We start from the raw sequence: 134853 nt of genomic DNA, 5'->3' as shown, positions 1-134853 counted from the left end.
CTGGCTCCATGCTGTTCAAAACACTTTAATCAATGTCAGTGTTACACACATGATCTTTGCTAAACAGGGCAACAAAAAATTACATATTCAATTTTAACAAAATTATTGGCAGGTTTACTACGTTTATTATGGATTCATTTGCTGTACTATGTTTGACCACATTGTTAATTTAGATCCAGTGACTCCAAGGTGCTGATGCAGAGTTTGAACAGATGTTGAAAAACATCTGTATATAATACAGGTACTGTGCAGTCTTCCTTTGATTTTGTCTTTATCTACCTTCAATAAGTTACATAAATACTGTACAATACGAAAGCAGGGCTTAGAATTGAAAATAATGTAAATTTCTTATAAAAAAAGGAAGGGGCTTTCTTCAGATTAGAAAAGGGGCTGTGACAACCATTCCCATAATGCAATTCTTCCTGGTCATTTTGTCCCAAACCGTCTCTCACTGAACCCTCCAGATCAGACAACATGCTGGTGTCATCTGCTGGGGTCTGCTGGCTCCGAGGATAAAGGTCTTCCTCCTATAGTTGTCCAGCTGCTACAGCCTGCTTCAGGTCAGCCATGATCCTGAATGTCTCCGCATGTCGTCTTCTGTTAAGCAAGTGGTGGTGCTGCAGTCTTCAAATGCCTTTTTACCTACTTTTTTTTTTTCATGACACTTAGATAGTTCCATTTGAAGAAGATCTCTGTGTTGGATTTTTACACAGAGTTTTCCTGATTATTATACATTTGAATGCAAACAAAATGTCTAAACTTTGATTATGGCTTTAAATCTAGTTCAAACCCTTAACCTGTCTTTTCATAGCATAATCAAACAATATTGATCAGTAATTAATTTGGTAATTATTGGTTAAGAAGAAACATAAATAAAAAGTAAAAGTCCTGTATTCAAAATGACGCGAGAATTGATCAGCAAAATATACTTTTAATATACTTAATATACTATACATAGAACAAGAGTCTTTTATACTCTGGAAATATAGAACTTAGTATCTTCAGGCCACTCCTCTGCCTCTTTATACCTCCTCTGTGATGATGATGTGTGGTGAAGGCCTATATAGTGAGAATGACATTAACTTGTGAAACAGACCTGTAGTATTTGCAGTTGTCATAGACTTGTGAAAAACAAAGCAGAGAGAGTTCTCTGAAAGCTCTCCTCCAAAATACCACGTAGACCTCCTTCTGCATGTTAATTTTCACCTTATTTGTTTTTTTCATTTTTTTTTACCACTAAGATCTATATTATGGGGAAATCCGATTTTTTTTTTTTGAATTTAGCTTCTTATGATTGTAAAACAGCAAGTACTTTCAGATTAGAAAAGTACAGACAACCCTCAAAAAATCTCATCATCTAAATTTCTCATTATAAACTTTGCTTGAAATTGATGTAAATACACCTAGCAAATATCCCAAATGTTGTAGCGAGAATTTCACAGTGTTATGTTAAGGGACTATACAGTACTTCCAATTTTTTTAACATCTTATCATTGGCCCCAATAGAACATAATCAGTTAGTATAGATCATTGTGTCATCATCCAGTAATTGTATGTATTTAAAGTATGCATCTACATCATCTGGTCTAATTTATCAAACTGACGAGTCTGTGTTGTCCACTGGTGTAAGGTTGTTCCATGTTACCAGCGGGGTCTTTTTGCTTTTTACCTCCACAGACAACTTGTCAATTTCTCTATGTCTATATATGTATAAGAATAATCACATGTAATGCAATGTTTTTTAGTAGTACAAAATGTTTTATTATTATTAGCAGGCTTAGTATACATCAACGAGTCACAGGATTCAGGTATAGTACAGTAGGCTAGTTGGAGTGATTTTTTCCTCGAGAGAAACATGTTTCTGACAAAATGTTAAGAAGATGGAAAGATTAAAAGGTTTACATGTAAAAAAAAGAAAAAGAAAAAACACACCCTATTAATGGCACAGATGAAATTTGACACATTCACACGCACACATGCTATCACATCAGAGAACTCCTCCTTGACTCCTCAAAGCTCAAGGACAGAGTAACAGTTCCACTGCCAAAGCTCACCCGTGGCTGATGCTTTGCTGAAGTCGGGTCATTGCCGTTGGTCTTCAGGCTGATGGACGAGGACGGAGTCGAGGCAGAAGATCCGCTGGACCTTTTTCTTGAAGCTGTGCTATGCTTTAGTGTCGCTTTGGCGGCCACTTTGAAAGCGTGGGCTGCCGTGCTGCATCTGACCTCCTCAATGGTGTTCCGGGATGGTTTGAAAAGGATTATGTAGACCTTGTTGAAGAAGATACAGGCCAGCATCCCAAAACTGGATGCCATTATAGCAATGACCTCCACAGCTGACACAAACTTACCATATGTACTAAAGTAAGCGGGGATAAAAGAGATCCAAACAATGAAGAATATAAGCATACTGAAAGTGATAAACTTAGCCTCTGTAAAGTTTTCTGGAAGTTTACGGGATTTAAATGCAAAGAAGAAACATATGGCTGCCAGGAGACATGTATAGCCAATGAGAAACCCAAGAGCCATCACAGAGCCCTCGTTGCAGGTGATAAAAATGATCTCATCAATGTCATAATTCCTGTAACTGGAAGGAGGGGCATTGTAAAGCCAGACCACACATATCATGACTTGGACAAATGTGCACAGAAACACCAGCAGAAACTGTAGGTTGAGCCCCCACCATTTACGGTGAAGACTTGTAGGGATTTTAGCTTCAAACACCAAAAGAACCCTGTTGGTTTTCACAAGGATGCAAGAGATACAGAGAACAAAACTGATCCCAAAGGCAGGCTGACGTAAGCGGCACATCCAATCCTGTGGCTCTCCAATGAAGATGAGCGAGCTGGAGAAGCAACAGAGAAGCGAGAACAGGAGCACGTAGGACAGTTCTCGATTTGTGGCCTTCACTATTGGGGTGTTGCGAAATCTGACAAACACTGCCATCACAAAGCCTGTCAAGGCCACTCCCAGTGCTGCACATATGGCCAAAGCTATTCCGAAAGGTTCTGTCCAGGAGAGAAACTCAATTTCCTTCAGGAAGCAGAAAGTGTGGTTCCCATTGGACCAGGAGTTATTTGGACACTTGGTACAAACGCTGGCATCTGTATGAATAAAAAAAAACAATGCTGCAATAATTGGTTGCAATAGGTGAAAAATTAGCAGAAATAGTTTGTGAATTTTTGAATGCTTAATACCTTTGTGATTACTGTACTCTCCATCTGAACACTCAGTGCATTCAAAGCAGCAAGTGGGCATACTATCGATGATGCCCTTTCTTGTGCCAGGTTCACAGTCCTCGCTGCAGTTAGAGAATGGCACCTATGGGATGTAAAACAGACAGAAAAGTTGCATGAGAAACTGTTTCTATCTACTATTTCTATCTCAGCTCAGTTCACAGTGTTTTACCATAATTCTTTTCCCTGTTTTTTTAATGCCTCATATACATGTATACTGATACATTCACTATCACTGCTCTTATCTATCTTATTTCCAGCTCTGATAAAACATATATATGCTACCTGCAGACAAAGCCGTAGCTAGCAAGTAGCTTCTGACCCTGTTGGAGCATTTAGCAGCTAAAGAGACCTAAACAAGACTTAAATGAGAGTGAATATTGGACTTTCATTCCCGAGGTGGACATAAAACATATGAATTGCCAATGTTCATCCACGTCTGCCATATTTGTAAAAGAAGTGATTCAACAGAACAGTTTTATAAGGTGGTATTATTCCAGTGCTGTGTTTGCAGCTTGTTTTATTGCCCCCAAGTTGCTGAAATTGTTGCTTTACGGAGAAAATTGAGCCTTTAAAAGTTGTTATATTGTATGTTTGCAAAAAATACTCGGCTGGTTACAATGTTTTGCTTCCTTGTTGTTATCACTGGCTGACAATTCTAAAGATATAATGCCTGCAGGGTTTTTTTTTTAAACACTGAATGACAGGAAACACAGGAATGCATGAAAACATCAGCCCCCAAAAAAGTTTGACTGACCTCTGAACTGTATCCATTCCATAGAATCTTTGTCTTGTCAATAAACCGTTTGGCTCCTCTCTTAGCGTGCATGTTGTAGTATCCAACCTCCTCAAATACCACGGAGCCATCTTCAGCAGACCTGTGCCAGTTTATTATAGTGTAATTTGCTGCCAGGTCGGCATTCTCTTCAAAGTGGATCTTTTCCCCCATACTGTTGGTGTAGTTCAAATGTCTGAGCTGCTTCAGGACCTGTGAAGCACAAACACACATTTGGATGATTCACACAGAAATAAGCTATTTAATTTCTGTGGTTGTGGGAAAATGCGATGTGTTACCTGCCATGCTTCCATTTTCTTTATATCTGCACAGGAATTGTTGGCAAAAAGTCCATGACCAGGTGTGCAGGTGAGTATGTCCTGCAGGGCCTGTGCAATGGAATACACTGCAACATACACATTATAGGAGATTCGGAGGTGTGTGTTGTCCAGGTACGGGGTTTCAACACTTGTGATGTCTTCCTCACCTGTACACAAAGGCCTGAAACTAGTGCTGTCACTTTCTTGCAGTCTTGGACTGTCTTTCAGATAACAGTTGAAGGTTTCCTCCCAAAACTCCCTGACAAATTCGTTGTGACTGTCTTTCTGTGGTTGAACTCGTTGTAAAAACTCCCTAAAGCCAGGTATAGGCCCTGCCTTTAGGGCAAAGCCAATAGTCCCTGCAACAACATCTAGATATTCTGGTTTAGCAATGAGGGAGGAGCTGGCCCATGCTTCGCTGGCCAACCAAATGCGATCTGTGATGTTTCTCCTGACCATCTCTTTGATTAAAGGCTCAATATCTGGGCCGCTGGCGAACACAACAATCACTTTGGCTGACGAGTTTTCAATCCTATCTGCCAGAGCTTGGATTTCATGGTCCTCAAAGTATTGAGAGATAAGTTCATTTAGGTGAATGCAGATGTCTCGCTCTTCCATTTCCTTCTCAAACTTTTCGATCCCTGGGCGTCCATAGTCATCGTCCGAGGCCACAGCGATGACCCAGTTCCACTGGAAGTACTCAATGATGTCTGCCATGGCTGTGGCCTGGTACTCGTCTGTAGGAATGGTTCTCATGAAGGACTTGTACTGATTCTTGTTGCTCAGCAAACGACTAGAGGAGGCATAGCTGATCTGAAACAGGAAAGATATCAGTTTAGTCTCTCAGGTTTTCATTTTGTCCTGCTCATTGCTGCTTTTACACCAATATGAAGGTGTTGTCTTTTTGCTGATAAAACACATTTCCCTTGATTAAAGTCAGTGACTCTGCTGGGGTATTGATGTTGTGGTGATGAAGCCACTGTTCAGTTACTCACCTGAGGAATGTAAAAAAGACCCAGTAAGTTTGCAACTGCTGTGGAGACTGCAGATCCAGCTGCTCCTACTACTGCAATAGTTGATGGGATGTGATTAGTGCAGTTACAAAATTCGTCTAAATTTAAGGAGTCAATCTTATTTTGGGCCACAAAACTAAGGGTAGCTTCCAGGGCTTTTGACACTGTGTTGCATGTGTCAAATATCCTGTAGCCCAGAGTGATGTTGGGCAGGAGAGTGCTGCTGTTGTTGATCTCATCGATTGCAAAAATCATGGCCTGGAGCCAACGGAAACCACGGAAATTGAACCTGCAAAAACAACATGGCATGGATTTAGAGGAGTTGAAAACAGTGCGTTGTCAAAAAAAATACTTTTTTGTCAACACATGACAAAATTTTACCTGACACATTGTGTGGATTCTGGTCGGGCTGCAAGGTCTTGGTCTTTGGATGAAACACCAAAGTGTATTGGGAAAAGACCTCCCAGTAAAATGTCACCGGTCATCTGTGCTCTTTGATGGGGCCCATAAGTTGAAGTGACATAACTGGACCCCAAGAGTATCAGATAATACAGAACTAGTCTCATTTTTATTTTCGTTTTCCCCAAATGGATTGGATTATGTTCCACAACTCCACAGAATGAAGATATTCTCAGCATAATCTTCTCCCACAAATTCGCCCGCTGCGCTCTTCTGTTATATTCATGTTTGCACAGAAGTGGATACCTGCCTGTAGGAAGAAGAGTAAATGAACATTTATGCCTTTGTTTAAGAGTAATCAAAAGGACCACAATCACATCAATATCTATTTTTCCCAATAAAACAAACATGTTAATGAGGAAAATGTATTTAGATTTTCATAATCTTGAACATTCTTGTTCTGCAGCATTAACATTAAAATAACTCCAATCACCAAGCTCTCCTTCCCTTATGAACAATGACAAAATGGCGAGAATAATGTTGTTAGGAATCAACAGGACCTGAGGCTACTGTTACCAAGCGGGGGTACTCAACTATATAAGAATTCTGAGAGTTGAGAGTTGACTTCTCTGCTAGTGTTTCTAAAGACAGACGACTTTGAATGGTTAACACCTCAGTAACTGCGTGGTCATGTTGCTTGAAATGTCCACCTGAACCAAAATAGACGCAGGATTTACATGAGCTGAGAATGAAGTCACACTCTAATGACCCTCCTTCCTGCAAACACTCGGTCTCACGCTGTGGCCAGTGAACCCAGTCACCATGGAGCAAAGCCACGGCAGCCTTATTGCATCTGGCTAATACTGCTGGAAAAATGCTGGGGCAGAGCTGTGATAATGAAGTGACTAATGCCTTCAGGAGCCACTGTTTTGCCCCCCCACGAACCACCATTAAGACAAGGTCTATGCAGAGCCATATTAAATCCTTTTTAATTTAGTATCACCATTATTTTGGGATGGAAAGCTGATTTTCTTAAGAAAAAACAAACAAACATGTTCAACAAAAGTATTATGGGACAGTGTTATGTATTTACATGTAAAATACAATAGCTAGTTCTCAATGGCCTTTTTTCTGTAAATAACACGCAAATTTAAACAACATAATATATGCTTTCTCCAACTGGATGGATATTAAATTAAAATACACAGATTTCTTACAAAGTACAATCAGCAAAATAATTGATCGAGTATTATGAGCAGTTTTAAAATACTAATAGGCTAAATTTAAAAAGGTACCGAACTATTTCTGAATTGTCTAAAACAGTTTTTTAGTGCTTTTTAACTACCAAAGTCAAACTATTTAAACAACAAACATGGAGAATAACACATGATCAAACTTACCGCCTGGCACCTGTCTGTATTAAATACACTTGAAGCAGTCAATCTGCAGCTATGCAGCGATTTTAAAGCCTTTCCCCAAAATATCCAGGGTGCTGAATGAATTTACTGGACAATGGCTTTAGCGTCTGCACCTCTTTCTGCGGATGAATCATTAACAGAGAGGGCTCGTCCATTTCCTTCAGTTAATGAAGTCTTCTCACAGTTCAGTCGAACCAAAGGCATCACTACCAGCCTATACTGGCAGAAAATGAGCTGGGAAGGTTACAGTACTATAATTTATAATGATCTACTATTAATACAAATATCAAGGAAATAAAATGATGTAGCTTCGTTCACTGACAACATCTAGAATAAGGGATAAAAGAGTCAGGTTCATCTTCGTTTGCCACCTTTTAAGTTGTGATGTTTGGGTCTTTCATAATACAAATAGAATAATAATTCACAATAAGTTTCATGACGGTATTTACTTAAAAATGTAATTAGGTGAATTCAAATACGACTGACTGATATTCAAGCTCATTTTGTTTCCTAGTTCAAAGATCCACAGTGCAACATTTGTTTCATTACTGTAATGAAAAAATAAGACCATGCACATGTCTATACTCGTGGGACACAGAAAATTCCCTGTGAAACTCAGTTGTTCTTTATGTGTCTGTCTGAATGAGTTCTGTCGGACCCAAGAGAGGAAATAATTATATTTACACTTCACATAATGCATTTGAAATCTATTTATCTGTTGTTGTTTTTAAACCTGTTAGGCTCCTTAACATCCAATCATCACTAAAGTGAATGTCATTAAAGAGCGCCATCAAAAAACCTATGAGATAGTTAAGCTTTCATATTGACTTAAATTGAATGATTCACAACGTTTAATCATGCCACTGACATGGAAACTATTCCACGCTGAGCATATAGCTGGTCCTTTGAGCGGCAAAGTCATTAAAAATTCTAATTAGCCAGTTGGAATGAAAAGGCAGAACATTCTTCTAGCCATCATTTACTCTTCTGGCAGAATCTTTATTTGAAGAAAGAAAAGGAGGAACATTGCTGCGGATGAAAGCTACATTTTTATAGTCTACAGTCAATACGGTGAGCCTCAACTCTGCCTGTACTGCATCTCTTCCTCGGAGTGGATGTTTCAAGTTAGTCAATGAAATAATTCAGAACACAAGCTACTTGTTTTCATTCTCCTATGTTCAATACCACGTTAATTACAACCTTCTCCATCCATGTGTAAAATGCGTACTGCTTAACTCGGTGACTCCTGCTTAATATTCTCAACAGGATGGAACAAGTCATGAAGGGACCCTTGGCTCAGTTATAGTTGACTATCTAAACTTACTCCTGTAGGAACAGGTAACTTTGCCTTCGAAACCTCTCCAGTCACTTCACTTCAAAGCACATGTGCACTTATGCAGGCACGTCTGGTTCTTAAACAAATAGCACCCCCTCGTTGACACCCGGTCATCAGTTCTGACCTTGCATTTGTCCAGCAGAGCTGCAGGATGATACCAGGAACCCCTGGAAGCAATGGATTGCACCATTATGTTCCTCAAACAGTGTGTTACCTTGTCCATCTCCCTATGCTCTGATGAGCCGGTCTTCGATTAGTTGCTGAGCAGATGTCGCCAGTGAAAACAATTTCAGTTACAACATGTTGACTCATCTGAGTCCCATCCTATACTGTGTTCACAAGACGCCTTTATCTCATTTGTTTAAATCAACTGGTAGGAAGAGATGTCAAATAATTTGCAATGCAACACATATACCTTCATATGTCGGAGCTGTATGATCAGCAACATGTGATTCAGAAATCCTGAAAGGTTTCCAGAACTTTTCCCGAACCAAGATTATATTTGTAAATCAATCATTACGTTCACATTTTATGACTCTGAAGGTGACACAAGGTGTCAGCAGCGTTTTATATATATCTCAATAGGTATCAGGATTTGATTTAAATGAATGGCAGTGCATGTTCCTTTTGTCTTTCAATACCACAACCAAGATTTAAAAGAATATGGAAAACTTAAGCATTTTATTTCAAATGCAGAAAATAACATTATGATCAATTTCCTGCACTTTACTATAAAATTACGAATTACAAATTATAGTGTGTACTTAGTTTTCTTCTAAAAATACACATAGGTGTATAAGTTTTGATACTGAATGAAAGCCAGATTTTGGTTTGTAGGCCTCATACCATAACTTCATGTATCCCTATCTTTGTGAAATGCACGACATTTTTTGACAAGCCAGTAGAGTCCTCTAACAAATCATTTGGATCCCGTCTTTTTCAGAAATGGCACGTACGTCTGAAATGTAACATAATGTGTCAAAAATGTTGAGCTGAGAAGAGTTTTCGCAGCGAATGGACTAATCCTCACATATAGTGTCGCCTGGGACAGATCAAAACACCGTCACATAGACTGCTGCATTCAGCTGAAAAGGTAAGATTGTCTTTTTATAAATTGAGTAAATAATCTACTGGTTTTGATCATAGTTAGTGTAAATATTCTTGTTTGTCTTGAAGTTTTTTTCTGTTCTCACTCATCATGTATCATTGAATAATCGTAACTGTAATATAACACATTTACGGTAATGAAGCTACCACCTTTTCGAATATCTTACTGTTTCATATACGCAGGCTTTAACAGTTAATCTCCCACTTGTCAACTGTGAAATGATTACGAGTGATAGTTAACATACGATAAGTAAAACAGGGACTTTTTTATTTTTATTCTGCAACAACATTTTCTATTTTAATTATGTAGGGATAAATTCTATGAACGCATATGCAGGATCTGCACTTTGTTTTGAGGATTAATCGAGGGTTAGTTTGTGTTAGTCTGATTGTGTGGTTCTTTAAAAAGTGATTGGGAGTCTAAAAAACTGGCTACACTGCATCCATTTTGCTGCACAAAAAGTGAAATCTTATGGGCATGGTGTGAAAAATTACCCTTTCCTGTGTGCATCACTTGGATTTTTTTTATAGTTTCAAACAATTCTTTATGGTGTATTCAAGATTCCTGCAGTTCTGATGAAATGGTCTATAAGAAAACAAGAGTTGCACATCTAGACAACATTTAACTTCTTATTTTCTATCTAATGTTTTAAATGGATGCATTTGATTTGGAAATATACATACAACTTTACTTACATTTTCACAAAAGAGGTTTTTCTCCTTCGAACAGACAATGTACCTGAGTTGGTTGCTGTGTCTATTTTGTTATTGGTGGAATGACACAACGTCTACTGAATATTTATTTAAAACCACAAGTTGTCTACCGCTTTCTAGGCAAGGCAAGTTTATTTGTATAGCACATTTCAACAACAAGGCACTTTCTGCTCTTTCTGATTACTGTACTTACATTCTCATCTATAACATTTATATGTGTTTTATCTTGAACAACTGTAACAATAAACGCAAAAGGTCTCGATCAACAGTATGTCGGGGGCACAGATTCTGCTGTTCCTGAAGAGTTTGTCACGAAGGAAACCACTGGAGCCTGAGGGGGAAGTGTCCAACTTTCGCCGGTGCCTGACCACCCTTGACCTGGTGGCTCTGGGGGTCGGCAGCACACTGGGGGCCGGTGTGTACGTACTGTCGGGAGAAGTGGCCAGGGCCGTGGCCGGGCCCAGTATCATCATCTCTTTCCTGATAGCAGCAGTGGCCTCAGTATTTGCCGGACTGTGTTACGCTGAATTTGGAGCTCGTGTTCCCAAGACTGGCTCTGCTTATCTCTACAGCTATGTGACTGTGGGGGAGATATGGGCTTTTATCACCGGCTGGAACCTGTTGCTGTCTTATGTCATAGGTAAAGATGAAGTCTCCCTGAATTGTTTTGCAGTATGTGTTGCATGTTTAATTTTCATCTTGGAAAAATGCTTTAGTCTCTCTTTTTAGACTTTGTCCTGATATAATAAGTCTCAAGTTGAAATATTTTAGTCCCATTTCATGTACTCTCCTTGTTTACTGTTTTCAAGGGACATCTAGTGTAGCCAGGGCATGGAGTGGAACCTTCGATGACCTCATTGGAAATGTCATCGCCAACTCTCTGGGTAAACAGGCTGCGATGGACTTACCTGGATTAGCTCCCTACCCAGACTTCTTTGCAGCTGGCCTCATAATGCTCTTGGCAGGCAAGTTTCGTAACATAGTCTATTATTCTTATTTATGTCTAAAATATTAAGAATGAAAAAAACTTTAGGGAATTACAGATTAAAATATATATTTGATGTATATTGAGTAGTTTTTCTATTTTTGAAAGTCATGATGAACTTTATATTTCGTTTGTGTTTTCTTTCCAGGGATTCTTGCGTTTGGTGTGAAAGAGTCAGCAATCGTAAATAAGATCTTTACTGCAGTCAACATCGTGGTGTTGCTGTTTGTTATCCTCTCTGGCTTCATTAAGGGGAACATCAACAACTGGTATATCGGCGAAGATTCTCTCTTGAATGCATATGAGTATGTATCATTGATTGGAAAAAAAAAAGCTTCCCTAGCAAACCACACAAACAAAAAATGTCTAATCTTGTGTTATTGTTTTTTTTCATGCTTTACTTTAGTTAAGTGTATTTTTTCAGGCTGTTACTGCTAATAAGAAATATTAAAACAACTAAATATGGGTTGAAAATAGTCATCAATTAGTTTGTCATATTATTATATATCATGTGTTCTTTGCAGAAACCTCACATCACTGAATGAAACATCTGGATATGGCAGTGGGGGATTTTTCCCCTTTGGCCTTGAGGGAACATTAGCAGGAGCAGCTACTTGCTTTTATGCTTTCGTCGGATTTGACTGCATTGCTACAACAGGTAAGTTAACGGAGGCCCAGCAAGATGATTTCTTGTTACATAATTGTTGATAAGCAAAACCACTCATAAAACAGAGGTAAAGTAAAAAAAAAAAAAAAGGATCAGAATGACTTGCCCCATTCAGGTAGGGAAATATGCAGTAGTTTAGACAAATGCCTTATACACATTGTTTTATAGTACAGCATTGGAATATACTGCATGTTCCAAAACGCAGAAAAATGTATATGAAATCAAATGTGCTTTTCTTTAGGTGAAGAGGTTCAAAACCCTCAGAAGTCGATCCCACTTGGCATCGTGGCGTCTCTCCTCATCTGCTTCTTGGCCTATTTTGGTGTGTCTGCCGCCATGACTCTCATGATGCCGTACTATTTGCTCAGTGTTAACAGCCCACTGCCTGTAGCCTTTACATACATCGGTTGGGGCCCTGCAAAATATGCAGTGGCTGTGGGATCCCTCTGTGCACTGTCCACCAGGTACGGAACACAGTACAAACCCCTCTCTCTTCCGTAAATCAAATAAAAAATGCTGTATTTTATCAAACTTTAATTAAATTTTCAATCCAGTTGGTTAATTGGTATTTTAAATTATGTAAAAACATATACTTACTGTAAAGGAAGATCATTGGAATCCCAGTTGTCGTTGATGCAGTTTTTCCCTCACAGCCTACTAGGATCGATGTTCCCGATGCCTCGTGTTGTCTTTGCTATGGCCAGGGATGGACTTCTCTTCACACCTCTCAGTAAAATTAGCGAAAGACAAAGTCCTGTCATAGCTACCCTGGTTTCAGGGGTTGTAGCAGGTAAAACGTGTTAGTCATATCACTTTAATCAATTGAAGTCCTCTCTGTATTTTTTAAATATAAATCCCCCATGTGTGTGTTTTTTTACACCTTCATGCTCTCTGCTAAAAAGGTTCATGTACACTACACTGGTCCTTAACATCCAAATGTATTCATTCAGTGGAGGGACAATATTTGGCAAAAGGTTAATGTTTTCCTTTTCAAGCTGTATAGAGCTGAGTAAATCTGCAGAATAAACAGTTACGTGTCAACTGTTGAGTTCAAACGCACGGTCCATCTGAAATTGTAAATACACTTTCTCTGTGGTCCCTGTCATAATAGCTTCACCGTGTTCAAAACCGCATTAGAAGCAAACATGTTCTCCAAAAGTTACAGTTAAGTTAACATTAGTGATCAGAAAGCTGATGAGTTGAGCGAGCAAAAAAAAGGTTTGGGTATTAAATCTCCAATATAGATGTTAGACCAGCCCTTGGATGAAGTTATAGTTGAAATATAGTTTATTGAAGTGAGTGTGAGAAGACATTATTAAAGGTTTATGTAAATTTTTCTCATTCTCATTGTTCATTTCTTTTCAGCTATCATGGCATTATTGTTTGACCTGAAGGCTCTGGTTGACATGATGTCAATTGGAACTCTCTTTGCCTACACACTTGTTGCCATATGTATCCTCGTACTAAGGTATGGCATTCCATAAATACTAACATTAATGAAACATGTGATATTATTACTGTGACCTTAATAATTGCCACATGAAACATTAATGAACCAATTACAGACGGGGATTCCCAAGAATTTGTGAATCAGGGAATAACAAAGAAACAAGAATAACAGAAACCAAAATTCCCTGTTATATCAATATACGTGTAATTACATATTATTTTAATCCTTTACCTGGGCACATTTATTGATATTTCCTCACTTTTGCAGATATCAAGCAGGCCTCAGTGAGGATTCATGTCTCAGCAAACCAGAGCCCTTTACCATTAGTGAACTATTCTGTCCTCCTTCACTAGCCACCACACGGACATCAAAAAATGTGTCTGTTCTCACTGTTTTTACGAGTAAGTGATTCTTCTTAGTGTCATCCTTTCCAAGTATTATTCCGAAAAATAGATACTTTTACCATTGTTAATAATCATTTGGACCACACATTGTTCTTTTCAGTCTTTTTAGCCATCATCCTAAGCCTCTTCATAACAGGGGCTGTCGACTCCCTGCAGGCCGTTGAGTGGTGGAGTTTACTTTGTGTCACTGTGATCGTGTTGATTCTGGTCCTTAATACCGTGATCATCTGGAGACAACCACAAAGTATCACAAAAGCTGCTTTCATGGTAATCTTTATCATCTGTCTTACTGAACGTGAAGCAACAATCTCTCTTTTAAATAAATGTCTGTTAAGTCACTGATATGCTGAATTAGGTAACACAAAGACTGTTTGTGGTGAGATTCCTCGAAAGAAAATACTGTTTTAAGTTTCTGCAATATTTCTGCTGCAGTTTCACATTAAATACACGTAACAATCTTGTTAACAAGTTCACACATTGCATTGCCAGTGTGAACTTGTTAACAAGATTGTTACGTGTACTGCTATCATTGATCAAAAATGCATTTGAATTATGAGACAACCGTCAGTTTCAACAGATCAGTTTGAAAAAATGTTGGAATTTTAATGTATTTCTTGCAACAGCAAAGTCTTGAGGGAAATTGAGTAGTTTTTCTTTAATTTGATTTTTGCCTCTTACAACATTTTCTATTTCACGTACAGGTTCCCTTTGTTCCATTGCTTCCTATTTTCAGCACCACTGTCAATGTCTACCTTATGGTTCAACTTGGATCAGACACGTGGATCCGCTACGCAGTGTGGATGGCAGTAGGTATGTCAACAATATCACCACAAAAACACATTTTCATCTAAACAAAATGTGCCATAACGTCAAACAATGACAACCTAATCACAGGTGATGTAACTTTTCTCTCAACAGGTTTAATCATCTACTTTTGCTATGGTGTGCGGCACAGTGTGCAGAAACAAAGACTTCAAAGTTCCCACCACCGAGTCAGTATTCACAGCATCACCACTACTATAGTGCAAAACGTTGAACCAGAACACGATAGCAATGGCTAAACAGTGATTGATGAACATTCACTGGGCAAAATAAAATGCTTTAATTAAAATATGGCCAGTTCAGAAGGTTAGGAAAGCATTTCAGTCTTGACCTCTGACCTATTTTTTAGTTTAGTCTATTTTTTTTGATTTAATAATTTGAAAAGGGCCAGTATATGTAACTGACACTAACAGTATCCCTTTCATATTGTGTTTTCATTCATCGGTTTCACTCCACATTCCTGTGGTGTGCAAGGAGTCACTTTCAGTGGCAAAGTGCCACATTTCAAGTACTTACTATATGATGAATTTGTATAAATACCAGAAGGAAAACGTTTTACAGTTTTGATTTTAAATACTGTGAATAAACATGGCTGTTGCAATGTGTAATGAATAGAAATTAATAAACCACATTAGGTCAAATTACATTTTAGTATCTAAGTTGCCTGTGTTTTGCCTTAGCCTTGTGTTACCCATTGCGCCTAACATTATATTTAGCTTAATGCTGTATTTGTATCATCTCTTGTTATTATGGATAATGCGCCATTTTTGTGATGTGCACATGAAATACACATGGCAAGCAAGTCCACCTTCTGCACCGTCTGTCTTTCTTTCTTTCTTGTATTGGGTATGTATGTGGGAACCTTGTTAACAAATTTATTTACGGAACGTGATAGGAACTCATGAAAGGAGTCGTGGTTTCGGGAGGCACCGTTTACACAGCCCACTATGTGAGCCCATGATAGCCAATCGGTTGGCAGACAGCAGGGAGCATTAGCCAATCGGCGACTCGCTTTGTAGGGGAGGCGCATTGTTCAAAAATCCAAACGCCGTCGTGTAGATCTCAGCTGAGGCGCACTCAGTGGTTAGTTAGTTAGTCACAGTCACCGTCACCGTCACCTTGAGTTGATTCAGTTTCAACTTAGTTTCGGTCACATACTTATTTTTTTGGCGATTTACTCGCTAACATTACGAACATTGAGTGACTGGACAACGGGCGCTCGTCGCACTTTGGACCTTCCAGGTAAGATTAAACAACATTCGCTTACATGTGGACCATACGTACACAACAATAATGCACTTAGTAACGTTAAGGCTGTGATTATAACATAATAACATGTATAACGTGTTTTTTTAATTTTATTCAGCCAGTGTTATTGTGGTGGAATATCGTTACAGCTTCTAGTGTCGTTAATGCATTTGAGCTGTGTCACAACGTGTTTGTACACTCTTCTTCTTCGTCGTTTTTAATGGCGGTTGGCTACCTTTGTGATAGGTGCATTATTAATGTTAATTCGATGTATTCACGCACTTAATCTCGCGTTGAAACGTGTGTATTCTCTTCACCATATGTTCCAAGTAGCTGAGATCACCTGCAGGCCTAAACGTTGTCATTGTTCAATGATATTCACCCAACTGGTTGCTTCAGTTAAAACGGGTTCTTTAATTAATATCTTCATTTTAAATTGTTGATTTCTAATGCACCAACGCTGAACCTGTCACAACAGGTCGTAGCCTGGGATATAATGTTCCTGTTTGACTGCCCGGACGTGCCTCGAGCTCTGTTAGGCTTAAAGAGGAGCAAAGGACACACTGTTCATTTTGTGTGTTTTCTCACCTTGTGGCAGGACACACCCTTATTTCTCTCTCCTGCAGTGAGGTGATGCATGGAGAGTATCGGAGTTAATGTTGTCACAGTATCAGTCAAAGTCTTTTTCAGAACCCGATGGTCACAGGCTGAGTGTTTACCTGCTGCAAAAAAACAAAAACAAACATATGACAGACGTGTGGAGGAAACCTGATGTTTTGAATTGGTTGTTCTTATGGAAGTTTCTCCAATCAGTTTTCATTTTATTTATTAACATAAGCACGTGTAAAAAAACAAAACAAAAAAAACAACGTGGGGGTGTGAATACTTACTGAATGTTCTGCATGCTGTGATCATGTCATTCTAATGAAGATTTGTTTTCTTGCAACTTGTTAGCATGGCGCTGTCTTTGTCGTCCCCGTGTGAATGCCCCTTCGATGAGGAGGAGGACATGGCTGTGTTTGAGTCGACAGCAGCGGAGCATGGAGGCCTGGCCAGACCACGTCTACCTGAGATCTCTGTCATTTCCCCCGGCCTCGACCCCCGGCCGTGCTTTGCCGAACCGGTGAGAGTTGTTGTCTGTCTATACCCAATGACGTTTTCACTGTTAAAGTTGCTTACCTGTCACATTTCTCACCAAAATGCATCGTATCCCAACGACCAGACAGAACATGTCAACATTTGTAATACCTTTAATCAAGTGTTGTGAGATCTATACATATTTACTTAAACTTACTGTTTGCTGACTGAAGGAGCACATCAGAATGGTAATTTTAAATCGTTCAATGTCAGCAATAAGCCATTAAAGATGTTTCAAATTTGTGTGTTTAGAAACTAGCAGTGAAACCTGGATTGGTCAGACAAGGAAGTGGTGGTGAAGGAAATGCTGAGAGGGTGAAAGTCTTCCTGCGCATCCGACCACTTACTGATCTGGAGAGAGAGAGGGGAGAAGCACAGGTAAGACTTTTTCTACAATTTCACAACTGCATTTATGCTGCATGTGTACACATTGAAAACTTTTTTTAGTATTAAAAAAAGTCAATTTATTGTTCATAGTACACAAGTTTCCTCTGCTTGATGTTCCCTCTTCTCTCAGGGTTGCGTGGCCGTCCAAGATGGAGAGACCCTGCTGCTCAAAGCTCCAAAGGAGTCTCAGAACATGAGGACTGCAGAGAGGGGCATCACCCAGAGCATGCACAAGTTCAGTTTCTCCCAGGTACACTTGTTTTTCCAGTTTTACATGATGTACGTAAAATCTTTTGTTGAACCAAAATAATATGGATATTCTGGTTAAAAGTAAAAAAAAAAAAAGAAAAAGTGATTCTATTAGGAGAGTGACCTGCACGGAAGTGAATGATATTCTATCATGCATTTATTTTTATTTTTATATAGTGTTGAACGTATTGATGGTAGCTGTAGGCTGAAGGGTTTGAATAGACACAAATATCAGTGATATTCATGTATCACATGCTAACCTTTATTTATATTATGCATTTATCATAGATCTTTGGACCCGACACCACGCAACAGCAGTTTTATGAGTTCACAATGAAAAAGATGGTGAAAGACGTGCTTCAAGGAGAAAATCGACTCCTCTACACTTACGGTGTCACTAATTCTGGAAAGACATACACCATCCAGGGTGTGATTCTATTCTTGTACTAATACTACTTAGTAAAGCTCAGGTTTGATTGCAATGTTAGTGTTTGCAGCTTTACAAAAAAGGGATTTGTTTGTTTTTGGACTTACAGGCAGTGGTCGAGAGGCCGGCCTCCTGCCCCGAGCGTTGGCGTCTCTGTTCAGGAAGCTGCAGGGTCGTCTTTATGGTGCCATGGACCTAAAGCCTGTCATGTATCAGGATGTGAGACAGCTTGAGCCCAGTGAGGTCAGGGTGGAGGAAATCCGCAGAAACTCTCTGCTCAAAGAGGTAAAGTGAAAAAAACTTGTTAGTAATGTACTATTTCTGTCCCATAATCCTTTCAGTGTCCTTTACAACAAAGAGTAATTTTAAACAACTGACCCTAAACTTTGCTGTAGGTACAAACTCCTTCCAACTTAATGTCAACTAATTTATAGTTAGCTCATCTGGAATGTTGCTTATTTCAGGCCTGAATAATAAAACGAGCTGGAATTGATTAAGGTGAACCAGATATGTGTTTGACAAGGGGGAGATTTAGATAATAAAAAGTTAATTAAAAATATGCATCACCTCAAGTTTGTCCCATGAGTGGAGCCTCATGGGTCACTCCAGTAAGTGGATGTGATTTACGTGATGGAGTTGAACCTAATTAGCTTGTTAATATACATTATATTCTGCAATTATTTTTATATTATAAATCTCAACAACAATGGAAGACTATTACAATATCAATGTCATTTCATGAGACCTTTTTTGAAAAAGTCTTTTAACATTGTGATCTGGGTAACCAAACTGCTCAGAGAGACAGGTACTGATGTCTTCCCTTCGTGTGTTTCAGGATGAGAATTTGACTTCTCGTCGAGGTGTTACCACGACAACTGTGGACAGCGGCATTGGAGGACTCTCCTCTTCAAGTTATATTGCCAGCCAGCTGGAAGGTGAGGAGGACAATCTTCAAATGTGTAGCAAAACCCTGTGTTAAATGAACCCCGGGGCAAATTAGAGACTGTAGTATCACTAATAATGTTTATTTATAGAGCTCTTTTCAAAATGTATATTACTAAGTGCTTCAAACAGTAGTCAAACATCCTCAGAATTATATAGTCAAAATAGTTTTAAAAGTTAAAAGACCGTTCAAGAAATTTTTAATTTAAGTAAAATCAGGAAACGCTCTCCGATATAGGTTTTGAGTCTTAATAATTTTTTTGTTGTCACTGTACAACTGATTTTTGACTTTACAGACTCTGACAGCGTTTGTCTGGAGCCCGACAGCCTTTCACACACCGGAGGAGAAGACCTGGAGGAAGGGGTGCAGTTCTCTATTTGGGTTTCCTTTTATGAGATCTACAATGAGTTCCTGTATGATCTGCTGGACGTGTCGCCCTCCCAGCAGCCCAGAAAAAGAGCCACACTGCGGCTCAGTGACGACAAGCAGGGCAACCCTTATGTGAAAGGTAAAACTGACCCATTTGCATGAATTATGTATAGTAATAATTGCTATAGTATATATCAGTTTGATCCTGCGGATGATCAAACCCATTATGTAGCTTAAGGGAAACAATAGATGAAAGTACTCCCATTTTCGTATGATGTTAGTATGTTTGCTTTGTTGTTCCTGCTGCTGCTTTTCATGTTGCCAGAATAATTTTTTTTCTCCCTCTTGTTATGTCAGACCTGACCTGGATCCAGGTCCGCAGTGCAGAGGAAGCGTGGAGGATTCTAAGGGCCGGACGTCGTAACCAGAGCTTCGCCAGCACTCACTTGAACCAAAACTCTAGCCGCAGGTAGGATCGCGTTAAACGCCCGCCTTTCAAAGCCTTGTTTTGAACCATTTTGTCAGACTTGTTTGACTTGCACTTACAGTCTCTCTAATCCTAAATGTATCGCCCTCGCAGCCACAGCATCTTCTCTATCCGTGTCCTGCACGTCCGCCCAGAGGAAGATCCGGGCCAGACTATGCAGATCAGCGAGTACGTTGTCTTATTTTTACCTACTCAAATTTAACTACATTTTACAGTATTTCTGCAGATCTTAGAGTTTTAAAAAAACTTACATTCACCTTACTGTTTTCACAAAAACAGTTATTATTGCATTCTATGTGGTATTATAATTTGAAACCTGCAGAAACCCTGATTTCAGTTTTGGTTTATGTTCATTTGAGTTTATAAAAGTGATTAAACGGTGCTGTCTCTGTTTTTTTAGACTGACCGTATGTGACCTGGCTGGGTCTGAACGCTGCAAAGAGCAGCGTAATGGTGAGAGGATGAAGGAGGCCAACAACATCAACACTTCCCTCTTAACACTCGGGCGCTGTATTGCTGCCCTGAGGCACAACCAGACCAACAAGTACGAGCTTGACTGTGACTTTTATAATTTTAACGGTGACAGTGGCGATGCAGTACCTAGGTATTTGAATGAGCTGGCCGTTTGAGAAATCAATATTTTGAAAACTTGCTACCACGGCTACAGATCACGACCCCCTCAAGTGGTGCCCTTCAGGGAGAGTAAACTGACCCGGGTGCTGCAGGGTTTCTTCTGTGGCCGAGGAATGTCCAGCATGGTGGTCAACCTCAATCCTTGTGCCTCCATCTATGACGAGACCCTTCAAGCTCTCAAATTCTCTGCTATCGCCACCCAAGTAGGAAACACTCTTGTACCTCTAACTTCAGTTTTTTGTTGTTGTTTTTTCAAAGATAAATAAAAGTATATTAACTCATATTTTCAGCTGGTTCACGGCCCATCCACAAAGACCAGAGTCGCCTACATCCTGTCTCTACTGCGCGAGCCAACAGGATACAGTAACGAAAGCACAGTGCTGGAAGAAGAAGAGGACGAGAGTGATGCTGAAGACGGAGATATCACCATGTTAAATACTGAGGTAACATCCTCTGACATTGCACAAGAGCTAAGCTAAATATTTATCATTCTTACCTCCACAACTCACCAATACATGTTCATATATAAAACAATCAAAATGTCGCTATTTTGGTTTTACTGCAGATTTGGAAAGACACTGACAAGGCCGTTAAGATCAACTAAAACGAGAAATGCTCGTAGAAGGCTCTAAACAACTTTTTTTTTAATGTTTTGTTTAGTCTTTACTGCAGGCCATCGATGTCCTGAAGCGAGAGGTGCAGCGGCAACGGGAAGAGAAAGAGGTTCTTGAAACAAATGTGAGGGAGCAGGTGGTCTCGGAGATGATGGAGGTCATCTCTGGAATGCAAGACGGCTTCAGGTTTGTTTGTGTGTGTGTGTGCTATTTCTGTCAAAATACTTGATGTCCTTTTAATACGAACCAAGTTTTATTGAGGACATGGAAGGATTTCTAGCAAAGTTTTAGATCTTTAAACTTCAGTTTTTCTTTTGATTAAATTTGCTATTGGTGCTTTAGTGAAGTGATTTGAGAAGAACACGGGTAGTCGTAACATGTTGGTCTTTTTAGAGATGAAAACAGCTACTAAGTTGTGATGACTTTACCTTGCAGTGAGACCTTGGAGGCGGAGAGGGCTCTAATTGAAGAGAGATATGAAGACAAGATTACTAACCTGCGTAAACATTTGAAGAAATTCTACAGTGAGGAGCTGAAGGTGAGAGTCCATGATAATCTTGAGTTTGTATTACTTTCAGTGTTTTGATACACACAGACAATCTATAAAATCTACACCACATAAATGAGATTTTCCCAAATGCTTTTGTATCTGTGCCGAAAGATCTTATGTGTTCTGAAATTTCAATTTCTTTTCATCGTTTCTCTCAGGAGCGTGATCAGGATATCGAGGCTCTGTCTGCTGCCCTTGAAAAGTACAAAGAAACCGAGTCAGTCCCCACACCTGCGCCACAGGAAGATGGGCCTCGACGCTCCGTGCGCCTCAGCACTCAGCAGACAGAAGTTTGCAGACTGCGAGCCGACCTCGACCAGTGCCGCGCTGAGCTGTTCACCAAGACACAAGGTACAGTCTGGCTGGAAGACTTCTCTGATTACGTCTTAGTGTAAGTTATGGTATTGGTAAATAACGGTCTTGTTCTGTTTGCCTGTACAGAGCTGACAAAGCTTAAGATGCAGCTTGAGGTGCCGGGTTCGACTGGCAACCTCACTGGTGCTGCTGACCGCAAGCTTGAGGAAGGTCAACGGGTGAGTCGATGCTGCACTATAACAGATGCAGTCTTTGGTTTTGCTGCACGCTGCAAGTTCTCCGTCCTCATAGAGACTAAACATCTGACTCTTTCCTGACAGAACCTGCGTCAGCTGCGTCTGGGTTTGCAGAAGCTGGGGGCGGACCTTCAGTCTGGTGAGAGAGCCTGCTGCCGCAACACGGGGGGAGAGCGGCTGCGCCAGGCGTTGAACACTGCAGATGAGACAATTGCCAAACAGGTAAAAACCACAGATGTGCAAATTACAATACTGCGCAATTTATGTTTTTATGTAAACTAAAGCTAATAATTGAACAGGGTTGCTCTTCCGAGTTAATCTTTTGGTCGGTGATAGTTTTTGTCAGTTTATATATTTTAATTACTCCGACCTTGAACTGAATTAATCCAATAAAAAGGTTTCAATTGTATACGACCAGTCTCAAAAGGAAATATTAAACTTTTTTCTCTCAACTGCCGCATTAAGTAACAGTACTGTACCCAATATAATGTTTTCCTCACTTGCTTTGATGTCAGACAAACTATTGTTTGCTGGATTTTTTTAAAGTTTAATTCTCAGTTTGAAGTACTTTGTTTTTCTCTCCCTCTACTCTCTTCATTAACAATCTTGATGCACAGCCAGCTTTTAAACTAAATCAAGGTTTCTAACAACTGCACCAGGTGATAACTGCAAAAGCACATTCAAGAGCTGCATTGGGCCTCACCTTCCATCACTTTACCTCCAACCTTCTCTCCTTCTCCTTCACTTCCCCCTCTGTGGTCTTGTCTAACCCTGTTCACTCACTCCTTCTCAGGGCCAGATCCTGGTGGAGCTCCAGAACGGCCTGATGCTAGTCAAAGCGGACTTGAGGCGGAAAGCAGATGCGCTGGCCCAGATGCACACCACCAATCCTCAGCTGCCCCCGTGTGGCTTCTCTGCCTCCACCACACCAGGTTCCTGTAAGAAGAGGGGCTGTGCAGCCACCGTGGCGATCGATGCCGAAAACCGACCTCCACAAAAACGTCCCTTTTTCCAGTCTCTGTTCCCACCACGCACCCCAACACGTAAATACAACTCGCGCGCAGTAGAAGACGAGAACATGACCCCCTACTCGCGAATCTTGCGGTCTCGTCAGCATTCCCCACCTCCCAGCCCCGTCCCCACCCCCCGTGGTCACAGGGGGAAGTACTGAGATGTTTAGAGCTTCAGAGAGAATGTCCTTTTTTATATTATGCAAAAACTAGTCATACATGGTGGTAACTTTATAGTATTTTTATATATATATTCACTGTTTGCAGTGCAGTTAACACTGTTCGGATGCCAAATAGTCATGTTCATGCCAGTAAAACAGTTGCTTTAAAAGCGGTTGCAGAATAGTACTAAGGATATTGAGGTTTCCATGAGCAATATGATGGTTGTGGACTGTATGGTTATAGCACGTGATAAATTTGCCTTCCCTGCCTCTGCGACTCCTCCACATGCCTAAGCTGAAAGTACCTGTGTTTTTCCACAATGACATTGCTTAGAGCTGTCAGGAAAAAAATGCTTTTTTACTAACGGTTTGAATTTTTTGCACTGTTAATATCTGCATTTAATTCACTGCAGTATTTCCATATCTGCAAAGAAATTCTTCCATAGTTTTGTGATTTATCTACACTATTTAGTATTTACATATTATCAGTATTGTTAAGGCATGACGTGTCAAGCATGATGTGATTGTGTGTGTCCGTGTTCTACATGTTGTGTGTATATGATCAAGGTGTCCCTTCTGTCTTTGCTCTGAAGTTTCCTTTTTGTGCTTTTACATTGTTACTGAGTCATTAAATTATATTCAAAAAGTCCAAAACCAGACTGTCACAGCTCATGAGAGCTTTGTTTGTTTATGTTTGCAGTTAAACAAAAATGATAAGGATTGCACATTTTACAAATAAATGCATGTTTAATGCAATAAACAACTCTGTATACAACCACAGGTAGATCCTATCAAACGCCCAAGACACTTCATGTCACAGAATATACATATATATATAAATTGTCCATTTTAAGGCCGGTGAACAGGAGGTTGGGTGTCAGGGTGTGAAGGAGATGAGGTTCAGCGGAGACACCCTCCTGACTGGAGTGTTGTTGTTTGAGAGTGGAGCGAACAGATCTGCTGACGGCGTCTCAATCTGATCTCTGACCTGTGAGATCTGCCTCAACAGAGCCTTTCCCTCTTCACGAGCCTACGGACAAGACGGACCACCAACAACAGTTACTGTGTTACTGCTACTTACGCTATTACAACAACAGGGTGTTCTGATGACGCTGGTGACACTTACGTCGTTGTAGTCGCAGCAGCGTGCGGCGCAGAGGGACGCCTCGTCGTAGAGCTTGTTCTTGAAATAATACTGACCCAGGTACCGTAGGGCTGTGCTCACCTCGGCGTGCTCCAGTTGTTCCTGTCATGACAAGGTTTTATTAGGACTAGATTTCTACTACAGTATGTGGTCATTACTCCCATTTGTGATTATTCATTATTTTTTATCCTGAAACTGTTTTAATCTCTTCTTGGACTTTTCACAAGATTTCTGGAACATTGCTACAGGGAATCACTCCATCCAGTTTGTCCCAAATGTGTAAGAGTTAAAGTCATAGCTATGTGCCAGTCAACTTCTACCAGACCTTTTTATAATGGACCTGGCTTTGTGCACAGATGAACTGTCGTGCTGAAACAAGAAAAGTATTTTCCCCAAACTTACACCATAAACCAGAAAAATCACTATTGTTTAAAACATCACAATATGCCTTTGTATTAACATTTCCTAAACTGTAAGGTGTCTAGCCCAAAACCAAAACGACACATTTGTAGGTGAAGAAAAAAAGTTTACCGTACTGTTCGTTTTCAGAGAATTTAAAATGCTCACCCCACAGGAGAAAATGTCTTGAATGTAAAGCATGTAACACTGAGCAGCATCATCAGACTCGTTCAGCTGTTCATGAAGCCTGATAGAGGAAGAAGCAGAATAAACATTCAGCACCTATTTCTAGCCAATACAAATAATGTTGACATGACAACTGGGGGGGAAAAGATGCAGATCAGATATTAATTTCGTAATCAAACAAAGAAAAAAAGACAATCTGTTTTATTGATGTTCTTCGATTGTTCAACTCGAGACACTTACTTTGCTAATTTGAGAAGAGCCATTTTTTCTACATCTCCCACAGAGTATGCCCTCCAGTAACACTAGACAAAAAATGTGTAATTTATCATGTCATGGTGTCAATCAAACAATCCAGAAATATTGGTGATATTCATGACAGACCCAGCATCATTAGCAGGTGTAACATACTGACCTTCTTGGCTTCCACTTGCTGTGAGAGTTTTTCGTAGCTTTCACCCAGTGCGACCAACATGCGCGAGTCATTGGGCCTACAACATTACATCATAGTGCGTCAAATAATGTTATGTACTGTTTGGTTTTTAATTTATGCATATTTTCAATAATGAAAGTCTTACTTCAAAATCCATACCTGAGCTGGTGAGCCTTTCGATAATAGTACAAACAGTAAAATGGCATCTTGAGGATCTCGTACGTCTGACCTAAGCCATACCAGGCCCGGTAATCCCGCTTGTTCACTTCAATAGCATGCCTGATAGAAAAGAAGAAGAAAAAATACATTATGAAAAACACAATGTTCAGGATACCAATACGTCTGGTCAGAGGTAGAAACTCCTCATTCACACACTGAACGAGACACTGAGATATCCACCATTTTCTACACGTTGAGCCTGACCTGTAGGCCTGGATGGCAGCTGACGTGTTCTTCATCTCCATGTATTCGTGGCCCATGAGGGTCCAGGCACCGAGGCAGCGAGGGTTCAGTTTGAGGGCCCGCTGGAAGTACAGAGCTGCTTTCTCATGCTGAGAGCGTAAACTGTAATAGTTACCTGTGCACGAGACACATGATTTATTAACACATGTACGGTAGTTGATATCTCAAGGCTCCGTCCCTTGTTAACCATGAAGAATAATAAGAACTATTTATAATTTGTGCAACCGTATTGTAGTCCATTTTATTTCATGTTAATCATTTGGGATTTAGATATAAAATATGGAATCATAGTAGCAGCACTCTTTAAGCTCTACATGTTTTATATATAGTGATAGATGAATGAGAAAATTCTGTTTCTTAATAAAGTGGATTCAACGATTTCATTCTTCACTAAGAATCGCTGTGTTGCTGTACTTTTTTTGAACAGAGGTTTTTGATCAACGCTTACCGATGACACAGCACGTTTCCACTCTGTACTTGTCGATCTCCACCAGGTTGTGCGCCAAGTAGCTCAACTCGGGCTTCATGCTCTGTGGAAACACGCATTGCTATCAGCAACAAAACCAAACTTTCTCTCAATAGTGACGGTTTTACTTCCATCATATACTGAAAACGTGTGAACATCTGACCTAATTCAAAGGTCAAATGAAAACATCAAGGCGAATAGAAAGTGATAGCCTTTGTCTTCAAGTATCTGTACAACACAAGTGTCCTTGTGCGATTCACATTGACCTTGAACGACTCTGTCAAACAGCAGAGGTAATGTGTCACAGCACACTTCCTCTCTGCTGATCAACAGGGCATCACATTACAAGCAAGTGAACTCACCTTAACATAGAGCAGGTTGGAGAATGTGTCCATGTTGTCAATGCGATATGGATCCTGGTCCCTCAACTCATTGAACAGAGCCAACGCTTGGTCAATATCTGAAATAAAATGAGACAATAGTGCTGTAACACCTGAACCTGCTCTCATTACATTCTTCTGAGAGGCAAAAAAAATCTCATCCAACAGGTAAAAGGTGAAACCTCTGATGTTGTGGTAGGCCACAGCAATCTGGGAGATAATGTAGGTGCTCTTAGAAAAGCCGGCCTCAATGAGGTTCTGGTATTTCTGCAACGCTTCTTTGATCATTTGCAGCTCTGTGTACATGTGGGCCATGAAGAAGTCTTTAATCCAGCAATCTGGTAGAGACAGTGACTTCAGCTGGGGAGAAAACCATTAGAGAGTTTAGATGGTATCATTCCACTCTCAATTCTCTAAATGGTTACTGAGAACATGTGCCCATAGAATCAATTATAAATTATTAAATCTTAAATTTCAAAAACTGTGTAAAAGCAAAAGGGTGTTACCATTTCAATATTGGTGACAAGGTTACTGAGCTCCAGCCAGGCTCCCCAGTGAAGAGGAAGTGAATGAATTGCCTCTACAAACACCTCAACAGCCTCCTTCAGCAGGTCCAGCTTTCGTAGCACCACCCCATACCTGTGTTGCCATACACACACGTGCATCCATTAACGCACACAATACAGTTCATCAGAGGTGTCCACCTCATTCCTCTGCAAAATGTAGGTAATGTGCACACAGTTCGGGGGAAACGTTCTTACAAGTAGAGGGTGAAGCCGTCCAACTCTCCTGCATTGTGCTTCTTACTGAGCTCAACCCTCAGTTCTCGCAATGCTTCATTGCGCACCTGACCCTTCTCCAGCGGGCCTAGAACCATAGAAACACAAATAAAGGTTCGGTATAAAAGGGTTAAGAAAAAAACAAACACTTTTAGTTCTCTTTTATTGGTCCGAATAGAAGAATCCTCACCCAGGCTGTCCACAGTCTCATCGTCCTTCTTCTTCTCGCCCGACTGAAGACAAAGACGGATACTTGGTCAAAAAGGTTTACATGGGATTCAGTCAAACTGAAATCAGACTTTTCACAAAATGAAAACAAAGATGGAAGGATATGGGCGTGCAACATATCTACAGAATCTTACCAGATAGCGAGAATACATGTAAAGGAAATAGGCCTTTTGACTGCAGCAGCCTTTCAGAAAGTAAGCAGCACGGTCGTACTCTTTCAGGTCGAAGTAGGATTTGGCCAGTGAAAGTGCATCCAGGTCTTGTGCATCGTCCTGTAAATTGGACAGACAATGAACAAGAAAGGTCAGCCTAAACTTCAGAACATATTGTACAATCCAAATATAATAATAATAATAATAATAATAATACATTTTATTTATAGAGCACTTTTCATTGCTAAAAGCAATCTCAGTGTAGAGTTGTAACAGTTAATCAATTTATAATCAATTACTAAATTAATCAACAACTATTTTGATAATCGGTTCAAGTAGTTTTGATGGGGGGAAAAGTCAATATTCTGTAATTTCAGTTTCCTACATGTGAAAATGATTTGGTTTCTTTGCTCCTCTAAAACAGTTAACTAAATATCCTTGGCGTGTGGACAAAACAAAACATCATCTTCGGTTTTGGGAAACACGATCAACATTTTTCACTATTTTTTTTACATTTTATGGACCAAACATCTAATCAATTAATTGAGAAAATAATCAACATATTATGAAAAGAATCATTACAAATACTCACTCGCTCTCACTCACTAACACACACACACTCAAAAATGATTTTAAAAAAGGACACACCTCAGTAAAGGGAGCCGATGGGGGTAATTCATCTTTGGGAAGAGGGTCCAAAGCAAATGCTAACTCAGAACCCCTGAAATGTGAACACAGTTTCAGCATATGACATAACTGTTATGCACATATATATACGTACATATAACATATACACATAGGCTCTACATCCATGTGATACAGTCACACAGATGTATAGAAGACTGGCAGCTGGGTTATATATATATATATAATGTTTCAGCTTTCAATGGGTTGCTCCCTGAACACAACAGACTTTCTATACCACCATTGTGAAAATAATTCTCCTTGCAGATTAATAACGGACGTAATAATTCCACGACGCTGTGTGTTATATGCGGATGTATGCAGTGAACAACTCGAGCTCAATTGTTTAAAATGAAACTTGTCAACAGCTCAGCTAACGTGGCTAGCACACAGGTAACCTGGCAACGCTCAGTGCTCGTCGCAGAGCAGTGAGACAGGCGGTTCACGACACACTGGTCACGGTCGGTCTCACCACTTCGCGCTGTGCAGCAGTCCTCTCTCTTTACACAGCGAAGTCACTGATATTAGATGTTTCTTGATTTGCACCAGGTCCCCGAACTCACTACAGAGAGCCGCCATTTTCATAGTTCCTGCGAGCGAATATGCTATTGGATGATTGGAGGTTACGAAGAGGTAGTCCCGCCCACCGAGAGCAGCGTCACTTCCTCTTTCTCTCCGCAGTAGAAGAAGAAACAGCATTTGGCAGATTAGAAAATAATTTGAAATATATGTCACCTCATAATAACATACAGATTATCTCTCGTTACTAGTTTCAGCAGTTGATGCATTTCACAATTAGTATGTATTTGTAAATTAAATTTGTTAAATGATATTAAATATAATTGTAAATATTTATAGACCAGTTTTACATTGTTGTTGTTTTTGGTTTCTTATATTTGGATGAAACATTCCCTCACAATTAGGGAGGGTTAGACCTCCTCAAAACTCTTTTTTTTTGTTATATAAATGTTAAAAATTAGATTGATAATTTTTTTTAAAATAAAAGTCTTTGGATACATGCACCATACGTAATGAAACATAGTTTCCACTACTTTCTACATTCTTTCAAAAAAACTTTCTCACAGGATAATTCTAGGGATTTCATATACTTAATTGATATCAACAAATTCCATGAAAAGACTAAAAACCAACAATGAATAAATCCAAAGTATTGTCAGTTTGTCCGAACAGGGACGGAAACTTGTCACCTTTCAGTGAGAATCACCGTTTTCAATCCAACATAAGTCATGTATGTGATTCGCGTGCATCCAATGACTTTTTGTTGACTCACAAGTGAACTACAGGAACATATTTGGATGTAACATTTCTAAAAAGGATTATCGACAGGGAGGGTTAGACCCTTCTAAAGCTCCTCCACTGTAGGGGAAACGGTTGGGATGATTTTTAAGTAAGTCAGAAAATCAGTAATGGTAGCTGCTGGGGAAGTCTCCACTTAACTTTCATTTATCTTAAACAGTCATCTCAACTCTCAGCAAAAACAATAAAACAAAATGATTTATATAAGAAAAAAATACTCCAGTGCTGTTGTTGTTTGCGGCAGGGAAAGTTAATGACCCCAAAACTTTATTTATCTTCAAAACATTCTTTAAAAAACTGAACTAAAAGCTTAAAATTGATTTTTGAAAAACTAATGACGAATAGTCTTTAAAGGGGTCTACTGGCGATATTCGATTCAAACTTTTTCCTCCGACATACAATACAATGTAGGATTCATTTAAACCACAAGAGGTCAGAAGTGCACAAGACTGATTTATTAACGTCAGTTTGTCAAAGACAACCGTTAAGTTTCTAGCTGTTGTAATGAATGTCATCTGGATACTGAGCCAAATAAGAAGTATATACAAATCATAGGCTCAACTATAAGCCTATAACAATGTTTTTATGAATCCGTACACTTCTGACCTCTTGTGCCTGAAACTTGCAGATCACACTTTCCATTTGCTGCTTTGTCCCTGACATTTTCTTCACTGCTTTATGTCAAGCATGTGATATGAACAGTATAATGAAAATATATATACCATACCTGTTTACTCTGCAGTCTGAACAAATGGAAGCAAGTATTTGGTTGAGTTTAGGGTTGGTTAGATTTTCTAAGATTTTCTAACCAACAACAGCCATTGTTTTTGATGGTAGCTTGAAGAAGACGAAGCAAAATGTACAAGGCCGTAGGAGATGATGAGAGAATGGTCAGGTTTTGGTTTACTTCTGGGATTTGTACCTCTGAAGCTGGGAATAGGCCATCCAAGACAGAAGATCAACGTCTTAATCAGAGGATAGAACTGTTCCCATTAGTTTGGGAGATTTTTTTTATTTTTTTTGCTTTGAATGCCTTTGCTTCTGTTTATCAAGATTTTCCTTAAACAGGCATTCATATGCGACACCAACTACTCTTCACATATTTTTTTGATTGAAAATTATTTTGTTGTAATATACAAACCATGGTGCAGGTATGATAAAAACTTGTTTTATGGGTTACATAAAAGTGTGTTGCAACATGCGTGCGTGCGTGTATGTGTGTGTGTGTGTAGTCTAATTACCTAATTACCTGTAATGGCAATGTATCCTCAGTCATTTTTTTCTAGTTTTGTGTCATTGAACAAAACGTTGGAATAATCATAAGTACAAAAGTAGAGAAAAATTATGCAATTGAAATGACATTAAATTTTGTATGCACATCTGCAACTGCATCTATTTAGACTAGCAACAGTGATGCTTTGTCTTCTTCACCAGCAATCATATACTGGATAAAGCCATGAAACATCAACAGGACTTTCTCTCTATATTTAGCCTGTGGATGAGACTTCCATCGGCCCAGGGCTTACCGCTGCATTAGCCCTGAGCTTACAGTCATTTCAGAGCCGAAGCTTCAAATGTGGGAAATCCCAAACATTATAACCCTGCTGTGGAGCGGGGTTATGACTTGCAGAGGTTATAATACCCAAAAGGAACAGGGTTAAACTGATGTGAACAGAGGTTAGAATAATGAAATAGGATGTCCATTGTGCGATCAAATTATTGTGTTGGGGCTATGGTGTAATCAAGTCACTTGTTTTGATACACGCTGAAGATGTTATTGTGAATACCCTTTGTTTGAATTCATGTTGGAACCATGTAGTACCAGCTTTCTTTTCATCCCCAGTATGTTCATCATCTCACCAAGGAAGGCATGCATGCAGCATTTGCACAGTAATAGCATGACATGCTTGCTGGTGATCCTGGAATGTACATGTTACTATTTACAGCAACAGAAATTCTAACTTGCAATGTATTCTTAGACCTTTAAAGTTAAAGGTGAAACACAATTTATTCTTCGCCACAGGTCGTAGAAAACCCGCCGTCATTGATGTAGAATTATTTAAATAACTAATGAATTGTTTTATTTTAAAAGTTGGTAATACAACATAATACACCATGGGGTTTCAAATATCCTACAAGTATCCAACCCTCCGACAAATATTAACAACCACAGCTTTGTGGATGATGTAAGCCTGAGATTAGACGAAGCACTTTATATTAACGGCTGAAAGACGGTCAGTCTGTATTTATGTCTCAGAAAGGCTCTTCTATATGCTCTGCTAAACCTGGGCCCCTGTTCTGTCAATATCATCTGCATAATCTCTGCATAAGAAAGAGCAGCAACCTACTTCATCAATATCTAACTCAGTCGTGAGTTGTGAAAGAGCAGGAACATTACGACTCTTTCTTGTACAATAATGTGTCTTATTTGATTGCCTGCCCGGCTCCTGCCACTGGCCTCGGTGCTTGGCCCTGCTTCACTGGCGCAGAGCTGACAAGGCTCATCATGTTCCTGTCCGTCAAAGTCCGCAGCATCACCGGCTGTGGGATTTCCACCACACTGCACATAAGCACAAGCACAGCTTCTTTATGTACACTATTCAAATTCTCACCTTTTTCCCCCCTTGGTATAATATAATGATTTATACCACTGCATAGCATCTCTTCCATACACACAGGGACCACAGATTGCACAAAGGGTTTTATGAGCACAGACCTAATTTTGGCTGATGTCCATAGTTGCCTTGTTCATCTATAGAGCAGAAAACAAAAGGGAGGCAAGTGGAGAACTCAGGATCAATAAACTGTCATGTATCACTGACACATGAGCTTGGTAATAGTTGACAAATAAACAGCATGTGCACTTTCTTACTGCAACATCAACTGCACATGCATGAAGAAGCCACTGTATGTCTGGGAGCCTGGTGGTAATACTAATACTAATACTACGGATACTGATAATGATACTACAACTACTACTACTACTAGTAATGATAATAATAATCATTTAAAAAAATCTGTTATCTGGTGTGCGATGGTGTTGTTATAAGATCTAGTTTTGAATGCTGTAGAAAATCAGTCAGATACAGAAGAGGCTTTTTCAGGCTTAAACATAGGAGTTTAGTCACAGTTTTATTCTTTCAAATAATGTAAATAAGACACATTTCTTCATTGAATGTAGAGCACAACCTTACTTCCTGTTACTGTGCAACTTTGTTGGGCAACTATTCAACATCTTAGTGAGCATATAAAGTAGTGGAACAACGAGCAGACATTTGGCACATGGGGCACAGTGCATCAAGTACATCATTTTGCCAAGGGGTGGCACTGTCTAGCTGGGTGGAAGCAAGAAAATACCAATCCAATGTTGTATAAATATGTAAAGTATCAGCAAAAACTTTTGAACATTGTGCTGGTCATATAATCAGAGGTTTCATTTTGATCGTGTGCTTTCCTTCAAAAGTACTGGAACACAATGATTTGCCGGTTGCATCATGAATCTAAAAAAACTCTGAGAATGGAGTTGGTTTTGCACATCCTTCTTGCCCTATCTTTGAAAGGTGCCTGAGGAGGACTGTGCTTGAAATGCATTTCTCCATTGCATGAATTGGATTCAAAGAACTCAACTGGGAAGTTGGTTGGAGAAATGAATCATCTCTGGTCCCCCATAGGGACATCTTAATGGGAGGTGAGGATGACACAGAGTACTTTTCAACTATAGGTTCTCATCAGAGGGGGAACAGGTCCTGAAAAGCATTGCTGCATTATACTGAGATTCTTGCTGTACACATAAGGTCCACCATGTAAAAATAACTTGATATGGTTGATGAGTCTCCATTAATTTCTCACATAACAGCAGAATATAATTTCCCATCATTTGGATGCAGCGTCTCCGCTCACCTCCCGCGATTCCCACAGTCGGTGTTGGACATCCTCTGTTGGACATGTCTCCCAATTTTCTCCACAGAGCAAAAGCCACTTAAGAAGACTGACAAAGTAATCAAGTAGCACTGCAGTTTACAAGGCCGAGCACATGGCTCAGTGAGCAGCTTGAAAGAGGTGCAGAGACGAGCCCTCCATAGTCCATCCCTTTCTTTCAGCCTTCCCTCTCTTACACATACACAGTCACGCACACACATCTCTGATGTCTTTTTTTATTCTTGCCTCTATAGTAATTCACTTTCACATTCGCACACAAGCACACACACACACACACACACTTCACTGCAGGTATGGGGCAGTGAAGTGCGTGGGGAACCTGCTGAGACAGAATTTTGGGACAGCAGTGTAATTGAAAGGGAAAATATGCCAACGATGTGCTTGACTGTTTTTTGTGCAACTTGTGAGGGAGAACTGCCCCCGCCCATCACACACAGGCTCTGACAGAGAGATCTCTCTCTTTCTCTCTCTCTATTCTAGACAAATGTCTTAATCAGAAATGGTGTTGGTGAGATATAATGTACAAGACAGCTTTACAGTGATATGAAATAGAAAATATATTTTCTGAATTCTCCAGTACTGAGATCCGAACTGAGAGTATCTGAGCTTGTCAATACGATGGTTGTGAATAATTTGATGTGATACTGGGTTTCAGTATCCATCCTTACATTGTTTTTTTCCCTCAATGGAACATATTGCGCAATAAAAAAGATATGTTTTTTTAAACAGGTTTCAAGGCAACAAAAACTACTGAAGCCCATTAAATGTGATACGTCGCTGACAGCAACATCATAGCACCAGCTGCTAACACTGGTTCTTTTTAATGACACTTATTGTGTGGTGGATGAGGAGGAGGCCACAGACGACACTGGAGAGGTCAGTGGTGAGCGGAGATAGGTTGACTGGAGTCGAGCTGGTCATCTCCATGATTACACACCGGAAGCTGTACAGAGCGTACACACACACAAACACACACATGGGCCATAGACTGCAAAAAGCACGGCCGCAGAACACAGTAAATGAGAAGGTGGAGCTGTGTTTGAATCACTGATGACTGATGGCAGGATAACTTCTTTGTGGTTCTGTTCCTCTACTATCATCATAGGCTATCAGATACTCCTATTTAACAAGACAGAAAGTTAACTTGCAAACTAATTGCTGCTCATTTTATTGCAGTGAGTGCAGGAGAGTCCAGTCCAGCTCTGCTATGAAGTTACTACGGGCAACATGAAGTTACGTTGCGGAGGAAAACACTTAAGTTAAAGGAAACACACACGCACGCATGCACGCACACACACACACACACACACACGCGCTCACACTGCTCACTCTGCTCACACTGCTCACACTGCTCACAGTCATAGGTAGGAAATCGTGGATGGGAAGAGCTGGATACTGATGATGTTTTAGATGAAGACAAACAGAAATAAGACCAGTATTATGACATCTGTTAGGCATTTAAAATAAATAATGTAACGGGTAGTTGTATCGGAGGAATATTTCAGAAACATCAGGGATCATGTGATGTGGTTGAAACAGTAAAAAAAAAAGCTAGTAGGAGAACCAAAGACAATTTTGTCCAAGAAGACTCCATTGGTATGATAGCAACAAAGAACTTGAAAATAACATAACATGAAAACATGAACATTCTGAACCAATGAATGTGGTTGTTTTTTTTCTTTCTCCTCAAAGCAAAACATGTCTGTACATCTGTTACATTTGTGTAAGTAAGCGTGAAAAAGTGGCTTTAGAGGCATGCCCAGTCCCTGTGGTTCTAATCAGGGCCCGGCGCAGGAACCTGTGATTGGCTGTTAATGAAGTTGTTTACTTGGACTGAGAGCAGCCATGTCTCATCAGGGCAGCCACCACCTGAGCACAGGACACTGCAGCCCGCTGCCTGCAGGGACAGTCATGCACAGGTGAGGGTTGCACGGCATCGTATATACGACCTTAGTGGGATTTTTTTTCATTTTTCTTTTTTGTATCATTGTGACAGTAAAGGAAAGCATGCTGGACATGATACTGAAGCAATTTCTCGTTCCTTTCCACCCCAACGTGTAGGTTATCTCCTGCAGGGTAATCTGGGCGACAACTGTTGAGTGTTCTTCACCATGAAGAAAGTGTTTTGATTGAGGTTATATGAGGAGAGAGGGGAGGAAGAAAAGGTGGGGGCTTTTGACAAAAAAGAGAAGAAGATGAAGAGAAGGCTCCACATTTAAGTTGTTCTCAGTCAGGCAGAGCTGTGCAGTAACCACATCCTCCATGTCAAGGTTGCACGTGATGTGTCCCAGAAACATATCAGGCCGTGGCTAATGGCTGAGACAGATGTGTCATGTCTGTGCACAGCGGGGGAGAGAGGGATATGTCTTTGGTATGGGATTAATTTGCCTTTTGGGACAGGTGCTGAAAGGAGCCGGAGAAGACACAATAAATCTAATGTTACATACAAGCCCCCATCCAACTGCACACAGGACACTGGGAACATGGAACTGACTAACTGGGAACATGGAACTGACTAATTCATACGGAAAATCTCTGTCAGCAATACGCTTTTACAACTCCGTAATGTGATAGCCTTCTTACTCCTGGTCTTCTGTGAGCAATATGTACTTTGCTGGTAGCACTCGTGTGGCCAGATGGTCAAAACAAATTAAAATAAGTCAGTCAGATTCCCCATGATTTAAACCAGACTCGACATCATATGTAAACTGAAACACCCCCCGAAAAAAATCCTTTCGTGTCACAGTGTCCCTGGTCAGCTGCAGGAGTTATGGCACAAGGAGGAATTTAGATATGTAATAAGCCAGTCAAATATAATTATTAACAGAAGTAATTCAGGTCAGAAAATGGCAGCACAGAATGTGGATGTGTGGGTGATAGGTTGCTGCACCCCAGGCAATGTAAATACATTATTCAACACATTATGATTCATGACATTATACATGAATTCTCATGTCCCTGGATCTGCCAAGAAATGTTACAAATTCACAACAGAACTATATGTTCTTTGTTCTCTCTAATTAATTCAATGGATCAACATTGTCACACCAGTTACACCTTTTCTAATAAAAGCCCAAAAAGATTAAATGACAATTTCTTTGTCAATGTATATGAAGTGCTTCTTATCTACTGGTGGAACAGATACTGACAATGATGGTATGCAAGATTAATGTGAATGTGATGTACGAACCAACCACTTTGTTATAACAGTTTACATTGAGCTCCGAAAAATTGGTGACAAAATGCATATTCTTAGTTTTCAGCCAGTCAAACTCTAAAATACTTAATTTCAAATTCAGGTGGTGATGTGAAATGAAATCATGAAAAAGACGCAAAGAGTTTTTCCATCTGCCGATTTGGGAAACCTGTCCAGCAGTTATGGAACAACATTATCATTCATTTAAATTTGTGTTTCTGGCCACAAGGTGCACATAAGTCCAGTACCCATTCTCTCTAAGCTCGGTTTTTGGTCTCTTCGAGCTCCTGAGGGAAACATCAGACTATTTAACTGCCCCACTACCCTTCACTGGCTGGTTGCTAACTTGTCTGTCAGCTGTTTGGCAGGTATGTGCAGTGGGATTTTAGAGCTTTCTTGCAAACAAATAACATGCAGCATGCCAAGTGCAGCTGAAAAAATTATGTGAGTGTGCACTGAGTTTACCATAACAGTTAAATTGCAGATTATGTAATTAGCTGGTACACGGCAAAGTTCTAGATAGACAGATACTAATACTAATAGACAGATACTGATACTATTACTATACAAATACTAATCTGTGCCCGTGGCGAAATTGGTTTGCCGCTACAATCACAGGGCATTTTCTGTATTATGAGTGACCCCTGTGATATTGTCACATTGTTTTTACGATGTCATTTGGTGTATTGCATGGTGCTATGAAAATATCAATTAAAGCCATTAAAGATAGGTTTAAAGAATATATCAACTGATCCTGGTTTAAAATGAACTCATGGAAGTTTTTTCAGACCAAAAACATTACTCTATACTAGAGCTTGAAACTACCCATCCAGACCACTCTATTTTTCATGCTGACAGGGGAAATCAGATACCCTTTGAATTTTAAGGTGAGGTTACTCACTGCTGATGCCACACCCCCACACAACGTTGCATTCAACCGTTTTGTTCACTTCAGCGGCGACTCACACACAGAGTCCACTCTTTTTCTGCGGTGAGTTCATTTCATTCCGATGTTTACATCCTGCTAGAAGCCACAGCCTTCTTTTGTGAACTGGATCACCTCATCTCCTCAATGGAGGGTTCCCACGCTTTGCACTGCCTTCGTGTCTGGTAACATCAACCACACCAGAGCTCCCAAACGACAAGCGACAAATGACATGCCCCTGTGGACAAAACACTCAAGAAGAGTTTCATGTCAGGCAGTGATTCTTACCGCCTGCTCCTGCAGGCTCTGTTTGACCATGTCATGCGGCTGCTCTCAGGGACTGTTTCAAGTGTACCAACTGGGTAATGTTCACAGTGGCTAGGGGTGCTTTTTGATGAACTCGCTGACATGAGGACATCACAGAGTAAATCGCTGTGTGAAGATATGTGCCCCATCTCAACCGCTGACAGAGAGCTGCTCTTTTTCGGAGATCAAGAAGAAGCAGCATGTTGGAGACCTCGTCGAGCCTTGAAGAGAGGCGAAAAACATCACTGAGTCCCCATTATGCCACTACCACCCGATCCAGGCTGCTTTTGGCATTTTTTTTTCGTGGCAGAAATCTCTGAGCTTTTTAAATAAAGGAGGAAGTTAGTTGGAAACAAAAAAAACACACATCCTTTTTCTCTCCTTCTCTCTGTGTCTCAGTCTTTGTTTCAAATACACACAGTGGCCTTGGAACAAAATGAATTAACAACTAAGCATGATAATTAAAAACTGATGTTGAACAAGGACAGAAGAATCATCACGGTGGTTAGAGAGCTGATTCTAAAAAAGACTCACCTCATTGTGCCATCTATGAATGCATTTGTGACAGTTTCGAGGGACATTTTGAATGATTTCAAGTGACATTTACTATATATTGGGTGAGGTGTTATTAACTGCAGCTTTTCTGCATAATTATGGAGTTCTACTTATTTTAAAGGTTATAAGCTAAGATACATATGCTTTACCTTCAGAGAGTGGAAATATCTATTCCCCTGTTTCTGTTGTTAGGATGTATTATTGTTAACGAAGCTCAATCACTAGCGTGTGACTGAGCTTCAATTTCGAATTTAATTATTTTACAAGAATGACTTACAGGATCTGGTGGTGTGCAGAGAGAGAGGAGTTGAACTTAATTAATACGTACATTATTAATATAGAACCTGTCTTTCAAACGAGTAACAAAATAGCATATATATATTTTCAGAAACCTTTTTTTAGATACACCGTAGCTTTGGGCTTCAGCACCTGTTGTAAATTATTCCATGAGGATGAAGCAGTGTATGTGACTTTCTGTCGGACGTACCATCACAATGTTGAGAAATTATTATCAATTCATTCTCTTAAGGATAATAATCTGAACATCTGGTGGAAGCCATACAGCAAATTGATGTAAAGGTTGCTCATTTGTGTCGAAAACGCCAAATCCATGAATCAGTCTTTCAGCCATATATTAATTGAGATGAAATTAATGTTGTGCCCTTTTTTTTTCATGTGAAAACACTAGGAAGTGTGTGCATCTTATATTTTGGTTTTACAAGCCAGCAAACGAAAAAACGAATATCATAACAAACACTCCATTACACACACACACACACATACACACACACACCACAAACACAACCACACACACACACACACACACACCACAACATAGTCATAATACGTGTAGCATGTCATTTTCTGATGCAACTGTGATGTGATTACAGTGTCTTCCCGATGTGTCGGAAGCAAAAGGAATATATATCCTCTAGCAATAAATACATTCATTCTCTTGAATTCTTTGAACCATACACACAGCTTCATAAAGCTTCTTTCGCGTGATGTAATTATGATTTAAAAAAATGTTTTTCAAGATTAAGGTTGTTTTGAAGACTTGGCCTTTAAGTGCACTAATATAATCCATCTGGTTCTTATTATAATTTCTTGTGCATAAAATGGGCAAAAGAAAAGAAAAATAGGAAATTTTCAGCAAACCTCAGTCTCTGATGACTTTCAGAAGAGCTGTTTGGTCTATTCATGACACAGTGATGCTGAAACCAGCTGAGAGATGCAGAGGCCTCTGATATGGTCAATTCATGTGGAACTGCTCTGAATGTCAGAAATGTAAAATCTAAAATGCGATGTCCCATTTTTTATTTCAGTCTTGTCTGCTGCCAGAGGTACGCTAAAGGACAATGTCAGCTCTTGATTAAATAGATCTATGGATCAATTTTTCAACCTCAAAACCTTATTTTAAATAACTCAAGGCAATTACTGTGGAGTTTGCCAAAGGTTCCCTATGTCTTCCATCTGTCTGTCTCTCCCGCTTTTTCTTTCCCTTTGCTTGCATCACTCACATCTGCCTTTATAAAGTGAATTAGGAAAAGACTGCACTAATAAAAGAGCAGCCAGCTGGAGCTGACTGATTGAATTAATAAGCAACATAATCATAGCTGATCCGTAAAGTTAACTACAAGCCAAAGTATGGGCATTGGGTGTAGCACACTGGAGAGTGTCTGGCTGCCTGTCACATTTTGCATCTGCTCTCTGCTGCTGTCAATCCCATCTTCACCTAATTGTTTGAGATCGAGGGTTGCAAACTGTCTTAAAGAGCTCCCCCTCTCCTTTTAATTTTGATCAAATACAAACTTAGAGATGCTTGGTTTGTTGCTGCGTTGTGAACCAAAATAAACCAAGAGACTTTAAGTGCACTCGATTGCTAAAAGCCACCTTGCACTTATGGTTTGAGAAGGATTTGTTTTCTTATCCCCACACCACGGACTACAGTATTTCACTATTGGAACATGTTACTAAGATATTATGGAAACACTGAGTCAAGATAAGGATTTATTCAGAATTCATAAACGTGCCATGGGGATAGTTCTGAGCTCTATACTAGATCACACACTATTCATGTGTTTGTAGTGTGGCGTCTAAAGTATTCAAGCCAAAAGAATAGTATGTTTCATCAGTGATTTCAATTAAAATTCATGGCTTCAAGGCTTTGGGTTGAAAGTGCATTAAAGGACAGAGCTGCAACCAGCTAGTCCGCATCGTAATGTCATTGGAATGTATCGCACTAAATCGCTGTCATTGTGTACAGAGTCGAGCAATGTATCATGGGAGATTTGTGGCAAAGTGTTGCTCAGCCTAAAAAGAAGTAAAAGAAAGACTTGTGACGCATGTCGCTGGTTCCAGCAACCGACACCTCAATTACTGGTATTGAGAAAGACCATATTCATGGTTCCCAGAGGATGTGTCTTAATGACCTGACATTCACCATGTTAGCATTTTCATTGGGAGCATGTCAGCATGGCAAGACTGTGCCAGAGGACCGACCAGACTCTATAAAACCATACAATCTATGGAGCTGCTGGTCTTGTATGTTGTTGTTGTCATTGTTACTGTAGAAGGTGTCAATAAAGGTTTCCTTTATTGACACCTCTTTTATGTCAAAATAACTTTATAATTAAAACAGTGTATTTCAGATTGGAGCTCATGCTGCATCACGTCGGACAAACAAACAGATTTTTGACAGTTTCGATGCCTCACACCCTCCCATCAAATAAAATTGGCTTTCTCTCACTACATGACACCCCACTGATTTTCATTTCAGAATAATCACTCTCAACATTTTGTCCCATCCCAACGCTCTCTATCGAAAGATAATACATAGAATTGTGATGACAGCATCCAATTTTCATGTTGGTGAGACAATTAAAAAAAAAATATTGCAATGTATAATGTTTGCATTTCCAGTCCATAGACAAAAAAAGACCTGTGACAAACAAGCACCTGGATCCACAGTTTGCACCTTTGGTGTGTAATACCATTACACACTAACATCATCCTCACACCAGTGGCCGCACAATCCACTTGGCAATAAACAATTTTGCACGTTCACACCCGTGACTGTACCTCAGGCTGCAGCCGTGTTATTAATTTCCATGTAGAGGTATCTATGTTTACTTATCCAGAAAATTCCTGTAAATAATTGGTGTTTGTGGTGGAGAGCTGCTGTGTGAAAGTGTCACCGATACCCAGTCTATTAACTTGTTGACACTTTGGGGCCGGCCTGACTCTGGGCTAATGTGGAGTGTGACCGAGCAGAACCATCTTCATTATCGTGGCATAATGTTTTCATCACTTCGGGCTTGTGCACTGATGGCCACCAACCCACTTCCCTGCGTGTACCTCTCTTCTTCTACTGCTCCGCATTTCTATCTTCTGTAAACGCGCGGCTGCCAACAGCACAGGCGCTCGCCATCCAACATTTTTTTTTTACTTTTCCCCCCACTGATTTCTGGTTTATTTCACCCTCCGTCTATCCATCTCCTTCTTCTTCTTCCATCTTTCTCTGTAGTGTCAGAGTTTTATTGCATCATCTTTCTTTGGTGTACTTGCCCTCATATTTCCTCCTCTCGTTTTGCTTTGCTTTGAGATGTTGCCATCGGTCTGCACTCACTGGCCTGGCTGCTCTTGTATTATTTGTACATCTTCTTCACAATTTTGTTGGGCCAGATCACAGCAGCTGTCTGTAATTTTCTCTCTCCCCCAACTTATTTTTTCTCTCTCTAGCACATTGCGGTCTTTCAGCTGAATTAAGGTAACGGACCAGGGACAGCAGGCGTCTCTCGATACCTGAAATAATTTCTGATTGGCTCTAGCGTGGGAATTTTAGATTTTCCATGTCAATAGAGTCAGTTATTAATTACTCCTATGTGAGAAAAGCAGCGTTATAAAATTCAGAATTGCATTCTATGCTATTAGTTATAATGAAATTCAGCACTGGTAACAGTGACGGGAAGTCAGGGGAACATAGAGGCTTTTGAAACATGTCCCCATTTGACTTTATTTGCATTCTTGATCCGTATTGTAAATCACTGCACATCTACATGAGCTGTGACAATTAAGGTTCAGGGAGTAAACAGTTTCAGAATCATTATGCATTAGGGGGAAAACAAGTAATAGGAAGCTGTCCAGATGAATCTCTCACTGTGTTTCCCCTCTTTCCCCAGACTGTCATCCTGTCACTTGCTCTGTCAGGAGCTCTTAAGTCACGCTAGACTGCGTGCATCAAAGCAAAAAAGAAAAAAGAAAAATCAAATTACCTTTTCTTTCGTAAGATTAACTGACACAAATGTGAGGAGGAGAAGGGAGAAACAAACAAACAAAAAAGATAGGAAATAACCAGGTGCAAACTATTGATTTAAATCCATAACATGATCTTAAAACATATTCTCCCCAGTTCTCCCACAAATGTCTTCAACCAAACCAGAAGTTAGCGTCACTCAACAAAAAGCCAATGGGTTTTTTCTTATGGGAAAATATGAAGCTGTAAATATGGACTTCTTCATAGAGACTGAAAAGGTGGACCAGTGAGTTCATCGTGATGACCTTTAATGTCCTCACCAACTTCAGTAATCTCATTTAGCCACTTGTTAGCAGATGCCTTTTTTAAAGAAGCATAAAGCTTAAACATGCTGGGTGGGGGATTTACTGATGTGTTTTATGTTGTTAAATTATAGTTGAGCCTGTGTTAACTACAGACCTCATTTAAGGCATCAAAAACATTGACTTTGAGATGAGGGAACCAGAAGAGTAAAAGTTATTTTTCAGAATAAAAAGATTAAATGTAGATAGTACTCGAGAAAGACAGAGGAACTTATTTTAACTTTAACTTGAAATTTGATTGTGACACTGCTGTATTCTATTTAACTCCACCCACTTTCCATATTGATAAGATAAGATAAGAAAATACATAAGTCAAAACAAGTCAAAGGAGATCTCTGTGAAACAACAAAAACTTGGCTCATAGTAAAAAGCTGACTTAACAAATGGGTTATCGGGGCCCCATGACCAAGGCATGTAGTCACCCGATGCCCTTGTATAATTGTTACAAACAGCTGGAGTGTGTGTGTCAATACACACTCCAGCTGGGCGGCACATTTTGTGAGTCGGTGAGTGTGACACGATAAAAGCCATGCTCCTGTTCTCTGCTGTGATTGGAGGAGGCTGCAGTCCAGTCTCCCTGGAGGTCAGTCATGTTGAACCTGCTAATGAAGGAGTTCAGCTGGATAACAAACAAAGGAGGCAAGGTCTATGTGACCTCTGTCTGTGGAATCACCATGTCCGTCCTTTAGTGTGTCATATATTTCTTATGCAAAGGTAAAAAGTCTGTTAAGTTACGAAGTCTAAAGTCTGCGGCAAGGGGAGGCCTTCTCCCGGATGGAACAGACTGCTTCTTACGAGCCTGAGACAATGCACTTTCCACAAAGCGTCAACATCACAGACTAACATGCCCATCTACGTACAGTTTTCGGTTAAGTGAGATTGCAAAATTATAATGTAACATATGAAACATAAGAGAATTCTGATATATTACCACTGTGAATCAGCCTGCTCCCCAGTTTTGTTTGCAGAGGTGATTCCCAAAATGGTCACAGCATAATTGTTTTTGCAAAACTCAATAAAAATCCATCAAAACATCTCAAGAAGAACTAAGAAGAACTCAAGAAGGACTCAAAAAGAGTTCTTTTGAAAAGTGAAAACACTCATCGGACTAGACTGAGCTCCTGTGTGTCAGTCTCTGCCACATTTCATGTGTAAAAGTTGGGAACATTCTCCTCTGTACCGTCAAAGCTTGTTTACAGATGGAAGTACTACACATGCTGGTTCTATGTTATCCTGACAATAATCCCTGCTTGGTTCTGCACCATGTTCCAATTCGACATCCTCAATTGACTTCACATGCTACGATTGGCTGAATTGTCACTAAGGTCCCACAAAGGTGGTACTTGACATGATCGCATTTCTGATGTGCTTGCGACACTTGTCACAGACATGTCAACAATGCGTGAGTAATGTCTTTGACATTGAGTTTGTGCGTCCATTTGACCTTAAAATTCTCTGCATCTGGTCAGAGAAGATGCAGATTGCACACTTTGATTTCCCCAAACCCTATTGAAACTCTGCAGCATGTGAACCTGATTTTCCCTTTTGGTTGAGGTCTACGACTGGTCTCTGTGCTGCGATTCCTTTGCATGGGCCCCGTAGCTAATCAAAGCCTCTCTTTTTGCTTAGCTGTCATGCACACAAATTCCCAACAGCACATCCTTATTAGCCCTGAGTTTAAAGCGCACCAAAGTCAACTGACAGGCCCTCCAGGCCCTCCAAGAGCAATTCTTAAGAAGAATTTCATTATGTCTGTCAGACATGTGGATCGCAGATGATGACTTTGCACCTTATGCCTGAGTGTTTCTCCTCCCACCTTGGCATCTGTACCCAGGGTGTAATGATTTCAAATGGAGGTGGGTGTCAGCCGTGTGTGCGTGGCAGCTGCCATCATTTTGTGAGGTCAAATGTGATGTGACTTGAAGATAGGGTCAAATGTTCCCAGAAACACTTTGGTAACATCACATCATCAGTAAGTGTCCTATGTTTTCCCAGGAACTAGAACCAGGTTTTAATGTTTTGGTGGCTAGTAATACGCCTCTAATCTGCATGGATTCATTTATGTTCGTACCTCAGGGTTTAGTGAACTGACATGTGTTTGTGTCAGTGGATGAAGATGTAACTTGTAAAGAATGAAATTGATATCTGGAAGGTTTAAACTCCAAACGTTGCCACCGCTGCATGTTGTTGCAATAGCAAATATCTGCAGAGGTGTGTGTGTGTGTGTGTGTGTGTGTGTGTTTGGGGGGTGGTGCAGAAGTTTGCTGGATTCTTTTTATTTCACAATTGTACATTTGTATATTTTAGTGTTGGGATTATGGATATTTTGACCTTTTTTTATTAGCTCTGCTAGGATAAAATATGTGTGCATTTCCTGTCCCCACACTGCTTCCTCTGTCATGTGCTGCTGACTTTATTGGTATTTTTGTTAAACTTTTCATTTAAGTGTGCAGAAAGTACAGTGAAACTTAGAATTTTCCATGTTTTGCAATATCCTGCCAAACCATACATATATCAATAATATGAAACTATAGATTTGTTGAGCTGTAGACTTTAGATCTGAGACTTGAGTCACAAAGGACTCACTTGACGGCTCTGAGTCGATTTACTTTATATACTGGAATTGAGGCTTGAAGGCTAAAACTCTCAAGTCTCAAGTCGAAATTCCGAAACCATGAGAGATGAATAAAACTGCACAGTAGTATAATGTATCTCACTCATATATATACACAAATATTCGTTTTATCCGCTGAAATGCAGCTTGCACTTGCAGGATTGACTTCCAGTTTGGACTTGCGACTTTGCTCTGACAGTCCTGAGTCTTGCTCCAGCCTCCTGTGGGCACATGAATATGTTCTTACACCCATATGAATCTTGTGTGTAATCAAAGGGAGTATGAAGCCGTCTGTAGGTTTCCTCCCGCTGCGAGCGCTTGCAGATGTGCTCGCACCGGCGCATATTCTCCTCCTCTGTGGCTGTGACAGAGGCAATGGATTATTCAATAGTGTAATGAATGAGGTGTCAGAAACATTCAGCTCTGCTGTTGGGCAGAATGATTTCTCTCTGTCTACCTCTGCCTGGCTATACGTTGCTCTTATTGATTATGATGGGGCTGCCTCCTCTCAATTTATTACAATATTGATCTCAGACAGATGCAGAAGAACAGGGTGTATAGAGGAGTGAAGTTTCTTAAGATGGGAAAATGAAAGCAAAGGCAGCAACAAGAATTAGTGGCTTGGGACCATTTACAATAGATTAAGTTGAATATTGCCATCTGAAGTATCCTCAGATGCTTTTCTGTTTTTTTTTATTTACATTTTTTTTGTTCTGAGGACCTTGTCATGTGAAGGCAGGGTATTTGAAAAAAATATAAAATAGAAATGAATAATAAACCTCCCTTTGATCTTGTGTTGAATTTGACTAGACTTAAGGTTTGTAGGACTTTGAGGTCGTCCTCAGTGTCCCCGGTTGTCTCCCTTCACTTTGTCTCTAAACACAAACTCCCCGGTTAGAAGCTCTGCGAGGGATCACATCCCCTCTCCTCATTCCTGTGTGTGTTTGCTCCCTCCTTGGAGCTTAGTAAATCAGAAAGCCAGTTGCTATCCAAATTCAGCCTCCCCTGATGTGCGACCTCAATTACAGAGGCGGAGAGATTATGGGTCAGAATTAATACCACTCTTAATCTATACACACTCCTCTCCAACTAACTGTGTGCACTGCCCTCAACTAACGTCTTGATTCTATGCCAGTTACGTTAGGTTGACCACTCCTCCTTCCATCACTTCTCCTCCTTTCTATAGCTTGTGTCTTTCTGTCACTCTCTCCGCCTCACCTCTGTACTGGAGGTCTGCTGGAAACCAAAATGGTTTCACTACGTGTCCTTCTGTCCGATAAACACTGTTAAACTTCTGTTCAGATATAAAATCATAATCCTGATACCAGTATCCTATCTTTTAAGAAGTTTATCTTTTTTGTGCGTGTCACAGAACAATTAATTGTTAATATTGTGAGATTAAAGTGAGATTAAACAAGAAAATTCACATCAATCTGTGGAGTGTAACAAGAGAAGCAAGTTCAGTTGCATAGAAAAGAATGTAAATGAAAGTTAAAGGAGATGAATATTGGTTTTCTTTTGGAATGACTGGCAAAGTTTGAATTAATATTCATTGCAGTTCAGTATTCATTGTTGATGTGGGAGATCAATAGTGAGGAAATTGAATGACGCAGAATCGTAGGTAATTCAAATGATCATTTCCTGTTATTAAGGCTGGGTTTCCTGTTCCACCATTCCCTTATTATCAACTTGAGAGCATATTTTCTTCTGTTTAACTTGGGCTACTCCATAAAAATGGTTTGATTTTATGGGAAGTGCGTGCAAACGTCTGTTGAGTGTGTTTGTGTTAGTGTTTCTGTTCATGTCTGAAAGATGAAGGTGTGTGTGTGGGGGGGGAGGGGGGTATAAAAGAGGAGAGTAAGAAGGAGAAGGAATACAAAAAATTCCACATCTCTTCAGGAAAGAAGGATTCGCAGCTTTAAAGCTGTCGGATATATCTTCACCTCTGAGATATTCCATCTCCCCTACTCCTTCCCCCCTACTACCATTCTTATATCCCTTCATCCCCCTGTAATTCTCCACATTCCGGGACATTTCGCTGTGTTCTCTCCATCCCATCCATCTCAGCAGATGAATCCATTAAGTTGCATAATTTACCCCCAAAGCAAATGTCTTAAAAACGGGGCCTCTGCCATTGTACAGGTTTCAAAAGAGAGGAAGTGCTTTTGTGTAAGCCTCACCCTTCCAGACTGTAGGCGTTAAAAGCCTGACCACCGGCCCTGGTGTATTCAAACATCTCAAAAGCCAGTTAGGAATCAGCTGACATCTGCCCTGAGATGACTTTATATGATATTAAATAATATATAATAAATATATAATAAAACACAAACTACTAAAAGTAGAATTCAGTTATCTGTCTTTCTTCCAATAATTACTTATGGGTATGTTGGTGAGTGACTTCATTGTTCCTGTTAACAGTGTGATATTGTGGATCTAATTGTGAAATGATTGTGTCTATATATTTGTCATAGCCATCTAACAGAGGTAACTGCAGTGACATCATCAGAGACACACACTGGGCTGGTATTTATAATGTCATAAAAGTTACCTCTTGTGTGTATGCAAAATAGCGTATGAATATAAGAACATCAAGGTGGTTTTCAAACCCCAAGGTGAAAAACAACATGGTGGCACTAGACTGTGTTAAAAGAGACAAAGTGTACAGCCATGCCAACAGCTCTATGAGGCAGTAATCAGACACTGTGGTGCTTTGAGCTACTGTAAAAGCCTACATACTCACAATAACAATCAGACGATTCATTGTAACAATTAATAAAGAACACAATTAATGTAGACACAAGATTTTTAGAAGTTATATAAAATGGCATCTCATTGCCTCAATGGGCAGCACTGTTGTTTAGTGTTCATTGTTTTATTTTATTGATTTATTGGAAAGCTCATCGTCACACATGAGCGATTTATTAAAATATGATTTCCTGTGATGGAACAGCAAAAGAACAAAGTGTACTAATTATTAATTTATTTTTTTTACGTAATAATTTTCATTAGAATTCGACTGAAATATTTGTAATGTGCTCCTACTAGGGTTGAATTTTGTATTCTCTTCTCAACAGGTGTTTATAAAGCAGAGATTTAAGAACAAGATATCTTCACTCTTCTGAAATGCAGACTTCATCAACCATGATAACTTATTCGAAGCAGGTTTTCAAGTATCTGATAAAAGTGCCCGTTGGCTACAAGGAGAACTTGTTTTGATAACTTGCAGGCTAAACTGGTGCAGAATAAAAATCACTTGTGTGTGAAATGATCTGTTAGTCTACAAAATTTTGGCTTATGCGCCTTATGGTTCAGCTTTTGATTTTCACTTTTTATGACATTGTGGCTTAAAGCAATATACAGACTGGCTGATGTCGATTGGACATTGGTAGCAAACAGGATATTCATTTGAAGATGGAGTAGATTCAAATGTCAGTGTAAATTGTAGATTATGGAACCTATAACAACTCAACACTACTATTAAATGTGAGGACATAAGCTTGATAATCATTCATTCTCTGTGGGCTTTCCCTGACCTGAACTGTAATCGCTACATGTACTTGCTTGAATATTGCTGCTCTCACAATTTTGTTTAAGAATCAAAATAAATGCAACAGACTCAGAGTCAGAATGTGTTTTTTATCCTTTGCAGTCCTCTGTTTTGGTGTTTACATGACAATGCACAATCCATAATGCAATTCGACAGCCAATAGTTCTGTCAGAGATTTGGATGTGTTACATATGCTGCTTTCAGACATTCACTGAAGTCCAAACATTTTCATTTTTGTACAACCGTAGGAAGTGGAGACTTGTCTTACATCTTTATATAGTTTATGGTGTGTTGTGCAAGTAGCAGCTGATGTAGCCACTAGCCTCGAGCAGATATGAGGAGCAGGCTACAGAGGTCAAATAAACTCAAATACTATCCAACATCCAAATTTTCAAACTTGTAGTCTTCAGACTCAACGTCACTGACTCAAGTGTTATTTCATGAGACAGTTCATCAAATGTAACTCTTCAAATACAAATTTTTTTCAGCCATTCACTAGTTCTCGTAAAAAGACTGATGTGTAAAATCAGTTAATTATCCTTTAAACTTGGATGTCCTCAGATGGTCGCATGTGTCCCCACGATGTGAAACTGTGAAGTTTTGTCTCCATAGTTAATACATGAATCCCCCACACATTAATTCAAATCAGACACTTTTGATGTGCTATTTCAACATCCACCTTGATGCAGTCCGCAACTACGTTGCACTTTAATCTATCACCGTGAATAATAACTTATTTCATGCATTTGGTAAAATAATGAATAAGAGATAAAACTCTGTGACATTTGTTGACTGAAATTCTAAACAAGACTTGGATTCTGGTCACATTCTCCAAACTGCAAACAATTAACTGAAATTGGGTTTATCATTCAGGAGCAACTCATATTTTTTTTAAACTTATTTACTCTTTTCTTACTTGTGGATAGAAGGAGTGGGTCTCTTCTTCACATGCCTCTTCTTGTGCATCTTGGAGCATGAAGGTTTAACAGAGCAAACCTCTCACTCATCACCTTTTATGCTTATGCTGACAGGCCTGCCCCGTCCACTGGCAGACTTATTCATTGGCAGTGTTTTATCATTAAGGCCACCCTTGCTCTTAAGGCATAGATCAAACATTTCATCTTCATCTACATTTTCCTCCTCCTCCTCCTCCTCCTCCTCCTCCTCCCTTTGTCCGTCTTATTCCCTTTCTTGACATTTTGCCGATACATTGTTGTGGAATGTGCAGTTTGGTGGATGGTGAGCGTACACTCTCTTGGAACGACAAATGCAATGATACAGTGTTAATGATCATTACTGTCCAGATAGGAAATAAAATGTCAATACATTTTCTCTGAGCTCAGTTTGAAGCAAATTAATGCTTTAAAAAAGATTCCGAGTTGTTTATCGGACGGGGGGCTTTAGCCTCATCTGCCTCCTCTCACTGCTGTCGGCCTCTGCGGGCCTCTTCTCTCCATCTGTTGCCTCGTGTCTTTCACTATGTGCTTTCTCACAGAAACATTTCCTCCACCTACACCCCCTCACCCAACAGTCGCCACTCTGTGTCCCCTCGATCCCTCTCCTTCCTGCTTGGTGCCAGCATGCTTTGCAATATTGTCGGCCTGTATATGTCAGAAAATGAACTAAGCCATTAGTTTCTCCTCGTCCTATGCGCACTAGCTTCTCACTCTTGAATCCTGTCAGTGATTGTGGGGAAAAAAACACAAGTGTAGTATGTCTGTTGCTGCTCTCATGCATTCTTCCATATGCCTGTTTTTTTTTTTTTTTTCAGTCTTTGTGTTTGATAGAGTTGGTGGGAATTACTCTGCTCTCTTGCTTCCTCTCAACATTCTGTTCTTCCTGTAGGTGGCTTTACTTATTCAGCCAGCAGCTGTGTTTTGGCTGAGTCTCATCTCCTCCTCTTCGCCTTCCTCTATCTGTGTGTGTCTTGTATCCAGGGACTTCCCTTACTCTCAGCAATCGATTTTGCAAACATTTCATTGTGACCAATGCAACATGCTGATATCCAAAGCTTAGATTACTTTAAAGAGTCTAATAATTCCTCCCTATAATGGCTCCAAAAATGTGTCATTGCCTCATTTAGTTTTTTCAGCGTTCATGATGCCCTTGGTCTTCTTAGTTTAGGATGGCTTCTTCAACATAGACTCAAAGTTGTTTATTCCCCTTGGGTAGGAACAGCTCCTCATTTTGCTAATAATGACATTTATTTATCATAAAACCTCTTTGTTAGAGCAGCTAAATGGTTCATATAATTAAGAGCATCTTGGGATTTTATGTTCACAAAAGTAACCACACAGGAGAACAAGGGGTCCATGAATTAACTGGCTATTCAAGGTTCTGTGTGTATGTGTGTCTCAGGGGTTGGGGACCACTTCTTAATTATAGTGGCCGGACAAGAGGAAAACAGAATATAATGACATATCATCTTTCATCAAAATCAGAGGAGCCGTGTCTTGATGTGATCGTTTTTGACAGATTGTCTTTAAAGGAATGCTCCTAATGTTTTTCAACTGTATCTCCATGTTTGAGTTGTGTCTGTCAAATGTCGTTATACTGCTGAAGTGACCAATGCAGAACATGGTTTTGCTCACAGCCTTATCATATTGGATATTCAGCAGTGGTAGTGAAATGTTCATATAAATAAAGGCCCCATTATGTTACCCACACTATTTATGTGAACTTTTTCAGTACTAATTCAAATACAAGCTTATCTGCTCAGTGTTAATATGGAGGAACATTTTTGAAATCAAGTAAATTGTTTTAACACCAACTTTTTATGTGTGGTAATTTGGTTCCTCGTAAAGAATATGAAAACACTCTGCACAGAGGAAAGTAATTGTAAACTCAGAATCAATTCATTTAATCAAATGTAAGTGTACTGCCTGCCAAACCATGTAGAAATCAAGTTTCTTACTTGGGGGGCCTAAACAGCGTGCCACTGTCATGCGTTTGGATGCCTTCACTTCAAAAGCCCCGCAAGAGTTCGAGGAGATTATAAAGTGCAGCCTTGATGCTAAACAGCAGATTCAGAAGTTAAAGCCTTCCTAGTGTGGCTTTGTACAGGCAGGGGGGATAAACCCATCCAAACTAATTGAAATTTTTAAATCTGTAAAGGCAACATGCAAAATGCAACCGACAGTGTCATAGTCTAAAGATTTGACAGTTAAAGCTGCACGAGTTTTTTTAGCGGGATCCAAATGAAACTGAAGAGACACAGCCAACAGGCACAGTCAGAGCTTAGAAATGATGGGAGGTTGTAGGGAAGGTGCAACATGGGCCACAGGACCATCAGGGAAAATAAAATAAACACAGATACTATGGGGGAGGCGGCGAGGCTTGTCAGCACAGGCTCTTAAGCAAAGCTGGGTCAGAGACTGAACTGTGAGGTCGTCAACTGGATGGAGCTGATACATCTGTGTGAAACCAAACCTTTTCGCAAGTCAGTCCTTTTGTGTTAGAATGGTTGTGTCTTCCAATGACAAGATATCAACACATTTAATTCAACTTATGTGTTCGTGATCAGCTTTAAGTCTGCTAAAACATCAATACCTAACAGTCACTCTGTTCTCTCCGACTGAGAGGTATCAACGCATCCGTTTGCCAAAACCTTCCACACACAGCAGCCAAATTCATGCTGACATCACTGAAAACTATCCAGTACACCACAGACTCAATGACCCGTGTCATTGCAGCTATAGCCTATATGGTCAATAAAATCAGATTGGCCCTTAGCTTATAACTGTACTATTATCATAAAGTCCAATTTATGGCAATGTCACATAATCTTTCCATGGTAGATGAACAAAATGTCCGCATGAATTTATGTCTGCAAAACAAAATCTGCATCTCAGAGTTCTCAAGAAAAACTCATTTCACAAAATGTTGACTTTAGTAGCAGCGTATTGCAGCCTGGCAGGCCTAGAGCTGCAGCATTGTCATATTTGCTACTTAGCAGCAGTTGTGTATGACTGTAAGGCAATGTTTTTATGCATTGTCACTGCAATAAGGGTTACGACTGTCCATATGGAGGAATGAGTGTAAACTGCCAGTTTTTCAAACATTAAGCCAATCAGCAGGACCATTCAAGGGGGGTGTGCTTGTGAGCATTTACATATGTTTGTGTTTGCAGAGTTTGCTAGAGTTCTTTCTTTTTTTTCAAGAGTGGCAAATGGAGAGGTAATGTTTGTCTATTAAAATCTGTGTAGAATCCCAGACTCTGAGATAAATGGCAGCAGAAGTTAGTCAACAGTTGCAGTTGGGATTCTAATCAAGCATTTACATAATATAAACTGCCTGGTACATTTTCAAATACACACTTGGATGAGATATTATGTTTTCCAAATGTCAATTTTTAGAAAACCTCAGCGGAAACCAAACCAAAGTCACACAATCCAGTTGAAAATCATAATCATTTTGAGTTTTAAGCTTAGAGGTCCAATCATCACTAAAATGTTAATAATGCAATAGAGTCGACTGCAGCCAAGACTGCTGCTTTATATTCCCAACATGATATTTGAGCATGTGCTCAGTTACAGTTGTCTAATGTATGTTATTTTGCCACCAAAGGAACACTGGTTACTTAACCTCCGAACCGTGCGTAAGCATGCATGCATGCACGCATCATAGGTGCACTACCGTAATTAAACAAATGACTCGCCACCCCTGCTTACACAGAACAATTACAACTCAAGCTTTGTATCAAAAAATGTATCAACACGTAAAATTAGCACCCAGTGAAATGTGCTGCTCTCTCTCTGAAAGAGCTTAAGATTTATGATATATATGGGATATTGGTAGAAAGTGAAATATCATGATTCAAGCCCAATGATATTTGAGCACTGAAAACACCACACACACACACACACACACACACACACACACACACACACACACACACACAGACACACACACACACACACACATTTCAGAGGACATCTCATCGACTTACATTCATTTCCTGGAGACTTACTATTTGCCTATTTGCCTCAAACAGACCCTTAGCCTAAGCTTAAACATGTCTTAATCCTATAAATGAATGATTTACACTATGATGATTTGCTTATAAAGTCCCATAATGTGAATGTGTAAACAGATTTAGGTCCCCACAGTGTCAAATATAGACACCACACACTCACACACATTTACTTATGATCTTGTGCATTGTATTGACTGAGGTCCATTGATTGCCGCCGACCCCAACCCTTAACCTAATCATCATGGACCCTAAAATACTGGTTTGAAATGTTCCACCGATGTAACGATTACCACACACAGAATGACTGATGTGTCCGTGCCAAATAATATTTAATCATGCTCATCATCATCAAACCAGAAAAGTCTAAGATGATTTGGTCATTACATGTCTGTCATAACAGCCCTGCTCCACCACAGCCTCTGAGCCTTCATTCACTGATATAATAAGATAAATTGCTCCGTAACAAGTAAGTCAGTGAGACTTGGGAGCTCTGGGGATAATGAATACATTTTCTTGGCAGAGATGATGGTGACCTAATTGAAATTATGGACCGCACCAAGCTGAAACATTAGATTTGTAGAACTGTAACCACATGCATCTTCTCGTTACACAAGAAGAAAAAGTATTTCTCAGCTCTGCATTTGCCTTTGCATGATGCTGTATGAGCCAACGTCCAAACACAAAATTGTAAGAATACAATGTTGTCCTGCTTTGTTTTCTCTATTATTTTCCAAATCGTTTTTTGAGCGTTGTTACTTGGAACCACTGGGACGCAGAGCCATGGCAGTACACATTCTCATCATACTGTATCTCTGAGCAGAAGAAAATAGAATTAAAAATTTAAGTTAGAGATGATTAAAATATATCTCGTATTTATGATTTCTCTGAGGCAGATTCCATAACAGACAGTCAAGGACACCAAAAATGTTATTGTTGAACCAGAGGTTTATTATTTATACACAACATATTCTTGAAATTAGTGAAAGTATTGTTTATTTATTAATTTTCTGCATATCTTTGCATTGAGCAAGAACTGCAATATTATATTTCATGTGTAACTTGTTTTCACTTTTTATGGTTTTCATGTGTAAATTTAAATATCTGTAATCAAGCATGAAACAGTAACATTATGTTAATATTGCGTTCCTTTATCATGTCAAGTCTGCTCAATATTTCCAGACCATAGAAAATCAAATAATACAGAATTAGAAATAGAGCTCAAAGCATTAAAGTGACTAGAGAAAGCTTTTATGGCACTTAACATTTTTTCATGTTAACACTTACAACCTGTCAACAAGTGATGGTTATTTCTCACCTTACAGATTAAGATGCCCCTTTCACTTACAGGTTAACATCGTGGACCCCTCCTCTTTCCAACATGCAATCACTATAAACTGTAAGGAGGACCACTTTCTTTACAAAATGTCAGAGCACATTACAATCAAGTTCTCCAACACATGGTTGAAGATAATTACACACCATCATCCTCATTTGTCAGAGAGAAATCTGCTCGATAGGTATAGTATGTACAGGTGTGCTGGTTGTTATTATCGCTGCATAAAGCTTTAAGAGCACAAAATGGGAATGCACTCTTTTTCTCTGAGGTTTGCCATTTTTGTAATGTAAGGATTGTGTATTTTTAAGGTTAACAAATAGCCACATCCCATATCATAATGTACTTGACTATCCTATCATGTTAATACGAATTTATGCCACCAAGTAAGAAGCAAAAAAACACAGAAATGTGTCCACAGAAATGTTGCTCTCTGCATTCGGTGGTCTGGAGTCAGCCGGTGAACCAACTCTGTCAACTGGTGAAAGGGAAAGTGCCAGGGGAGGTGTTCTAGTTCAGAAAATTACCAAAATAGTGACTCATTAAGCAGTTTCAGGGGGCAAATCATGATGGGATAATGGTACAAAAATAGACAGACTGTATTTTCCACTGCTCATTCAATGGCGTTTCCAATTCATGAAGTTTTGAAAGAGACAGGATTCAATTATTGTGTGAATCAGTGAAATCATGCACTTTTGTCTTTTATCATAAAAGCCTGCAGATACATGACCCTCCAGGGCACGTTGTTGTCCACCCCTGCTTTACTATCTTTGCATAAATAATTCTTCCTTCGTGTACATATACATTAAATGACAAAAACCTCTTTAATGGCAACATGCATAACCTGTGAATGTACAGATGAGATACCCTTTACTTGGCTGGCGCAGCCTAATGTATGGCCATTAAAACTAAGTGTACATTTTAAAAGAGAATCACCTATTGGATGTTGAATCTCAGAAGATCTCAAACCTTTTTCGGTTAATTAACCCATATATCATAAATATACTTCATGATAAAATTAAATCACATTAGCAGACTGAAAAGGCAGGGGTGTCGTAATAAAATAGTCTCTGTACCTGCATAGCCAGGGATTTCTACTGTAATTTTCAGAAAAGCAGCAAGAACAAAGCAAGAAAACCTACAAGTAGCAAAAATGTTAACTTTGTCCACTGGGGATGATGGCGACTAGTGAGCAGGCGGGTAGGCAGCCAATAAGTCAGGTGAGGTGCTGGGGCGGGAACTCACTGAAGAAGAATGTGGTCAAAAAGGAGCGTGATTCACTTTCGGAAGGAGATCATATCTTTTTCTGAAGAATGAGCTGGAAAAGTGTATCAGTGTGAATAATTTTGATGTGAAATATTCGCAGGCGAATATTTTTCGCTTTTTCACATTGTTTATTTGTCACACCCATGTCGTGTAAAAGCCTCGAGATGTGACAGAGAGACAGCATGCACAATATACATCTGCAACTGGGGCAGCTGACTGGAATTCAGTCATCATTCATTTTATGACAGTTTTTTCTTTTCCAATGGAGATGTTGGTAAAACATTGCACCTAGACTAAGCAGAGGAAATGGACAGTGACAAATTAATTAAAACCTTATGTCCCAGGCAATATCTCACTGCTGATTAACTGTCTGAGTTAATCAGACATGTAATAAAATGCATCATGCTATAAAAGTCCTCGTAACATTTTCGTCAGTTTATGCAACTTACGGTTTGTTTTGATGGGAAGCCAACACTTGCGCCACTCCAGGCAGGGCTTCCGTGCGATCGTGGCCCTCTCAAAAGATTTGTAGTGCTGCCTGGAACTTCAGTGTCTTTTCTGAGACTTTGTACAACATGTCCGTGATGATAAGTCCTACATTGAATGACTTTTGTGATCATTTTTATCCCATTTTTCAAGACGTAAGAGGCTACTGTTGTTGTTAGCGGACTTCTAGCCGTCCATTTTAAGATCCACTTGACCAATCAGAGGACGCTGTGTTGTTGACTGGACGAAAAAAACAAAGATTTTACATTGAAAACAGGACTTCTCACTCCTCTTGTTTACTCCTACCACTACCGCTGACACTTTTTGGGTTGAAAAATCAAAGGACATATTTGTAGAAAAATGGACATAACTTTTGATTTGCATTAGTAAGAATGTTTTGAATTGTTTTCTCTTATAGCCAAGGCTTCAAGGAACAGCTTTCAAGAGGGAAAAATTTCATCGTTGTTTGGTGTATCATTATAATGAATGTCTGTGAGATTCAATATCCATTTTGTTTTGTTTTTTGTCTTTATGGTCATATAACCATTTATAAATGAATGTGATATCACTGAAGCATACATATTCTGAAAGCCTAGGTTGTCCTTGTCTCATCATCACTGATAAACACGTTCTTAAGTTTCTTTTCTGTGTGGAGTTTGCATGCTCTCCCCGTGTATGTGTGGGTGTCTCCGCATACATGGGGTGTATATCTCCGGCGTCCTCCCACAGTCCAAAGAATGGGGTTAGGTTCATTTTTTTCTAAATTGACCGTAGGTGTGAGTGTGAGAGTGAATGTTGGTTGTCCATCTCTGTATGTGGCCAGGGTGTACCCCGCCTCTCCCAATGCCAGCCCCCCCACGATGAATGACCTTACCTAACCTTTATCCTCCAGTATGTGTCCACCCATAGTGAGACACTTTTCTATCAGAGTATCTATCATGCTCCCCAGCCTCCAAAGCCCCCATACTGAGTCCTACTTGATCAATTCTCCCCTGTCTCACTCAGTGATTTGATTGATACTGTTCCCCACACTTGTTCGTCCATGTGTCCCCTTGACATTGGGCCTCCCAAATTACTTAAAGAATCCATTAGCATTATTGGACCCTCTCTGCTTCCTATTATCAACCCGTTTCCCTCACCCAAGCTATGTTCCTGAATCCTTTGAAATGGCCTCATGTCTAAAGAAACTGCACCTAGATCTTAGCTTACCACTGAGCTATCGACCTATGCAGTTAGACCATGGTGAAATTGCCATTATTGTTCTTTCAGATTTGGGTGGGATGTCTGGCATAGTTTTCCTCTTATTTATCTAACCGGAAATGTTTTGTTTAAGCTCCACTTGATTTGTGAAGTGCCTCAGCTCATCAAATGTTTTTTCTTATTCCATATCAATCTCATATATTCAGAATATACATATACTCCTATTTGATCAAACTATTTTGTTCTGTTTTATAATCGCCACGCTGATGATACACACCTCTACCTATCCATTAGGCCCAGTGAGCTACTTTGCCCAAGTGTCCGGCCGAGATTTGTAACTGCTAATTTGTAACGGCTAATTAAATCACAGTTAAACTGAAGCTCTAGTTATCGTCCAAGATCAGACTTTTACTAACATCCAGTAACACTTCAGCTCATTAGCTTCGAATAGAAAATCTTTTACCTAAAACCTTTTTACTACCGGCTAAAATTTGATGAACACAGAAAATCACATAGTCCTGCTACTTTGACCCAAGGAATATGGTTATTTTTGCAGCAGTTTTAAATGGTTAAATGTTTTAAATGGTAACCCATGCTTTGGCGTCCTCCTGCTTAGACTACTGCAAAAGGCTTTGTTCCTAACTAGACAGTTGACTGACATCAGTTTACAGTTAGTCCAAGCCTGTGCAGTACTCACTAAGACTCCATAATGATCTCATATCATCCTGGTTCTCATGTCCCTATACCCTCCGCTGGGTTCCGATTCAATTTAGTACTCAATTCATGATTGTCCTCATCTAAAAGACTTGAATAATGTTACTCCAGAGTGTATCAGTAAACTACTAATGCCTTTTACCTATGTTCCCTCAGGTCCTCTTAGTGAGGCCTTGTAGTTGTACCGCACTTAAGACTGAAAACACAGGTTCTTTTTACTAAGCAATTTCTCCTGTTTTAATTTCCTTTTTAATATTTTTTTATTCTTTTAAACGTTTATTCTATTGTTAAAAGCTGCATGCATAGTGTTTTTTTCTCACATATATATATAACTTCAAATTTAAGTTAGTATGTAAGTATAATTTTGAGATACTTCTATTTTACCTGGGTACTTCCATTTCACCCCCTTTTTGTATTATTTCCACTCGACTACATTTATTTCGACAGCATCTTTTAGCATTTAGATTAAAATGATTTTGGTTCCCTTAATATTTGTGCTTTTGCTAACTTGTTTATGTTTACAGTAGACAGTGGCATCTTTCAGTGTGTCTGTGTGGAGACACATTCTTGGTAGAATGTGGAAAGCAGACATCATCATCAGAGACTGAAGAGAAACTAGGGTGATCTGATTAGACTATGGAGTTTTTTGCTGCACAAATTATCATATTAATAAGAAAACCTAATTTTCCTCGTGCTGTAATATTCTGGGTTCATGCCTGAGTTCACATTAATACATTCCATGAAAAACGTGAAGACAAGTGCTGTATGTTGATATAGGTTTATCTTTGAATGAATGCACCGGTTTACTTAATTAATAATGACATTAACATAACTGCTTATCTTTATATATATATACATGTTATGAGGACAGTGCTGGGATATTAGGCAGCTCAAGTGTCTCCTGGGGCAGCAAAGTGGCTCAGTTGTGATTACTGTCGCCTCACAGAAAGTACGTCCTTAGTTTGAACCCAAATAGAGCTCTACCGTTTGTGTAGCTATACCCTCAAGTTTGTTGATGTTACCTCAAACCCCAAATTAAAAATGGCAAGCGAGAAGAACTGATGCTGTTGCCCTCAAAGGACAGTGTCACATTTCTGCTGACAATTTGCAAATGCATGGCAATAGTTTTTAGATTTATTTTTTTATGTAATTACTCTGCAAGGCAGAAGCTTAAAGTTTGACATTCAATTGATTCACTTGTCTGCACAATGTTTGTTTTTGTAAACGGAGAATAGAGACATACTGGTGCAATAGTAAGATATCTAGAAACAAATCTATAGACTCTTTAGCCAGCAAAGATATAGAATACTTCCGTCACTAAATTGAATTATAAAGGGAAGCCACAGTTAAGAAAAGACTGTTTTGCAGCCACTGCCTAAGAGACAAACTGTGAGCATAGATAAACATTAGCAGAGTCTTGCTTGAATTCTGCCATGAATAACAGTGGACATAAAGTGTATAAATGTCATTCAGGGTATTGTGCATGCTGACTCACCATCACACTGTCATGACTTACTGGTGCACGCGAAAGATACATGTGCTTTCCCTGCCACATCATGTTGAAATGTCTGCTGTGGAAATTTTCAGTGTTACCATGGCATCACAAGTTTGTAAAATCTGCACTGCATGACCTCAAAATGATAATAACTTTAACAAAAATGCAACATATTTCTGGCGATATAAAAATTAATTATTATGTTTAGTATAGTATAGAAAATAGCACAGATTTAAAGGTTCTGCGTGCAGGATTTAGAGGTATCTTCTTGCAGGAATTGAATATGATATTTATAATTATGTTTTCAGTAGTGTGTGATCACCTGAAATAAAGAATTATTGTGTTTCTGACATTTACATTTACATCAGGAGAGAGTTCTCCTCCGCGGGGTTCGTCATTTTGCACCATGTTTCTACAGAAGCCCATAAACTATTGCTTCTCATATCATTATTTTTGCACTGAAATTGACATAAGTTTGTCAGCAGTACTTTCATTTCCAATCAGGATGTTTCTGTCTGCTCCTGTAACACCTGTAAAAAGTGTTAAGAAAAAAATGTTAAAATATCAGAAGTTCTTGGTCAGTTAAAGTAAAGCAGGTTTATCTGTCATATGGGGAAATTTCCAGTGTGGCTTTTATTCTTGTTTAACCAAATCTGCACACTTCCTGCTATGTCACAAAATTACACAGTTATTACACATTGTAGTCAGCACTATTTGGCATGTTGGATATATCTTCAAAACAAGGTGTGAAACATTACCGTACATTTTCTCTCAACTTTCAAGATACAATCAACAAAAATTGAAAAAAAGTTTAGGAATATTCACACGTTCTACAAGAATTGTATTTATGGGTGGTGAATAAGATTTTTTTTCTTTTCTTTTCATTAAGTCGTCAAAAAAAGTACAAGCCATGTTGATGTAAATGTATACTTTACATAGTTTACAAATATAAACAAATGTATTGAAATGTGAAAATACATGTAAACTCATATTAGGTCATTAAGGCCAGAGCGCACTGGATGTAATTATTGACACTTGCCACTGGATGCTGTTAAATTGATGCTTTCTCACTCACTGCAGCTGAGAGACTTGAATTAGCAGCATCACTGACGCTGCACCGTAACACTGTGATGATTAATGTTTTTGTAGCCTGTTTATTTATCAACCTGCCTCCTATGTGGTCCGGGTCTGGTTCATATATTTGGATACCAGTGTTTGTATTTTAAATATTCTCTCAACAAATAGCATAGTGATTCCTTTTTATACATACTAAGCTTGCAGTCACACTTCAGAGCTTTGTTAAGTGGCCTTTTCCTCATCCACTTCTTAACCTCCTGCAGCAAGAAAGTAGTCAAAAAGTCACATGGTGTCTTTCTGCCCTGAAGTGGGTAACAGTCACAGAGAGTCTGTTAAACTTCCAAAAGCATCCATTCTAGTCCGACTAATAAGCTTGAAGAGTAAGTGAAGTGGACATGCATTTGAAAAAAGCATATAGCTCATATGCTTCCAGTGCGTTTGTGCCTTTCAATTGTCCTCTTCAAAACTTCAGTGTTTGTGTCAACGAACCATCTTGTAAACAAGTCCAGCAGCAGGGGCAAAAAAATGTCAAACTGCCTCCTCAAGTGATATTCAGACATCTAATTGTGATTTACATGTGCTGCCACTCAAACTGTGTCTCTGATGCGGGATGGCATGATCATGTGCAGCTGTGCTCTTTTGGCTTGTGCAATAATCCAATGATTCTAATTCAGTGATATGCTTTTGGAGATGCTTGGATCTGTCTGAAGACAGTGAAGTGGTCTGCATCACCATCACTGCAAATATTACATTACATATAGTGATTGTTTTGAATAAAATTAAATCTATGTAATAAAGCTTTCATGAGTTCAGTTTCTTGCAAACTCATCCTCAAATTAGAAAAGTTTATCCATCTTCTTTTTTTTTTTAACTTCACCATACTTCTCTTCACCTACAATTTCACAAGAAAATGAGCCATAAGAGAAAAAATCATTAACATCAGCAAAAGATACTTCAGGCAGAGATAATGGCTCAATATGCTGCTCAATGATCAGAGCAGCCAGCAGGCTTTACAGCCTCCTGTGTCCATCCCTATCTCCACATCTCGCTCTCACAACATCTAAAGCACATGATGGGGAAGGAGCACTAAAAACACATCTCCTAAGGATAAAAAAGTGAGAGGGTATGACAGCAGTAAATTGGCTATCTCCTCCCCTGAGCCCTACTCCAGACTTCCCCCTGCATGCTGAGCAATTTGAATTGTGCAGTAATTGCTTACGTCGCTTTTCTCTGCTCATCATTTCTACAAAAAGAACTTGATCTCATGTATTTCCCCGTGGTTGAATTCTCAGCCATTTGCCCCTGTAGGAACTTTACTAAGTGACGTGTTAACAAAAGAAGCAGAGCGGAGGGACTGTTGCACTCTGCTTTTTGGTGCACAAAGATAGGACAACCAAATGGCTAAGAAGTCATAATGTCTCTCATATACATAATATGGGAATGCATCGGTTCAGGTCTTATCACTTTTATAAATGAAGTAAATGAAAAATAAAAATGTTCTTCCACAAAGCAGTTTCACTGAGGTGCAGTTTCTTATTAGCTTGTTTTAAAGTGGATTATTTTAGTCAACCACAGTGTGAAGGAGGGAAAGAGCTGAGGGGCAGCAGAGAAATGGATGGGACATGAGTCATGAAATAGAAATCAAAAGCCATGCTCAGGTCCGCTTGCACAGGAGTAGACTGGTTATGGGTTTTGGGAAGAGATAGAGTGGATGTGGCCTTGGGCGATGTGCTTCTTGTTAAAAGAGGGGATGCACTTTGAGTGTGAAGCCAGCTCTAGATAGAGTATTTTGCCCAGACAGCACTTCTCAATTCACCCATGCATTCATATATATGCTCACATTGATCCCTTCTTTTCTTAGGGGTTCGTGCAGCTACATAGCAGATACTGAAGGACGACTGGTATCTTTGAACACTTGAGAAGGCAGTGATAGGAGGAACAGAATCATAAGTATAATGTCAGTGTTTTTTCTAAGAAAATGAAAAAGAGAAAGTCTGAGAAAAGTTTAGAGATAGCATTTACATTTCTTCCTCACAAATGTCTTCTGCGGTTCCTTCTGAGTGCTGTGATGGATTTGAAAGTGGTAGCAAGTGTAAAATATGAGCGTAGAATGAGATGGAGGCTTCAGTAGCCCCAACACTTCCAGTCCAGGACGAGAGTGGGCAGGAGCAGTAATGGAAACACAGGTACTGCTCGGCTAGATGCTCCTCGCTGACTCCCCCTGGCCCTCGATTCAATGTTAGAGTCCTTCTCTGAATAAGGTGGGATGATATTGAATTCCTCGCTTTCTTCCTCCTCCTGCTCCACTCCCTCGCTCTCATCCATCTGCAAAAGAGTGATTCTTCCAATTAACAGAAGTGATGAAGCATGGGGGGGGGGGTTCAGGATGTCAGCAGATAAACACAGAATTAAAAGATACATATAAGAATATACTGAAGCCGAAAAACAACCAAGGCCAAAACCCTTCCAATAAATACAAACTTGGTGAAGCTATAATGTAAAGTCTCCTCTGTGTCTGCCATTTGGCATCATTTGAGTTTTTTTTGTCATTTTGAATTATTAATTTAGGAGTTCGGTAGTCTAACTGTCCAGACCAACAATTAATATTAAATGTCAGTGTGAAAAAAGTCTCAGCAGCATCTCTGCTACTGAGATGTAAAATAAACAAAACTCCTTCGGAGTAAGATCAGACTCAAAATATCACCATAAGAATCACAATCTCTTTTAGGCCCCCCGTGGCTACCAATAACCATGCACTGGCGAATATCCCAGATCAACACAAAAATATAGTCACAGTTACCTGGCTCAAAATCAATCTGTCCACCAAAACAAGGTGGCTGCTGACAGAAATACAAATACAAGCTGTGTGTGAGGAGACAAGGACACAGGAATGGCCTCTTCCACCTGATCCCCCACAACAGAGGGCCACTCCATATGGAGTTGAATTTGAAGCTGCAGAAGGAAAAGCTGTAGGGGGGAGACTGCACTGTATTTAAACAGGTCAATACACTCGCTACTGTAAGCTGCAAACAGCTGTCAGCATGGAGAATGATCCTCGCTTGTCCAGCTGTTGTGTTACATTATGTTTTGTATCCTTGCACATATATGATCCCGAAACAGTGCGGGCAAATAAATACATTTTAATTCCTTTTGTAATTTTCTTTTAATTGATGAATCCATACAATGTACACAGTAATCTAATCTGTAAAAAAAGGAAGTCAATTTTGATACAAGGAGATAATGTTGTCATTTTTAAAGAGAAACTTAACATTACCTGAAAATCAGCTGATGTCTTGATGGACCACTACAGTTATTTAACCTCACTGGTGTCAGTAGGCACATTTTTCAATAGCCTTGCTAATTTGCCTTGTGTACTGTACAAGAAATTAAACACTGAAAAGGAGTATAAAAAAACAGACAATGGAAATTATTATTTTGTGGAGATTTATTTTTTGAGTTATATGTTTGAGAATTTACATAATAAACATAAATGGTATCTAAATATGGTAAAAAAGTTTATATATTGTATTCTGCTCCCTAATTTAGATCTGGAACTGGGTGCAAAACAAAATTCACTTGGGAGTGAAGCATTGCTTTCTTAAACAGTTTTGTCTGAAGTTACTTGTGCGAATGGGGAAAAATAGCAAAGGTTTGGGTTAATAATCAAAACAATAATTTACTGACCTCAGATTTACATATTGCTTTCTCCCTTTTCTGGTGTGTGCACTTAGATGTAGGGATAATATCATAATTCAGAAAACTTTCATTCCACATATTCTTCCCACAAACTACTCTGGGAGCCTCCACTCAGACACAAGAGGAGAGGATGGAGTGAGGGTGCATCGGCTTGAAAGAGGCTCAGCCTTTATCTCAGACCTTGGCTTGAGCCTGAGTTTTCATTTTCTAAAGTCTTTTCAAATCGGCCCTGACATATCACTGGCACTTGTTCGTCCTCCTTTCCGTTACCGTTGCAGCATAGCAATCCATTTTAAGTAAACATTTCGAATATCTTAAGTTTTCAGGGGCAACTAAGTTTGAGATTTTTCTGAAATGGAATTTAAAGCTTAGAAACATCACATTTATTTTTTTCTCATTACAGAGGGCGTTAAATGCTGACATAATCTAAACCTATTTTAGCGTTATGTAATAGGAAACTGAAATGCACCATCTTAAAAAAAACTTTAAATGTGGATATCTATTATGCAGTCCAGTAGCAGCAGGGATTCAGTACTGGAAGGGATTGTGGGACGGGAGAGGAGTAAGAGGAAATGTGGAATGAGAGGGATTCAAATGGTGAGAAAATTGCGAATATGGAGCAGTTGGGTGTGAATACATGAATATTAACATTAAGGGTTGAGTCGAATGCCGGAAACACCTACGGCTAACCCTGAGCCACAGTGAGAGTTGGGGGAGTAGAAATAATCAGAGGTTAAACACGGCCCAAGTCACTGCTATAGTCCCTGTGATTCTTAGGTGTTACCAACTGATATAAAGTCAACCAATTCCGCTCGTGGCCAACACGAGCATATGGAGTGACAGTGAGGGAGCAGACAGCACTTACACTGGTGAACTCAGGCAGTGTGTTCACACTGACATGGACGATCTCCTGGTAGACGCGTGAGGAGGGCTGAGAAGCTGGCACAGGAGTGTTTTCCACTGCAGGAGGTGCAAAGATTCCCATGGAGCTGATGGCATTGCCTGAAACACAATCAGCAGGGGTCATCTTCAATAGGTTCATTATTCATCTTTTAAGCATCGCCAAAATATTATCAGTGACTTTCATAAGTATACTTACCACTACCAACTTCACTGCACGATTGGGCAACATATATTTGAATATTTTACTTTTAAGCCACATGTGGAGTGGTTCCACATATGGGAGTATTATCACAACAAGTGGAGGGATTGTATTTGGTAGATATATCCATGTGCCCCTCACGATAACTGTAATAACTTTGGTGATCCTTTCAATTGTTGTTGGTACCAAATACAGTACCTGCACAACTGAAAACATTTCCATCAGCCATAATGCCACTTCTTGTTTAGTGCTATGTGGAACATGTTAGAATGCTACCATTGTGAGCAGTAAACATTGTACCAACTAAACATGTCAACCATATCATTATACACCATGGATATTGTTAGGAGAATTGATATCACGTTCAAAGATGGCGCCTTATTCGTCCAAAGGAAAGCTAAAGTCTACGCAAGCTTCCTGATGTTTCCGTGTTTTGGAGCCCACTCCTCCTCCAGCACACATGAATGGGATAAAATAATTTAATCATATGACTCTTTTAGACTTTCTAAACATTATTGGACCATATGGGTCAAATAATGAAAGTAAATAGAATACAGCCACACAATTTCCAATGATTGTGTATGGGGAAAAGGACCAGTGTTTTCCATCAAACTGGTTCTTGAACTGGTTCCATTCAGGGTTATTTGAACTCTGGTGCCGTCTACATATGATAACCATCGTTGTCGTGGACGTGTCATCAAGGGAGGACACAATGGAAGTAAACAGTAATAGCGAGATGGCGGGGCTCTTCAATTTACAATCTGCATTATTTGGCTCCCACAATTTTTTTTACACTAAACAATGTTTTTGGATGATGAAAAATAATGTGGAATGGCAAAGGAAAATGGTTAATAGTTCAGAAAACAAGTCATATTGACTGATTGGTTCAAGCTTAATGTGGATTCGTCTCTCAGTTAAAACAGCCTGTCAGGCCTCTGCCCCTCACTGTTTTAAGGTTACACAATGAAGGCTGTCACATAACCGTTGTTGCTGCAAGCATGTTTATACTGAAACACCTTTTTGGCTGGTATTCTTTTGTTGCTCTTCCCACCCTGTTGGTTTGGCAACAACAATAAAACAACTTTATGTTTATCAGATTTGATGAAAGGATTCGTTGACTCCACAGAAATTGGAAATCACATTAACATTTGGCAGCCAGCCACAACACTGGGGAGGAGGTCCCTTGCCATCAATTTCTTTGTAAGAAAACATTATGGTTCAATGGTTCGCCCTCTCAATAATCAATTATTACATACCCCGTATGAATTCCGCATTAATGTACACAATACAAAATGCTCAGATAGAACACAGGATTTCAGGATCAATTTAGTTTGTACTCAGATAGGACAGTTAAAAGATAACATTTCCTCTGCCATTATCTTAACAAACGAAAACTTGTCAGCAACAGTCGGTGAGTTATTTAACATCAACTAAACTGTGTGTTAGTTTGGACTGACTGCCAGAATCATCTAATGTTCAATCCTCTACTCATCACTCATCAATACTTTTGAATTCTTTGTTGACATATTAATATTATCATCTGATCAGAGATATTCTGTATTCACAGTTATCCATTTAACCACCATCTTTGCTGTAACATCCAGAGACATTAAGGATTTTAGCTTGAAACACACCTGTGCATCTACATGGCCATTTACAGCTTCTATTCCAGAAGCTGCACATATTTGCAGCAGTAAAACTCTCAGAGATTTAACCTTTTTTTGTGCTGGAACTCTTAGATCTTATCATCGGGCGAGCAGCCCTGGAGGTGTATTGACTGTCTGTGGTAACCTCGTAACATTTCACTCACGCAGACATATGTTGTTGCTGAACATGTGCAGGATGCGCTGGCAGCCCTGCCATTCGTTCCCACTGCCGTCACACGTGCACCACTGGGACACTTCTGTGCTGCTGTTGCTCACGTAGTTGGGAGTCATGATGGTTCCTGGACAAAGACAGAAGACGAGTCCTTTCATAGGTGCAGCTTTAAAATATATATATATATATATATATATATATATATATATATATATATATATATATTTCCTCTCACGCAGAAGATTTTCATGTCAGCACACACCCCGGTGAAAGGTAAGAAGACATCTACCAACAATATTAGTTGCCCTGGGGATCTGCTGTCAACAATTTTCCAGCTTTCTATATTGATAAAGGCAAGTACACAAAATTACTTTTTAATACAGTACGGGCAACAAAAGAAAATCACATCACCTTGATCCTTTTGCAGGGCTGCTGGAAATGCAATTTTTAAATCAAGTTTTTAAAGTGATGCTGACTGGATTCCCTGAGCAGCAGCTTTTGGCAGTCGACCATTTAGGAAACCAACAAAATGAAAATGATATAGGCCAAATATCACTGTTGCACACCTACGGTTGTTTTCCAGTAATGAGTCCTTTGAGTAGCTCTCCTGCTGTTTTTTTTTCCTGAACTATTCCCACTTTCCCTCTCTTCCACCTCTTTGATTACGTTTCCTCCATCTCACCTATGAGTCCAGCGTAGGCCTTCAAGCACATGGCTCTGCTCTCTCGCGTACAGCCAGAGGCAGACAGAGGGGAGGGCTGGCAGTTGTGTTGGAAATCAGCAAACCGTGATCTGAAACACACACACACACACACACACACAGGAGAGAAAACTGTTTTTCATATGTCAGCACAGAGCAACGGTGCATTTTAGAGTGTTTTGACAATTTCATTTTGGGATTTGGGGTCGAGCTAAAACAAAACAACACAAACCGCCAGTGCAAGACTGCAAAAGACTGTGCACTCGCATTAAAACCATGTGGTATTTTAGTGAAATGTCAGCAACATTTTGGTTTATTTTCCACCCCAACAACAGTACCCAACTAATCAAAAACGTTCCTCTCCATGGGGTAAATCACTAAAAAGTCAAGTCTTATAATATTATTGCAGTGTACTGTTATTGTCATACCTGATTCCAGAAGAGTAAACGCTACATATTTTAAAAGTAGATGCCAGACAAGGACGTCACTGACCTAGTACAATTGCATCGTTCCACTTTTGCTAGTTTATTCATGAAAAAAAACTTTGTTTCACCAGTTGCATGGTTCAAAACGGTCGTACTTAGTCTCGTAAACTGTGCTATACTGCACATCATGAGCTTAAACTAAAGATACTATAGTGACTAAAGGAAGGTGATGAGTGTTTAGGTGCTGTTCCCACCCTGTAGAGTAGAACACATGTGGAAGAAAAGAAGCTCATGTCAACAGTAGTTAGTATTCCTCTCACTTCTCTTTTAAATCTGTTACTAATAAGGAAGGAGGACAGTTTTGCATGACATTCTTTGCCTCACATAGCACACGTTTTTCTCTCTCATCATCAATAACCTCTGTAACATTTACATATAGACGAGTCTGTTATAAATGTAAGAAACTCTGTTACATTTATCAAAAATAACAGAGAGAGAACTGACTAAAAATTACCCTCCCTAAGTCTGGCATAATAATACTGATGAGTAGCGGCATAGCCATGAATCAAATATTTTGAAAACTAGTTTATCATTTTTTTTCACAGCAAATATGCCAAATGTCCAACATTTGATAGTTCCAGCCTCTTAATCAGATTATGTTTGAATTTGGGACAGTTGATCACATAATAAATACATGAATATATCACTTGGACTTCTAGGAAAAGGGAATGGGCATATTTTACTTTTTTTGCATGTTGTATGGATTAATCGAGAAAATGATCAGCAGGTTCAATCAATGGTGAAAATGATCTTTAGTTGCGGCCTTACATGAGATACACACAAAAGAAGGACAATATTGCAGGTATTGTGTCTTTCATGTTATTGTTTTTTACGCTGTGTTGAATATGGAGTCATTCTTTGCGGTTAACTTTTGTGTATTTCTAACACATGATTTGATACTAAATGTGCATTTCTTCTGTCCTGTCTTGTTCTAAAACACTTGGAGTACCATGTACTTACCTACACAGCTCATCTCTGGAGCAGTAGTTCTGCAGGCTGAGGCAGTTGGGCTTGCCCGCTCTTTCCTCCCCTTTCACATTCTCCTCATAGGAGCATGATGGGACGATGGTTTTCCTCCGGCGCTCGCCGCACAGAGTGTCAGAGCACGGACAGAAGAGCAGAGCAAAGCTGTACTCTTCTGGTACGCGCTCCAAGAAGCGCCGCAGGGCTTTGTGGCATTTCTGGCGGTTGCAGTTGTTCTCGGAGACGGCTGCTCTCTTGGTGCAGGCTACGACATATTCGGACCGCAAGGAGCCACATTTTTCATAGAGGCCACAGTCCTGAGCTGCCTTCAGACACTGGTTTTGGCCATCGACAGAAAGAGTGGAAGCTGTGTGGGGATATGAGAAGGAAAACTGAAAAATGTGTATCAGGAAAAAGAAAATCATGATATATATTTTATTTGTGTGAAAACAAAACGAAGTAAGGGAAGTACTCTACCTGCCATGATGGAGGCCATGCGAGACATCTCAATGTTTCTCACCAGATTTAATTCCAGTTCTTCATATGGGGACACCTCATACTCATCATAAGCTTAGAAAACAAAACAAAAAGTGAAGACTTTTATCACATGCAGTACTTGAAAATAAATACCACACACACGCATGTCAGTGTTTAAACCCACCTGCAAATCTCACAGTCCAGTAGACCCTGAGGCAGTGTTCCTCCCTGCGAGAGCCACGCTGACACTTGCACACTTGAAGGGGCCGGTACTGCTGCAAGGCGTTCTGGGCCTCCAGGCACTCCAAGCGGGCATCTGGGCCAAGGGGCGACACCGCCTCCTCAGCTGCACAGTACTCCAGCAGTCGGTAGAGAACCATGCAGGAATGCTCTTGGATGCAGCCCTGCTCCGCCACCAGACAATCTAAGGATGCAGATACTGGAACACTACCTGAGGGAGAGGTTGATGTTGTCAGTGGACAAAGCTGTTGCTCGCCAACATTGCTAACAAGTGTGTTGTCTTATTATGCACATGAATCACTCAATATTAAACTAAATAGGGTGTAATTAGAATGCTCTCTTTAGACGCGCCAGTGCACTACAGGTTACAATAATATCAACAAGGTAGATACAATTGAAAACACACGAGTGTAATAAGAGTAACGGTCGCGGGCGAAACCTTGATGCCCCTTGTAGAAACACAGAAGAGACTCCAGATGATTTAACAACACTATAGGGTTGCATTATGGATTGTAATTAAATCATAATTATATAATCTTCTCACTGTGGCTCCTAGTTGACTTCTCTCTGACTATATTATGAAGACAGATGTACAGTATGCCTTTTTATGAATGCGCCATTTTTTCAGCACGCTGTCTCAAAGTCTGAGAGTGAAGTGTCCATCCGAGCTTTTGGACACGTAGCAGCTACCAGTCATTTTGCGATACTGTACAAAAAACACAAGATACAATAACATGTTCGCCCCATCCTTCATATCCCACACACCACCATGCTCGTGGAGCAGTCAGCTCAACACTTGCAATCCCAAATTCAGAGAAATCTTGAATGGCTCTTTGGTGCCTTCCTGAATAATCTCCTGTGCTGATCTCATCTGAAAAATGTCCCTGCTGCTCTGTTCAAGTGCTTCCTAGAAACGTGGGCATTCAAGATTTGAGAGTCAGCCACCTAACAGAAATGCATTCATAGATAGTTAGAGAGGAAATAAAGTCAGAGGGAGGAGTCAACAGGGAAGTTGTGAAAAGTGAATTTGGCAGATTCCTGTATGAACAAAAGACGTTGTTTAACAGCCAACTGTCAAGTCTTGGACATCTCCTGGATCCTCCTGCAAGTGCTTGAATCACCAACAAGGCAGAATGTCCCTTGCTAAAACATCAGGGCTATATGACGGTCACTGAGGGATTACCTTTCTCGAGCAAATGCTGTGTAAATGTGTATTCACCCGTCGAAAAACCTGTGACATGCCACAGAAAAACATGTAGAACCATTGGTGTAGTGAACATTTTTGTGGTAACACATTACGTTTCTACAGAGACGTGCTCATGGACGTCTTGCACAAAAGCATTGCTGTTATTATTTTAAAACGACACATGAACAGCTGCGGGCAAAACCTTTTGCAGCAGGGTCCTTTCCACTTGGAACAAGCTTTTTCACCAATGTCAGACACTATCTCTACATGGAACGATAAAGACTAGACCAATTTATTCGGCACAGTTTGTCTGTTCCCTGCGAAAACAACAGATATTTTTTGCTTCCAATTTTGCTTTCAGACAGTGACTGAACGGAAAAGTCCATTATGAGGGTGGTTTTTTTCCCCCTCACGTTGACTCGAACAAATAGTCTGAGGCAGAGATTTTTTATATGATGCATCAGCACGTTGTACCTAGAAAATATGCTGCTTGAAGATTTTGTGAAATAACATCAGCCATATATGTATTTTGAAAGGCTCCATCCCGTTACTTTGTATAAGGGTCATTGAGTGCAGATGAGTTGCATATCACCAGCCACATTTCCTCTAAAACAAATACATTATTCAGCATTAAAACTGTGGTGTTGGTCCATAGTCACTTGTCACTAGTGTTTTGATTGAGTGTTTTGTCTAGAATGAGTGGAAGTGAAAAAAACAAAATGGTGGAAGGCCAGAGGACATCGGAGGAAGAAAAAAACAAAAGCCCTCTCTCTGATGGAGAAGTTCAGGAAAATAATTTTCTCAAATATGGTTTCCAGAGTAGCTTGAGTAGATAATATGAACACATTTTTTTTCTGCTTTTTCTCATTAATTTGCTATATCCTGTCAGAAAAAAAAAACGTTTGAACTTAATGCATGACTGTTAACAAATACATGTGTCTATTCTATCTTCACATGGACTTATGCCTCATGGACATTAAGATATACCGTACATCACAGAAGTTTGTACACAAACACACACACACACACACAAAGCATTGTGTTTTATCGGTCACACACTTTGATTAAGCTCCTGCTGACGAGCGGCACAAAGCGCGGCTGCAATCCAATTCTGCTGCTGCATGTTTTGCAATCTCAGGCACCACATGAGGTCCATGTCTCACTTTGCATGAGACATATCAAAAACAGCGGCTACGCTTCATCACTGCTGCAGGAAACCTGCCGAGGCAACTGCAGCGACTCCATAAGCAAAGGTGGGGGAAATAAAAATCCACGGAGCAATGACTCATATTCCGAGTCACAGCTCCCTACGGTATGTAGAGGTGATGGTTAGCTGTCTGTCTATGCATCATGATACCTTGATAATCCTTCAAAAGTATTAAATACCATAATCTTTAGCTGCAATTTAAACAGACTTTATGTAATCTCTTGTTTGGGCGGGGAATAGCTTATTCATTATTCCCTCTCACTGTTTGCTCCCCAGGCTTAGCATTGACTAGACTATCAGCTGTGTTTTTGGCCTCTCTTTGCACATGAACGCACGCATGCATGCACATGCACACCCACAGATAACAAAAATCTATATACCGTACAGAGCAGCAGTGTAAGATCTTGTCCAGAAGACAGGTCACATTCATTTTTCATAACTTGAACATTATTTAAGACCTTGCTGATAAAGAAGCACCATGTTCACATTATGCTTTTTGAGATGCAACAAATTAAAGTCTGACAGAATGGGTGGTCTGAGGAGTGTGTGTTTTAAAGCAAAAAAAGAAAAGGAGAGAAGAGCGGATGGGAGATGAATTACTGTGATATGTGAGCCATAATGCACTCTCTATTGATTTCTCACTGGGGTGATTAATAGAATTTGCGAGGCAAAGCTGATGAAGGTTAACGCCATAAACGGCAAACCACACACCAAGATTCACAGGGAGCAAAGTGGTTTGGCAAATTTCTTTTCCATCTTCTCTTCCGTGTGGGATGTGGAGCAGAGCATCCACATTGTTCGGGATTAATTTGACTTGAGAGGAGACCAGAGTGCGACTTTGACGGCAAGCACGTTTGGGTTTCGTGACAAAAGGGACTTTTTTGGAGGAAGTCACAGTCTTTGAGGAAGAAATGGCAGCGAGATGGAGCGACAGAGTGAGACTGCCACTGTCACAGTTACTAGTTGCACTCATTCTCCTCACTTGCAGTCAATCCTGACTGGACTTTGTGTGTGTGTGTGTGTGTGTGTGTGTGTGTGTGTGTGTGTGTGTGTGTGTGTGTGTGTGTGTGTGTGTGTGTGTGTGTGTGTGTGTGTGTGTGTGTGTGTTTACATACATGTATGAAGATGTTCCACATAAAGGCCTGATATGGTCTTATAATCAGAACACAATGGAATTATTACTGTTTTTCATGTCAATTACACCTGAATTTATTATTGTTTTTAAATACTGATAATACATCTAAGGCTATTTTGACAAAAGATTAATTTCAAGCAACACGTTTTTATTTTAGGCAAATAAATTTGCATATTTGCTTTTGGCAAATTAAACCTTTTTGGAGACAGATCAGACTTTCATCAAAACAAAGTAAGTGTTTTGCAGGTGCTAAATTGACTTTGTGAAATTGGAATGCGCATTTTATATTATTCTCTTACATTTTATAGGCCAAGCAATTAATCAATTTATCAAGAAAATAGTCTGCAGCATAATTGGAAATGAAAATAATTATCTGTTTCGGCTCTAACTTCAACATTTTTCCTGACTGGAATGTGTCCTGACTCACAATTGTGTTCATGAGTAGCACGATATTTAAATTCTTGACTCAATGAATCACGTGTGATTCCGGTGACCTTTCATAACCTGCATATTAATCTATCTATAATCTCAACCTGCTTGGTGTAAATCCAGTACAGTATTTATGTGTGCTTTTTTCATCAACTAAATCTATAAATATAATCAATATACTGTGCAGTTAATTTAATGTTAATGTGCAAGCAAACACACTGATTGGCCTTAAGAAACTTGAAACTGGAAAATTTGGGACTAAGAAATAGGAGATAGTGAGCTGCCGGACAATAGAGCACATGTTTCTACATCACAAATAATTATGATTTTTCCTGCCAAAACACTTTAATTTTAATTCTATATATATATATATTTATTTAAAAAGTTGGACAGAGCAGATGGCTAGTGAAAGGGATGTCTTTGTAAACAATAGTAACTAGTAGATTTGGGTCCAAGCCTAAAAATACACAAAACAAAAGTCTCATGAGGCTGTCCCCATCACATTCCAAAAATGAAAATGTCTTTATTGCGCACAGTAAAGCCGGATTAGAAACACTGCACCATCTTGTGCCACTAGTGATTATCAGGGATCTCCGACTGCACTGTAAATATCAAGTAACACATTTAAGTGTTTGCAAATGCATTTCAGTGTCTGACTTTTTTGATGAGCACTCCTGGTTTTCCATTGTGTCCTGGAACAAGCTTCCAATCTGTTGGACTCTTCTGTTTGTTTACCAGTGGACACAATCATTGCTGATTGAAACCCCCCAGTCGTTTCTGCTGAGCTCTAACTGTTGCACTTTGCACGACCAGTCAGCTCACTGGCTCTAAATTATCTATTACATATTTTGCTCGGTTTGCACATATACTCTTTGTTATGAGGAAAAACTACAGCCATCGCTCTGGGCAACTGCGGTTGTGCAGCTTTTTTTATAGAAAGGAAATACATTGTTTCTACAAATGTTTTAATTTTCACCCTGTTTGAACTACCAGTGAGATAATTCCTGGTAGATGGTATTTTCCATGTGTTGAGTTTCGAAGATTTCCAGTACAGAAACCTTAAACAGCGGCCATGTCTTGTACAAAACATCTCCCAAATACCTCAGCTGTCAAACCATGTCATGTTTATTTATCTGCTCATGATATGTATGTCATAATTCCAAAAGAATTTCCCAACACATAAAAGCTTCCCCATTTTTCTGGGTATCGTCATGTTCCCTGACCCCATCTCTTTTTCCCCCAGATATTATTATAGAACCGTTCCGTACTGCAGCATACATTTTATAAGACCTCTAACCCTTTCCTGCTAACTTCTTTGCAACTCCCTCCTTCCCAAGACCTTCATGATGCCGCACCTACTGCGTTGTATCAATCTCCTCAAACTCTCTGCCTCCACAATCTACTGCATGTGTCTGTTTCCTCATCTTTCCTCCAGCAGCTCCTGTGGCTTCCTTCAAACAATCACATCAGGGCCGTGCTGATGACAGCAATAACATGTCATGTGTAAGTGAAGAACACACGCACAGTAACACTCAATAACTTGGTGAATAGAATTCTTCTGTACAACTCCCCGTTCAGAAAACAACTTGACTTTTTTCCCCCCTGACAATACCCCGTCTCCACAGAAAGCTGCAATTTCATTTAATCATTCAACACCTACTGAGACAGGGGCCTTCATAAATGTTTTTCACGTAACAAAACTTCACACGCTCCTAAACCCCAAATTGCCCAAAAGTGTCTCTCATGCAAGGGCAAAGTACAACCTTTGTTTGCGGCTCAATTTGTGCCAGCTCACTAACCGAATCTCTGTGTGACTGCGGCGCTGAAAAGTACAGCGCAATCGTTCTTCCTTTAATCATTCTTCATGCACACACCCCACAGAGGCGGCTCAATGAGACGCTCACTTGCAGTGAGGAACAGGCAACGCAAGGGGTGGAAGGAACATTTTGACCAAATAACACAAAGGGGTTTAGCTAGAACAGACAGCAACATGTCTGTCAAACACAATCAAGGTGCTCTGGGTCCAAAGCAACACAACAGTGTGTTAAGTTTCATTCCATGTAACCCATTGCATTCAAGATAAATGAGCTGTGCCGCTGGATTATGCAGCCACATGATGCAGGCTACATCATCCCTCCTCTGCACTCCAGGTGAATGCATACTTGCATCAGGCACTGCATCAGCCAGTCGAGACGTCTGGAGCTCTGTGAATGGTTCATGCTTCTCCCTCCAGCTGCCTGGTGCAGCCCTATAGGTTACGTTTTCAAAGAATTTCTTGTTCACAAAACAAGACCCACGTCAACAGGTTCCACCAGGCTGCCGAAATCCATGCAGAGCGCATGTGACACAAGGCAGTGACAGACATGAATGATTTTTTTTTTTTTTTTAAAAGAACATTCAAAAACCTTCTTTTTTTACGCAGTGAGCTTGATAATGAGTTCTGTTGTCACTCAAGCAACAGGACAGCAGTTGTCATTCAGAAACCCACATGTTAAAGTTATCCTCAATGTGAGGATTTAATTAAAATCATTTATTTAAAGTAAAACATCAAATAAGGGAAGTAATTGAATTTTCAGAAAGCATATTTTATTGTTTTTCTTCTCTTTTTTTTATCTAAGTAATGTCCAATAGGCCCCGAGCCAATTTAATCTTTGTGTGCTGTCGTGCTAAATAAAATTAAATTACAGGCACATAAAGACAATGCTTCAGCGGGAAGAGAGAAAATGAAGAGTCTATGGCATAACAAAGGGCAAGAGTCGGATAAACCTGTGTAGAGCTGCAGCAGTTAGATTAGTAATTGACGTCTAAACTACTATTTTGATAATCGATTAATCGGTTCAGGTAGTTTATGAAATAAAATGTCAAAATTCTCTGATTTCAGCTTCTTAAATGTGAATATTTTCTGGTTTCTTTGCTCCTCTATGACAGTATATATATATATATATATATATATATATATATATATACACACACACACACATATACATATATATATATATATATATATATATATATATATATATATATATATATATATAAATATCTTTGGTGTGTGGACAAAACTAATCATCATCTTGGGGTTTGGGAAAAACGTTCGTCATTTTCACCATTTTATGACTTTTTATGGACCAAAAACGAATCGATTAATCGGAGACAGTTTAATCTATCATGATAATAATCATTAGTCGTAGCCCTGAACCTATGTGCAGAGCGTGCACCCCTCACTGTGTGTATCAGATCGTCAAACCCTGAATAGAAACAACCCGGGCATGTGGATATCAGTCCACATTAGATCTGTGTAACATTACACAGCCTAAAAAAATCTGCTGTAATAAATTAACGACAACTGTGTTACGGCTCATTCACGTCCAATAAATGAGGCACCAAAAATAGCAACGCTCAGTCACCAGTTGCAGCATGTACTGGGACTTTAGCAATAATCCACCAAGGCCTTGCAGCAACGGGTCAAAGTCAGGTTTAATGTCATTCAACAATAGTCGGCTTTCCATTGATTTATCTGGCAAAGGTACGGTATGGACACATTCAAAGGGAACCCGCACATTGTATGTCAGCTGTGTTACCCTGAAGTTCATTTGGAAAAGGAAACAGACGACATGTGCAAACAAACAGCAAAACAGGCAGAGAATAACTAACATGTTGATTGAATATTGGATCAAATCAGTGACTCATGCCAGAGAAACAATGGTTTCTAAATTATGAAATGTGTTTTTGAATTACAGAATCTTTCTTGTGTTACAGAGGTCCTGACGTGGATGTGGGACAGAGGAGCAATCCTGGCACATTAATATGGACTCTGGTGAAGTTTAGCACTGAGCTTTGTTGGGCGTCAGCAGTGACAGACTGCAAAGGCTGATGTTCTAGGGTTCCAACTTCCATTGTTTAGGTCACAGAGTTGTGCAAGGCCAGATATATTACAAGGTAAAAATAACATTGCATGAAGTGACCGTTGAGAGGGGCTATTTACACATTACCTATAGACGTGGACAGGGAACACCCATTAGATTGACTATGATTTGGCCTGTGCAACTACCATGTAGAAACAAAGCAGCTCTATATGAGATTAAAATCAAAGCTGTTGTGCAAAGATTAAGCTTTTCTCTAATAATGCCAATAAACAAAATTGAAATCCAATCATCTCCTTTGCAATTGGATATAATGGAGGAATTGAACATCACGACAGACTATCTAATTTGCATCTGTAATGACACCGATCTAAATTAAAATTGCACTTGAAAAAATCAGTGAATTTATTGGTATAATTTCACCTGAGTCTGTTATGGAAGTGCAATACGTCACGTAGTCGTGGGTACAAATGAGTCTGCCAGAAATTATTTATTCGTTTTTTATATATATATTTATTCATAGAGCTCTATTTTATTACCCTGTGTTTTTAAAGGAGCCATGCTTGTAATTTTTTTCATGATTTACATATTTTAGTGTTTTGCTAAATGATAATTAAAGGCTTAGAAAAAAACGAGGAAAAAAAACGGACACACTGGATGATATACTAGGTACCTGAAAGGTTTGACATTCACATGAAACCATTCATTATTTTCTGATACTAGCGTCTTATGAGCAGTCTCACCTGACATTATCTAAAATTTCCTGGATGCAGTAAAGCTCCTGCACCACTCAAATAATCCTCACATTTACAGTATTTGTGTGTATTTCTGCAGAAAACAGCACAGGAGTTGTGCTTTCATATGTGTTAACAATGGATATGGACTCACGACCTGAAGACAACACGTGATCACGTTTATAGTGATGAAAAGGATTCTCTGCTCCGGCTCCAGCATTGAAGGCCACTTGTGATCGGAAATGACATAATTCAATATCAATAACCACAGATCAATAAGCTCTTTGCTCCACTGGGACATTTCTCATACGGCCACGGTCACTACTATTGACTTTAATGATTATAACTCATTTTGCAGGAGCTTGTGTGTGTGTGTGTGTGTGTGTGTGTGTGTTGTAATAGAGGAATTCAAGTTCATGTACTGTCATGTCAAATCACAGACAGGTATTTCACTGTCTATCGTCCATCTGATCATCAGCAAGGACAAAGACTCTGACACTACAAACTAGTCTGTTATTTTACTGTCACAAAGTTATAAATGTTTGCTTTCCTATTTCATCCTTCATCCTATCAACTCTTGATGCACATTTTATGTAAAACGTAACATGATTTACAGATGTGGTAGCCAACATGCTCTCACATAAAAGAGAACAACCACTTAGTTTCACAATTCATGTGTGATATACTCCCATGATCCGGGACAGTCCAATCAATATTTGGGAGATGAACAGCTCTCTTTGGAACAAATCCAAACACCAGGAACCCATGATGTCATCGCCCACATGTAAAATCAAATGCTGCTCCTCAGAGAATGAATGGGAGACAGATTTTGTGGACTGCTGTAATGTCATTTTCATCTCAAAAGTTTGACCTGGAATATGAGTTAAAACCTGTGAAACTGAGAATATCCCTACATTTAAAAATGTATTTTAGATTAATGCTTCATGTAATCATATTCAGTAGATTTTTTTTCATATTAAGAAATAAACCAAATTAGCACAATGATCATTACCAGACCGGTGTTACAATCCAGGCTTATTGTTGCCATTCACCAGATATGGGCATGAAAATCTCTTGCAGACGCGCATCATGCATTCTTGTTCAAACAAGATATTCTTCAAACATCTGAACTGCCAGATTAACAGACTCAATCAGTGACACAATCTCAGCGGTGGGTGACGTGCCAGCTGTTAGAAATGAGAAATACGTGGCTCACCGTGAGAGAAGACATTGAGCAGAAGTCCAATGATCATCATCCTGTCCGGTGACATTGGAGAGTTGGGGACTGGGGGGGAACTCGCACACGGCTCGCTGCAGCTCAGTGACCCGTCTCCTGCCACATCCAGCCTGCTCCTCTGCTCGCACGGACTGGGGCAGATCGGAGGAGCTAGTGCACAAAGTTGGCAAAAAGGAACCGTGCACACAGCTGGAGGGACTCGAGTTCTCGCGTGTTCTGTTGTCCCATCTATTTGTCGGGTGCCTGTCGTAGTGATCTCTGCGCAGAAACGCGCTCGGCAGATTCCCAAAAGGCAATCAAGTCTCCAAAAAGTTTCTCTGGTCGTCGTCGTCGCCGCTGCGCTCCTGTCAAACCCACTGCAGTCTGCTGGGTTCGGGGCGAGTTGCGTGTCGCGTGTCGCAGTCGCGCGCGGCTGCAGCTCCACAGTTGTCCAGTGGAGTTGGGATCCGCGCGCGGCGCGCATCGCTCCGAGGGGCGCAATATGATTGGCGCCTGGACAGAGAAATGGCAGGATTTGCCCATGGGGATGTTGAAATGTTTCCTGAGGGAGAACAGCTGGTTTGCTGCAGACAAGTTGACGGACACCACAAGGTGCAGGGGCTATACCAGGCCCATGGTTCCATTAAACAGTCAATTAGCCTCATGCGTGTAGAGGGTTAACATAAGATAATCCAAATACAGGATGGGTGCAGGCTCCTCAACAGGATTCCCACTGGTTTCCATCGTGGATTGTGTTTTAATGGTTTGAGAGACTGCTTGGGCTCAAATCGGATCTCCACTAAACAAACATTAATGGCTCTGACCTTGGTAATAATGTGTTTTCCGAGTTTCCCTTCAGTGGAAGTTTTGCTCTTGTGCTGAAGGACACAATCAATTCAATGACAAAGAGTGTCTCCTCTCTTTCTATTCGGGACCTATCCGGTTGGACCATGGTTGTGGTCATAATTTCTGTCCACGGTTGCTGAGGTGAGTTTATATGTCTGCCTTGGGACCAGTTTGCCGCCCCACAGCCTCTTTTTCTTCACTCCTATCAGCTTACGGCAGGAATGGGAGTGTGAAATCTTTACTTGTTCCACTGAAACCTCTAAAGCAGCTGGCCTGTGGTTCTGAGGTTACTTGGTCCTGAGGGTGACATGGAGTGAAAAACACTCAAGTATATGCAACTGTAACACTGATGGGTATTTTTTTTTCCATTTGCTCGCCCCCAAAAAAGACAGTTTCATTGTGCAGTCCATGATACTCCACAGCGCAGACATTTCCACATATGCACACATGAATGAATGGGCACATTTGATAACACTATAGTTTTGGGGGGGAAAGATTTCTCATACACGTATGTTTGGATCCTCTGACAGAAAAAATGTAACACTAAGCCAAAAATCTATCTGATCTATACATTTCTAAACTGTCAAAGATCACACAGCACTTTTTTTTCACTCTCCTCCCCCCTCGTATGTTAGTTTTGAACCAGCAACTGGAGTTTATGAAATTACCTGATTTATATTTAAAATACTACAACATTGCTACACTCTACAATATACACTCCAAATAAACCCGCCGCCCCCTCCCTCTGAGAACAAAAGCAATTTCAAAATTGCAAAGTGCATTACAATGACCTGTTGTCCTGACTATAATTAAAAGACAGCAGAGGGATTAGTGGATTAATTTACACATCCTGTTCGACGGGATGCTCAAGTGGCAGTAAGACACAAGTGGGCAGTGACTGTCATTAAAATGCGAAAACAACAACGCCAGGCCTGTAATAGGGCACTCTTATCCACAGTAAACATGGCAGCACAAGGCGACCTCACTCCCCACTCAGACTTAACCTGCTCAGATTGAAATTGTTCAGTGTAACGTCAGGCATCATTCTGTAGTGTGAGTGAATAATCTTTAACAACTTGTTTTTCTAGCGCATTCTCAACTAAGTCGGGTTTAATTCACTGTTACCATGGTCTCCTCCTGATAGCAGATCCTCCTGCTGCAGTTTCCAAGTGAATGATATTTCTGTTGTTTTTCTCCTCTGTGGAGGTTGAAAACCGACTGCAAGGCATCACTGCAGCTCCTCCCTGTGGTCAACACAGTGCACGAGATAAGACACGCACACGTTACTGTAATACCGATCCAGATAGTCCAATAATGTGAGCACTTGTTACTGTGAGATAAATGTGTTTTTAATTAGAAAAGTCTCTTCAGAGTTGCTTGTGTTGCCACACTTCACAAGGTTTTAAGCTATCAACAAGGCCCTAGATACAAATATGTTCAACAGCTGGCGTCATCATAATGAGAAGCATATTTTGCTTCCAGTTCTGTTGTTTGATGAGGCTTGAAATAAAACTGTCACGGGGGCATATGAACTATTATTGTTGTCATGACATTGAGACCTTGGGCGTAACATGAAGCCAGCAATACGTCAAGCCTCATCAGCTTTTTGGATCATGGAAATGATGTAATGAAAGGTAATTACTTCATATAATTATTTTTAAGACGACTACATAAAGACCTTAAGTCCGTTGCCGCCCTCTAGTGGACACATTTGATTGGTGCTCTCTTCAATGCTATACCATCCCAGATAGACAGTGCCACATATTATTATTATTAATAATAATAATAATAATAATAATAATAATAATAATAATAATAATAATAAATTTCATTTATAGACGTTCTCCTAAAAAAAAACAAATCTGGCATTTTTACAAGTGAGCCATACAGCTTGTGGTGCCAACCAGCGCTGTCATATAACTGAGTGAGTCAGAATCAGCATCAGAAATACTTCATTAATCCACAGGTTTGGGTTTGGGAAATTGGGCTTCATTATAGCTGCTCCAATCAAGAATAGAAAATTATGATAAATAGTGATATAAAATATAAATGAGGAGAATGTAAAAAACATGTGCATTCTGTGCACCATATATATAGTATAGTATTAGTATTAAGTGCACAACAAGTCTTTTTTGTTCAACAGTTACGGTGGTTAATGCAAACAAACAGGTGTAGATAATTGTAATGAATTGTTTCTGACATGTTTCTACCTTAACTTTAGAGTAGACCTACTTTATGTACATTTTGCAGATAATTCTTGTGTTCTTGTACATTAGTCATATTTTAAAAGCAGGGCTTTTCACTTTAATTATTTTTAGACTCCAGCTCTTTTCTTTTTTTTTTAAACTTTTGTAAAGGGTCAGAGAGCTTCTCCCACTACCAGTGCCTGCAGAGCTAGTGTTACATGTGCCTGTGTTTTTCCTCAAACCGCTTGCAGATGAGGTCAAACATCTGACATGGCATAACATTTTGGTTTTGCAAACAGCACAAGCGTAAATAAACAGAAAAAAACAGCCACAGGCTGTAACAACCATTCATATACTTATAGTTAATGAATGATCGGCTACATTATAACACACATCTCAATTCAGAGGAATGCACATCATTGAAAAGCAACAGTTGCAGCAGAGTGCTCTTAGCAGGGAGATGTTTCTGTGATTAGGCCTCTCTGCAGTCCTTGAGTCCAGCTCAGTGTGTCCCTTTGACTTTGCTCAGTATGATCCAGAGCAGAAATCTGTGTTGACCAGGCCGCTGTCTCCACTGGTCTACAGACATGATGAGCACAAGTCCCCCGCAGTGACTCGTTTGGTTTTGTATCCGGTGCCACAACCTTGTTATAAAAAAAAAATGTTTTATCGCGATCTCATTGATAAGTACTACACTACCCATAATCCTAAAGTGTAACATTGACGTCACTGATTGGCTGAAAGTCGTTGGAAAGGCATTCGCAATGGTTTATGGGATGAGAAGTTGTTGCACTCTTAAAACAATTATGTACAGTCTTATACTTTTACCTTTCTTCCCCCTTGTCCATCTCATTTGGTCTTTCATGGAAACGATTCATCTCGTGTTTTATTGGCTTGGTTCGTTACACTAAACCCTTTTGGCCCAGTCAGGATCCTGTACAATGAGACTAGTTTGCCGGTGATCTGATTGGTCAGGTGACCGGCTTTGGTGTATCTGATCTCAGGTTAGCCATTTAGCATAGGTTACCCTGAGGTCACCTCGGAGATTGGCCCCGGTAAGAAGAGAGACAGCTTCCTAGGACGGAAACCCCAAAAGTTACCTCGAAGACCGCAAATCCCTCTTCGTAGTACAAGGCCTCAGGATCATTTTTTTTACGTAATAGGACGACATCACAATGTAATTGGTCGTCAACGCCGTGACGTCAACGGATTGGCCAATGGTGACAGTTCGTGTTTCTCGTGGTTTCTCGCGAGGCGCCGTGGTGAATAAATCCGCAACGCGGCGGAACAATCGGCCATTTCGTCGGTGCAGGCCATCAAGTTAGAGGGCAGCGGGGGCTTATTGAGTTTACTGGTCACCTGAAAGGCACATCAAGAACATGTCGATGAACGAGACCGCGATCTCCTTCGCCAAGGACTTCTTGGCCGGCGGCATCTCCGCTGCCATCTCCAAGACAGCTGTCGCCCCTATCGAGAGAGTGAAGCTTCTCCTTCAGGTAAGGAGAGGAAAAAGCCTTCCGCGATACTCGCTGCGTTAGCCAGCTAGCCCCTGTGATTTTTTAAGCTAACTGCTATTGAACATAGTTAAAGACTCGTCTGTGTCGTTGGTCCTCACAGGTCCGCGGTGTTTTCGCTTAACGAAGTCGTTTGTGTTGTTCATGTTGAATCTGTGAAAGTCTGCAGAGTGACGGGTTCAAGGATTTAAGGTCATCATGCGACGGGAAATGACCTACACGGGCTAATGTTAGCTTCCCACGTTAACCTTAGCCGGCGTAGCTAACAAAGGACAAACGCTCGTAGGGACATTGGGACATGATGTACCAACAGGACAACTCCTCATATACACACACTTACAACTCACACGTCCTTGAAAGCAGCTGTGACCGGACAGCGTGTCTATTGCGATGTCGATTTAATTGACTGATGTCGACACTGCGGCTAACGCACGTCGTACCGCTAGCTAACGGTAAGTGCGACGGCTGCACCAAGGCCCCTGCAGTCATTCATTGCCGGGTCAACGGGTTTTCCACCCTTTTCAGTTCAACAGGCTCAATGACATTGTGCTCATTCCTTACAGCTCTGTGCCCCGCTCGCCTTGCGTTAATGTTGAAGTTGAGAGAAATTGTATTTCTGTCCAACTAGCACACCTCTGGTTGCTAGTTAGACATTCAAAATTGATTGCTATGTAGTGCTGATGTCGAGCTCCGCTACATTTCTCTTGTAAGAGGAGGTTTGCGGCAAATTTCTACACCTACAGAATCCTAAAGGTCATGACAAGGGGACTGATTGTCACATTCTCAAATGAGTTCTCCATTTAAACCTAACCCACCTCTATTTGTCTCGTTTCCCTTTTTTCAGGTCCAGCATGCCAGCAAGCAGATTACGGTTGACATGCAGTACAAGGGTATCATGGACTGCGTCACCCGTATCCCCAAGGAGCAGGGATTCCTTTCCTTCTGGAGAGGTAACCTTGCCAATGTCATCAGATATTTCCCCACCCAGGCCCTCAACTTCGCCTTCAAGGACAAGTACAAGAAGATCTTCCTTGATGGCGTCGACAAGCGCGCCCAGTTCTGGAGGTACTTCGCCGGTAACCTGGCCTCGGGTGGTGCCGCTGGAGCGACCTCCCTGTGTTTCGTGTACCCCCTCGACTTCGCCCGTACCCGTCTCGCTGCTGATGTGGGAAAGGCCGGCGCCGGCAGAGAGTTCAACGGTCTGGGCGACTGCCTGGTGAAGATCTTCAGGTCTGATGGTCTGAAAGGCTTGTACCAGGGCTTCAACGTGTCTGTGCAGGGCATCATCATCTACAGGGCTGCATACTTTGGCATCTATGACACAGCTAAGGGTACGCTGAAAGTACACTGGTGCACACTTTGACACCTGACAAGTCAAATCCACAACTTCTAGATCTGAATTGTCTTTTCCCTCGGGTTTGCAGGTATGCTTCCTGACGCCAAGAACACATCCATTTTGGTTAGCTGGATGATTGCTCAGTCTGTGACAGCTGTTGCTGGACTGACCTCCTATCCCTTCGACACTGTCCGTAGACGTATGATGATGCAGTCTGGACGTAAAGGAGGTGAGTTTGTTTGTACTGGTGGAATCCACTGCAGTCTAGTTGACACATTACTACATGGCACATCGCAAAACCGAAAGACACGTCACTGAAAATACATCACTATTGCATGAAGTTACTTGAATATGCTGTTAAGGCTATTGCACACTGGGCAAAGGATGTGAAGGTGTATTTCTGCCCACTTCATCTAACTTCCACTGTTTTCTTGCCTCCCTCAGCTGACATCATGTACAGCGGAACCATTGACTGCTGGCGTAAGATCGCACGTGATGAGGGCGGCAAGGCTTTCTTCAAGGGAGCCTGGTCCAACGTGCTCAGAGGCATGGGCGGCGCCTTTGTGCTGGTGCTGTACGATGAGCTGAAGAAAGTCATGTAAATTCTTCATGTTGTCACATCACTGTCCAATTTGGCTAAATGTAATAACTTTCCATTTCTATGGACTCAGCATTCTGCCTTATTTATGGGAACAAACTATAGTGTCTCACCACTAGCTGTGGGCGATGGCTGTATGTTGTGCATCTTTTATGATTTTAAGCGTTCCACGTTCTTTACCAATGTCATTCCTGTTAGAGAACTGATACCTCCTCCTGTCATTCACTAGGTTTGTATGGTCCCATGTTAAAATAAATTTATTCTGGGGAACAAACTGAACCACTGATGTCGACTGTCTCCTCCACTGTCATAGCATGAGATGAGCACTTGCTGGATAATGCAATGCACCAAGTGGATTACGCCTAACTGCTATATTTACTCACACTTATCTCCTCCTGAGCCTTCCTGGTTTAACCATGGTCTCTACTAGGATTGTAGAGCAGAACAGCTGAGTGTTTGCTCCTTCTGAGACAATGCGGCTGTGGATATTACACCTGTCTGTGGTGAAAAGTTAATGAACCAGCCAAGTATTGGCTGTTTGTAGGGTAACTATGACGTAAAGTTTAAATCTGTAGTGCAATTTCAGATACTTTTTCCCAACGGCAGGTAATGTAGACTAGCTCCTGCCAGATTCATTGTTAGAGGTCAGTATGACTTGTAATGGCATGTGTAAAATTATGAAAAATCTAGTGCATCATATTTAAATTGGAATTTATGAAGGAATATTGCTCAATCTCTCAATGAAGAAATGTTTGGAAGAGTGGGATTATAAGGTTTGGACCCTGCAATGCAGAACTACAATAAATCAAGGTGTAATAACTTTTACTGTTCAAAGTGATTCTCCAAGATGGAAGCTCATCATGAAAATTCACCAGGGATTCAGCTAAAAATTTTCTTGATCGATAAATTGATTATTTTAGTCTATTAAGATATTGGGAAGTGCCAATCATGGGTTATGTGACTAAATATGCACATTTGAGAAGCTGGAATGTCACTTAGATTAAAAATATATTTAAAAAAAAAAGCATTTTCAACCTGATGCTGACAGCAGCCCACTCTTAGATATTGGGTCACATTAAATTTGTTACCTCAAATTTTACTACCAGTAATGAGTTCAAACATGTTGATTGAAATCTCCCAGGGTGTGACATGAGTGGTGAAGGTGTGTCTGAATAAATACTACCTGTATAGGCCATATCTATAGCCGACGACCTTTGACCGAAAAAAACATTAGGAATCACTGTAGATTTGATCCCAAGGTGACAAGTAGATTTTATCAGATGTCAGGTAGACAAACGATAACATTTATTTCCGTCTAACTGAGATGTTAGTTTTTTGCTCTATACTATCTGATCAATGAGTCAACACGTTCTATCATTTTAGTGGTGACGCCGCACGGATGACTCAAGGTCCACACCTCCGTGGTGTTATTCCCCTCAGATGCTGCAGACTAACAGCAGGGGGCGCCATAGGCAAACAAGTGTGGAAACCGGCGCGCTCCCGTACCAACTGCGCATGCTCGTGTTTCTATGTATTAAGCTCAGAGAAGCTTAAACAACTGATTTATCTCCTTGTCAAGTGGGAGCGAGTTCCAATTGTTCTATACTGAACCTTATAAACATATATATATAACATTCCAACACAATACATGTATAACTCATAACTGCTGCATGTATCAGTGCTTAATTAAAGTTAAGACGTTTTGATACATAATATTGTACTGTAGTTGTATCTATTTTATATTATCGGCTGCATTTACCCCTTTCTCTTGTGTAAAAAAGCACTAACACAATATTATACTACACTACACTATATAATAGTACATAAGTATATAGTATATCACAAAATAAAGGAGTGCAGCACAAGAATCAAGGACAAATTGACACTGTCTGGATGTTAAAGTGGAGCATTAAGCAGCATAGGAAATTAATGGTTATAGAATCATTTATATAATTTGTCCCGCGTATATTAAATGGATTTATAAAAATGGTTATTTGTGTGTCTCGTCCATTACTCAAAGAGCACAGATCAGTTATGATCAGGTACAAAGACTGATTGAATTTATGTAGAATGAAAAATATGTAATTCCTTTTCTTTCTTTTTTAATAACATCGTTTTAGTAAATTAGCTGCCACTGTATTTACCATTTGTGTTGACAGTGTGGTTTTAGTCATAATGCATAAGCTTGAAAGCTATGAAAAATGAAATGGTGCAGTGTAAAAGTGAATAATCGGAAAATATAAAGCAAAGCCAGGGTGAAGCGACCATTTTCCTCAGATAAGCTTTCAGAAAATACTTTTAATTCATCCACCAAATAAATCTCTTAAACCATTATGTTTCTGCAGCCTGAATCCAGCTTTAAACTAGGTAACAATAAAGAGCACAATCTTTGTTCTTTAATGTGTTTAACAGATTACAGCCTAAATGAGGAGCCATAGCTGTTACATTTACATAACTTTATTTCATATAAAATAATTAAATTCAATACTGACGACAGCAAGTCTCGTTGACATTGAACTTTGCCTATTAATTTAATTGTATTCAAGGTTATTTAATGTTCTAAATTCATTTTGAGATAGAATTCATCCTGATGTTCAGGATCTCGTCTCACAACACAAACGTATCATTTTTATTTATAGGCTAAATTTTATTAAATACAGCTTATCTGTCCATGTGGTTTCATGGATTCTTTTTCTTGGAAATGCAGTCATGAGAAGGGTCATGTGGGGAAACCTCGTTGCAAAAATGTTTTCCCCTTTTTGAGGCAAAATGTTTTTTGTGTATTTGCTGTATTTTTTTTTGTTTTTTCATGAATAAATCCACTAGAGTGTCAAGACAACGAACAGGGAAATAAAACAGCAACAAGACTTTCTGTGAAGTACAGGAAAGTACTAGTTTTTATTCCTTCATAATCAAACTTCACAAACAGCTTGAACTTGTACAATACCTCAGAGAGTGAAAATTACAAAAAAAGTGCTGGTAACATTTACAAAAATCATCCTTACTTAGCAACAATCAGTTTATTCTTCCACACTTTTTTTAGTCTTTTGTATTAAGGCTTAATACTTCTGTATAAAGTATATGCAAGATAAGTCTTCACAGTTTTTCGAAAAAAGTCACAATATTATGTAACATAATGAAGCTTTTACGGCTATTTTCTTTATAATAACAAATACACATCACTGGTAAATATATGTGAAATACAGGGCTTATTGTAAAATGGCAAGTAATGATACTGTTTGCTGAGATAAATTGATTCCACACACTGTTATAGGAAACATACCATTGCTATAACTGAAGGAGGAAAAGAAAATGATAAGCATAAACACGTGGGAGATCGCCTCCAAACTTTGGCACATCCCATGAAACAATTTCACAAAATATGAGATTTATTTCTGAAATCATACATATGGAAGAATAGTTAAACTGGCATAAAGTGAAAACATGCTGTGTAGTAAGGTGCTAAATCAGAGATATTACGTTGCCAGCCTTTTTTTTCCCCCCATGGACTGACATGATTAAGGTGCAATTGTAAGACTCAAAGCACGTAGGCCTTTCTTAGATGTCAACAAAATATGTAATTAATACAAATTTTCAAAAAAACAACCTAAATTAATTTGACCAATAGTCTTGAGGCGACCTCTTATACTCATGCATTCCCATGGATTCAGAGAAATGGATATCTCTACTGCAGTTGTGTAACTCTCTAACTGTGGCATGTGAAAGTAAAAGCTGTATTGTATTGTATTCATGGATGTGTTATTTGATTTTTTTTTTCTATTTTTCTTTTCTTTTTTTAACTGTTGAAATTGTGACAAACTTGATGAGTAAGGAGATGGAATAGAAAACTGAATGCGAAACTAAGCCAAGATATATTCACAAGATCCTCTAAGCTGCACTGGTTTACAGGTCAACAGATGAGAGCTCTAGCCCTAGACTTACCAATTTCACCCTCATGCATACTGTACGGTTAAAGTGACGCAACAAGCTTGCTTAAATAGTCTACATCACAAAAGCAATTTGGTTTTAGTGCAAACACAATTGGCTGGCTTCAGCTTCTCAATAATAACAAGCTCACCAAGGAGATTACAAGAAGGCACATACTTATGCTTCCTCTAACACGCAACATATTTAGACAAACCGCAACATCTTTCAACAACACCACAAAGCGGTGAAAAACAGGAAAGCCACTACATCCAGATAAAATGGTGAAATTTTGCTGTTTGTGAATTATTGAAAAATTTACATTTACCCATCAACAGAATAACAACGTCGCAGTCGGTAATCAATGCTGTTGCGCGCGACCCCGGTGAAAAAGGATGACGTATGATACATTTTGGTGGACACAGGTTCTCGACATACGTTGCCAATGATGCTATGATTGAATGACAAAAAGGTGCATTTGGATTTTTTTTTCTCGACATTGTTTCACTTTAAAGCATTTTTGTTATTTGTGACATCCCGGAGAAAAAAGCACTCATAACTGTTTTTAATGGGATGGCATGCACGACCGTGGACAGCTGGGTTTGTCTTTTGGTATTTGTGTTAATCTTTGAATGTGCGGTCGGCTGTGTGTGATGGAGACGATCGACAGTTGACTCATGGGAAATGAATCCTTCCCTCATAATCCCGTTCCTAACTTCAGATCTGTACGTGCTGCTTGATTTGTCCAAAACAATCACAGGAGGAAACAACAGTTTTAATGCCGCTCAAATGTGGACACTAATACTCAGGGTACTGCTGGGTGAAATAAGAAAAGCTTGCTACGGACAACAACGTGGATGTCGTGCGCATATAAAAAATTAAAAAAAGGTGACCAATTCTGTACCTTTGAACACAAACACAAATCACAACTTGCCAAATATCACCATTTACTCAGCATTCCAACTGTGGGCAGACAAACGTCAGATACTATGGTTCAAAAATGTGTTGAGTGAATTATATTGCTTTTGATAGAAGACCAAAATAAGTCTAGTGCAAATCTCTTTTCTGGTTTGAGAAGTGGTGGTTGGTGTAATGAGTCATATCTGCTCTACCATAGGAAGAACATACAGGTGAACTTGAGAACTGGATTGTTCTCATGCCGCGTCCCTTTACAATTTTTTTCTTTCTTTCTGAATATGCCAGAGAGCACGCATTCTTCGCCCCAAAAAATGAAAACAAATGTCGACTGACGTGCAACAATTTGGCAGGAGCACCCTGATAAATCATTTCTATTATATGTAACCCATCACACAATGAATGCAATTAACCAGCACAAAGGAAATGTCTAAACTTCTTACATCTAAACGACTCCTGTTTTGAATGGGAGGATGGCGGCGGCCATGTTAGTCACCGCCCCTGTACAGCTGGGAGGACGTGCTGTGTCTGTCAGCTCACATCTGTGCTAACCGCTGTCGTCTGTGCAGTTATGTCTGTCAAATACATCTCTCAACTTGGAAATGTTGGAAAACTTGCTCCAGTCCAGTGTTTGACAAATCATATTATAAAAATGCTCTTGCACATACATTAAGAAAAAGAACAACAACTCTATCCCCTATTTCAAAACAGCAGTCAATACATTTCAAACAAGCTTGTTTCATTACAATTATAATAATAATGATAATAATAATAATAAAATATAAACCCACTTGGAGCATAAATTATCAAAAACAAACTGAAAACACATTACTGCAGCATATATTTCAGGGTTGCTTAGTTGTGATGTTAACTACCTTTACTACAACAGCTCCACTTCTGCCAAGTTCATAACTATATAGGAGAAGAATTTGTAGGGAAATAATAAAATATCAAGCTAATGTAGGCCAAAAAAAAGAGCCTAACAAAATATACACATATTTATAAGCACATCTCATAGTTCAACTCAAGTGCATGTTTACAAAAGCATCTAAATACAAGATATGGCAGCAAAAAGCCTGAAAGCCATAATGAGAAATAAAAATCCTTTATATAAGGGCATGTGTAATTCTGGATTATGAAATGTCTATATTGGAACAATTCTGTCTTTGTGTAAAAACACCGCCGGAATTACAGTAATCGTATTTCCTATTTTAAACACAGGATGAAAAATATACAGCAGATTCACCTCGAATTAGACCTTACAGCAATACAATGTTGTCAGATTTTGCGAAACGGTTTACGTTCTGCTTACAGATGATGTGTTGTTATTATTACAAAAATAGATCATCACTCCCATAAGTATTTGGGCCACATTGTGATGTTTGAATCCGTGTTACAGTTTGGTTTCATTTAATTTTTTTGTTGTGTAGTGATGACTGACTGGGATGCTTTTTTTTTTTTCTGTGAACATGAAAGGCTAATATTTGCTCAGAGATTGTAAGCACCTTAGCTGGATTGGACTTGAATTGTTGAGACTGAAAGTTTTGCATTATTATTATTATTATTCTCTTTCCTTGTTTTTGGCTTAACAAACAACCTACAAATATGTGCAAACTTAACATCTTGGTCCATCTCAAGTATAAATGGCTAAATATGCTCTAAGTCACAAGGTCAGATTAGTATTTTAGGGACAGCCTTGAAATATTAGACAGTGCCAATATTCGAAGAAAACAACAACAACAACAACAAAAAAAGGGTCAGACAAACTATTTAGATATAATCCAATGTGAAGGTGAACAGATCTACACTCATTTGCTAAGTGTGTGTATAGAAGACATAACCAATGATAACGAAGTGTTATTATGTTTCGTCCCAGCAACGATGCAACATTTACAATCGTGTACATGTTTCAACATGCGAGAGTTTACATCACGGCTACTGTGTCAGATTCATTTTTATGTTTTGTTGCATTTCTTATAATAAAAAAACTATTTTGGTCTACAATAGGCAAATTAACACAACCACAAAACTATAAACAACCGATCAAGTGACAAAACACAGATGCATTTTCAGCAGCACCCTGCCACGAGAAGAAACACAAAGAGGAACACAAAACGACTGTGGCAACCGAGCCCGATCATCGGAGCCCCCGCAAACATAGAAAAGAAATGTTAGTTTCTCCATAGAAATTAAATTATATTAACCCTTCTTTGGTTTCCTCAAAACAAACGCTGTCTAGCAAAGTTGTTTTTTTTCCTCATTTGACTCCTAATGACAAGCATGGCCCCCGTTTTACAATTAACACCACCGGCCCCTTCAGGAACAGTGCTAAGATTTCTAGTCTGAGTCTCCGTGTCTCCGCGGTGAAGAGGAGCCTCTTCTCTTTTTGCTGTTTTTGTGTTTTCTGTCTCTGCATGAAAAAAGGGAGAGACCTACACAGAAAATCAATAATAGCATAGTGCACGTTGTATTTAAAACCAGTCCACACAAGTATAAACTGGACTCCAAGCTTGTAATCTTGTGGCAAAATTTAACTAGAGATGAGGTTTAAAAAATTTTTTTTTTTTAAAAACACAGATCTATTTGAGGGAAATATAAATATTCCTAAAATTAAATGTGATGCGCGATGTTTGCTACTGGATGATCCAATATCCAACACATCTGTGAAACGACCAAGCGCTGGGAATCCTTTATTTATTTTTAATATTCGTCTAGTTAACTGTGGAAAATGAGTGCCAGACTGGGAGTTGGAATGCTCTGGACTTCAACAGGAATGCATGTTTTTTTTGTTGTTCTGCTGCTGCACACTTAAAAGCTAACCGCCTCATCAAGCCAAAACGACTACAGCAAGAGGGAACAAAAGAGGATCAATGTTTCGTCTTTAGAGGCTTAAGAAAAAGAAAAAATGGAAAAAAGATACCGGACCACTGTAATTGAGAAACACTCAAAATATAGATTGTGCTCCGTCAAAAACCAAGTACTCCCCTACAGAAAAAAGCTGTGTAGACAGGACTGCATGCTTCATTTGGACTGATAGATACCTGATGATGATGATGATGATGATGATGTTTTATTGAAAACTGCATCAGGGTAGTGTAATAACTGCATGTTCGGAGAAAAGCATCATAGTGAATATAATCTACATGTTGTTGTAGCTTAGTTTAGTGGTGTCGTACTTTAAAATCTGAACAGCTGCTTCACTGCATGTGTGTGTGTGAAGCTCAAAAATGAAAAAGAGAATCTGTTAAATCTGAAGAGATGAAGAGTTGTTTTTTTTTTTGTTTTGTTTGCGTGTGTGTGACAGTTGGATGACAGGGACTAGCTATATCACATTGCCTACATTATCCATGCTTCATTTGAACATTATATGTCTATGAAACTAAGCCATTGAAATATGTATTTGTTAATCATAGCTCTTTTCTCCTATTTACTTGAACACTAGGCTATTTATCACGGAGGATTTAAAGATTAAAAATAAAAGCAATCACTTTCTTTCATTATGATAAATTATGTTTATTTAAAGTTCTTCAGATATATTTTTTTGTCCTTTTCCCCTTTTCCTGCTTGGCTCTCACATCCAATTGAACAATGGTGTTATAATTTAAAAAAGTGGTCTTTTTTTCCCTTAATTTGGCACGGTAACTAGGCTGGAGAAGGTTAGAGAGAAAACTGGTAATTAGTCCACAGGGGACAGAATAATAAGCCATCTCAAAATCCTTTATCTAGCAGCCACTCAGCCCTGAAACTTGGTTTGGGTTTTTTCTTCTACCACATTTCCTTTCAGTTTTGTTTGCATGTTGTTAAACAGACCACTTGAAATACCTCTGAATTTCGGCGTGCGTGTGTTCATCTGTAGCCAGAACTTTTAATTTGTAAACTCCTTTTGCCTCCAAGTAGTGGTTATAAAAAATCTAGTCTAACGTTTTAATGACCAGTCTCTTTTTTTTTCACCCCCGTTGCTTGTCCTTTACAATTCCAAGCTGTACGTAAACAACAAGGCTGTCAGATAAGATAAATCTTTAATGATCGCTGAGGGGAAGTCGGGCAGCGGCTCGCATGTGGAAGGGCACGTCATCAAGGTCAAAGGACACGTGGTGTACTTTGAAACAAGCCATCAAACCGCTGCCATGTGTATGGATTTAATTACAATCCGAAGGATGGCAGCGTTTTACCACAACATGATTCAAAAACATGCAAAGATTCGATGTGGATATTTGTTAGTTGTAACAGGCGGTGTGTGAACGTGACCTCTTCCAGTTCACGAGTGGCTCCCTCTGCTGTTCACAAAGTGCCACTGCCTATTCCCCCCAAAAAACATATAGTACATTAAGGTACAGTACAGCATATGGCTTGTTTGCAAATGGCAAAAAAATGGAAATTAAAAATGCTTAATATCAATGAGAGCGACAGCAACGTGAAAGAAAGAAAAAGGGTCATTCAATTTCAAGAGTTCAGGTTTAATTAGCACATCACCATATAATCCTACTAAATGTATATTTCATTTATTTTGGTTTAATTAAACATTAAAATGTGATTGCATTTTATATCTTTGAATCCTCCAAACTGTATAAATGTAAGGTTAAAAAATAAAGCTTGCAGATGTAGCCTTTACTGTATATGTACTGTATAGAGCATTTCTGGTATTTTAAAGGGTTCTCTTAGGATGCACTCACAATCACCAGGTTTTAGCAGTAATAGTATAAATAGTATATTTTTCATAGACCATTGTGTATATACTGTATATGTGCAATGTAGGAGAGAAAAACTATGAATATTCTGTATAGTTGCTGTATGTACTGATAGGCACTTGATAGGCATATTCCCTATATCCCACAAGGTACTGTATACTCTCGCTGCAATTATGTCTTTATCAAACTATCTGAAAATGCATTTATTATCTGTGTGGAGTTGGTGATATTTAAATATATATATTGTATATTTGTAAGACGTTATCTATTTCACTCTTTTGTGTACTGTAGAAGGACAAAAAAAATGCAGTAAAGTATTATCTGACTGGTTTCATGTGTTTTCTGTATTGTACGTATAACTGAGTTCATGCTTCAAAAAAGAAAAAGAAATCAGACTTAAAATGTGTGGAGACAGACTGAAAGACAAACAGGAAGACAGACACATGCTTATCAGAATAAAATGAACCTGTTCCTTACTCAACATGACCCTCACCATTACTATCTTCCATTTCCTTGTTTTCATCTCAATGCAAAGTATATATGCATGTATGTATATGTATATATATATATATATATATATATAGTACACTGTGAAATATGACTCAATAACTGACTAACCTTTATCCATCGTGAAGCTATGCATGTATAAACACCACTATGATCACCAGAAAAAAGCAAGAGGAAGTCTGAAATAAAAAAGGAGTATAACGATGAATTAAACATACTGCAAGAAGAACAACAATGTACTGTAGACCCTATGTCTCTACACTAAGATAAACAAAACATGAACAGTAATATATTTGAAACACAGTACAAACAGCTGCAGGCTCAAGGCTATTTTCTACGTTTCAACATGTTTTGTTCTGGAAAGTATGCGCACACTCTGCAAACATAAAGTCTAGGCTTATTGTTTTTTTTCCTCTAAACTAACAACTAGAAGAAGCACGATTGAGATAAGGACTTATTTTCTGGATAATGTTGCAACTTTTTAACAATTCGTAACTGACTTTCTGCAACACTGAGAAAAGAGAATTAAGCACCACCACAAGTAGCTGAAGCAGTATAAGCAATATATAACTATGGACAGTGAAGGGCATGTGATGTAAATGCAACATGGGGAGGGAAGGAAGCCTGGGTATGCTATAGCACGTTATGACACACTGGAGAGAAGGAACTTCCCCTTCCGAGCCTTGTCTGCTCTCAAACACCTTATGATACAAGAAGTCAACTGACGACGGGACAAGTTAATAGCCCTCATCCAGATAACGTTGAGATTGGCTACTTTTCGTTATTCCAAAAAGGGAGAAGGAGAAAAAAAAAAAAAGATAGGGAAACAATTGATAGTGTAATTCTGAAATCAAATATTTTCAAAAAACCAACATCGAGCTACTTAACCTACTATTTAGACCAATGATACCACAAAGCTGGTTGTACTCATCTAGCTACAGTCAATAGTGCATTTGATATATGTGTTTACACAAAAATATGTAAAATTCCGGTGCCATGAAGGAATGCTAGATTACATACATTACACGGAAACAATTCAACTAATGTGTCTGCCGCTGCGTCCGAAGAAGTGATGATGTTAGTTTGGCAGTGTTTAAACTTGGTACGACAAACACCAACATCATGAGCTGTGTGCCATACATGTGGCAATACTGTTGGAAAGAGATGTCGGCAGTTGCTTACATATTCTATTTAGTGCATTGTCTGTTAAGGCATGAGATTACCCTCCACGTGCTGTGTAGAGACAAATATAGCACTAGCATGCAGCAATATTGCCATCCTGGCAACAACAGCTACAAACAGGAACCATACAGTTTCGGCTTATATGCACACCATAAGAGACGGGCCCAATCAAACGTTTCATAATGTGCTACTTTTACTGAGGACCAAGCTCATGCTTTTTCAGTGTGTTTCCCATTCACGGTCAATAATTTATTTATTTATTTATTTTTAATTTTTTTCGGGGGAGGGGGGGGGGGGGGGGTTTGAGCCAAGGGGATTCTCTCCTGGTTCATCACTTGACTTTACTTCAAACTGTACGACACAGGGATCAGAAATCTAGTAGCAATCGTGTGAGATTTAGCATCATAAACGCTTGACATAACCTCTCCCAACAACGAGGTCAACATTACGTGACCTCAGCTTTAGTAGAATCTCAGGACAAATGTTACGGGTGCCTGTATTAGCCCAAAAAAGGTTTTGGAGAGCTGCGTCTCATAGTACCTGCGCTGCATATTGCAAAGGAAGCCCTACAGTTCAGATATTCCACTTATCAACAGTTTGATTAGGCTAAATACCACACACACAGACACTCACTGACATACGGACACTAAGTAAGGGACACGACTGTGTACAAGTGACAGACAGATATCAAAGAAGCTGCATTCCATCACCTCCGCGCACCTTTAAACCCACAGAAAGTTGTTCTAGGACACACATATCGTTTATGTTACACACACACACACATTATAAATGTATTATCATCAATAATATCATAATAGTTGCTATTATTACCTCCGCCAACGGAGTTGGACGGGAGCTGTGTTTATTATTACTGTTGTTTTCCTGTCAATGTTGTTTGGCTTGGATGTTCCCACAGGAAAATTCTGTTGTGTGTCTAAAGAAATGCAACTGAATCAGCTGTTATAGGGAACGGCCTCCATAAAAGAATGAGTTCAAAGGTTAAAACATAGATGAGCACATATTATGGTACAGATTTAAATTAAAACAAATGCTTGCATTAACACGGCACGAGTATATTGAAACTGTAGGTAACTGCAAGCGAATAACAAAAGCCAAGAACCGCTGAATTACTTAATGAATAAATTGAAACAAAGCTATTCTACTACATGTGAACTCTACAACCAAATGTTAGATTTTAAAAAAATCTTTTCTAAAACTATAATATATCTGTTAACAGTAGTGCACTTATTGGTTTAAGCAGTGCAACATATATGCAAGAAAATAATGCAGTCCACTTATCAAGATTTTTAAAAAATGTTGTTTTGTTTTTTCCTTTGAAATTGAAAAAAAGAAAAGTTCATCTAAGGAAAATGATTAAATATTAAGCACAGGCATTTTAAGAAAATGTGCAAACTAGCACTTTGTTGTTTTTTTTGTTTTGAATCTACAGCGGGTCTTTTTAAGACCAGTGTATGCAGTTAGTTATTCTTTTTAACAATGCAACTACGAAATCCCTCAGATTGCAGTTGCAGGCAGTTGTGTGTGTGTGTGTGTGTGTGTGTGTGTGTGTGTGTGTGTGTGTGTCCTAATTTGGATACAAAGCAATACAAAACGATTCAAATATCAGAAATGAGCCTTCAGTGATGTGATGCATGGGTGACAAACTTGTGCACACTACCTCCGAATCTCTTCTGTACATGTTGTGTCTACGCTTTAGAAAAATCAGGAATGTATGCTATTGTCTAGAAAATCCACCTGCGACTTGCAGTATATCATGCAACGGTGTCAGATCAATCAACGGAGCTGCTTGTTTTGCTTTGATACTGTATTTCCTTGCCATGCCATTTGAGCCTCCAGGGAGAGCTGGCGCATAATGAACAATGCATTTAGCTCCCACCTGCTGAAATAGCCTTGCAATGGTAAAGAGCAGTGTACACAAGGGCATTTATTTCCAATTCAAATGGGACTCAAATTAAATTCCCCCCTCTTTAACACTGTTCCAATCAACAACTTGCCTTAACCCCCAGGATTATAATTCGATTATCAAATTAAAACCATGTAGGCTTCTCAAGTACAACACTAGTTTAAGTAATAAATCTTTTTCTTTTTTCCAATCTACATCCCATAAGAGTCAGGTGCAAGTTGAGGAGCAGCAATTATGAAGGAGAGAGTTTAGTCGCATATTCCAACCTGCCATAACTTTGAATGTGAAAGGCTAAAAAAAGAAAAACAACGCCAGCAAAAGAATCTTTCTTTTTTTCTTTTGTTTTGAAATGGAAGAGGTCTACTAGCCTTAACAGTCTTTTAATATTATATTAGTGGCAGTGTATGCAAATGAGTTAAACTCCAAACTTCAGAAAAAAAAGAAACATATTTTTGCTCATCAACAGACCTTAATTTAGTAAACCATCAAAATGCATGGACAACAAATTACAAAACATGAGAAATATTTTTTTCTGTCGCCATCGACAGCGAGTTGTTACATTTCAGTAAAATGATTGAAACTGGTACCTTGACAACAGCTGCATTATAATCCCTTAATACCATAGGAATAAATAAAACCCATTGTCAAATTAACTACTCTCCTTTTTTTATTTTACATAAGAAGGCAATCTTGTGACCATCAGTATTCTTAGAGGGAATATTTAGCCCAACCCCAGATAATTTTTTTTTGTTATTGTTGTTGTAAATTATACCACAGTAAGCTTGGACATCTTTAGTTTCCAAACTGGTCAGTATGGGTTCACAACCGCCATGATGTTTTCACGGCAATGTACACACACACACACACACACACACACACACACACACACACACACACACACACACACACACACACACACACACACACACACACACACACACACACACAGACACACACATGCAAATACACAAACATAAATGCACGTGTTTATTCACACAGACATATCTACACTAAAGGTGTGTTTGTGTGTATGTGTTTCTTTCGTAGGCCTTTCGGTAGTGTTCAACACATAAATCAATATTTTAGGAAAGCATACATTTAGAGGCCTGTAGTTAGGATCCATCCAGTAGATCAATATCAAACTACTAAGCCTTAAGGCCACCATCTTTTTTTTTCTTTTAGAATAACAGAAAAAAAAAAAAATCTTTTTTTTTTTTTTGGGAAACTTAATGTGCCAGTGTCTATACTCATTACTCTTCATACCTCAAAATAAGAAAAGGAAAATCTAGTGCCATTTTATTTGTCATTCTTTTTGAAAGAAGTTTATTTATTTGTACTTATCCATCGGAGACATGCATTCGCATGTGGTCATTGAAGTGCTCCATTTGGTCGAACTTGGCAGGGCAGACGGAGCACACGTAGGTGGTCCCTTCTTGGCAGCTCGCTTCTGCAGCTACACCCACTCCTGTTCCAACCCCAGCCCCTACTCCAGCACCTCCACTCACCGGCATGGCGAGGGCCACCACTCCAGGTCCAGGCTCAGGGACAGCCATCGGCATGGGGATGGGGATGGAGACGGGGCCCGGGGTCGGTGCGCTCCCCGACAGCCCTGTGATGGCGCTGCCTGTGCTGTGCAGGGCCATGTGCCTCTCCAGCAGGGTCTTGTGTGAGAACTTCTTCTTGCAGATGTAGCACTCGTAGGATTTCTCCCCCCGGTGCAGCCGCATGTGGACATTGAGAGAGCTCTTCTGGGTGAAGCGCTTGTTGCAGATGCTGCACTGGTAGGCCCGCACCCCCGTGTGTGTCACCATGTGTTTGATTAAGTAATCCTTCAGGGAGAATGAGCGCCAGCAGATGCTGCACTGATGAGGCTTCTCACCTGGAGAAAAAAAACAGAAGAGACAAAATTTGAGGATTAGTTTTAACTATATCCCCCAAAAAAGCCCTCAGAAGCTGTTAACATTCATTTGCTATTTTTGGAAACTCATTTCTGAACATCTTAATTATAGAATTTTTACAGGGTGTACATGTAAGTCAACAGGGTTTCTACAAGCACTATTACTGTGCGGTGGAGTAATGCTTGAGTTTTAGGAAAAATGTGCCATATTCATCACCGTTCACGGGAAAACAAAAATCATTGTTATGAATCTTTATCTTCTCACTTTATTTCCATTTCTTCATCCAAGGCTGATTCAGTGCTATTGGTTTAAAAAGTCACCTTGATTAGGCATTTCACTGAAATTTTTGATATGAAAAATGGAGATATGCAGATATTTTATGAGACAGCTGTAATAACTTCACAGACACGAATAAAGTAGGTGTCACAAACACAATATTGTTAATTCCCATATGATCGTGGATCAAATGCTTCCTGCATCTATTTGGTTGGATTTTCGAGTTTGTTAAGACTTAATCTCATTTTACATAATTGTCTCAGCTGACATTATGGGCTGTAAAATATTAACATACTGATAATTATGTAAAATCAACAAGTAGAGGAAGAGACTGATAACACTGCAAAATGAGCAAGTTGTGTCTTGCAAGTTAATGAAGTTTGCCGCTGCACTGAGTGAATTAACGTGTAGCTACCTGCTTTGATTTAATGAAATACAATCATTCGGTTTTGTGTTTTTTTGTGTGTTTTTTTGGCCTGACCTGCTCTGAGGGAATTTTCAGGGTCAGTTACAGATCAGTCGCATTGGGGACTCACACATATACAACAGGTTTATTTATTGTCTTACTCTTATACAGGGCAGCATGCTCACAAGACTGGTGTAGTTATAAAGCTCGTCCCCCACTGATTACAGACACATGCCCTCTCCTGCACGTGTGTAGTGCAGTAGTACGAGTGTGTCATTTGACTGTAAGCTTTTTGGGTGTGTATCATAATTGATGGCACTGCAACTAATGATTATTTATCAGTATGGTTTATTTCATCAATTAATGAATTTATTTATTTTTAGATAATAGTGAATAGAGTCTGTCCACAGCCCAAGGTGATGCCTTCAAATATCTTGTTCTGTCAGGCCAAAACCCAAACAAAGAATTGCTTCAAATTCTCCCATTTGTGAAGCTGGAAAAATCAAATGTTTGTCATTAATGCTCATAAAATGACTAAAGCGATTATTCAACTATTAAAATATTTTTCCGATCAATTCTCTGACTATAAACTTACATACACATTGATTGTTGCACACATTATATTGCACAAAACCATATTTAGGAATTTGTATTCCTTTGTAATGAGTGTTGCGTCTGGACTGAGGTACCCTGTGAATTGTTTTTACCCAAATAAAAACAATTCATGTTGAATATATATTACATGCGTGGTAATCTTTGAGGAATGGCAATGAAATAGTATGCTTAATCATACTGATATCCTTTTGGAATAACTCTTTTCGCAAGATTCGGCAAAGCTAATCTGCCACTGGGTTCTCAGGGACATCAGATCTAGTCTGTAGGAGACATCAATCAGTGACTTTTCCTTTTCAACAACGTCATGCTCCACACAACTGTGCGAATGAAAGGAGAGAAAAAAATTGTTTTACATAGCCTTCATATAAGAGGTGGCTCAGGCAAAGCCATGGATTCTGATGAATAATAATGGCCATTTGAGTAGGCAATTTTTATGAGATCATCTAATTACACGATATCCAATTCTTTCTTTCTGTGATGATAATTTCTTCAGTTTATGATTAATAAGGCTGTCAGTGCTGGATGGAAGCAGTGCACAAGTGTCACGATGTGCAGCACGAGCAATTTACTGGCATTGTGAGTCACGTGATGGAGATACTGGATGGCTGTGACCTGAAGAATGCAGACTTTTTGAGGCTTTACTTTGCCAGTACAAAAACATGGCTCACATACTCAACAAAACAATATACTATATGTTCTTTTTATCAATTTCATTTCAATTTCATTTCATTCATCCAATTTTTTGTACTAGAAGAGAAGAACTAAGATGGGCATCAATTGAACTTACGAAATCTACTGCAAATTAAACTGCACAAAGAAATTGCACAAAAAGAATTTCTAAGAAGCTCTTGCTCGTCAGTTAAATTTAGTTTCCCTATTGATTCCATTAACGACAGAGCACAGTGTTGCGGAAAACACTATTCAGAGAGAAACACAGTTACAACCGAAGTTTCACATCAATGTGTAGACGTTTTGTCACTTTCTCAGTGTGAACACATGGCAACCTCAAACCTTGGGTATGTGTATGTATATATATATATATATATATATATATATATATATATATATATATATATATATATATAGAGTATGCGGTATGTTGTCCCTGCAATAAAAGTATTAATGGAAATTATTATCTCTTTTTTCTTATATTGTTTCTGTGTTATGATAAGGAACCAACGTTAAACGTGTTATGGACTATTCACGTCACACTTTTTTTTTAAAGCTTTCATACCATGATTCAAATAATCAGTTTGATATGTTACCGACCTAACAAAACATATTTCTGAGGTACTACAGTCACTTAAATTACAGTTACTATCTACGTTAACAATGGATAACACGATCATTTAACTGAGTTTGCTACACAAAAAACAGTCTGACCTACATACAAGACATTTTGACTCACCAGTATGGACAAACATGTGTTTGACGTAGTTCTGTTTTGCAGTAAAGGTTTTACTGCAGAGAGTGCATTCATAGGGCTTCTTTTCCCCCGGACCAATTCCTCCTGGAGCCTGTTGCTGTTGAGCTGGCGCTTGCTGTACCGACATGGGGTTTGGGAATGATGGCATTGCAGGGGGCGGCACTGCCACAAACTGTGGCTGCTGGCCAGGAAGGTAAAGGAAAGGCTTGTTGTCTCTCGCCGGCTGTGTAGGAAAGAGTGTGGGCAGGAAGGTGCTTCCAGCGGTGCCCATCACTTGGGAATTGCTGGTCACGGTGAGCGGCATCCTCAGATTGCTGGTGTGTGATTCTGCCTGGCGCATGTAGTGCGGGGCACTCGGCAGGGACATGACTGAGTTTGGCAGGGGCTGCATCATGCTACTGTCACTAGTGCTGTGGGATGTGTCCCCGTCCTCCGTCTCATGCACTTGCTCTGGGGACGAGTCATTGACCTCTATCTGTACTGGAGCTCCTTCAGCATGATGCCCGTCCCCGCTCCCATCTCGGCTAAAGCCCTTCAGGTACGGCTGCTGCTCCATAGCATCTGGCTCAGTACTGATGGAGGAGCTCACCCCTGAGTCAAAACTTTCAACCTTGGATTCACTCTCTACACCCTCTGTGTGGTCAGTGTCGTCTTGGCAATCCCCGAAATTATCATAGCAGCTGTACTCGTCTTCGGCCTCCTGCTTTATGTGCATCCCTCCTGTTTGTATGCGTACCGGTCGGGGTTGCTTGCGGCAGTGAGTGGACTCTGTGGAGATGAAGCGATCGACCTGCTGCGACCTCTCCTGGATGCGGTTCATCCAGGGCGGATCTTGAGACTGCTGGTCCTTCTGATTGCTGAGAGTTGAATCGTAGTTTGACGGGTTAATGTAAAGGGGGCGCTCGCGGGTGCCGTTCTGCAGAGACAGGCTAGGGTAGGTGTACAGTGATGTGTATGTACGATCCATGCTTTGCTGTGATGTTACTTGCATATAACCTGACTCTGCGTCACTGCTGGGCCCAGAGGTGCCAGACTCTGGCGTGCCTCGGGGTGTATCCTGACCAGAGTCTCCTGGCATGACAGGAAACCCCCCTGGCCCGGCGAGGCCCACATTCTGGGACACAATGCGGGTACACTCATCGATGACGGTCTTGATCTGTAGGATGCTGGCAGCAGTAAGGATCTGCAGGGCCTCTGATTGAGATACCCGCAGAATCCCACTGTACATAAAGTCAATCAGCTTTTGGATGGATTGCACCGAGACCACAGAAGGGATCTCAATGTCACTGTAGCCCAAGAGCAGCTTGTCCTGAAAGAAGGGGCTTCCAGCGGCCAGCACGCACCGGTGAGCTCGCAGCATACTTCCATGGATCCGAACAGTCACGTCACAGAAGTGCCCACGGTTGCGTTGCTCATTGAGGGTCTCAAGTACAGAATTGCTGAAGTTGTGGAGATTGATGTTATGAATGCGCTCGGTCATCCCCTTGCAACTGATGTCACCTACAAGCAGGGAGCAACATACCTGACATCACTACATTATTCAACAGGCTTAAACACACCAGTATGCCCCAAATTAAGAAGAAAAGAAAATCACATATAACAACAATATATTTCAATTAGCAGTTCACTGTATTATTGATATTAGGAGAAATAAACCATGTAATGTAATAATCAAATATAAACAATGTAATGAAGAATATGAATCACAAAATAAAATCTCAGTTGCATGAATCTGAAAACCAGTTTTACAGTCTATATTACAGGAAACACAATCATAGTTACTATGATTAATTTAAATGTTGGCCTACGATGAGTCGTATTGGTGCTTATATAATATAAGTGTTCACTTGGGGATTCCTAAAATGGTAATACAGATATGGTAATTCAAAGTCTTATGATACTAAGATGAGAACCAAATCATTTCAACATCTGGGCTAAATGTGTCTCTTTAATCGTTGCTCAAAAATGTCCACATTGCCACAGTGAGAGACAATTAAGATGGTTCCCATTTAATTACTACAAGTTTCTCTCAACGTGTGCAGTCCTGAAGTTCCTCCTACCACCAGTAGGTGGTGCAATGGGCCCAGAGGACAGCAGGCCTCTTTTGTTAGCCATGTGTTCACCATGATGGTGCTTCCTAACTATCCTGGAAATACACTAGATGTGACCCAGCTGATCAGTGTGTAAGATAACTTACAAAGCTTTCCTCCCCTGTTAGTTGTCAAAAGAAAGGAAAATCTACACCTGAATTAGACAGGTATTTAGTGTGGGAATTGTGCAAATTGTGGATGTTGATAATTGCTGTAAAACTAATTTATTTTGCACCTAAACATGCTTGGGAATAATATGTGCAAAGTTCGACCTCATTCGACTGATTATTAAACGCAGCACTTTTCTTTTAACCGATGAAACTGCCCTAATTTTTGACCTCATTCGACTGTGTTATATATATATATATATATATATATATATGTATATATATATATATGTATAAAGATATATGTATGTGTGTGTGTGTGTGTGTGTATATATATATACACACACACACACACACACACACACACACACACACACACACACATATATACATACATATACATATATATATCTATGTATATTTATGTATGTATATATATGTGTGTGTGTATACCATACATACTTTTACTTTCACACATATATATACATATACAAAGTATGAAAGTAAAAGTATGTATGAAAATATATTGGTGATGAAATGCCAGAATCAACACGTAACTTCAACAAACTGTATATACGGGTGGGGGGGGGGACTTGAAAAGGAAAAATGCTTTATAATTTGTAAGGCAGTTACACATTGAATTGAAAAGAAATTTAAATAATAAAACCATATTCAAACATTAGGTTTGTCTCCCCAAAAGAAGTCAAATTTAGCTAAAATGTCTCGTAGAAGAGGATTAATAGTGTTCGAACGAAAAATTTTATCCCAATTCAAGTTATTTCAACTGAAACGGGAGAAAGATGAAAAGTAAAAACGATCTGGTACTCACAGTCAGATGACGTTTTGTTACGAAGATGCTTGTGCGGCTGGTGATGAAGAGCGGGTCAAGCTTCAGTTTGCTGGTGGAGATGGCTGATCAGAGGCCGGGTGCTAGGCAAGGCTGTCAGTCCTCTCCTTTCTCAATCCTGTGTTGCTCTGCCACAGTGTTTGGAGGGGGAGAGAAAAGACAAAGACAAATCTTAATGCCACATACTGCCTCGTCGATATTGCCACTCCCTTAATGAACCAGGAACCACAGTAACACGAATATCTGCCAGCGACGCGCTGCAACAGATGTGTGAAGAGTTCTCAAAGCAAGACGAATGGACGCTCCTGTGCGCACATGACCACCAATTACAAATCAAGGTTGAAAATAACATTGGTTTTGGAGCCACTTCGCCTCTTAGCAGTTATCTGAGCTGCTGGGCAACAAAACCACACCCTTTCAGGGAGAAATGAACTCAATTCCTCATAAATTTACACAGATTAAATGTTTTTTTTAGAAAAGGTCTCAGACAAACTCGCCACAAAGTGTGAGATTAGACAAGACACAGTACAGACAGAGCGCGAACATGGGTAGTTGGGAAAATAGAAAAAGAAAATATTGAACACACAAGGCATTCATTTAAAAACACAAGTTAGGCATTCAACAACATTAAGCATGTGATGAGCTGATGACAAAAAAGCCTCACACAATTGCTCTTATACTACACACACACACACACACACACACAGACACATTACTATGCAAAAGTTTGACCTTAAAACTGGAAACAATTCTTATGTAAAGCCGACCACATAAAAGTCACATACTGGTGGTATCATTTAAGGTCAGGCAGACTGAAAGGAGATGGATGGAACTGATGCAAAATCCCATTTTTAAACAATTTCTCACGTATTAGTCCTACAATGGTCCCAGTGCCTTTAGGTATTTCAACCAATAAAGCTTCAAAATCAAATGGACATCCCTTTGCAAGTTGGAATGTTATTTATCTTTAATTAAGTTTGAATCATAAATGTGGATCAAAATGGGACTATTCCCCCCCCCCCGACACAGAGTAAAAACATTTCATAGCTGTAACTCTGGTAACAACACGGATATCAATTGCTCTGTGAAATGCCAGCAACCATACAATGCGTTTCTGAATGAACAGAACTGAACTAGGATTTGACCAGACCTGCACTTTACTGTTGACACATTATTCTTTCACAAAATCTCAAGTACTTTTCAAAGAACACACCTCTGGCTTTAAAACAACACTACTGGAAATTATGGAGTTTTCAGACACTTGCAGAAGAAGGTTCAACTGCTGTGCCAAGGTATTGCATGAAACAAATTAGGCCATAAATAAGCCAATATTCAGATAAGATCAGTATTTTATCAATATTCGAGGGAAGAGAAAAGCAGAGTATCTTGGAGAAAACCGGAGCTGAGGGGTTAAAGTGTAAGAGTAATAAAGTGAAATTGCTGTGTTGTATCTGCAGATCTCAATTTGAGAAGTACTGTTGACAGTGAGAAGTGTGCTTGTTGTCGTGAAGTGTTCTCGTCAACTTAGAAATTTTATGATTAGATATAAACAAGTAATAGCATGTTTAGCGTCAGAGGGTATTCACTCGATACTGAGACGGATCATTCTCTACCACTAAAACACACACACACACACACTTATTTGTTATTGTGTCTTATTCAAAACCGATAATCTATTTTACATTCAACTCCTTAACCTATACATTCAAATGTAACTCCATTAATCCTGTAGAACTACGCATATCATTTAAAGTAAACACTTCACACCTCTAGTAAAGAACTCACTATGAGCCTTGTTCTATGACCTAACTTCAAAACCAACCCAAAGCTACTGTAGGTGTAAAATTACAGAATTGTCTTTGTCAAATTGAAAACCACTAAATGATATCAGCATTTTAATGCCTTCTCTGTTTTTTTAAACAGACACACACACACACACCAAAATTCTTGAATACATTAGCAAATATTTGACCCTTTTTTCTCTTTGCTAATAGTGGTTCGTCAGAGATGTAACCATATTCTGGTGCCATGGGCCCTTTTGGAGGGCACTGTTAGACAGTGCAAACATATATGTTCCCTCGCCGGCTTCCCTTGCCCATCCAGACATGTAAATCCACCTGCCTTAGGGGTAAAGTGAGGTGAATGCTGGCAACAAAGGAGCAGGCCAAGGGAAGCAGGCTTCAGTTGCCCAGACTGCCACTCACAACAGTGATTCCATTTTAGCCGTGACACAGTGGGTGAGCAGCAGCCAGCGCCTACCTGCAGTGAATTCTAATCAGCCCAGGGGTCTGTCTCCCTCCCTCCCTCCCTCCCTCCCTCCTGTACCCTGTCTTGGACTAAAGGGGCTGATGATCCTTCAAAATTAATTAGATCCTTGTAGGAGGCCGCCATTTTCTTTCACTTAAAGCTCTACCCCCCAAAAAACAAAATTTCAAATTACACTAAATTCAGGTGTGTATTTCCCTCCTCACATTGATCTGTCTCTGAGTGCGTCTCTACCTGTTTCCTCTTTCATCACGTTGAAACTCTCTCGCCATCTTTCCTTCCATCTGTCTGTCTCCCCGTCTGTGCCCCCCCTCCTCTCCCTCCCTCCCTCTGAACCCTCCCCGACACCCTCCTCCCCTCTCCGGCTGCCTCCATGCTCCCAGCTCTGTGTCTGCCTCTGTGGAGTTTGCTGTCAATAAATCCCCAGAGGTCAGTTTGTCTGCTGGAAATCAGACACAATGCTTCAGACTGCCAATGCAATGCATGCTCTGCCGCTGCCGCCACAACAAAGACCGGGGAGGGGTGGAGGGTGTGGAAGTGGAGACGGGGCATGCACACAAAAAAAAAGAGAAGAAAAAATTAAGACGGAGAGATGAAGGTTGCAACTTCGCCAGCCAGACTCCAGGTTAATCAGCTGCCTGCATAAGATGAGTGGCTCATGAAATACGCTGCATCGCATTGGACATTAGTTAATCAAGGGGGGTGATGTGGGGGGTAAAATGGTGAGGATGGGGGATGGGGTTGAGAACAGACATAAGAGGCGTGCTTATGAAAGCAGCAGCATCAGCCATGTGAATAATATACATCTTGAATATGCAAATACTGCTTACACACACTACGGACATATATTCAAGGCCCTTGTTGCATTTAAATCTGGAGATAAAAGGGCCGCGGGGCATTGTGAAAACCTCATGTCCATGCATGTGCATACAGCACGGACATGAGTCTGGTGCACATTTGCACTTAGCAAGAGTGTTTTGTGTTGCGCCTAATTAATAGTAATTTATGTTTGAATTTGTTGGAAACAACGACTGCTTAACAACCCCTGTCCAACATTGTAATTATTAATTTCAATCATCCATTTAGCCCAAGTGCATTAGCATATCAACTACCAGAAATCATGCTTTAATGGTATAGTTTGGATAGGTGATCTAATGTAATTTAGAACACAATGTAAATGCGACGTGAGGCACAGTGGGGAATTTCAAGCATTAATCAAGAGATGAAGTGTTGATCCGCGGAGTGACAATGGACGGTGTGTTCGATAATGATCCATTTCACTCCTCTGACAAAACAATAAACAGCTGCAGCTCACTGTAATCAATCAAACTTTTCTGAAAAAAGACATAAATGAATCTATTAAACCTTATAATTGTGTCTCAGTACCCTTTGATCTGCATGATAAAAATATATATACTTTTTAGGTAACCGAATATTCATGTACAGCCAACAATGTTGTTGCTTGATTAAATCTAGTGTTTGTTGTATTTAAATATCAGTCTATAGAGTTGTGAATCAAATCCCCAGTGAAACACATAATGCACCTACATCACACACACACACACACACACACACACACACACACACACACACACACACACACACACACACACACACACACACACACACACACACACACACACACACACACACACACACACACTTACACTTCAGGAGATGAAGCAGAAATTGCCTCACAGTCTCATGATTGAATTGATTTGCCTCAACAGCAGTCACTGAAAATCGTCAACAGACTCGCGTCGGCTGATGACAAGTTGAGTTTAAGTTTTTCACACTTTTGTTTCCTTTTTCCTTTGACTTCATTTTCCCTCTCAACTGAAACTGCATGGTGCAACATCACATGATCATCATTTGTCTGAAATCAGTCTCAATGTCCGGTGATACTTTCTTGAATAACATTCGAGTCAAGTGTTATCTGAACATTTACCACATGAAATGTCTTCCTGAACTTTGACCTTGCTCTTTACACAGACGTAGCAGCTTTCTTACTTCACAACTACAGCTTTGTTCATAAGGGCAACGCAATAAAATAGGATTTTATTAATTCACTATTCTAACCACACTACTGTCTGCACACTCGATTAATGTGTTCCACAGAAAGCCTTTCAAATGTGACAGGATGAGAAGTTTTCTGATGAATTCCTCGTGCTAACAATTAATAATAAACACCACAATAGCATTACACAAGTACAGGACAGAAAAGGTGTTTTTGACACAACAGCCTGTCCAACTTCATCACTTACATTATTTAATTGTCTGATTCTACTACACACTTTCAGGGGCAAGTGTGACAAACATTCATGAATCAGCATCATCAGTAAATGCTGCATACTTTTTTTTTATTAAGTTTCCTAAAAGAGAATAGAGGGGGAGAAAAAAAACAGACAGCCACTGTTGGCTTGTGGCCCGTAGAAATATACAACTATGGTGATGGAAAAGACGCTTTCAAGAAAATCTTAGAGCTGGCAAATGGGTGTGCTTTTGTTAATGAGCATTTGACCAAAAAGAACCATCGGACTACTCATATGACAGTCTCCAAAACACCTCTAACCCCCGAAGCAGATAATGCTAAATTCAAGAGTTATCATTTAGGCACAAGTGTCCACAGCAACTGCCTCTCTACAGCTACTACACATGTCGAGGACATCCTGCCTCTCCAAAAAAGGACCTCGCAGGCCATTAAGAGATCTTCATGGACCTACGCAGATGCTCACAGGGTTTCTCTGCCTGTCACCAGTGTATTATAGTAAAAGCTATAATTAATTATATTTGGCAAGGGATACCAAACTTTCTGTTTGTTTGTCTCTATGCCTGGATGGTACGTTAGTAGGCGAGATCTCAGCAAGTGAACTGTGGAGAATAGAGGGGCTGCAGCACCTCTATATCTTCCAAAGAAAACCAACTGTCTCCTGACTTTCTGTTCTCGAGAGATAAACCAGAACAGAGGTGCTTTGTTCTGAATTATGAGAAGATGGCGTGGGACCTGAGCTAACGAGCATGCAGTTCTTAGAGAGCAGCAAAGCCCCTAGATATGTCAAGTTACAGTAAGTGTATACAATGTTCCTTCAGAAGAGAAAACCAAAGAGAATGAAGGTACACTCACTCACACACACACACACACACACACACACACACACACACACACACACACACACACACACACACACACACACACACACACACACACACACACACACACACACACACACACACACACACACACACACACACACACACACACACACACACACACACACACACACACACACACACACACACACACACACACATGCAGTATCTAGATGAAGTTCAGGAGTGGAAAAAAACAGGATAAAAGGTGCTCACACAACCCGTACACAAGGCTGACTTTCATATTCAAAACAGATAGGATTATAGTAAAGGTGTTCACACACACACTTGCCAAAATGCTTGAATACATTACTGTGGCAAATATTTGACCCTTTTTATTCTATTTATTTATTAACGGCGGTTCGTCAGAGATGTAACCATATTCTGATGCCATGGGCAAGTGACCAAGTTTTTTAAATAAGTTAACTACTCACGAGATTATGATATTCACTCTACTACACACTCATGTGTTACACATTTGCTTGTTTGAATTAGTTGTGAGATTTTATTTCCTAAATATATATAATAATATTTAGGAAATCTAATATAACACTGACCTTATAATGTAATCTATGAATGTCAGCTCAGGACATGCTGATATAGTCATCAACAGTGCAGTTACATACTTCATTTGTGAATGTGCTTGTGAGCAGCCTCAGAAGTTGTGCACCATGTGTTTCACCGGCAGCTGCACGATGGTGCACGAACCAGTGTTGGGGTTGCCCAACAGGTTCAGGTTCTTTTCATCCCAGAACCTGGCAGGCTCAGTACTTGCCTTTTAAAAAGTTATGCCAGTCTACAAAAATGACATGCTGCAAAATGGTTAACGTGCTACATCTTGACAATATAAAACCAAAGGGAAGGGTGGAAATGGACTGGATTTTGTGAGGCAACATATTTGTGAACAAGATATAAGAGATATAAGATAATAAAAATATCCTTCGCTTATTTCGAACCTGATGGATGCCAGCACTTTTTGGTGTATTTATAGTCTGACAAGTTGTTGTGTGGTAAATACAGATTATATATGTCTCTTCAGCTCATTTGACATATGACCTATCTAAAAGTGTAATGCTGACAAGGTGAAACACGGTCAACCGAATGAGTGACCTATACACACGTCAACCAAGTGCTGGCACCTCTGGTCCAGTGGTCTGCATGTTAGCTGAGCAACACGAGTCGGATATGATGACTAAACATACCACGGTGCTAAACTCAAAACAGTCTGAAATGAGCACAAACGTAAGGCTTTCTCTGAATCCAATGGGGAGGAGGCCCAATCTGACCACAGTAGGAAACCTTATCCATACAATACTGTGTTGCAAGGCCAACTTGCAAAAGAAGCCAGTTTCAGATTTCCCCATTTTAGTATTGTGTCGATGACATTCTAGTAAAGACAAACTCAACAAGAAGACGAGATGTTATCTCGAAATTTGAGCTGATTAAAATGTTTCACATATACAGCGCAGCGCAATGAACGTGCGGATGAGTCAAATAGAAACAGGGTTTCAATAAACACAATCAGGTCCGTAATCTATAGTAAGTATCAGCTAACATAGGGTAGACAGGGTCATTGTACAAGACTGATAACTATATCCAAACAATACAGTAACATACACACACACACGCACACACACTTAGTAAATACATCTTTAGATAAAATATATATATACATTTTCTACTTCACCTACTGCAGCCCTAAAAAGAATCTGATGAAACGAAGACAACACAACCACACAACATTCATCAGCACGTCAGAGTGTTGATGTGTTGCTTCAGAAACTGAAATGGTGTGCCAAAATGTCCACCAATATTTACAAAAATACATTCTGCAGTGTATTATTTCTTTTTTTGTATGGCTGTTCTTGGTGCTGGGTTGTGTAAAGTTCAGTTGTAAATTAGATTTGCAGGATGGTTTTCTCATATGCCCAACCTTTTCTTTTTATTACCTACCAGGCTCAGGAATGCCTGCAGGGAAAAGCTATGGTGAGTGTGTGAGTTGGTGTGGTTATACTAGTTCCACGGCATATTATAAGTTGTGTAAACATTACCACTTATTATCACTGATCACATATTAAACCATTCTCTGTTGCAAATACATATATTGTGCCTTTTTTTCTAAGTGATGCGTCTTGGGCTGTTTATTTGTCAATATAAGCTACTGATAGCTCTCTTTGGTAGCAACCTTTCACTTATTGGTGTGGAGGTATTGACCTCTGGTTCTTTCATTACCGTCAAGGTTTTTTTGTTTTCCACTGTACCCGAAAAAACATTGGTATCTCTACGACTTAAAAGATCAATGTAGTATTTAGCAGTTAAAACTAATTTGTGTGATGGTGAAAATGAATCTTTCAATTCAATCAGTACAAGTTTTGGCAAGTACTTTTTACCTTTTTTAATGATACGTTTTCTATTGAGATAAAACTAGTGTACCTGCACAAAGCTGCGTGTTGATAAAAGCAAAGCCCAGTTGGTTTGTAATGTGTTTCCATTACCGTACCTGCCTAACGTTTGTTGCTATGCAATGTGGGACTACCTGCAGCACAAGCTATCTGACTTTTCACCATCACCACACGTCTGATTATCACTGGTGAATGTTGGTGTACTTTCGGCTCCCTGATCTGTTTTCTGTACATGAAAAAAAGAAAGAAGCAGTGTCACCATGTCGTCACCTCACAGCACAAAGCAGAGAGATAACATGACCACCCATGGGCGTCGTCCATGATAATCGTGTAACCTTGTGGCCCAGCTAATGCACAAGCAGTGTCGGCCAGCGTGGTCTGTTTCAGGGCAGCAGAATTATTCTCTCTGATGGTAACAATCTATAGCTCATAAGCCCAAGAGAGTAACCCAAGCTCATCAGCTGTTTCTGGTAACATAACTATAAAAAATCATGCCACATGGCCAAGAGTATTTTCGGCAGTTACTATCATAAATGTGTTACTTCGCAGTCGTTTGTTTCTGTCATGGTTAGACCGAGAGGAGCAGGAAGGTTTGCACTTTAATTTGTTTTTGATTTTTCACTCATCGTTGTGCGACAGCGGGTTTAAGGCTAAGTAAATGTAATAGCGTAGCTTTAATGACTAATGTTTCTCTGTTTGTGCCTGTGTGAGGCTATAGTGACCTGCCCAGGGTGTTGCCCTGTCTTCCTCTATAAATGCATGTCCAGATATGCTGGACTGACCCTGAAGGAGTCAGGAGTAAATATGAAAACATTATTCATGAATGCAACAATTCTGAGACACTTGGCAGCAGCGCAGCCTACTGAAGTCAAAGGCCAAGAAAGACATTTCGTCTAAATGCATTCATATCGGCGAACTTATTTACAGAATTTCTAAAAGAAAAAGGAAATTATTGTTGGTTTACGCTGCAGCCGCCACAAGGTCTTTTATTGGAAGATCTCAATAAAGGGAAAAAACACGGTGCCACCATTGCCACAACTGACAGCTACTCCATTGGTGCACTAACCACTGAAACATCTTGTGGAGGCACATGGACTGCATCTGTGTTCAATATGTAATGCGGTGGTTATTAACTTGAGCGGGTGCTAACAGAATGAACAAACTGTTTCCTTTTTCAGTATCACTGATAAATGTCAAACCTACTGCGAAACAAGCCGAGCTACTTTGACAAAACTGACAATTTGTGGTGACATTTGTTTGCTGTTGAACAGGTTAGGCATTGGTTTTTCTTTGGCATGTTGGCCAACAGTCATAAACCAACCACAACAGCCTAAGACGAGAAAAAGTTGTTTCTTTGTTTTCAAGGCGGTATAGCTCTTTGCCAAATTAATGATGGTTCCCAGCTTATTGAAGGGACATATTTTGAAATCTGTCTTTATCAAGGTCAGTTTCAGGGCAAGTAACAATGTAGAAAATATCAGAGCAAATGTTCTTTTCATTTCCATGATAAAAAAAAAAGGAAAGTAAGAAAGAAAATAATTTCTTTCAAAAGACAAAATGTTGTTTTTTTTCATTCCTGCAGTGGTGTTTCAAATTCAAAAGGACTTGCTCAACAAGAAAAAGGGGGGAGGGGCGAGTTTTAGATTCTGTGGAAATACTTTTAGGCTACAACAATCTTTATTTTGTGATAAACCGGCGACAAAAATACTATTGTGTAGCCATTACACAGTACATGCCGATGTACCTTGATGAGACTGTGCGTGATCTTAACATTTTGGCTGCTGTGAGTGCTGTTTACTGGCAGGAGGCTTAATAAGTCTTCCTGAAGCCAAGATAAGGGCAGGGAGTTCACAGCACTTATTCTCTGTAAAAATCATTTTAAAAGTTACTTTTACTCTGTTACTAGTTCTTTTTTTCTTTGTACCTTTCCTTCAACTCTCTTTGGATACTTTCCCCCACTCAACAAGGCAGCGAGTTCACCAGGACTTGTAGAAAACCATATGGGTAGCAGGGTGAACTGAGGACACACATGCACCTTGGCAAACATACAACCTCGCTATTAGAATCCAGGATACATTTTTCACATCAGTTGAATGCCTGGGCCTGCGTGTGTGTTTAAAGACAGGGAATACAAACAAGGTTTAAATGCTTGTTTCTGTTATTCAAAAGAGACCATGTTTGGCCAAGATTCAAAAATACACATCATTGTAACTAACTGCAGTTTTAATTTTGTAGTTCTTTTTTTTTTTCTGTTCTTGCAACAATCTAAACACTTTACAAAGCAACATCTGGTCGAGTTTGTCACATGATATTTAGGTTTCGCAGAACAAAATGCGGATTTTCAGTGAAATGCTTTTACTGCAAATATAAAGAAGCATGAATCAAGAGTCTCGAGGCAATTTTAGCAAAGGTAATGGAAGCACATGGTCACACCCACAACTGGACTGTGTCTGTACTGTAGGTAGTGTATATGTATCACATAACAAGAGACTTAAATAGCCATTAACAACAACTGACGATCGAAAAAATTATGATTTTACTTCAACACACAGCACGTGAGCATAATGATACTGTACAAGAGTCCATTCTTAAAGGCTTATCCTTGGGACACTGTGTGTTGAACTGTTGTGAGGTTTTCTTTTTATAATCAGAATATATATACATATTTTGGAAATATTATTCAGTCAATCCTTAAAACAATGTTGTATTTAGCATTAAGCTATTAGGGAGCTAAGGGTATTAACTGCCCTTCAGAAGACTTTATTAAGTTTTATAACCAAACAAAAGCTTCCTGACAAGAGGATGGCGCATTCGCAAATTTCATTATGCATTCTTGCAGGGAGGGGAGATTCCAAAACAAAAGTTGAAAACTGAAAAACAGTTGGTTTTTTTGTCTTTCAGTTTTCCACACTAAAGTCAAAAGTTTCATGACCAGTGTTTTCGGTTTCTACCTGCCAATTTACTAAAAGGGGAAGTATTTTCCTTTAAAACTCCTGAAACATGAATTGACAAATTGAGCAAGTTTTCACCCGTCATGAAGGTCTTCTTTAAGCATAATGAATGCATAATAAATCGGCGACTGGTTGCAAAATAAAATAAAAAACCTCATCAATAAACAAGATACACTTTTCTCTCCCCTGAGACAAAACATTTTATCTTCCATCTCTGCCTTTTTGCTGGAAGAGAAAATCGCCATATTTGTCACATCATGTGTTGCATAATGCAGCTCAGGGGGAAATGTTCTCCTTAATTACAAAGGCAGCCTGTACAGATTTACAATTGTATATTTAGTATTTTAAAGAACAAGAAAAAAATAATAATATAATGTGAAGAGAAGCATGTTATGTGTGGGGAAAAAAGGTGCTTTGTGAGTAGAAGGATTCAAGCCAGTTTAGTCAGGAGGCAGCTCGCCTGCCAACAATTTTTTTGTTTGGAAAAAAAATTATCATCTGTATATGCTAGCAATCCACCAAGTTAGCGAGCAGTCACTAACTTCAAGATATTTTACTGTGATCAAGATGTGTGGAGAAAATAGATGTGTTACTTGCTTAACTTAAAATGATTTGAGACTCCTCTAAAGATTTGGAGGTATCTGTGTGGAGGTATCTGTGTTTGCCATGGTAACTGCATGTGAGACCACATATTAAAACAGCGTTGGCAATAAAACAGCAGCCTCTGCAATAAACATCAGGTGAGAAAACTTTATGCGCTCCTCTTAAGCAAAACAAAATCTTCAAGCTCAAAGTCAGTTAAAAGCATACAGGCTATAGAGGGCTTAACATTTACATGTGCACCTGGAAACATCAGTTGGCGTCAACATGAAAGGTTTCGCTCCATGAGGAAATATTTTTCTAACAAGTATTATACAAAAAAGCAAAAGAAAGAAGGGCGGTAAAGACAAACACTGTGTGGGACAAAAAGGCCAAGCAGTTAACAAGCACTGTCACATTCTGGATGCAATCCACAAAGTAGCTCGTTATATCGATGGATCTCTACTGCATTCCCAAAATGGCTGCCAAATACATTCAACTGGGTTAGACAAAGTGCCAGGATGAACTCCGCTGGAGATGTTTTTAAAAAGTCTTATGTCAAATGGCAAAATACCCAAAGAACAATATTATTTTATTTCCTATGTCAAGGTTCAAGCAACAATTTATATAATTTAAATGGCAGTCAATGCTTTAATTTGCTATAAGATTTACACTTTACAACTTTAAAATATATGTTACAATAAAATGAAATGTATGGCAAAATGAACCGCACTGCGAGGATTCAGTCGACTGAGGTGAATTCTACTCATGATCATTATTACATGCTCTCTCTCTCTCCCAGCTCTCCACTACACTGTCATATAAACCACTACAGCCTAAAAAAAATCTCGTGGAAATCCTGGTAACAGCCTGGTTAAGATGGGTGGATGGTGTGGGAATAACAGCAACCAGAAATGTGGCATTGCGGAGGCTTCTGAGAGACGCCTCTATCTTGTGTATTTGAACATTTGCTTTAACTGCTTTTCAAAAAAAAAATATTTGGAATACCGACCTGCCATCTGTGTTCATGCACAGTACATGATGATTGTTTTTTTTTCTTTTTCTTTTTAAATACAACCCTCTCGCAAAAAAAAGAGAAGGAAAAAAAGAAAAAGCATTCATACTTACATGAATGCAACACAGAACTCTTACACCTGTTTACTTGAGCGAACCCAAATAAATCAGGTGGGGGGAGGCTGGAGAAAAAAAGGAGTGATTAAATCAGCTCAAACTGAATGTTGTGGACACATTATGTCCATTAGCTGGTCAATAGATAAATTGCTGAATGTGAAGAGAGCGTGGCAGGCTATACAGAGGACGAGTGAGAGATGGTGAAGCCAAAAAGAAAATTGGGATTGATTGTTGGGTGTGGATTAACTACACACCCCTCTCCCCCCTTTTGCCTTCAACTGAGTGGGTCTCCAGTTTATCTGCTGGGTCCCCTTCATATAATAATGAGTTTCCTTGGTCTGCAGACATGCTCTTAAATATTCATTAGTCATGGGTGAGTTTCAGCCGTGACACAGAAAGCGGGAAATGGCGATGGCTCAAACACTGTGAATATAAATGTACGTGTGGAATATATACATACAAATACTCATTAGTACCTAAACTCGGATGACACTGGGCACCTGGTGCTCTGGACTATACAAAACACTCCCAAGGCACATAATGGCTGTTGCTCTCTCAGCAGCTATATACTGTACAACTCTGTGCTGACAAAACCAGGGCTTTTGACACCAAGCTGTGGTGGGAGCACACTTACACCCTCCAATTCATCAAACAATTTTTTTTTTTTTTAAAAAGGCCAAAAATACAGGTGTTGCATTTGAGTCGAGGGGTGTGGTGCCAGTTTACACCCGGTGACAGTGTAATCTTGTATCCCGCTCAGCCACGTGCCACCCTGTCAATCAATATCAAATGCACCCAGGACGGGATTTAGAATCCAGTCCGGTGTGAGATCTCACGAGTGAAATGTGGCGTTTCTGCCGCACGACCCGTCCCCGCGTCCTCCAGGTGTGTCCCTTCAGAGAAAACGAATGATCCAGTGCAGCCGTCGCTCACTGCCCATCACAGTCGTGTCGGCGCCGGGGGCAGCAGGACGCAGAGCTGCGCTCCCGTGCCGCCCCCCCCCCCCCCCCCGCGCGTCAAACCCGGGGCCGGCGTGCTCGTTCGTGGCGACGCTCTGGGCACATGGAGCAGCAGCTCCAGTGGTCACACCAGGACCAACCTCTGGCTCGACGAACGCGCCGACGCAAAGCTTTACACACAACTCGTGGGTCCCAGGCGAGCCACTGGCCATTAAGACACACAATGTATCGTATAGCATGTGGCACAGACTACCAGGGGCCTGTAATAGACAAGAACATGCTGCATTACTCTCTTTATCGTACAAAGCCAAGCGCTTTGGGACAACATCTGTTAACCATACACACCCGCACAAACACACACACACACGCGCACACACACACACGCGCGCGCACGCAGGAATATGTATGGAGTCCGAAAGAATACGACTGACATGTTGCTCCGGATCAACTCCCCATGGCGCTTTAAGTGAATTTTGAGGAGTCACCGCTCCATTTATTTTTATTGCACCGACAATGGGCATAGAGTCATATTTGAACTTTATTCAGTGGCTGGAGTACATCTACACCGCGACCTAATAAGCAACAGGGGGGGGGGCAGGAATCACGAGTGGCCCATGAATATTTTGCAACAGAAACGTCTCAAAAGACACGCAGGAAGCGTCTAATGCAACTTTAATTACAACACAACATGGCCCCATATCTAGGCCACCCTGTGCCAAAAACATCCTTACGTCGAAAACATTTTCTCATACTGTAAGCTATTAATAAAAAGGCGGATTTGCGACATTTAAAGTGACAATTCGCTGTTTTTTTTTTCTTTCTTTTTTTTATAGAAACATGGCACCAAAAATCCAGACCAGAGTCCCGCTGGATCTGGATCTGATTTATCTCACAAGCTGGACCTGCGGTATTGTTTTACCCTCAGACACAATGGCCAGCCTCCCTCCGCCGGCCGAGCACATCTTGATGTAACCCCATCACACAAAATGCCACACAGTATTGATATTAATTCACAAAAATAAATAAATAAATAATAAAAAATAGGCTAGACATCTGTCTGAGCAGCCTGTGCGCGCGGCACGGGCCGCTGCTACACACCAAGGCTCCCAGACATTCGGGACCATCTTCCCTTAGCAAGTTCATCAAGGCGAAATGCATTTGAACCAGATAGTGAGAGTGCAGCGGTGAACAGCAATAAGGAAACGCGTTCCCTCCGACTCCAATAACTGACCTAAGAGCCAAATGCGCACGTCGCCTGCCACAGTTGTTCCGGGCTCGCAGAATGTGTGAAATGTGCGCGAGCATCGCTGACTGAGAGAACCGGACCCGTGAACACAGTTGGACCGGAGTATTGTTCTCAAGTGTCTGCCCCCCCCCCCCCCCCCCCCCCCCCCACATCCCAAAGTGAAGGGCTAAAGGTAAAACGGGGGCATGATGAGAATAATGGCAGATGGGGAAACTTGCGTCATGCCAGGGCAGCGCGTTTGTGTGGTCGTCGGCTACATGTTGACGGACACGAAGAAGAAGAAGAAGAAGAAGAAGAAGAAGAAGAAACAAAAGTGAGCCCCCCCTCCTTGACACACGGGAGACTCGTCTCGTTTCGCTCCGGACACTCCGGCGTCCCATTTATTGAACGTCTCCGACGAAGGAAGTTTCCGACCGCGGAGCCCGGAGCCCGGAGCCGACGAGCCGCCCGGCGAGGCGGCGAGCCCGCAACTACATGGAAGTCGAGAGGCATCTGATGCGATTTCACCCCTGGAGTCATCGCGCACGTTTCCACCTCTTACATAAGAAACCCCCGCTTGTTTGTGCCCTCGGACGGCGGCGTTACGGCCGCGGCGAGGACCCATCCCCTTTGACCACTTTTTCTCAATTTCTTACCTGCACTTCGAAGCACGTTCCCCCCCCAAAAAAAGTGGCGACAGCGTTTCCACGGCTCTCCTTGTTTTCCCCCGACGAAGCGCGCGTGCAGGCGGGGTTTTTTTTTGGGTTGTTTTTTTTTAATATGTTCCTTTACTTTGTTTCATTTCTCACTTCCATCTTCTTTTCATCTCATCAATAAACACACGCTGCAGCCTACCTTCATAGAGCAGCTCGGTTCAAGTGTGCCCTCCCATTTTTTAACTATACATCGAGTACTTTGAGGGGAGGTGGTGGTGGTGTGGTGTGGTGGTGGTGGACTCGGTGGGGGGAGATGGGGGTAGAGGAGGAGAGGGGCGAGGGGGGGGCAGGCACGCCTTTCCACTTAAAGCTGCTATTGGAAGAACAGCGCACTGTCTTGGGTTGGACCAGGAGCCCGTCAACATGCCCGTACCCCAATCGCAGGGAGCACAGCAGGACGGGCAGAGCGGCTCCATTATGGCTCTGTGGAAGTGGTGGGAGTTGTAGTAATAGTAGTTGTAGTAGTAGTGTTCCTCCTACTCGCGAGGGGGCTCGGAAGTTTGCTCCAGGAGCCACACGGCAAATGGTACAAATAGAAAAATCACTGTGCGCAAAGGAACCTGCGAATGGTGGAAGGGGATGTTTGACTAATACATTTTTTTTATTTTATTTTTTTAAAGAATCAGGGCGGGGGGGGAGACAGGTTCGCTGAGATGTAGCAGATCATTCACTTCACCTGTAGGATATTCTGTATCATTTGATTCATATGTGTCACTGTTCAGGCTCCGGCTTCCGCTGTTCAATACATCAGCGATCACAAATGTGAATGAACTCTCGAATCTGTCCCCAGTCTGGAGGAGGAGGAGGAGGAGGAGGGGGGGGGAGTCGGTGGTGTGTCCGTCACGCGTCTGAACTTTGCATTGGACGCCGCCCCTGCCAGTACAGTGAGCCGGCCGCGCCGCGGCTTCCCATTGGTCGGCGCCGCCGCCCATCATCCGCAGCGCCAACAAGCTAGATTGTCTGCCGTGTCTTCTACTTTCTACGCATTTCTATTTTCTCATTTATTTATTTTTTAACGTCCCGAGCTGACCTCGAGTTAGCGAGCAGGGGGAAAAAATGGTGTCGGTTCAGCCGGCCAATCAGATTAGGTGGAGCGATTGCATTTTTTTTCTCTTGTTGTTGTTGATTTTTTTTAGTGATTATCCAACGCCTTGAGATATACTCTGGCTGGCATAGAATAAAGCAGTAATGGGTCATGTGAGATGATCCCCCCCCCCCCCCCCTCTTAATGCCCCCCTCCCTGTCTAGACAGTGACAGGTGTGTGCGCGCGCGCACGCACGCTTGTCTGTAGTTCAGATCAGAATAATGAAGCACGAGGAGGGTAGTGTCGAACAGATACCTCCAATAAAATATTCATGTGTGCGCAGGGTGGAGGGTGTTCGCGGTATGAGCGGCTCCGCAGCCTGACAAAGAGGTCAACTGAGGTTACGCTCGATCAGCCCGTGTGAGGCAGCGTCCGGCCTCGCGAGCCGCCGCCGCCGCCGCGCAACTGCACGTGAAAGTGTCGCTCGAGGAGCTGCACTCTTGAACTTTTGCCTCGGCGGCCCCGCAGCTGTACAGGGGGAGACAGAGGTGTAGCCCCCAGACAAACCGCCATCTCTCTCTCTCTCTCTCTCTCTCTCTCTCTCTCTCTCTCCCTCCCCCCCTCTCTCTCTCTCTCTCTCTCTCTCTCTCTCCCTCCCTCCCTCTCCCCCCCCCCCTCTCTCCCTCTCTCTCTCTCTCTCTCTCTCTCTCTCTCTCTCTCTCTCTCCCTCCCCCTCCCTCTCTCTCCCCCCCTCTCTCTCTCTCTCTCTCTCTCTCTCCCTCTCCCTCTCCCTCTCTCTCTCTCTCTCTCCCTCTCCCTCTCCCTCTCTCTCTCTCTCCCTCCCTCCCCCTCTCTCTCTCCCTCTCTCTCGAGATGGGCTGTGCTCCGCGCGGGCGCCCTGGCGGCTTGACTGTGCGCGCCATCTGCAGGACTGCGATGTGGATTAGCGCGGGCGGGTTCAACGGAGGACACCCTTCCGTCACTGGTTTGACCTACATTAACCAGGGACACCGTAGGAACACCGCCCGCCGGCCTTAATGCATTGCTCCGCGTTCCGACAGCGGATCGCGCATTAAAAATGCTTTTAACATTTATTAGGAGTCCTCGTCGCGTCACTTTGGGATCACGATGTCGGCCGGTCCCGCGGATCCGCGTGGCGCACACGCGTTCCCGGAACACTTTGTTTCAGACGCGGGGGGTTTACACGGCTCAACCGGTAGCACTTGCAGGGGATGAGGTTTCGTTGTGGTGGTGGTGACACCGAGGGCCGCGCATGTTCCACTGCACCGCCCAGCCTCGATCGCAGCGTTGCAGCAACCACGATAAAAAAAATCTGATAAAAAAGAAATATGCTTAGGTGACTTGTTTTATCCCCCCCTAACAGATAGGCCGTTAATAAATGTGCCTTCATTTTAAAAGTGTAGGTCAATGAAAATAATTCTTAAATGATAAATTAATTCAAATTTGTCATAAAATATATATATATATATATATATATATATATATATATGTGTGTGTGTGTGTGTGTGTTACACACACTTTTCCCCAAGCTTATTGACAGCCAGGAGATGTGCCACTTTTTAGTTGATGTATGATTAATATGAAAACATTTTTTTTTTGCAGTGATTCCAAATTGGTTATAGGTTAAAAAGAAGGAAAAAAATGTCCCGAGCAGCAGTTGTGTTAAATGACTCAAGTCTCAAGTGCAAGTATGGATCCGACCTGAATACACTGGCTCAAGGTAAAGGGCGTACTGATAAAGACAGCAGCCATAATAGAGCTTAACAATTTTTGTGCTTCAAATTCCTAAATATTTTTCATTTCATCAAAAGTTTTGTCGAGCACAAAGCGTCGTCTTAGAAAAAACGATAACAGATAAATTATAAAGCACTTAACATGTTACTAGATGTTTGAAAAAAATGTTTTAATTTCCGCTGACAGCTGTTACGTTGCAGTTGTTGGTCTGATAACATTTCAAACCTAGGTACTTGAACGTACTAAACAAACATGTTGGTCATTCAAATTTGACAAATACACGTGTAGAGCTCCTGCAGCTTGTTATTCATTCCTCACGATTTCCTTTTCCAATCGATAAATACAAAAGTAAGAATTCATAATGAAAAGGTGCTTAGTGGGGGGGGGGACCACAAGATTTTTTAATTGAATAGTAATTAAGTTGGCCTTTAATCCATGACATTACAGTCAATAAAGAAAGATTTGTTAAATATTTTTATGTGATTAGTATTTTACATGAAAACTGAATCGTTGCCACGACTTTATAATGACTATAATGATTTCTCGTTGGCAGGTCAAGCCTTTTCTAGCCTTAAATGTAACCAACAGAGGGCAGTGATATGACTTCTCTCTATAGACATTAAGTTATCTATATCTTTGTTCAATCCTCTTCTGTGTCCGTCCGTCCCCCCCCCCCCCCCCCTCCACTGCCCCTTACTCAAAATGAACATTTGCCTTGGATGTTTCCCACATTTGCTAAAGACCTCTGTTCGTCAGGAGGAAGTATTTCATTGTAACATGCGTCACACGTGAAAACATTTCACTCTGGCTATAGGATGGAAGTTACCAAACGGGCTGGAAACGAGACAATACAAGTTATTACCTCAAAGTACCCTCAACTTGGAAATGAATCATTGCAGCTTCTGTATTAGCTACGAGTGCTCAGGTCTCGTTCTTGTGTCTCTTGTTCTGTTTTAATATATTCCACCAAATGAATGGCCCACGGGCTATTCATTCACACAGACAGTCCAGACAACTCATTATAGGCTGGATGGCAACTGACAATGTGCAAAGTGGTTTAGGGCAATTGGAAGTAGTTTTCATTCAATTTGCAGTGCAATTAAAATGTCATTTCGGTTCAAAAATGTACCTTCCTCGGCATACTTTGTTTTAGGCCCACATTGTAGAAACCTGTTAATGTGCGTATGTGTGTGTGTAGGAGCATGACGCTTTTCTCTCCGAATTTCTGTTTATTTATTTTTCTTCGCTACTTATGTCCTCAAGGTTATTTACACTGTTTGCAAGCTTTTAGTAGTTACCCTCCAAACTGTCTGAGTAAAGGTTTAATTCCTTGTGTCTACAGATAATACTGGAGATATTCTGGGATAATAGCACAAACGTAGCATTATTTAACTCTATAATATATATAATCAATTGTAATGCATACTATAGGTATTGACTGGTATATAGTTAAAAAAATATATTGTTATTATTTTGACATATATTGAGTTTGCGATGAGTCAGTTCTACTGGAAATGGTAATTTTTGCATTTAATGTTCACAAAAAAATATTGTACTCTGTACCAAACAAGCCTCTTCCCTTATGTCTGCAGAATATACATATGAAAGTAGCGTCCCATGTTCTGAAACATTTTACTCCTGCAATTTGGATATTAATAACACAACAGGGAAAAACACAACCTTGCATAAACTGTATGTATACTAGTCACTCAGGTGGCTCTATATGGTCGAATGTTAAGTGCTGAATATCTTTACCATGACTCTGTATGTACTGTACTCGAGCCTGGCCGATTTACCGGTTGGCCGATAATAACGGCAGATATGAGCCTTTCACAGACACATATGCATCAGCATTAATGTCGGCCAATATGACCCCATATGAAAACTTTAAATTGTACGGAATAAATAATTCAGAAAAGATGTGCACTTATAATTCTTATTTTCCTATATAGTTGGTTATATTTGTCTTTTCTTTTTATTTCTATTAATTTCTAATTAAATTTATTTTTAATCTGTAAAATATCAAGCCTCAATTACATTTCTTGTCATAAGGGTTCAGTAACAACATTTTAGGAATCATATATATCTACACATATATATATATATATGTGTGTGTGTGTGTGTGTATATACATACATACATATATGTATATACTCATACATATATATATTTGTGTGTGTATATATATACATATATATAAATATGTATATATATTTGTATGTATATATGTACATACATATGTATATACAAACCCCATAGATGTGTTTTAATTTTACTGCATAAAGCTACTCGCAAACCCTTATAGAGCCACTGCCCATCTGTGGATTCCAGAGAGCCGTCCATGCATGAAAAAAGTGAGACACGCCTTGATACTCAGTTGGAGTTTGTCACTTAATTGGTATGACGACTCGGAATGGCTCGCATGTGCTTGTATGCCATCATACTGTTAAATGACCATGGTCACTGTCGCGGATGAAAGCCTCCTCTCCCTTTCACACCCTCAGTGATTTTGTACAAAGTGTACCAGAGCACATCTCAAGGAAATACACATGTTGTGGTGCGCTGGGTGCCAGCCAGCAGCCGCAACAGTGCCATCTTTCTCCTCCCTCATACTTCACATACTTCCACGCCATAAAGAAACAGCGGCAAAGATGACGTCTTTGTCTTGCGCCTAGCAGCGTTTCATGTATTTGAGAGATAAAATGAATGGCCATTAAAATGAAACGTGCTAACAAGCTACCCTCAGCTTGCACCATTTTGTAATGCACCGTAAGTCTGGAATGCAGAGGCTGCGCGCCTCTCATCTTCAAAATTGCCTGCAAGATAGTTGACAAGTACAGACAACAACATTGCTTTGTTAGCTACTTTCTCTCTCTCTCTCTCTTTTTGGTTATTTGGTCTTTGCTCTTAATTTGTCAATTATTGGGCCCAAAATAACTTTCTTTTGTGGCTTTGCTGCATGTCATTGACAACATTAGTATTACATGTTTCACTGAAACTCACAAGAAGTGATCACAGATGTGACAGAAAATAGGACTCTTCACACGCTGAGAAATGTTTTCTTTTCCCTTTTGTGTTGGGACTCTGTGTCTTCCTGGGCGTTGTTAGGCTGTGGCGAAACTGTACCCACTGCATGTATTTCATTCAGGTGGTCATTGTATATGTGAGGTGAGAGAAACGCTGTTGGCACCAACTGTGCCAACAGTGTTATTCAAAGAAATGAACATTTAAAATTAGCAGCTTGTTCAGCAGGTTTTACTCGTCGCCGGTTTGATTTACACTGATACTGGAGCACGATCAATTGTGCACCTTCTGACGGAACAAGTAAAGCAAGGCATCAGGTGCGCTGCATGACAAGATTTACATTTGTGTAGAACAGAAATGATACAGAGCAGGGCCTCGGTTTTCTAAAATAAACAATCCTTGGAGGGAGTTTCAAGTCAAATAATAGTTATTTATAAATAAAAACAACTTGAAGATGCAAGTATCTGTGATTAAACAAAAAGAAACCTCAAATATAAGTCTGATTAACATACACTTCATATATATATATATATATATATATATATGTACTATATATAGTGTAGATATTGCAAATGAAGTGCAGAGACGTCTGACGACCGAACCTGCTATAATGTCTAACAGGGGAAACTGTGATGATGAAAGTACAACTGAAAACACCCTTGTACTTGTCCCTTTTAGAAAGACAGTGGAGGAACCATAAATGAGTTATCACAGCGCTGTCATTTTTGGGAACACGGTCCAAGCGGTATAAATGATTAATAGACTTCTTCACTTGTCTTTCAGCTCACAAGGGCCCCTGTCTGTGTCAGCCTTGTAGCTGAGACAAAAAAAAAAAAAGTGGCATGCCACCGGTCTCCACAGATTCCTCCTCGACTCCCTGCGTTTGTGATTCATACTTCATCTTACTTCTGTTTGCCACCAGCACCGAAACACTGTGTGAGACTAGCGAATAGATGGTGATGCCTTTAACCCTGTTTTATTGAAAATGATTTCTCCTCCCTGATTAGAAGGAAGATTTTATCCGAGCGGTATACATTTTGTTGTTACGCTGTCGTAGATTGCCTGGAGGCATGAGCACATTCCCTCTTCTTGTATTTACCTGAAACAGAATGACCTCATGTGTTGTGCTTTTGAAAGAGGCTCAGTACAGTATGCTTGATTTGTATTCATTTATACTTGCGAGTTAATATTAGTGTTAACCACTAGTTCACCTGAGTTTTTAAAGTCTGGAGTGCAAAAATCCTGATGTAGTTACAGTGAATGCAGCGGGTTTCTTCTGCAGGAGAGACTGTTAATATGACTTTCAGCTTTTCTATCAGTACGTAACCTTTCATGGACGACTTGATGATGACAAGGGCCCAGGTGCCGGCCTGCAATAGGCTCCTCCATAGGCCCTGGGAAGCTTATCAGCTCAACATGGCTGTCCTTCAAGAGAGTAAATTCCAGATGTTGGTGCGAAAAAAAGCGTCTGAGCCTCTCCCTATGAGGCGCAGACGTTCATCCTTTAATAACTGCTCTGTCGGGAGCTTGGCCAAGACCTTGAATGGCCATACAGGTGACCGGCTGGCAGTCAAAAGCTGTAGCAGGAATGCCAGAGCAATTCTAAGCTCCGACTTTGACGTCCTCCCATTTTTAATTGCTGTTTACTATTTCTGCACATACTCCTACAACAAAACCCGATCGCAATTGCTTTATTGGGCAGAAGTCAAAGTTTAACCCCACGATTTTCATCTTAAAATTATTCAATGGCCTCACCCGTGGGGCACAATGGTGACCCCTCCTGGATGATACGCCCAACACATCCTCAGTGTCAGTCATGTATTATTAAACGTCCCATCCTCCCCCACAGTACTTCAAGCCCTCATCTGCATCTGTCATTTCAAGAGTTGGATTCTTTAAAGTAGCACCCCTCGCCCGAGGCTGAGTTACAGTGGCATGTGTGATGTAACAGCAGGGGGTGAACAAGCAAACAGACACTCTTCTCACTCTCTTCACACTCTCCTCAACTTCTCTGTAGTGTAAGTCCAGTTTGACTGTTCTTTCCTTCTTTTTTCCCCTGATTTGCTTTCAATCATTTTTCAATGCGTAATGACTCCCAGACAGTCTCCCAGGCAGCGCCCATCTGTCATCAGCAGGAAATATTATGCACCGCCCGAAAGATCCCGAACATCAGTGGGAAGGCAACTCCAAATAAAGTGGATTTTATTTGTTCTGGGCTTTACACAGTAACTGTGTGGTGCACATAGACCCTCCTCACAGCAAACACCTGGAAAGGCACAGGCGTCACTAGTTATTACAATTGTTGCAATATGTCGTGACAGTGAGGAGCATGTACAGTACCGGGGGCTTGAAACCGAATTCTGCCATCATTCATTTTATTACATGCTCTTTTGTTCCCCACTGTGACATGTCAAATTGTCTGCTGTGTGGACCATTCATCTTTAATATTCAAATTTACCATAAGGTGATTCGCCAAACACACTCTATGCAATTTTTTCCATATTGTTTTGTCAGCATGAGCAACAGTAATAGTTTTAGGATAAAGAAGTGACAATTATTTGATAATGGCAATTTTTCAAATTCAAGTTGATTTCTTGTGGTGCAGGACTTTACCAGGAGATGGCGTTCAACTCCAGGTAATGAGACATCACATGTTCTTTTTGAAATCAACGACTGCACAATGTTAGGGCAACAACTTAATAAGCCTCAATGTTGATTTTTTTTTCTCTCCTAACAATGACTGACATGTATTATAACTTAAAACATCATATTATTTCTATTATTTAGCAGAAAAGAATCTAACATTCCTGTGATGAATGAGAAAGAAGTTCAGACAAATTAACAATGTAAACATGAATGCATCATTTCCATTTCCTCCAGCAATATAAGACCAACATATACAGAAATGAATTATATTTTACATATTTTTTAACATTTCAGGGACTTGTTCATGCTTAGATTAGTTTGCTTTTCGTTAAGAACATATAGTATAAATATATATACATGTGTGTGTGTGTGTGTGTCTCTTCTACTTATGGTCATACTGAGCTTTGATTAAACCTTTTGTATGTATGGTGCATAAAACCAATACAGGGGAAACAATGTGATTATTGTTATTTATCTGTTCTTTTTAAAAACAATTTTGCATTATTTTTTTGTTTTAACGGCACACCAATCTAAGGATTAGTGTTAGGATGTGAAACTCTTGAAGCACATTGGGGCAGTGAGATTTCACCTTTAGCTGAGAAGATGAGCGAGGGCACAGTGGCCCCCTGGCATGTGGCTGGTCATTGTAAGCCCACTGCAGGCAGCCTTGGAGAAGGTGGCTGCCTTCCAGTCGACACTCTGGGAGTGAAAGGCCCCCAATGCCTGGCATGTGTCCTGTGTGTGCATACTAGTTATAATGTAATTTATGTCTACCTGAAATAATTCCATATCACAAATGCTAAGTGCATTTTACCACTCACATCTATTTAGCCTTTGTGGATATAATTAATCCTCTCTGGCTGCCCACACCAACTTAAAAGCATTCACTTTCCCCACAAGGTTATATAATCCCAGCCAGACTTCTAATGCCAAAACGTGGTGTATTTTACCGATTAGCACGCATTGGGGAATAAAAGCTCTAGAATTGGACAAACATCTCAACTCCTACCGCCTGCTCTGTTTTTCAGGGCCGACACAGGTGTGGACCAGGCGGACGAATGTGAGGTGCATCACAACATCTACTGCAGTGGACAAGTGAATGCATTAGCAGCCTTGGAATTCCCTCGCTGCTTAGTAATTAGCAAGCGGTGGGTTGGCGGGAATAATCAGCGAGGAAAGATTACTGCAAGGTGTGAGTCGGGGACGCACCCTGTTCCACGGAGTCTCTGCTTTTGCTCCATCAGTGTGTGCCAAATGCCACCTCACTCGGCTGTCAGCGGGGCAGGCCGCATGCACTGACAAGTGCAAGTGAGCTGGCTAATTATACAGCGTAGTGCAGCGGCGAGGTGGTTCAAACGAGCCGTCTGCTCACAGGGCAGGCTGCAAATTGTGAACAAACATGTGATTGTTTTGTCTGCTTTCTGTTTGACATTTTACATGCAACCAGCACCAGGAATTGAAAAGTTTAATGATCCTTTCAGCTATTTTCAGCCTTGTTCGCATGTCATTCATGCCCACAAGTCTTCGACAGTGATCACTGGTTCGCAGCCTGGTTTTACTTTCACCAGCCGCTCATGTGTCAAGGACTACAGAGGGGGGTTTGAGTGGCATTTTCACTCCGCCTGGCAGAACAGCGTTTTGATCAGTCTGCACAGGAGAACATTATGGAATATTTCCCGTGGTACATAACGTGTTGCCAGGTTCGAGCTGCCTCTCACGTCCACCTGGCGGTAGAAGCAGCACCACCCATGATGATGAAGGATTTATTCTTTTGAACGGCTGCGACTTTAACCCAAATCCAAAAGTTGGCTGTGACCCGGGGGTCAACAGCTGGATCATTTTCGGAGAACTCAAATGTCAGCGTCTCTCTGTGTGAAGAAAGTTGAAAGCGACGTTAACAGCTCTCTTGTTCTTTTATAACAACCAAAAAGAAATTTTAAAAAGAAAGGGATTATTCACAACTGACTAATCACTAATGTGCGTGGCATGCTGGGACACGTAGGCAGTGTGAGGCAGGCCATCTAAGTTGGAGAACAATCATTCCTCTGTCACCATGAACAGCAAGAAGACAGTTACTAAACCCTTAGTAGACTACAGAGACCGATGCACACATACTGTACCGACCAAATAATTAGCAGCAACATTTTCCTTCAATCGTCAATTTTAAAAAGCATGAAGAACTCATTTCAACACTTTTATGCCAAAG

At 40.1% G+C, this 134853-nt stretch overlaps 7 protein-coding genes and 1 long non-coding RNA gene across 10 annotated transcripts; 3 read left to right on the top strand and 5 right to left on the bottom strand.

Moving 5' to 3' along the window:
- Positions 1-1751: 1751 nt before the first annotated feature.
- Positions 1752-7245, bottom strand: casr (calcium-sensing receptor). Its single transcript, XM_047330626.1, has 7 exons — positions 7143-7245; positions 5725-6052; positions 5326-5632; positions 4310-5143; positions 3993-4223; positions 3197-3320; positions 1752-3103 (listed from the first exon to the last, which is right to left on the bottom strand). The coding sequence occupies exons 2-7, from the start codon at positions 5979-5981 to the stop codon at positions 1983-1985; spliced, it is 2874 nt and encodes a 957-aa protein (XP_047186582.1). The 5' UTR covers positions 5982-6052; positions 7143-7245; the 3' UTR covers positions 1752-1982.
- A 2242-nt stretch (positions 7246-9487) lies between these two features.
- zgc:175280 (cationic amino acid transporter 2 family protein) lies at positions 9488-15459 on the top strand. 2 transcript variants are annotated; one of them, XM_035627111.2, is made up of 12 exons: positions 9488-9589; positions 10587-10957; positions 11127-11282; positions 11451-11607; positions 11827-11960; positions 12211-12433; positions 12623-12759; positions 13335-13437; positions 13687-13820; positions 13924-14090; positions 14525-14633; positions 14742-15459. In XM_035627111.2, the coding sequence occupies exons 2-12, from the start codon at positions 10588-10590 to the stop codon at positions 14882-14884; spliced, it is 1833 nt and encodes a 610-aa protein (XP_035483004.1). In that variant the 5' UTR covers positions 9488-9589; position 10587; the 3' UTR covers positions 14885-15459. The 2 variants fall into 2 exon arrangements, with proteins under 2 accessions (XP_035483004.1, XP_035483007.1); XM_035627114.2 differs by lacking the exon at positions 12623-12759 and having other exon boundaries at positions 12211-12291.
- A 231-nt stretch (positions 15460-15690) lies between these two features.
- On the top strand, positions 15691-24065 carry kif20a (kinesin family member 20A). Its single transcript, XM_035626394.2, has 19 exons — positions 15691-15887; positions 16848-17016; positions 17283-17408; positions 17548-17667; positions 17955-18093; positions 18203-18378; positions 18929-19028; positions 19332-19544; positions 19763-19874; positions 19986-20060; positions 20293-20436; positions 20560-20728; positions 20816-20968; positions 21186-21325; positions 21575-21677; positions 21848-22040; positions 22131-22222; positions 22325-22462; positions 23034-24065. Exons 2-19 carry the CDS (start codon positions 16849-16851, stop codon positions 23409-23411), a joined length of 2739 nt encoding a protein of 912 aa, XP_035482287.1. The 5' UTR covers positions 15691-15887; position 16848; the 3' UTR covers positions 23412-24065.
- Positions 24066-24138: 73 nt separating this feature from the next.
- On the bottom strand, positions 24139-29330 carry cdc23 (CDC23 (cell division cycle 23, yeast, homolog)). Its single transcript, XM_035626395.1, has 16 exons — positions 29194-29330; positions 28686-28758; positions 28020-28157; positions 27848-27890; positions 27640-27745; positions 27385-27517; positions 27061-27238; positions 26861-26958; positions 26481-26562; positions 25994-26147; positions 25730-25849; positions 25553-25628; positions 25381-25442; positions 25123-25201; positions 24538-24657; positions 24139-24441 (listed from the first exon to the last, which is right to left on the bottom strand). Exons 1-16 carry the CDS (start codon positions 29304-29306, stop codon positions 24289-24291), a joined length of 1728 nt encoding a protein of 575 aa, XP_035482288.1. The 5' UTR covers positions 29307-29330; the 3' UTR covers positions 24139-24288.
- A 32458-nt stretch (positions 29331-61788) lies between these two features.
- Positions 61789-83653, bottom strand: LOC118301083 (GDNF family receptor alpha-4-like). The gene is made up of 9 exons (XM_035626184.2): positions 83506-83653; positions 81535-82677; positions 71709-71975; positions 71525-71617; positions 71045-71414; positions 69582-69691; positions 68892-69026; positions 66845-66981; positions 61789-64608 (listed from the first exon to the last, which is right to left on the bottom strand). The coding sequence occupies exons 2-9, from the start codon at positions 82016-82018 to the stop codon at positions 64408-64410; spliced, it is 1797 nt and encodes a 598-aa protein (XP_035482077.1). The 5' UTR covers positions 82019-82677; positions 83506-83653; the 3' UTR covers positions 61789-64407.
- A 1255-nt stretch (positions 83654-84908) lies between these two features.
- Positions 84909-85691, bottom strand: LOC118301085. Its single transcript, XR_004790219.2, has 2 exons — positions 85395-85691; positions 84909-85210 (listed from the first exon to the last, which is right to left on the bottom strand). It is a non-coding gene; the product is annotated as an uncharacterized LOC118301085 (long non-coding RNA).
- Positions 85692-85851: 160 nt separating this feature from the next.
- si:dkey-251i10.1 (uncharacterized protein LOC100038774 homolog) lies at positions 85852-88293 on the top strand. The gene is made up of 4 exons (XM_035626185.2): positions 85852-86062; positions 86925-87411; positions 87505-87645; positions 87861-88293. Exons 1-4 carry the CDS (start codon positions 85946-85948, stop codon positions 88016-88018), a joined length of 903 nt encoding a protein of 300 aa, XP_035482078.1. The 5' UTR covers positions 85852-85945; the 3' UTR covers positions 88019-88293.
- Positions 88294-90882: 2589 nt separating this feature from the next.
- On the bottom strand, positions 90883-124443 carry zbtb20 (zinc finger and BTB domain containing 20). 2 transcript variants are annotated; one of them, XM_035626183.2, is made up of 4 exons: positions 124337-124443; positions 108802-108947; positions 105758-107275; positions 90883-103033 (listed from the first exon to the last, which is right to left on the bottom strand). In XM_035626183.2, the coding sequence occupies exons 3-4, from the start codon at positions 107253-107255 to the stop codon at positions 102492-102494; spliced, it is 2040 nt and encodes a 679-aa protein (XP_035482076.1). In that variant the 5' UTR covers positions 107256-107275; positions 108802-108947; positions 124337-124443; the 3' UTR covers positions 90883-102491. The 2 variants fall into 2 exon arrangements, with proteins under 2 accessions (XP_035482076.1, XP_035482074.1); XM_035626181.2 differs by having other exon boundaries at positions 124138-124420.
- Positions 124444-134853: the final 10410 nt, after the last annotated feature.

This window comes from Scophthalmus maximus, chromosome 2, assembly GCF_022379125.1.
Source record: "Scophthalmus maximus strain ysfricsl-2021 chromosome 2, ASM2237912v1, whole genome shotgun sequence".
NCBI classification, from domain to species: Eukaryota; Metazoa; Chordata; class Actinopteri; order Pleuronectiformes; family Scophthalmidae; genus Scophthalmus; species Scophthalmus maximus.
The sequence above is the reverse complement of the archived record's forward strand: the minus strand, read 5'-3'. Positions and strand labels throughout refer to the sequence as shown.

Bases quoted from the DNA above. Each gene is read 5' to 3' on its own strand.
- kif20a (XM_035626394.2), top strand. From the start codon at position 16,849: ATGGCGCTGTCTTTGTCGTCCCCGTGTGAATGCCCCTTCGATGAGGAG. The intron at 17,409-17,547 runs GTAAGACTTTTT...CTCTTCTCTCAG, and splicing joins GAGAGAGGGGAGAAGCACAG to GGTTGCGTGGCCGTCCAAGA. The intron at 22,223-22,324 runs GTGAGTCGATGC...CTTTCCTGACAG, and splicing joins AGCTTGAGGAAGGTCAACGG to AACCTGCGTCAGCTGCGTCT.
- LOC118301083 (XM_035626184.2), bottom strand. From the start codon at position 82,018: ATGCGCGCCGCGCGCGGATCCCAACTCCACTGGACAACTGTGGAGCTG. The intron at 71,415-71,524 runs GTAGAGTACTTC...ATCCCCACACAG, and splicing joins CATGGCCTCCATCATGGCAG to CTTCCACTCTTTCTGTCGAT. The intron at 69,692-71,044 runs GTAAGTACATGG...TGTGTGTTTCAG, and splicing joins TCCAGAGATGAGCTGTGTAG to ATCACGGTTTGCTGATTTCC.
- zbtb20 (XM_035626183.2), bottom strand. From the start codon at position 107,255: ATGACCGAGCGCATTCATAACATCAATCTCCACAACTTCAGCAATTCT. The intron at 103,034-105,757 runs GTGAGTCAAAAT...TTTTTTCTCCAG, and splicing joins ACACATGTTTGTCCATACTG to GTGAGAAGCCTCATCAGTGC.
- cdc23 (XM_035626395.1), bottom strand. From the start codon at position 29,306: ATGAAAATGGCGGCTCTCTGTAGTGAGTTCGGGGACCTGGTGCAAATC. The intron at 27,891-28,019 runs GTAAGATTCTGT...CTTTGTCTTCAG, and splicing joins ACATGTATTCTCGCTATCTG to TCGGGCGAGAAGAAGAAGGA. The intron at 26,959-27,060 runs GTTTCACCTTTT...ATTTTATTTCAG, and splicing joins GGCCTACCACAACATCAGAG to ATATTGACCAAGCGTTGGCT.
- si:dkey-251i10.1 (XM_035626185.2), top strand. From the start codon at position 85,946: ATGTCGATGAACGAGACCGCGATCTCCTTCGCCAAGGACTTCTTGGCC. The intron at 87,412-87,504 runs GTACGCTGAAAG...TCGGGTTTGCAG, and splicing joins CATCTATGACACAGCTAAGG to GTATGCTTCCTGACGCCAAG. The intron at 87,646-87,860 runs GTGAGTTTGTTT...TGCCTCCCTCAG, and splicing joins GCAGTCTGGACGTAAAGGAG to CTGACATCATGTACAGCGGA.
- casr (XM_047330626.1), bottom strand. From the start codon at position 5,981: ATGCTGAGAATATCTTCATTCTGTGGAGTTGTGGAACATAATCCAATC. The intron at 4,224-4,309 runs GTAACACATCGC...TGTGCTTCACAG, and splicing joins AGAAAATGGAAGCATGGCAG to GTCCTGAAGCAGCTCAGACA. The intron at 3,321-3,992 runs GTCAGTCAAACT...TACATCCCATAG, and splicing joins GGAATGGATACAGTTCAGAG to GTGCCATTCTCTAACTGCAG.
- zgc:175280 (XM_035627111.2), top strand. From the start codon at position 10,588: ATGTCGGGGGCACAGATTCTGCTGTTCCTGAAGAGTTTGTCACGAAGG. The intron at 12,434-12,622 runs GTACGGAACACA...TTTCCCTCACAG, and splicing joins CTCTGTGCACTGTCCACCAG to CCTACTAGGATCGATGTTCC. The intron at 13,438-13,686 runs GTATGGCATTCC...TCACTTTTGCAG, and splicing joins ATATGTATCCTCGTACTAAG to ATATCAAGCAGGCCTCAGTG.